Source organism: Vigna unguiculata, chromosome 6 (genome assembly GCF_004118075.2).
Source record: "Vigna unguiculata cultivar IT97K-499-35 chromosome 6, ASM411807v1, whole genome shotgun sequence".
NCBI lineage: Eukaryota > Viridiplantae > Streptophyta > Magnoliopsida > Fabales > Fabaceae > Vigna > Vigna unguiculata.
The window spans coordinates 18,347,607-18,491,785 of NC_040284.1; the positions used below are offsets into that span (position 1 = coordinate 18,347,607).

Here is a 144,179-nt window from a genome sequence, read left to right on the forward strand (position 1 = left end):
CTCTTGAAGATTTATGATAATATTAAGTTAACTTCTGAAAATTAATAAAGCAAAACAATTCTTAAAAAAACTTTGCTATCAATAAACTATATTTTAATAATAACATATAGAAATTTTCTAACATAAAATGTGGACCCTTTTTGTGAAAATACGAAAAAATAATTATATATTTTATGTTTTTAAAACTTTTCTTCTGTATGTTAACATTTAAAAGGAACGGTGACTATTTCTGCTCCATGTAATGTCAAGTTTTACTTTTAAACGCGCATTAGATTACTTTGACGATTTCGTCCTTCTCACTTTTTCTTCTATTGGAACAAATACGACTTACCCTTTAGCTAAAACGACATACGGTGTAATTTAAACGACAGTCTAGTCCACTGTCATATATCACTCGAGCGTTGCAGTTGCAACCCATACATAGTGAGTGAGTGGGCAAAACTCTCGTTTTCTTCTCCGCCAAGTTTTGCCGGAACTTCACTGGAAACTGAAACTTCGCCGGAATGTGGAATGCACGCGTTCTTCTCCGTTCATTCTCTCTCCTACATTTTCTTGTTCTTCACTCGGTGCTGCCTCAGGTCTCTGCACAAGGATCCAACGCAACCACTTGGAACACTCTCTCTGGTTCGTCTCTCGTTTCACTCTTTTTTTTTTTCGCTTCTGCATAATGTTGCTGAGAAAATAAAATAAAATAAATAAAAACAGAGGAATTGTTCGAATATTACCGTTAGAGTCAAACATAGTTACAATTATAATTACTGTCAAATGTCGTAATTAACTTAATTTTGGATCTAGTTAATATAAGTAAAATATATAGGTAAGATACTTAACTTGTTTTTTAGGAATTTTCCTTAATCTTCTTCTAAATTTATGTAATTAACTGTTTCAGCTGTGTATATATTTATCTCACATATAAGGAAAAGAAGAGTGATCAGAGATCAATTATTCACGGTTACCTTAGCTTGATATATGTGGTGTATGAGCCTGAAACCATAATATGAGAATTAGGGAAGACTGTATGCTAGAAAACGTCTACTAGTAATCTTCTCTTAGAATATAATTCTTTTCTTTAATATTTTCCTTGTGTTTTTGTTCATCAAATCCAATACTTTATGAATTATTAAATATAAACTTCTATGGAAAATCCTACAAATGTATCTTCATGAATCATGATATTAGATCTTAATGTTTTGTTATATAAATTAGAAAGGCACTGTTAATAGTGTTTGACATGTACTTTGAATGGATTTTTACGGAAAAATTGTGGTGTGTACTTTGTGTATTGAAGCTGACTTGGAGGAGTTGTATGGTGCAGGAAATCCACCGTTGGTCATAGCTCGTGGTGGTTTTTCAGGGATATTTCCCGATTCCAGTGACTTTGCGTATCTTTTTGCTGTAGCAGCTAGTTTAAAAAATGTCATTCTATGGTGTGACGTGCAATTAACGAAAGATGCGCAGGGGATCTGCATCCCAGACCTCAAGCTTGAAAATGCCACTAATATTGCTCAAAATGCTAAATATAAAAGTAGCACTTACCCAGTTAATGGTGCAACGACCAGTGGCTATTTTTCTATGGACTACACCTTAGAGGATCTACGTTCCAACAATGTCTTCCGTAAGTTCTACTCATGTTAATGATGTATTTAATTGTTACACAATATCATGGCTTCATCTCTACATGCATATATAAGATTCTTTTAACTAATTTGCATAGATTAAAAAAATGATTAATTTAGTTGATTATATAAAGTTGTTAAGAATACAAAAAGTTAAGTGGGTTAGATTAAATAAAACAACAGAAGTCGGTTGGCTCACTTAGAAGCTGACAAAACTCATAGTGAATTGGTTCATGGGGTATGGTACTTATTTATCAATAAAATAAATATTAGATTTAATTGAATCAATTTTAAAAAAATTGAACTTAATTGAATTAAAAACAAAAAGAAGAGTCTATTTAAAATTTTTTAATTAAAATTGGGACCAAATAATTAATTAAGCTTAAATATGAAAATACGTACAAGTATAGTATAGATTATGAAGATATCATCTGTAATTATTTGCTAATCATTCTGTAGTTACAATACTTAATTTTTTAACCACCCTTACTCACTCATAAGGCTGGTGTTTGGTTAAAGTAATTTTACTATGATACACTGTATAACACCATCTTAGTAAGTGTTAAATTTTGCTTAACTTAATTTCAGAGTAATTTTTTTTATCAACTATCAACAAAAAATTAATGAATATATATAGTAGAGCACTTATAGGGTGCTCTAATCCTTTTAAAGAAAAAACAAAATAGCCCATAAGGTTAGAGTAATAAAGTGGGATTTGTACTTCCATTGTATATTATAATGAAAAATGATATTTTGACTACTAAATTTTGACAACCTTTTTTACAACCTTAGGTGTCATTTTTTAAATGGTTTTTTATTTGTCCTTTTTCTTATTTTCAATATTTCAAAACTACTTAAAAGATGACACCTTATGTGATAAGATAAAGTTGTTAAAATTTAGTAGTGAAAATAACATTGTCCTAAACCGTCTATTATAATTTGCCTTTATATCTAGTTGATTTGAATCTTCTAAACTATTAAAGAAATCTTGTAAAAAACGATAAATACATTTCTCAAAAAAATTTCTACATGAAGAGATGAATGTAATAACCAAATAAAACCCTGGAAGGTTTTACCTCTGGAATAGACGAGGGCATGCACATGATCACTGTCTTCAATAATTATTACGTTCTTATTTTTATAATTTAGTTGCAACTTATACAATCAAGAAATTATCATTATTGAGGCCTTGATTTTATATACATATTTGCTTATTACAATGAGTATGGGACATGGATTATGATGATAATAGAAAAACAGCTAATCTTTTGATAGATTTATGCCATAATCTCTTTCTCAATCTTTATAAATGAATCGAAATCTTCAATCCTGTTCTCCAAAACAGTTTCAAGGCAGGTCATCGAATTTGCAGCATATGTAAATTTTACATTAATGATTGGTAATATCTGTCATTTACTATGAATTTTATATATATATATATATATATATATTAATTGCTGACTATTTTGGTTACTGGACAGTGGTTCAGGGAATTTACACACGAACAGAGAAGTTTAATAACAATGCATTCCAAATTCTTACTGTGAATAATGTGGTTAAAACAGCATCCCCGCCAGGATTGTGGTTGAATATACAGGTATAATGATTTTCTTTTGGAAAATAATGTTTTGACAAAGTTACTGTAAATGGAATTAAAATAGATTATCATTTTATTTTTTAACCAAAATAAAATAATAAAATAATACTTTTTTACTTAAATTAGTAATTTGTCAAAAAGTTTGTTAAAAAACTTTGTTAACCAATCACTTCCCTTTTCTTTTACGTATATTTTAGTTTTTCGCAAAACTGAACGTTTCTTTTTTCGGATATTTTGCAGCATGATGCATTCTACACACAACACAATTTGAGTATGAAAAACTTCGTACGTTCTGTTTCCACAACAGTAAATGTCAGTTACATCTCATCACCTGAAGCTGGTTTCCTCAGAAGCATAAGAACAGACATCAATCCAAAAAGAACAAAACTGGTCTTCAGGTTTATGGAAAAAGGGGAAGTAGATCCATCAACCAACCAGACTTATGCTACACTGTTAAAAAATCTAACATCTATCAAGACATTTGCTTCAGGAATTCTTGTTCCCAAAGACTACATATGGCCTGTGGATCTAAAGAGTCATTATCTACAACCGCATACATCTTTGGTCTCCGATGCGCACACAGTGGGGCTGGAAGTCTTTGCTTCAACTTTCGAGAATGATATTCCAATCAGCTATAATTACAGCTATGACCCTGTTGCCGAGCACCTGAGTTTCATTGAGAATGGAAACTTCTCTGTTGATGGTGTGTTGTCTGACTTCCCCCTAACGTCATCTACAGCTATAGGTAAGTTACATTTCTCCATTTTTGTTAGGATGACCTTTCTTGTACAAATTGATCACATGTTGTCTACTATTACCATTTTTCTTATACGGAGAGATTGTATTTGTTCATTGGAACGGAGTTGATGCAACTATGATCCTGTTACTAGTGTACCTCTAGTAGAGGGCTTCTGTGCACAGCATTTTGATGAATCACACTAAATGAGTTGATGCAGTTTTAGTTGTTAATTTTTAAAGTGACCATGCTTCATTTTGTATAATTCTAGAATTCTGGGATCACCATGCTAAGATATTGATCTGTGTGTAAGCTACTTTATATTTGTTTTAAATCTAGGTATGGGGTAGATGGCATGGGGTTGCCACTTTGAAATACCGAGTCAAACTATGATTTCCCAAAGTTATATCATAGAATTCTTGATCAAAGAGATGACACTGGTGGAACTTGTATTGACCATCGCTTATATAGGAAATATATGGACATAATCTTACCAACTCTCTCTTTATGCTTCTAACTTTTAAGCCAGGTCCAGTTTATAGAATAGGCTTCTTCTTTAGGCAAATTCCAACCATATACTTTAGGCGACCAAGTAAAAGACATGATGTTCATCTTCCTAATGCATTAACCCAATTATAGACATTTTTCCTTTATATTACTTTCCCAAGCTGAAATTTTCTGTATCGATTAACTATGCTTCCGCATCTTCTATAACTGTGTGTACTTCTGTACTTGATTTTAGTAGCATGTGGATTCCAGGTAACTAAAGAATTCTGGTCTGATTTTATGCAGACTGCTTTGCTCACAATGGTCTCAATGCTCCAAAAAAAGGTGCGTTAAAGTCAGGATTTTTCTTCCTACACCCCTATAATTTATAACAGCAGGCCCAATAAAGTTTGAAATGACCATTTGTCCTTTGTAAAAGTGTTTCCCTGTGGCGTGATGAGTGAATGAGAGCAGTTTTTTTTGTATGTTTGTATGATTACGTACTCATCTTATTCTTTAGTTTAGTCTTTCCCTGCTTGGTACATATGCGAACTTCTATGCTGGTGTAAATTGCGTCATTACTAACCAGATACGTTCATTTTGTTCATGTCTCAGTTAACACTTTGGTCATCTCAAAATATGGAGCCAGTGGAGATTATCCTCCTTGTACCGACTTAGCGTATGAAAAGGCTTTTTCAGATGGTGCAGATGTTCTCGACTGTCCTGTTCAGATTTCAAAAGATGGAATACCATTTTGCTTTAGCTCTATTGATCTTATCCCGAACACAAATGTTGCTCAGTCAAGATTCAACGACCTTAGCAAATCTATTCCAGAGATCCAATCTGGTGATGGAATATTTGCATTCGACTTGTATTGGAATAATATATCAAGCTTGACCCGTAAGTCTAATGGTCCTATACTCTTCATTCAGGTTATTTATACAAGAGACTTATCAAACAGTGAAGGCCATATACCTTAATTAAGTGAAAGTTCATGTCTAATGAGATATAAATACACAATGCAAGCAAATCATGTATCAGGAATAATGGGACAAAATGGATTTTGACCTTCCCTTCACAGGATAATCTATTTTACTTATCATAATTCTTTTCGTGTTTTCATGACCAGAAAGAGGTGCACTGATACCTGATCTGACAAATCCCAAGTTATTTCTTACTGCTTGAAAGACTAATCTCATAATTTTTTTTTTTGGCCCTCAGTTGCATTTCATTTTTATGAATATATTTTACCTATCAATATACTAAAATGTAAAAACAAATATTTGACGGCTGTATTTTTCTTTTCTTCATTTTTTCTGCAGCCTTAATGCTGAAACCGTTTAGCACTTTGTATAGAAACCCAAAATTTAACGAGAAAGTATCATTGTTAACATTGTCCGAGTTCTTGAATTTCACACAAGGTCGTCCTTCCCCATTAGGTGTTGTGATCATCATTGAGGTGCGTTCTGTTCAGGCCATTATTTCAGTACTTCAGTCTTTAATTCCTTCCATTGGCTGTATATTATGTGAACATGTAATATCTGTGATGAAATGCAGTAAGGCACAGTTAACTGTCTAAGCCATATGGTAAACCATAAAAAATCATTTGTCATGATCATTGAGAGGCATTAATATCATCCTTGTAAACACCAAAATTACAAACACCAAGATAACAAAGAGAGAGTAAAGCAATTGTTGGCAGCATTTGATAACTACTTCTGATTGTTCAAATCAACTTTGAGAAAAATGAATACAAAATTAGAGAACTATAGGCATTAAATAAACTATGAATTGTTTTGTTGTTATAGCCATTTGGTAATCCTTATTACTGGAGGAACAATATTTCTTGAGACAAGACAATAAGAAATATTAAACTATAAATGATCAAACATCAATCTGCTGTCACGCAATAAGTGCTTGCGTGTTTTCCTTCTCCAATTTCTGGGAAAGCTTCTTTTCGACACCATTCTTGCTTTCCTGGACCTTGGGTTTCCATTGATCCAGAGTAGGAAGAGGACAACGAACAAAATTCCTTTACTTTCTGTTATTTCCCAAATTCTTATTGAATTCTGAACGGATGAGAGTGATAATATATCCATATTTGTAACGTTCAGCTCCTGCACTTACCCCTAGCTTTCTGTGTTTTGGTAGTTAGGTTTCTGTTATCAGTAGTTTTTCTTATATATATGTATGTGTATAGCTTCTTTTACATACACAAATATACAATATACTTTCTTTCTCCATAAGAAGTTTTTCCCTTTCTCTCTCTTTTCTTTCTGCCTTCGTTACAGATACCGTAAAGTTCAATATGGTATCAGATGTACCCCTTTAATCTTCTTTCTTTCCTTTCTTGGTTTTCTTTATCCTATCTTTCCTCTTCTTTCTTACACCATGACTGAATCAACCCAACCAACCTGTGAATCAACCCAACCAACCCCTCTACCCAGTTACCTTACCTTATACCCCAATGAAAACCCTACAACCCCTCTTGTATCTCCTGTTTTAGAAGATTCAAACTATCATCCCTGGTCACGATCGATGCTTACTGCCTTGAATGCCAAGAACAAGGTTGAATTTGTTCTTGGAACTGCTCCTCGACCTGCCACAACAGAATCCACATATGCTTTATGGACCTGTTGCAACAGCATGGTGATTTCTTGGCTTGTCCATTCAGTATCCCTCTCCATTCGTCCCAGTATCTTATGGATGGATAATGCTGTCACTATCTGAAACGACCTACAACACAGATTATCTCAAGGTGATCGATCACGCATTTCAACTCTCCAAATGGATGCTGCAACCCTTTGCCAAGGTGACCTATCTGTTTCTGACTATTTCACAAAACTTCGTATCATATGGGATGAATTGGATAACTTCCGACCCAACCCCATATGCACATGCAAACCCAAATGCTCTTGCATTCTTTCTTCTGTTATTTCTCTCCGTAAGTCTGAAGACCAGTCTATGCAATTTTTTCGTGGTCTCAATGACAATTTTCACAACATCAGACTCACATGTTACTGCTTGAACCTTTACCTCCTGTCACAAAGATTTTCTCCTCTGTCATCCAACAAGAACGCCAATTTGCTGCTGGATCTTTCACTGCGTCTGTTCGACACACACATCAATCTCCCTCTACATCATCCAATGCATCACCTAACACGGGAACCAGTACTGTTCTTGCTACATCTTCCAATACTTGCAATTACTGCAAACGCCCTGGCCATAATGAATCTGCTTGCTTCCGCAAAACTGGTTTTCCCAACCAAGATGGCAAATCATCTAAAACACAAATCATCAGGAAAATATGCACCTACTGCAATAGATCGGGCCATACCATTGATATATGTTTCAAAAAACATGGCTATCCTCCCGGACATAAACTTCACTCTGGGAAATCACCTCAAGCTCATCACCTCACCACCCAAGAAACAACTTCTATTTCCTCAAATTCTACTGACAGTGGTGATATACGACTTACTCCTGAATAGTTCCAACTTCTTTCAGATCTTTTTCAAAAATCAGCTACAGTTACGCCCACTGCACAAGTAAACCAAGTTGGATCTATCTCTTCCACTCATTCAATGGCTGGTAATATCCACAACATGACTTTTGCTAATTCTTGGATCATTGACTCTGGAGCTACAGATCATATCTGTACATCTTTACATCATTTCATTTCTTATAAACGCATCAGCCCCATTTATATCAATCTTCCTAATGGTTCCACTGTTTTTGCACACTATACTGGCCTGTTGCTTTCAACACCAACTTTCAATTACTTGATGTTCTTTATGTCCCCCAATTCTCTTTCAATCTTCTTTCTGTTTCTAAAATTGTTAACTCTCTTCACTTTGATCTCACTTTTTCTTCTTCTGGCTGTATGATACAGGATGTGAAAATCAAAGAGAAGATTGGTTTAGTTAAAGTTCATGCTGGTTTATATGTACTGACCTCTGCGGCTTTTACTTCTTCTCATTCTTTATGTAATTCTGCAACTACTACTCTATGGCACTCCCGCTTAGGCCATCCCTCCCATGAAAGATTATGTTTGTTACATCAAAAATATTCTTACATTGTTGCTGAAAATCCTGACACTTGTGATGTTTGTCATAGATCAAAACAAAGAAAACTCCCTTTTCCCCTTAGCACATCTCGCACTTTAAAACCTTTTGATCTCATACATATTGACATTTGGGGACCATGTTCTGCATCCATAAATGGTTTTAAATATTTTCTTACTATCGTTGATGATTGTACATGTTATACTTGGCTCATTCCTATGATTGCTAAATCTCAAACTCGAAAACATGTTTCTGACTTTGTTACCTGCATCCATACTCAATTTCCAACTGTTATTAAAGTTATTCGAACAGACAATGGTTCTGAATTTCTTATGCATGGTTTTTACACTAAATATGGCATTATTCACCAAACTTCATGCACTTATACTCCTGAACAAAACGGTATTGTGGAACGCAAACACCAACATATTCTTAATGTCACTCGTGCTCTCCTTTTCCAAGCTCACTTACCTCATAATTTTTGGTGCTTTGCAGCTCAACATGCTGTTTTATTAATCAATTGCATACCAACACCTTTGCTTAAAAATGATACACCTTATGAACGTTTATATGGTTCTTTATATGATCTTTCTCTGCTTCGCATATTTGGTTGTTTATGCTATATATCCACTCATTATGTAAAACGCACAAAACTTAACAGCAAAGCTATTTCAAGAATTTTTTTGGGTTTCAAACCCCACACTAAAGGCTATTTGTTTCTTAATTTAAGCACTCACCAAATTGATATATCACGTCATGTCATTTTTCATGAACACACATTTCCTTATTTTGTCATCACTCATAACTCACCTGATCACAATTCCCTTTCCCTTCCCACCCCTGCACATTACATGCATGATTTCACTGTCCTTGATCAAACTACACGTACACATGTTGATGATACCCCACATGGCCCTTCTACTACACCTACCACGGATAATGCTTCCATTTTACCTGACACCGTTCCACCATCTGCTACTGCCCCAGATTCCACTACCATCACTGATCCACCACGACGATCTAACAGACAACGAAAGGTCCCTTCTTATCTTAATGATTTCCAAACTCACACTACTGTTAGATACCCCATTACTCAATACTTAAAATATAGTCAACTTTCTCCCTCTTTTAAACATATTATATTGTCTATATCTTCCACTAATACACCACATAGTTACACCCATGCTTCAAAGGATCCTCGATGGGTTCAAGCAATGCAGGATGAATTACAAGCCTTAGCAGATAACAACACATGGGTTCTCACTGATTTACCACTTGGAAAAACTGCCATTGGCTGCTGCTGGGTGTACAAGGTTAAACATCATTCTGATGGATCCATTGAACGCTTCAAAGCCCGACTGGTTGCCAAAGGATACAACCAGCTTGAGGGACTCGATTTTCTCGACACTTTCGCACCCGTTGCCAAGCTCACCACTCTTCGCCTGCTACTTGCCCTTGCCACATCGCAACATTGGATAATCAAACAGCTTGATGTAAACAACGCTTTTCTCCACGGTGATCTTCACGAGGAGGTCTATATGAAACTTCCCCCAGGTTTTCATTCCCCTCATCCCTCCAAAGTTTGCAAATTGCAACGTTCCCTCTATGGTCTCAAACAAGCAGGGCGCCAATGGTATGCCAAGCTCTCTTCCTTTCTTTTATCTAACAATTACACATGTTCCTATGCTAATCACTCCTTATTTCTCAACCATACTAATCAATCTCTTACTGCTATCCTTGTCTATGTCGATGACGTTATGCTCACGGGAAATAACGCTCAAGAAATCACCCGCATCACTACTTTGCTTCACTCACACTTCCACATTAAAAACCTCAGTGATCTTACCTATTTTCTAGGTTTTGAAATTGCACGCAACTCCACTGGTCTTCACCTCAGTCAACGCAAGTATACCCTTGATCTGCTTCATGAAACAGGCACGCTGAATAGTGCCCCTGCTCCTACTCCAATGGCCAAAACATCTCGCCTACAACCTGATGGCCACCTCCTTGATGATAATGCTGCTGCCTCCTTCAGAAGACTCATAGGCTGCCTTATCTATCTCACCAACACCCGTCCTGATATCGCTTTTGCTGTCAACAATCTCAGCCAGTTTGTTTCTGCCCCTACCACCTCTCATCAACAAGCCGCACATCGTATCCTCCGCTATTTAAAAGGTACTCCTGGTCAGGGCCTCTTCTTCCACACCAACACATATCTTCATCTTAAGGCTTATAATGACTCTGATTGGGCATCTTGTCCTTCAATACGCAAATCTGTAACCGGCTTCTCTATCTATCTTGGACACTCCCTCATATCATGGAAATCCAAGAAGCAACAAACCATCTCCTGCAGCAGCTCTGAAGTTGAATATCGTGCCCTCGCTTCCACTGCGTGTGAAATTCAGTGGTTGACCTACATTCTTCAGGACTTCAAGCTTCCTTTCACACTTCCTGCAACCCTTTATTGCGACAACTACTCTGCTATTCAAATCGCCTCCAAACAAGTATATCATGAACGAACAAAGCACATCGAAATTGATTGCCACCTTATACGCGAGAAGATCAATCATGGCTTGATTAAACTACTCACTATCTCCTCCTCCTCCCAAGCTGCAGACATTTTTACTAAGCCTCTACCCCCACATACCTTCCATATACATAATTCCAAGCTGGGAATGAAAAACATCTATTCCCAGCTTGAGTGAGGCTAATAATATATCCATATCTGTAATGTTCAGCTCCCACACTTACCCCTAACTTCCTGTGTTTTGATAGTTAGGTTTCTGTTATTAGTAGTTTTTCTTTTATATATATATATATATATATATATATATATATATATATATATATATATATATATATATATATATATATATATATATATATATATATATATATATATATATATATATATTTTTGTATAGCTTCTTTTACATACACAAATATACAATATACTTTCTTTTTCCATAAAAAGTTTTTCCCTTTCTCTCTCTTTCCCTTCTGCCTTCGTTACTGTAAAGTTCAATAGAGAGCTCTAATACATAACTTGTTATAAGCTTTCACCGTACTATTGCATCGAAAAGATTGGACATTACAATTTCTTAGCAGTTCAGCTACATAAACAGAGATTCCTCGCAAGAACGAGCACGATTGGCGATTGATGTAATAATAATCCTTATAATGTACACAAACACAGTAAAACGGAAAAAGAAAAGGAGAATTCACCGAAAGAGGCAAGTGGATAGCAGAACACGTCATCAGCGCTTGGCGGAGTTGTTATCATAATCGACGATCTCGGAATCAGTGACGGATCTCGAGTGCTGGACGATGGAGCGACCGATGGAGTTGATCCAGTCTTCCTTCTCCTTTTCGGAATCGGCGATGAAGTACATGGTGTCGGAGCGCGTGGAAAGCTCAAACGCGTTGGGCTTGTTGAGGATGTCTTCGGCGCCTTTGACAGTGAGGCACGTGGCGACGGGTATGACACCGCGTGGTCGAGAGGCGCGTGTGACGGCGGAGTCCTTGAACCAGAAGAGTTTGCCCTGCTTAAGGACGAACCAACGGCGGCGCCAGGTCTTGATGTACTCGCCCTGCTTGGTGAGCCATCCACTTCGCTCGGGGTTGGACCAAAACTCGACGCCGTCGTAGTTGGTGGAATTCTCCGACATGCCAAGCGCCGCGCGCCACAGGCTCCCCATCGGAGTTCGAAGATGAGAACTGGTTGAATGATTCGATGGCCAGTGTTAGCTAAAAATAATTAAATAAAAATAAAAATATTGATAATATAAAAGATTAATTTTTATTTAATTATTTTTTTAATTTGTGTGGTTAATGAAAACTAATAAAAATAAGATATTTTATATTTAATATTTAAAAACAAATAGCTCAAAAATAAAAATAAAAATAAATAAATATATATATATATATATATATATATATATATATTTATTTTTTATTTTTTTTATTTATTTGACAATAATATAACCATCCAAGAAGAAATAGAACTATAGTACCATAATATATGCAAAGAAACTACTCATTTATAGAACTTTTCTGAAAATTATACATGAAAAAAAATATAGAGTTCTCAAAACGGGTAATTTGGCTCGTTCTGTCCGACTCATCACGGGTTAATAATTTAGTGAGTCAACCCACTCCGGCTCACTTATTAGCAAGCCAAAAAAATTTGAATTCGACCCGGCTCACCACGAGTTGGTGGGTTAAACGGATTGGCTCACGGGCTCACATAATTAAAAAAATACATTTTTTTAGTCAAAACTAAATTATAATTCTAATTAAAATCTAAATAAACTTTAATACAATCCAACACAAACCAAAATCACAACAATACAAATTATCTATGTGTTAGCTAAAAAAATAATTTAACCTTATCCAAATGCAAAGTCCAACTAAACAAAAACACTTGTGTGACTCTTTATTCACCAACCTGGCTCACCATAGGTTCAAATCGGGTGAGCTGGATTTTAGGTGGACTGGATCAAAAATCAAACTGTATTGAAATTTATAAGAAAATTTCAACCCAACCCGATTCGAACCTGTGGTGAGCCAGGTTAGCTCGCAGGTTCTAACCCATTTTGACAACTCTATATAAAATCAAACTGCAAATTCCTCTTCATGTAGAGGTACAACAACACTTGTATTATCCTCTATTTTCACTAAAAAGATGATCATGGCAAAGACGAAAAACAAAGATAAGGAAATCAACAAAACACAAGGTTAAGCTAGCTGAAAAAGAGATAACATATATATCTGTGTGTGTGTGTGTGTGTGTGTGTGTGTGCGTGTGTGTGTGTGTGTGTGTGTGTGTGTTTGTGTGTGTATAAATAGTACCAAAATACCTAATAACATGTTAGATTTCATCACACAGTTCTCATACATTCGTACATGAAATTAGACTCTTCTTACTCAATTTATCTAGATACATGCATTTGAGTCAGACTCGTGAAGTTGTGCACTTGTGGTGGTAGTACATTGCTCTTTCGAGCTATCACACACAAGATTAGTCCCTGTCACGTTCATAAGAACCCTAGGACTGTTCTTATGACATGACCTCTTGTCACTCTCACCAACTAATAATTCTCCTCTATATGAGTATGAATGGTTAGTAGAATTCAGGATAATTTCACATGATGGAACGGTCCTTACCTCAATGCATACCCTAGTAATTCACACACAAGATAGAATTTCCTCCTTGGAAATCACTACATCATCATCACTTTCATACCATGATTTAACCAACTAATATTCACATCACACATTCTCATATGAACTTAAATCATCACACCATAACATACACATATATCGTACCTTAATCCAAAGTCATTCATCCTTTACAATACATCAACATCCATACTTTACACTTCATATCACATTCCAACGGTCTTAGATCTTCAAACATATGAACACAGAGTGAGAAACATTAAGAGAGAAGTTAGAAAATTCTAGAAAAATATTATCTAGAAAGATAATGTGTTTTAAAGTAATGAAACTCATTTATAATATTTTCTATTTATATTAAAACATTTTAATATTAAAATGATTGAGTCTTACCATTTGAAAAACATAAACAATCATGAAATACCATAATTTTAGGTCTTACTTTAAAGTGTTACTCTTAGTAACATTTTCTAGCAAATATAATTAAAAAAGATATTATAAAATATATATTAAATAATGTAATCATCGATTATAATTATAGAAAAAGAAAATAATTTTTTTATAGACAATAATATTTCATTCCAATAAATTTGTATAGTAAGTTGAGATTTGTTAATATGTTTTTTTTAATTATAGAAGGTCTTTTTTAACACAACATTATCTTTAAAATTGTAAAAGATTTCTCAAATCATTTTTTTTGTTTTTACCAAAAAGGAGTGATGTACTTCTTAGGTAGAAAATTGATGTTTTTAAAATGGTTAAATATGTTTTTGGTTCCTCAACTTTCAGTGAAAATTGAAATTAGTTCTTCTTTGAAACTATAGCCTAATTTAGTTCCCCAACTTTAGAACTACGTGGATTTGGTTTTTTTAACCAAGTTTGATGTTTCAAGTGTGTTTCATATGTATTTGAGTTGTTTACATCGTTTGATTCATTTTTTGTTCAATGTTAGTTAAGAAATGCGTTTGAAACTCTAAATAAATTTAACAAAATTTGATTGAAAAAACTAAATTCACATAATTTTAAAGTTGGAGAACTAAATTGCGTCATTGTTTCGAAGGAGTTCCAATTTTCACTTAAAGTTAAGGAACCAAAAACATATTTAACCCTTTTTAAAATACTAATATGGTTTTCTGAAAAAAATTAGATTCGAATTACGCGCTCAAATTTGAGTAGGAGCTTTTCCACACATGTAAAACCTTTTATAAAAATGGAAATGTATTGGTGCATTGAGTGTTATATTTAATTATTTAACCCTTATTTAGCACATTTTTTCATCTAGGATTAAATCTATTTTTATTTCTTAATTTTTATAAAAAATTAGAATTAGCCTTCTCTCAAAACTTTGGTCTAATTTAGTTTTTCAACTTTTAAAATGTGTGAATATAATTCTTTTAACAAAATTTTGTTAAATGTATTTGATATTTTAAATGTATTTCATAATAATATTTGAATTGTTTATACCATTTGACACATTTTTCCTTCAATATTAGTTGAAAAACATGTTTAAAACGTCAAAATAAATTTAACAAAATTTGGTTAAAAGAACTAAATTTACGCATTTTTAAAATTGAAAATTAAATTAGGTTAAAGTTTTGAAGATACCAAGTTTTACTTAAAAAATTTAAGTTATAGGAGAAAACATATTTAAGACTTCAATCTAATATTTGTTACCTTTTTGTTATTAGAATATACTTGAAATTTGTGGATATAGATAAATACATTACTAGGGGGCTATGATACACAGATATAATACGTGTATCGGATACGACACGTATCCGATATGCCGATATGTTTATTTTTAAAATAATAGGATACGATACATGATATATGAATAATGAAAAATATATAATAATTCTTACAAACATAATAAATATATGATTAATGTGGGAATCCAAAATTTTCAATTAGAGACCAATTATTTTGGTAGTCAAAACCTTGTAGTTAATGTTAGTGACCAATTTAAAAATCAATTCATCATTTAAATTATTTTAATTATTAATTTAGATACCGGTTATAATTTTTTGAAACTACTTTAGTTATCAATTTGGTCACTATATAGTGACTAATTATTTTTTGTCACTAAAATTGGTTACTATTCAAAATTTTTATTGTAGTGTATTACTAACTTATAAATTAGATACTTCATTGATAAATATCGTTAGAGTATCCTAAAGTATCGGACACGATACGTGTCAGATACGGATACATGACCCAAGTTGAAGTATCGGTGCATCATAGCTAGGGGGCCATGTCCCCAACACAATTATATATATACTAGTCCTTCTACCTGTGCAACGCACGAATTTTTTTTACATGTAATAATTGTGGTAATAGCAATGAGTTTTTGGATATTTAACTATCTATATGATGAGAATCTAATATTTTTAAAAGATGTTGAAGTGTATCAATAGAATAGATCAATTTAGAATGTAATTAAAGTGGTATGTCAAGTTAATATTTGATTTCATTGAATATTATCTTCAACCACCAACAACAAAAATATGACTAATACACTACTTTGTTAATATAAGAATAAAAAAAGAATAAATTACATACCTAGAATGTCTCATTTGGTATTCAAGTTCATAAATTCCTTTTGTACACAACGACATCTGCAAAAAGTTGATGAAGATTACAAAAATTTTTCCAGCCAGTTCCAATCTTAACAGAATTACGTCTTATGATCAATTTATATTCGACTTCTCCCCTTGGTCCGTGTAGAACAATAGATCTAAGACCACCATTTTTAAAATAAGTGGCAAATTCTTTTTTCAAATACTGCAACAAAAAGGATAAAATATCTTACTTATCAAGAAGCCATGTAAATAAATAATCAAAAAAAAAATAAAACTAACCAAGTGGCTGGCTCGACAGTAGTATGTTGATAGTTGAACTTCAAAATGCTTTAAGTTTGAAGTATGTAGAGGACGACGGATAGAAAGATGGTTGAAGAAGTTGGCTTTCAATGTTGAGTCGCAAACACGTTTAGAGACGTGTAGTTGGAAAGACGAATTTCCAAAATATTTGAAGACAACCAATTTGTCAGACTCATCTGCATAAAAAGATATTAAATCATTCCAGCCTTGGGTGATCATTGGAGTGTGAATATTCATGTTGTACGTAACATTATGAACATTCCTGTTGTAATCAACAATGGTCCACTGTGAACCAAGGTCCTTCAAATTACGTATTATGAAGAGTCGGTCGACGTGTCCAAAATCCTTCAAAGATAAGGAAGTTTAGAATAAAGAAATACAAACAAAGAATACAAAGGAATGTGAAGGAATAAAAAAAATACCTGGTCTTTCAAAAACATAGTCAAGAATCCGCCAAGCATTTTGCCAGATAGTATGGCTTGTGGTGTGCGCACGGATTCCATTGTTTGAGAAAAGAGTGGGTATGAAGAATAATTTCAAGAGAAAATAATGGGTCACACAACAGAAACAAAATTTGTCAGTTTGTAGTCGCCAATATATAGAAAGAGAAAACGAAAAGTCATTATTGTTGCCAATATATAGAAAGAGAAAAGGATAAGTCATTCCTTTTGGTAGAGTCCGTACTTACTGGTGAATCGTGCATCAAAATTTTTGCAATTAATTGTGAATATAAAAGTGAATAAAAAGTATGAATTAAAAGATAATAGGGTTGAAATAATAAAATAAATAAATAATTAAAATAAAAAATTTAAGATTTGTGAAGTGATTTTTTGACATAAAATAAAATATCTAAAAGTATTTCAAATGTCGTAAAAAATGGAAAGTGGCAATCAGAACAGAATACAAAGAGTTGTGAAAATGTTAAAGAAAGAATCGAAAAACATTAAAAATAAAAACAAATAATGACATGAACAAAGCTGACATGCATGTGTTGGTTATCTGGAGATCAAACCTTTAAACAAAAGAAACATGATGAACAAAAGAAGATGAAAAGAAGAAAGCTCAGAAAAGAATATAAAGCATCTCCAGACTCGGTCTTTTGCGGTTTAAATAAGATGTTTGTGATTGTACTCTTGATCTGAAGAATTAAAAAACCTGAAACTTAAGATGAAGCAAAGAATCAATTACAATTCAGAATAAAACATAAAGAACCATACATGTTCGCTTGAGAAAGCAAAAAAAAAAATATCGACAAAAGAAACATAAGATGAACGGAAAATCTCAGATGCATGTGTTTGTACTCTTCAGTTGAAGCCTGTAAACAAAAGAAACATGATGAACAGAAGAACATGAATAGAAGAAAGCTCAGAAAAAAATATAAAGCATCTACAAACTCGATTTTTTGCGGTTTAAATCAGATGTTTGTGGTTGTACTCTTGATTTGAAGAATTAAAAAAACTGAAACTTAAGATGAAGCCAATAATCACTTACAACTCAGAAAAAAAACATAAAGAACCATACATGTTCGCTTGAGAAAGCAAAAAAAAAATATCGACAAAAGAAACATAAGATGAACGGAAAATCTCAAATGCATGTGTTTGTACTCTTCAGTTGAAGCCTGTAAACAAAAGAAACATGATGAACAGAAGAAGATGAACACAAGATACCTCAGAAAAAAATATAAAGCATCTCCAGACTCAGTTTTTTGCAGGTTAAAACAGATGTTTGTGGTTTTACTCTTCATTTCAAGCATTTAAACACCTGAAACATAAGATGAAGCCAAGAAACCATTAGATCTCAGTAAAAAACATAAAGAACCATACATGTTCGCTTGAGAAAGCAAAAGAAAAAAGGATCTCCACAAAAGAAAGATAAGATGAACGACAAATCTCAGATGCATGTCTTTGTAATCTAGTTGAAGCCTGTAAACAAAAGAAACATGATGAACAAAAGAAGATGAACAAAAGATAGCTCAAAAAAAAATATAAACCATCTTCAGACTCGGTTTTTTGTGGGTTAAAACAAATGTTTGTGGTTGTACTCTTCATTTCAAGCATTTAAACACCTGAAACATAAGATGAAGCCAAGAAACCATTAGATCTAAGTAAAAGACATAAAGAACCATACCAGTTCGCTTGAGAAAGCAAAAAAAAAAAAAGATCTCCACAAAAGAAACATAAGATGAACGTCAAATCTCAGATGCATGTCTTTGTAATCTTCAGTTGAAGCCTGTAAACAAAAGAAACATGATGAACAGAAGAAGATGAACAGAAGAAAGCTCAGAAAAATATATAAAGCATCTCCAGACTCGGTTTTTTGCTGGTTAAAAAAGATGTTTGTGGTTGTACCCTTCATTTCAAGCATTTAAACACCGAAAACATAAGATCAAGCAAAGAAACCATTAGATCTCAGTAAAAAACATAAAGAACAATACCAGTTCGCTTGAGAAAGCAAAAAAAAAAAAAGATATCCACAAAATAAACATAAGATGAACGGCAAATCTCAGATGCATGTCTTTGTAATCGTCAGTTGAAGCCTATAAACAAAAGAAAAATGATGAACAGAACAAAGCTCATAAAAAAATATAAACCATCTCCATAGTCGTTTTCTTGCGATTTAAAAACAACTCGATCAAAAGAAGAAGATGAACAAAAGAAGATGTTAGAGAAGAAGCTAAGAAAGGCAGAGAAACCATGATGAACGCGGAGCAACAGAGACAGAGAAAGAGAGAGAAAGAAGTGAGAAGGCGGTGGCAGAGAGAATGAGAAAGAGAGAGAAAGAAGTGAGAAGGCGATCGCAGAGAGAATGAGAAAGAGAGAGAAAGAATTGAGAAGGCGGAAGGTGAGAAGACTGAGAAAGAGAGAGAAAGAAGTTTTAATTAAAACTTTCGTTCTTCCATTTCTTTTCCAATTTTTTTCTACATTCAAAATGCTGAGAGATTGACACATCAGCGTTTTTACCTTTTGTAGATAAAAATTTGAATTGAGAAGTAGGTCAGATATATTATTCAATTGAAAAACTTGCCTTTTGTTAGTTCCCAATCGTATATAGTATTATATATATATATATATATATATATATATATATATTAATATATAATTTTAAATATATTTTTTTAAAAATTAATATTTTAATAAATTTGTATATATCTATATTTATATATAAGGAAAAGGTTTTTTAGTTGTCCACATTTATTTTTTTAATTTTATATTTTAAGTATTTTTTAAATAAAATTAATTATTTTATTAATATTATCTTTTAAATGATTATTTGTGTAATTTAATTATTTTTTTATTTGATTATTTTTTTTAAACTTAATCATTATAAATAAAAATTAATTATAGTAAAATTATAAAAAAATATTTATATTTAATTTTATAATTATAATAATAACAACAATTATTATTTTATTATTTTTTATTATCATGAAAAAAGTAAATACAATATTTTTAGGAAAATGATATTTTAATCCATCTTTTTTGACCTATTTTTAACCTAGTATTGTAATCACCGTTAGATAATCTATTTTGATTCTTTTTAGTGATGTGATGTGATGATCTAATGATGATTGAAGTGATGAGTTAGAAGTAAATCAAAAAAAGTGGGTTAAAGTATATTGTCCATATTTTTACTAGTTTATATAAAAATTATGAGATTACTCTTTTGATTCCTATTTTCGTTCAAAAATATCAAGTTGGTCTTCGATTTTTTTTGTCTCAATTTGGTTCCGATTTTTAAAAAATATGTAATTTTGTTATTTTTGTTAAATTTTTTCAATCGGATTTTTCATCGAAATTGAAATTGTGAATAAAAATGATTGTTTCATTTGTTGGTGTAATTGATTTTTGATGAAAAATCTTTCTTTTGCTTCAAAAAATTTTACGAAAAAGATCAAAATACATTAATATTTTTTAAAATCAGAAGCAAATTGAGACTTAAAAAAATTAAACAAACAACTTAATATTTTTTAAAAATAATAATCAAAAGAGTAATTTAACCAAAATTTTGACATCTCTAAAAATTTGGCTGTTGGTTGCAAGGATGGATTCAAAGTATAATTTTTTATTGTCCTTATCTCCTTCATGGTTATCGTGATTAAAACAATGATAAAATCAATGGGTGTAATTGTGAGTTCCATAAACACATCTGGGCTTTAAAGTTAATATTTTTTCACACTATGCCTTAACTTATTAAAGTTTGTGGGGTTATGGCCTTGTGACTTAGTAGAACTTACCTTAACATGGTCACACAACAATGAGGCTGTGGTGTTCAGATGAGGAATTATATTTTTGAAGGAATGATAATAGTAGCGTATTCTTAGCATGTCAAATGATAATGATAAAGATAATGAATTCCTTCAAATTTACTTTCTCCTATTATTTTATTTGAAATTGTGGTGTTTTCTACTGTTGGCAGAATGCACCATATCTTGCAAAGGAACAAAACTTAAGCGTGATTGATGCAGTCATTGATACTTTGAGAAAAGCAGGTTATGGTGAACCAGGGGCTCCAAACGTTATGATTCAGTCCACTGATAGTTCTGTACTACTGAAATTCAAGGAGAAAACAAAGTATGAACTTGTGTACATGATTGATGAGATAGTTGGTGATATCGTTGATTCAGCTCTTTCGAATATCAAAAGATTTGCTCATTCTGTGGTTATCAAAAGGGGCTCTGTGTACCTGACAAATGATTTCTTCCTCACTGCCTCTACAAAGACCGTGCCAAAGTTAAAATCTTCTAATCTCTCAGTTTACGTACAAACATTCCACAATGAGTTTATATCTCAGGTATGGGATTTCATGTCAGATCCAACTGAGCAGATCAATACATTTGTTCAGGATGCTGGAATTGATGGTGTCATCACAGGCTTCCTTCAAACAGCCGATAGATACAGAAGTAAGTGCATACCTTTTATTTATTTATTTTTTTATTAAAAAATGTTAATTATTAGTTTTTTTTTTCGATAGAGGATTTGAATTCACAACTTTTTAATTTTCGTTTTTAAATCTTCAAATCAATTTTATATATCTCAAATATTAGTGGAATAAATGGGCTGGCAACTTCTTGCATTTTTCTTCTGATTTTTACCACTAAATTAACTCTAGATTTAAGTTAAAATGTATGTTTCTTGTAATTCATTAAAGGTTTATTTTTGGCTCTTTTTGATTTTGATATTGTGTTAAATCGCTTCAGGCTTATGATTTTCATCATCCTACTGCACAGGGAACAGATGCTTAAATTTGGGTAACAGCACTCCCAATTACATGAAACCAGTTGAAATAGGTGGCCTTTTTCAACTCATAGACAAATCTTCCTTACCACCAGCTATGGCTCCAATCCCTTCCCTGATTGAAGCTAATGTTACAGAACCCCCTTTGGCTCCCTTTTCTGAAATATCCCCATCTAGCTCTATTGCTGGAGCACCAGGAGCACAACCACCACATAATGCACAGCCTAAGATTGCTGTTTGCTTCACCATGTCCTCTCTCACACTGCTTCTAGCTTCTCTTCTACTTTGAGTGGTGCAGGCTTGGTTTTTCTGGTAATAGCCATATATATTTCCACGTTTCTTTCTGGGTTAGGTAGAAACAAGCTTTTGGCTTCAGCACTGCTTCATAAATCCTAATATCGTACTTGTACCAGTAAATTATTTCCATCACACAGGAAAATATTGTTTGATAAGGTTTTGTTGCTGTTGGTAACTGTTTCTGGTATGATAAGTAAGTAAAGTTATTATTCTCATTCTCCATTCTCTTTCTGGTGCAGTAGTAAGTAACTACTGCAGGTACTTATTTTATATATGAAATCTTTTCTAGATGAGCTATTTTATCTTCCATTGTAAGATGTATTTTCATCTTTGCTAAAATCAACATAGAGTTGAAAATGTAAATTAAAATAATATAATTAGTTATTGAATTAAAGATTAATATCAGGTCATATTTTTAATAGTTATGCTTTTATATTTTAAATTTTATTATCTAAAGTTATATATATGGCAATGATGAGCTTCATTCAGATATAACAGGATAAATGACATATATGTGAAGGTGATTTGTTCACTAGATTTTTATTCTGTGCATGAATTGTTGTCGGTTGAAGATCTATTTGATTGGTTGGTAGATGATGCAACACCTGAAAATCTAGGTCTCGTTGTGAATGTTGAGTTACATGGTGAGGATGATAATTAAAACTAGTGAGTTAGAGGATTAATTCTTGATGAATAATAATTTAAATCAAGCTTCTAAGTTGATTTTAAATTACAAATTTTGTAAAATATTTATATATCATTCTAAATTCTTTACCTTTAGAGCTGTCAAAATGGGTTGGAACCAGCGAGTCAATCCGGCTCACCACGGGTTCGGGATGGGTTGGGTTGAATTTGTTATATAAATTTTAATAGGGATTAAAATAATACGGGTTAAACATGTGGTGAGTGTTGGCTCATCAACCCGCAAATAAAGGGTCACACAAGTATTTTTTTTATTAAGTTGGGTTTTGCTTTGGGCCATGTTAGGTTGTTTTTTTACCTAATACATAGATAATTTGTATTTTTGTGATTTTTGTAAGGACCCACTAGCTCCCCTCTCTATACACTCTCTTCTTCCTTTACTTCTATCACAGAACCACACTCCACCCTGACCTATTTTCCTTCTCTCTAAACCAACTGCACAGCCCCTCTCTCAAGCTAAACTCAATTTCTTTTCCCATTCTAATCACTCCCCCTCTGTTACTGCTGCTGAAACCCAGAACCAGGAGAAGAACTCCTCCTCTAGCTGAGTCATCCTCCCCTTCCGGTAAGTCAAATTCAGTTTTCCTTAATTCTCTTCAATTCTGGAATTTTGGAGTTTGATGCCTACCAAAACCGAATTAGGGTCTTGTACTCACCCAGAGTTTTCGAATTTTAGCCCCTTAGGTTGAGGATTTGAGGTGCCCTTGTATTAGAGTCTTGCTTGTGGTGATTTTGAAAAGGTAAGGGAAGCTAACCGAAATTCTGTCCATTTGAGCCGTAAATTATGTTTTGTATGATATTGGTGTGCTGAATTGATTGCTAGAAATGCTTGTGTGAGTGTATGATCATGGTTGCCCTGAATTTGCGTTCTTGCATGTGAAAATAGTGGGATGATATGTTATTTTCGCCTAGGCAGGTGGTTCTCGCCTAAGCGAGACTATCAGAAAGATTCACCCCTGATACTGAGCGAGGTCTCGCCTAGGCGAGCTGGAGTCGCTTAAACGAGATACACTCTCGTCTAAGCGAGCCAGTTTAGCCTGAGCAAGAGTTCGCCCAGTTTTTAATCCTTGCCACTGTTTGAGTCTCGTCTAGGCGAGATAGCCTCTCCTAAGCGAGATGGCTTCTCGCCTGGGCTAGATTGCCTAGCTTAAGCGAGATTCACTGCAGTGGAGCACATCAACTTCTGTTTTAAGGGAAAAATGACATGTTTTACTATGATTTCGTGCAAGGAAGCTCTTATATGCTTGATAGATCATTATTTAATGTATTGTGTGATGAGACTAGAAGAGTATGAGTATATAGAGTGATGGTTGGAATGGAATTTCAAGGGAAATTCATGTGAGTTGTTAGTGTGTAAGGACGTGTGGAATCCATATTGGTTGGTATCCTGAAACTTCAATAATCATTCACGCTCAGATAGAGTATAATGGATTATGTCGTTAGGAGTAGCAGGAGGTCCTAGTCTTTGGACTTGATCCAGTCCTAAACACGAAGGGGACTTACCCTGGGAACAGTCGGGTGATAACCCCTTGTGTCCAAACTCTGCAGAGTCTGGGAACTGTTGCAGGTGCAAGCCACCAAGAGCTCCAATGTTGCTTACACAATCCGGATATGGAGTCTAGAATTTTAATTATTGATCTATGTGTTATGAGTGATGTAAATGATGTTTTGCATTATCTTTCTTTTCTTTCAGTTAGCTTACCTTTTTTTTTGTGTGTTCATGTGGTTTTGCTCTTGTGCTTTCTCCTTTGCTACGATTGCCTATTGTTGGTGTGAGCAGAGCCTAGTCTAAATGATGACGCCCCCCTTCAGAGTAGGAATTGACACCCCCTACTCACTGCTGTAGTAGTTTTGAGCCAAACTTTTGAGGAGTCTTAGCTTGACAAGTTAATTAAGCCCCTTTATGTTTTTAAGGACTCATATACTATGTATATATATAACTGTTAACTCTACTATCTGCTATGTCTGACCATGATATAATGTTTTGTTTGATAGTGTGAAAAACTATTAAATGGGATGTTACAATTTTTGTTTGTATTTAGATTTAATTAAAGTTTATTTAGATTTTAATTAGAATTATAATTTAGTTTTGACTGAAAAAAATAAAAAAATAGTATTTTTTTTAATTAACTGAACTTGTGAGTCAAACTATTTAACCCATCAACCCGTGGTGAACTGGGCCAGATTCAAATTTTTTTGACTCGCTAATAAGTGAGTCGGTTTGGATTAACTCACTAAATTATTAACCCGTGATGAGTCAAGTCGGGTTACCCGTTTTGATAGCTCTACTTACCTTAATTGCATTTATTTCAGTTAATTACCTTAACAACCATTCCATTACTCACTACTAATAGTTAACATCGATAAAAAAAAAAAAACTAATAGCATTTAAAATGATATTGGTCAAATATTTTTCCGATAAAAAGAAAAACTAATGGCATTTTAAATGAAGTAGGTAAAATATTTTCTCTTTTATTCATAATTTATTGAAATAAACACATCTGAAATTTATATAATATATATAAATTATAGTTTATTGAAAATGCAACTACTTAAAGTTAACATATGTTCAAGGAGTATGAAAATGTTGGTAGAGTAAGATCACATTCTTCCTTAAGTAGTATTATATAATAAAATAGAGTTAGCTCTTAGAATTCTTGCTTGTTTGAGTTGTGATTAATTCCTCAAGTTATTTTTGATCTTTTGGAGTGAGCTATATGGTCTAATAACAACTTTTGGACTCATGTTATTTGAGAGAAGAATTTTCACTAAAAAAATGATTTTATTTAAATTTTTATTTTCTTTCAAGTTTCTCCTTACTTGAATTATGAGACGTTGTTTGAACAAAAACGCATGAAAAAAATTAAATAATCACTCAATTAAACGTCACTTTATCAACAACTTAACCATTAAATCAAACTTTAAAAAATTTCTATAATTTTAAAATAACTCAATTAGTTCAAATGGAAAACAAATCGTTAAATATTATATAACTAATGGCACATACTTAACATAACTACTTAATCCAAGATTGTTGACAACATTTAAAATGTACTAGTTGAAGAATATATATGATTCACTTGAAAGAAAATCTTATTATTTAAGCCACATTATAAAGTAGATTATTTAACATCCAATTGACACACGTATAATATGAATATAATTTTGAAAATCAAATAATAAAATAAATGAAATTGAAAAATCAATAGTAAAATTGAAGGCAATTAATAATATCAAGGTTTCCGATGAAATGACTATATGTATATTTTAAATTTAGAATGATAAAATTCCTAAAATTAAAAGTTCAGAAAAAAAAAATTGCAAAACAATACAAAGGTTTAGTCCTGAAATGTGTTAACCAATGGATTTATATTAAATTTCACAGTGGCTGTTTAATAAATATCTTAAATATAAGATACACTATTTATCTGATTTTGTATTAAAAGGAGAGAAAAGATCTCTATCATGAAAACTAAGTTCTTTTGAGACAAACTGAGAAAAAAAAAATCATATTTTAAAACTTCTCCCATCATAGAAAAAAAAAATCACTATGAGACCTACAAATTAAAACAAATATCATCTAATTTGTTTTTACTGAAATTTTATGGGTTAACCTTTCGATAACTGCTTATTTCATTGATATTTATGATCGTTATATATTTATAATAACTGCACCAATCAATATATTTGTAAGTATTTTTAAGTATTATTTAACCACTTTAAACTAGTAATGTTATGGACATATTCAATCATATCTTTTAGCATATTTCCTAAATCGAATATGTACAAATTTTATGTTATACATTGAATGGAGAAACTAACAAATGAAAATAGTGCAAGATTTTAAAATAAGATTTTGCACGGGAAATACTTCCATATAAGCTAAAGTTATTTTTATTTTTTTCTCTTTAAATTCATTGTTAAGTTATAAGTTTTATTAATGTATATTATTTCTATAAAATCTTGCATAATCTTGACATATTAATTCAATGTAGATTAATAAATTTAATACTTTTATTTAATTTTGCAATTAAGTATTAGAAGAATAAATTTAGTACTCATTAATTTCTACATTTTAAATAAATTGTTATTTCTGTAAAATTTATACTTATTCTGAAAGGATATAAACTTTTCCAACAAGCTTACACCAAAACGTGCATCAAGACAGCAAACAAATTAGTTTTTTATTCATAACAACTCTTTTTAGAAAATAAATATTGCTGCATGTTATAATTTTTAAAATACTACTTTTATCAAGTAAATGTACAAATATTATGTTCAGTTTACACCATAGGCAAGTTGTAATAGTTATTAAATTAATTATTAAATGTGATAGTCCATCATATCAATTTACTCAAACCAAAAAGAGTTTAAGGGAAAAAAAACAAACCATACAATAAATCTCATTGTGCATAATCAGATTTGATAAAATTAATCGGTGTAAACATATTTTAATCTTATATATGTATTTTGTAGTAAAATATTATACCATCAATCAATTAAAAATCAATTTTAATATAATTGATAAATAATTATTATCAATATTAATAGACCGGTTAATACAAAGTTATTTGTGATTGAATAAAAAAAAACTTTACAATAGGAATAGAATTTTTAATACAATTTGTTAATGCTATTTATTTATTTATTTTTCATTTGATTTTCAACTCCACTTTTTTTTATAAATTTATACAGTTTCTTATCATAAAAGTTTACACACATATATGTATGTATTACCTTTCAATAAATTTCATTAAAAGTGAAATATTTTTGTAAACCTTATTTCAATTTTCAATTTTTTTTATTTTTTAATAATTAATGATTATGGAATAAGTTGTTAGACATTGTAATGATAATAATAACACTAGTCCTCCCAAATTAAGTGGGTCCCACTCTGTGAATGCAACACTTCTCTCTTTTTCTGTATATAACAAGGCATAGTACTCACTTTAAGGTGGCCAAATTGCTGGACTTTTTCTCGTGCAGGTATAGTCGGAAATTCGACGGAAACTCGAACTTCGTCGTCGGAATGTGGAACTCACGCGCTATTCTCTGTTTACTCTCTCTTCTGCATTCTCTTCTTCTTCATTCGGTGCTGCCTCTGGTCTCTGCTCAAGGATCCAAAACCACCCCTTGGAACACTCTCTCCGGTTCGTCTCTCGTTTCGTTCTTCTTTCTCTTTCTTTCCTTCTGCGTTCTGAGGAAATGCATAAAAGAAATTGAAATCAGTGACATTTGTTCTTCATCGTCGAGTTCTTGTTAATTCCAAAATTAAGTGTGCATTTTGTTGCTTATGCACTTTAATTGAAACTTTGTTGGTGAGAATGGAAGTAAATGAGGCTGACGATTGAGATGTTGTTGTGCACTGTGTGCTACAAAATTGTATAGTTGTATTTGATGTTTCTGGAATTAGAGTAGGGAAGTGTGAATTAGGAATCAACTTGTTGGAGTTGATATAGCTGAGTTGTTATCGGAAAGTGATAAATCTGTTTTCGCATGCAGTTAAGGTATTAGAAATTCAAGGTGAGTTGAAAGTTTCACATTGTATACAAAATAATAAGATAAACAATATATAAGTAGAAGATTCGTAAACTTATTGTGTTAAGGGTTTTAGTTGAATGTGGTGTCAATATGTTTTCCTGTTCTTTTATATAAATTCATTCATTTATTATTGTTGAATTTCCCCAATGTCTCTCTTCAAAAAACCTAACACAAGGTTTTTGAACTGTGGTTGCATTCATATTGGTAAATTTTCTATTAAACCTTACAAGTGATGAATGGAAAGTTCCAAAGTGTGGAGCAAGTGGAAATTTGATATATTTAATACTTTTTCTATATATCTGAGTTATGAATCATCTAATATTAAGAGATTAAAAGAGAACAATTTTGTGAGTTCTTCGTATGTAACAAAGGGAAATTAATTTCCAGATCATATTTTTTTTTGTGAAATGGACTGTTTGTGAGTCGAGAAATTGAAGTCTTTGTTTGATTATAATGGAGAGGACTTCAACCATTGATAGAAGTCTAGATATAGTAAGATCTTAGAGTCTTCCTCCTCGTATAAACTAAGAAGCCACAGTTTGAATAGCATTTGATATGTATTTGAATGATTTATACACACTTTTCTTCAGTTTTAGGAAAAACTTCTGCTCTGTGCTTTGTGTCTTGAAACTCACTTGGACACTTTCTTTTGCAGGAAGTCCACCATTGGTCATAGCACGCGGTGGGTTTTCTGGGATATATCCTGATTCCAGTGATCTTGCATATAGTCTTGCTGCACAAACTAGTTTAGCAAACGTCATTGTATGGTGTGATGTGCAATTAACGAAAGATAGAGAGGGAATCTGCATTCCAAGCATCAAACTTGAAAATGCTACTGACATTGGTCATATTTCTAAATACAAAAGTAAGACTTATTCAGTTAATGGTGTACAAACCAGTGGCTATTTTTCTGTCGACTACACACTAAAGGAGCTGCTTTCGAATGTCATTTGTAAGTTCAACTTTTGTTATAGATATAATTTTATTGTTACATTACATACTTTCAGTAATTGATGGATTAACCGATTCTTTTCTTACATTGACGTTTTATAATAATTTTAGAAGTTAACAGTAAAAAACATTTTCATTTAGGTTTGTGATTCTTGTTAAGATTTACAGAAGGATCTACGAACATACAACACAGAATTCTTTTATATGAACCAAATCTAAGAACTGCTAGAGTGTAATCATCTATTCACTGAGAGTAGGACAAGCTCTGTATAGAGTCCTGTTATAGGTAAAAGAAACTCCATTACCGACTAACAAAGACTGTTGACAGCTGTCACTAACAGCTGCGTACACTCATACCCTGTCTAATACATATACACTAGCACATATTGAGAGGGTTGGCGGACATAAATGGAGAAGAAGAGCAAGACAACCATGAGGTTTACATCTGTGAATCTTGGGCTTCTGAACCTTGAAGATAGTGCTGTGCACACGTTCAGAAACTAGGTTACTCTAATTCTACTTTCCTCTCTTAGATAGGCTGCTGCACCTCACCGGAGCAACAAAACCGTAGCCCCACCACAGCTCTCACTAGGAATCTCACTCTTAGATTGTGACTTGGCCCACTGGTCCCCGTCACGGGATAACTGTGTAACCCGCAACAATTGTACAATCCGCAACACAAACAACACACCATATGAGCTAAATGGAGGTGCCAAAATAGTGTACTTGGTAATCACACTAAGAGATACTGTACGGCCAAACATTATAGTGTACGAAACTGGAACACAATATGCCTCTCAAATTTTAAACAGATAATTCCTGCTAATTTAAGGTCCATTTAATCTATACAAACCTTAAATTAAAATTATACCTATTTTGTTTGCTCTACTGTTTTTAAGCCCATGTTTGATTAGATTGTTTGCAGAAAGTAGCAAAGGTTATGCCCAGGCAACTGAGAAATTTATCACAGTGAAGTTTGTTCTTATTTCTTTTATTGATCAAGCTAATCTCTACTCATTTGGGTTATCCCCTTTTAGTCAGTTCTCTCAAGCGTGTGACCTATCTTCAATTAATTTTATGTTGATAATTATTATTTTAATAATGCAATATCTTTGCATCTTTTACATTTAAGACTAACGATTTTCACATTATAATAGATTGTTTTGTGAGTCATGTATAATGTGTAGCAGTATAAATCAAGACTTTGGAGGCCATGAGTTATAGATATACCCATATTTTGGTATTACACATAGAGCATATTATATGGGTTATGATGATGATAAACAGAACAACTAATCTTTTGATAGTTTTAAGCCAAAGTCTCTTTGTCAACCTTTATAGTGAACTGAGATTTTCAACAATGTTCTTTGAAACAGGTTACAGTTGCATACCTGTTAATTAATTGTTTATATACTTTATGTTAGACACTAGTATTATCTATACTTTACATGTCAGTTACACATGCACACACATACATACATACTAATTGATACTAATTGCTGGATACTGAACAGTGATTCAGAGAGATTATACCCGAACAAACAAGTTTGATCGCAGTAATTGTCGAATTCTTACTGTGAATGATTTGGTTAGAACGGAAGCTCCAAACCCACCAGGATTGTGGTTGAATATTCAGGTATAATGCATTTTCATCACTCAGTATTCTAGTTTTCCAGAACTAAGACCCTTCTTTTTCTGATATTTTGCAGCATGATGCATTCTATGCACAACACAATTTGAGTATGAAAAATTTTGTACTTACTGTTTCTAGAACAGTAAATGTCAGTTATATTTCATCACCTGAAGCTAGTTTCCTGAGAAGTTTAAGGGCACACGTCAACCCAAGCATAACAAAACTGGTCTTTAGGTTTCTGGAAAAAGATAAAGTAGATCCATCAACCAATCAGACTTATGGTTCGCTGTTAAAAAATTTAACATCTATCAAGACATTTGCTTCAGGAATACTTGTTCCCAAAGAGTACATATGGCCTGTAGATCCATCAAGTCTTTATATACTACCACATACATCTTTGGTCTCTGATGCGCACAAAGTGGGGCTGGAAGTCTTTGCCTCAGATTTTATGAATGATCTCTCAATCAGCTATAATTACAGTTATGACCCTGTTGCTGAGTACCTCAATTTCATTGACAACGGAAACTTCTCTGTTGATGGTGTGCTGTCTGATTTCCCTCTAACTCCATCTGAAGCTATTGGTAAGTCAAGTCTTTCTTCATTTTGTCAGAATGTCAATAATATAATGTGCATTTGAACTTATCAAATCTCCTCTACAATCATCATTTTCTTTTTCTACTGAGAAGTTGTATTTGTTCATTGCAATGGAGTTGATGAAGCTATGGTTCCTGTTACTAGGGTACTGCCGGCCTTGTGTGCTAAGCATTTTTTATGAATAACCCTAAACGAGTTTCTCAGGCATAGGGATGTCAATGGGGCGGGTAGGGTGCAGGTAAACCCTCTATCCTACCCGGGGAATAAATATTCGCCCGGTACCTGTACTCATATCTGTTGGATATACGTTATTCGGGTACCCGCATAATTTTTTAATATCTATGGGTATTCGCGGATATTTACAAGAAAAATAAAAATAAATATTTAACAACATATTTTAATCATTAGAATATAATACATAACATTCATAAATTTTAAATAAAGTCCAAATAAGTCATTTATATAGTGTTGAATGATAGTTTACAAAGAAATGAATTTTTTTTAAAACTAATTGATAAAAAATAACTCATTCAAATTCAATATGTTAATATTTTAATCATGTTTTTTTTGTTAATTTAAATTAGAGTATAGCGACAAGTATTCACGGGTACGGATACTATCATACTCGTAATTGTTGTCCCATTAACATGCAGGTATTATACCCGTACCCGTCCCGTTAACATGCAGGTATTAAAAAATACCCGTACCCATTACCTGCGGGTATCCATCTACAATATTCATTTCATATCCTTTGCGGATTTTATCCACGGATACTCGTGGTACCTACTTAGACATTTGTGTGCTAATTTACTTTGTTAATTTCTTACTGAATTAGCAAAAATATAGATATTTTTCCGCTTAAGAATTGCATGCTATTATCTTTCCAAATTGAAGACTGATTTTTCTAAAAATTTGAATGTACTTCATTGCTTGATTTTAGTTCATGCGGATTCTACATAGCAATCATTCATCCCATACTAACTTCAGAATGCATGTACGCGTGAGTATAAAATTCTTCCTCCCCCGCCCCCCTTAAATGACTGTCGATTTCTATTCTTCTTATGCAGACTGCTTTGCTCACATAGGCCTCAATGCTCCAAAGAAAGGTGCGTTAAAATCAATGCTTTTATGCTTCTATTCTATGATTATGTACTCATTTTGTTCTTTAGTGTATCCATGGTCAATTCATTTCATAATACCTCTATGCTTGTGCAGATTACATCATTGTTAACCACATACATTCATTCTGTTCTTGTTTCAGTTAACACTTTGGTTATTTCAAAATATGGAGCAAGTGGAGACTATCCTCCTTGTACCGACTTAGCATATGAGAAGGCTATTTCAGATGGTGTGGATGTTCTTGACTGTCCTGTTCAAATGTCCAAGGATGGAATACCTTTTTGCTTAAGCTCTATTGATCTTATAGAGAGCACAAATGTTGCTCAATCAAGTTTCAGCAGACTAGGCAAAACTATCCCAGAGATCAAATCTGGCAATGGAATATTTACATTCGACTTGGCATGGGATAATATAAAAAGCTTGAGCCGTAAGTCATATGGTCCAATACTATTCATTCAGTTCATTTATATAAAAGACTATCTATTTGAAAGAAAACTCGAATGATAGAAGTATTAGTAATTAGAAACTGAAGAATAATTCTTTTATTAGTTTTGAATATCTGAATAACTACAATAGTTAGATTAGTTAGAACTGTAATATAGTTGTAACTGTCTAATAAATGACAGCTGTTGTAACAACCTAACAGCTGTAACTAACTGAACACGATACAACCTATTTACAATATTATACACAAGACAGAGAATACTTGAGAAGAGTATTCTCTTAACAAAGATCTACCAAACAATAAATGATATATACCTTAAATAAGTGGAAATTCATGTAGAATGAGATACTCATACACTATACAGACAAATAATACGTTAGGAATAATTGAGACGAAAGTAACATTATTGCTTCTCTGTACAGCATAATCAATCTTGCTTACAGATATATTATCATAATTGTTTTGGTGTTTTCATTTGTGTAAAGATATTCCTTAAAGCAGGATATGGACCTGAAGGAGGTGCACGAAATCCTGCTCTGACAAATCCCAGAGTTATTTATAGCTTCTTGGAAGAATAGTGTCATGAAAATTTTTATTCACTTTGCCCTCACTTTAATTTTCATTTTGTGCTTCAATACCCTCTGTGAATGTATTTATGTATTTCAAAAATATGAAAAAAATATACGCAAATACTTGACGTATGTGATTTTTATCTTTTTCCCTGCAGCCTTAATGTTGAACCCACATTCTATTAACAGTTTGTATAGGAACCCAGAATACAACAAGAAGGGGCAATTTTTAACACTGTCAGATTTCTTGAACTTGATAAAAACTCATACTTCCACACTAAATGTTATGATCATCATTGAGGTGTGTTCTGCTTATGCCTGTTATTTCACTTTTCTATTCATTCCTTAGTTGTCGATTATGTGAACATATAATATCTTTGGTAATAGGCAGTCATGCTCAATAAAGTGTAAGCCATACGGTAAAGCTTAAAAAATGACTTCTTTTATTCATGAGGGGCATTCATATTGATAAGAGCATTCATATTGATGGGTTATAACCTATCAATATGAATGCCCCTCATGAATAAAAGAATATATATATATATATGACATTGGTCTTATACATATAAGGTATTTGACACCATATTTATTCCAAAACCTTAAGGCAATGGTATTTTGGATCTTTATTCTTATATAATATAAGCGTTTAACATTGTCTATTTCATCCGATGTGAGACTTTGACTCACATTTGGACTATTCTCAACACATATAATCCTTGTAAATCCCAAGACAACATTGAGAAAGGAGTCAAGAAATTATTGGGACACAAAAGCATTACTAGATGTAATTAGCATCAAATGAAACTACAAATTATCATTGTTTCTTGATAAAAGCATGTAACAAACCCGGTGCCTTGTTTAACTTTCTTCTTTAGTATGAACGTCAAAGATATCACGAAATAGGACTCTCTGTTTTTCTTTCCCTTCACTTCTCTATTCACCTCCTTAAATAATACATACCATATACCACTATTAATGATAATTGATCCTAATTCCTGATTTTTACAACCTAAATTAGGAATCCTAAATATATGTAATTATTATAAATATGCATATTACATAACAGCAGATTTTTAGGAAAATAACAATAATGGTCCAAGAGACTTATTGCCTAACAAAAGAGACAACCTTAAGCACTGCACTCCTCATTCCCTAATCCAATTCCCCATCCAAATCACATTAGGGATCTCAAATCACTAAGAGAGAGTGAGGGAAAGAGAGAGTTGTGTGGTTTCTATTTTTTAAGTATGAAAGATAATAAGTGTTTTTAGCGTGACATAATGAATTTCTTTCTATAAATTTCTTTTGTCTTATTTTATTGAAATTATTTTGTGTACCATTGTCAGAATGCAGCCTATCTTGCAAGGAAACAAAACTTAAGTGTGACTGATGCAGTCATTGATACTTTGAGCAAATCAGGTTATGATAAACCAGGGGCTCCAAAAGTTATGATTCAATCCACTAATAGTTCTGTGCTATTGAAATTCAAGGAGAAAGCCAAATACGAGCTTGTCTACAAGATTGACGAGATAGTTGGTGGTGCTGTTGATTCAGCTATTTCGGATATCAAAAGATTTGCTCATTCTGTGGTTGTCAAAAAGGAATCTGTATATCCTGTTAGTGAATTATTCGTGATTGCCTCTACAAAGATTGTATCGAAGTTCAAATCTTCCAATCTCTCTGTATACGTGGAAACATTCAGCAATGAGTTTCTATCTCAGGCATGGGATTTCATGTCAGATGCATATGTGGAGATCAACACATTTGTTCAAGATGCTGCAATTGACGGTGTTATCACAGACTTTCCAAAAACAGCTAATAGATATAGAAGTAAGTGCATACAAAACCTTTATTTCCTGTTCTTGGAACTAAAGGTGCAACTTCGGCACTATTTGGTTTTCATATTTTCTATTTAATCACTCTAGGGTTTAGGCACTTCTTACTTTTACTTCTCTTTCGTAATTCATTTTTTTAAGTTTGTAATTTTCCCTCACAACTTCTTCTAGTTCTCTTTCCATCATAATTTTGACGGGGTCTCAATTTGTTTTCATAGCAAATTTAGGACTACAATGAAGTCTCCCATCTGATGACTGATATTATTGTTCCTCATCCTAACACAGGGAACAAATGCTTAAATTTGGGCGATAAGACACCTATGTACATGGAACCAGTTCAAGTAGGTGACCTTTTGCAAGTCATGGATAAATCTCTCTTGCCACCAGCTCAGGCTCCAGCCCCTCCCTTGACTGAAGATGAAGTGACAGAACCCCCTTTGCCTCCACTTTCTAAAATTGCCCCATCAAGCCCTATTTCTGGAACTGAAGCAGGAGCACCACCACCGCGAAATGCACAGGCTAAGGTCACTGTCTGCATCTTTTTATCCACTCTGACATTGCTTGTAGCTTCTCTCGTGCTTTAAGTGATGCTGCATGCTTCCTAATTCCCAGTTAAAAAACAAAATAAAAACTAAATTTGAAAGAAAGGGTTGGTTATTCTGGATGTAGCCCTCTAGTTCCCCTATTTCTTTCTTGGTTAAGCAGAATGAAGCTTTTGTCTCAGACTGCTTGTATAGTCCTGATTTCTTACTTGTAGCGGTAATTTATTTCCATTAGCTGTTGTAGTTAGGTTTATTCCCCTTCTCCTTCCTCTTCCTGTTGTAGCAGTAACATATGGAGTAGGAAACAACTTTTGGGAATTAGGAAATCCGATTATGGTCAATCTTTGGCTGGTGTTGGAAACTATGTTTTCTACAATAGTTATTGATTCTAAAGTGCCATATATTATTAAATACTGAGTAATTTCTGCTGGATTGTAGAAAACCTGTCATCTTGTCTCGGCATAATCTCTGAGAATTGAGACTTGTAAGAGTAAATTGTACTTATTAACCTATAATATCCTACCCTTCTTATCTGTGTATCAACGGAGAAAGAAAAGTCTTAACCTTTTGAAGCACGTCACCGAGTCAGATAACTAACTAACTTTAAGAAATTTGACTACTCATCTTATGTGGAGTTTCTTTTCTCAATCACGTTTTTTTATAAAGTTACTGAATACGGAGCTCAAGTCTATAATGCTTAGACCAAACATGATGCCAACACTATTTTCATTAAGGATGCATTTGCTTCTTCGGATGGATCTAAGAGGGTGAGTGGATTCGAGGGAATGGGGATGGAGAGATTAAGTAATGTTGTTCGTTTCAAGGAATGGAGAGAGAAAAGTAAAGGAATTTGAATAAAAAATAGGTCAATTCATATGATAAATAGAAAAAACATGGTGTAATAGATTAAATCTTTAGATTACAATTTTATTCTTATAATTAAAATTAATATAAAATTAAATATAATAATAATAATTATTATTATTATTACAATAGTTATTATTATCATTCCTAATATAATTATTATTATCATTATTTCTATTTTTAATTATGCATAGGATTTAATATTAATAATAATTATTATTATTATTATTTAATTATTTTTTATGTGTTTTAATTCACAATTAACATTAGTATTTTTATATTATAAATATTATTATTAATAATAATAAAATTTATATTATAAATTATTATTATTATCATTATTATTAATATATGAAAAATAATTAAACTTTATGTCTATACTAGTTTAATTTATAACTCATAAATATTGAAGTATTTAATATATTTTATAATTCAAATATGCAAATCAGATTATAATAACAAACATATTAATTAAAAATTATTTGGGGTAAATTTGTAAAATACATATGATAATGTGGCTTTTCCGGCTAATTCTTACGAATCTTCTTTATGATGAGAATGGTTTTTATCCTTTCTTTTTCAAATTTATCCTCACAACTTTCTGCAAATCTCTTGAAACAAACCATGAATATCATCTTTTTTTCCTTTTTCTTGATCGCTATATCTTTGGAAGCAAATAGGCTCTAAATATTTAATTGTTGAAACATGAATTGTTTAGGCAAATTGAACTCTCAGCCTACCACCTTTCTCACATTAGAACATTTATACAAAGAAAGATCTGATATAACTGCTTTTACTTATTGAAAAATTATTTATTAGTTTCAAATTACTGACATTTTTAATTGTTTTTTAATAAAAATGCAAGTTAAAAGTAAGTGATTAAATAAAAATGTAAAGATACATAGATAATTACCTAATTTATATCAAATAACAAAAACACTAGTGACTAAATTTATATATTTATCTTAATTTGATTTGTTATTTTAATTATATTAATTTTTCCCTTTAATATTAGATTAATTATAGTTAACTATAATACTAAAATACAATAGATCTAAAATATAGATTTATTTTAACTAAATCAAATTGATTTGGATTTTTTTAAAACAATTTAAATTAGATTAAAACTTAATTACATTTACTTGCTCAATTAGATTAAATTTGATATCAGATTGGTCTAAGTGAAGATTAATCTAATTCAATTGGATGTGATTTTCATTTATGATTGGTTAAACATAGATCAACTTGACTTGGATTAACCTAACTCAATCTATTTTGAAACTTAAGAATTTATTGGATTTATTTTGACCTAGACTTAACTTAATCTAACCTTGGTTAGATTCAACTTAACTTAAATCCATCACAACTTAGTTAAATATGAGATTAGGTCAACTTAACTTTGACTCGGATTCGTGCGACACACCCTCTACTTAAGTGAAATACAACATGAAATAAATAAATCCTAATTCTCTCCTTACTCCGGTGACCGCCTTGTCCCTTGTGCGTTACAACCGATGCTCCGACGACATCTACTTACTGGAAACGAAATCTAATAAGGTCCATAAATCATGTCGCTAATCCACATCTTGCGACTTGAGCTGCCTCCACGACTTGAGTGCCGAATCCACATCTTGAGTGTCCAAAATGTGTCAAACACTGGCGTGGCTTACATTCAAGACACATATACTAACATTCATGTTAAAATCATGTTACTTGAGTGATATCCAACCTGAGAGCAATCCAAAACTGCAAAAACACAACATTTTAAAAGTTTTATCACTTATGGGATGGAAACTTTTAAGTGATATATATATATATACATATATATATATATATATATATACATATATATATATACATATATATATATATATATTACACTTTTTATTTTTCATTTTTTATTTTACAATATAGATCTTCGTAATACTTGAAAAAGAAGAAGGAATTTTATTTATTTACTATTCCTTCTTTTCCTAATATTCTTACTAACTTTTACATGGTTGGTGGAAACATATTAATAAAAGGTTGATATGATAAACAATTTTTTACCGTGGAAGTATTAATTGTTTGTTTATCTTTTTATACAAAGAGATAAGTTTTTATCTTTTTCTTTAGTTCTGTGTTAATATTTGGTTTTAAGAAGTCAATCTCAATACTCAGTCTACTCAATCTCAATATCAGATTTAAGATTTTAGTTTTAGTATGGAGCCTATTCAGTCTCGACATTCTAATTTGAAAGGTTAGTTTCGGTACTCAGCCTATTCGACTTTAGTACTTAACTTTAAAAGGTCAACTAAATACTTATCTCACTTTATCTTAGTACTTGACTTTAAAGAGATCGACCTAAATACTCGACTTCAAGAAGTCAACCTTAGTACTCGACTTACTTGGCATACTCGGCCTTAATGTTCGACTTTAAGAGATTAGCCTCAACATTCGGTCTACTCAGTCTCAATACCTTGATTTAAGAGGTCAACTTCAATACTTGGCTTACTCGATCTTAATACTCAGCTTTAAGGTATTAACCTTAATATTTGACTTACTCAACCTCGATATTCAACTTCAAGAGGTCAATCTCTATACTCGACTTGCTTTACTTACTCGATTTTAACATGATTTGTCATCGAATAATCATCTTACGTTATAATAAATATTTATATATTTCATAATTAATATAATTCTAATATATTGTATATGGAAAATATGGCATTGTAATTTTTAGATTTTACATTATACATCTAATCATATTAAGCCAACATATCTATTCTTTCAACAACAAATAATACCATCACAACTTCACATTGTACCACATGATTCATGTGTTTTCACCTTTCTTACAATTTATGCTTCCCAATACAGCCATCAAAATTCTCAAAAATGTTGGTAACTTCCCGAAGCATGCCTCAACCTAACAATCTCTTGGAAAAACCTTTCTAGCATTCCAAACAATCTAGATAAACATTCAAAAACTCCACCATACACATACAATATCCCTTTTTAACCATCCACTTATAAAGAGAAAAGGAAAAAGAATCAAAATACTTACCAATTTCAAGTTGTGATTGGTTTAAAATAATCTTCTCTTAACTAGTTTCTTAGAATTCCAATTTGATAAGAATTTGATAATAAGAAACTCCTTTAGAGTTTGAGAGAATGTAAAGACAGAGAAAAGTTTTATAAATTATAGATTTTAAAATAAAAATAAGATAACTTTTATTTATAAACTTCGTAGTTAATTCATTTTAAAATCTATAAATAAAATAATATTGGGCCTTGAAATACTTCTTACATTTATATATTAAGATTTTAATGTTTCTTATTCTAAAAATTAAATCAATTTAGTCTTACTCATAAATGTTAAAACTATCATAAATTAATTTTTCAAAATGAAAATTATGATTCAAAATTTGAAAATTAGTAAATTGGAATATTATCTTTTCATATTCTGGTAAATTAATATATTTATTTTATGCTAATATTAATATAAATTAATTCAATTTTTTTTCACACAAATTTTAACAATGTTGATACTGCATATTATAATATAATGATTTTTATTGTGTATTATAGTATAATATTTTTAAATATAACGATCCAAGATTAAATTAAAATTTCAGTAAACAAATATAGATAAGTAAACATATTTAAATATATTTTATAATATTTCATATTTTTAACTCTATTTGTAATAATTTTCTAAATTAACTTTCAAATATTTATTTTCTACGTCTTATCTTATTAGCTTGAAATTAATAAAATAGAACATCTAATCATAATATTTAAAATAGGTATTTAGTGTATTAAGTTGTTCCAGTTAAAAGTTGTAGGTCTTAAATCGAAAACAAAATAAGAGGAACTTTTTTTACTCTAAGTTAGTCTCCCTGGTGCAAAAATAATTTCCTCCTTTGGCTAGTAGAGTTAATACTTTATTTATAGGAAAAATAGTTATAAATCGTTTTGATTCTCTGTAAAAGAACATTCAATTACAATAATAACCAAAATAAGGATTACAAATATAATAATCACACATAATATCAATTTAAAATAAATATAAGATAAATTTAGGTCCTGGATTCACAAATTTTAAGTCGACTTTTGGATGTTTAATATTCATTTTTAAGAATCTGGTCTGACCCTAAACGATTAAAACAGTACATAATTTTCTAACTTTGAGTCATCAATTTGCTAGGATAAAAAGGTTGTCATAACCCATCCACCATCTTTTTGGTATCGAGTTGAGTCTTTATTTTTTCTCACCTTATTTTTAAATAAGTTTCTTCTCGTTAAATTTGGCATTTGTCTCATAATTTATGGTTGGTTTATTTTACCACAAAAACAAATATTTTTTTGGTTTTGTCTTTAGCTGACTAATAATAACTACTAGTCGTGTCGAGTTAGTTGTTCTGAACGAACGTTTCTACTTCCAAGTTGAACTAGGAGTTTCTTTTGTCTTGTGTCATCAAATTAAATATCAATTATAATTTTTTATTCATAACAGTGATTATTTTAATAATCAATAATTTTTTATTTTATAAAATGATATTTAAATTGGTCACTATAATGATTATCTCTAAAATTGATATTAATTAAATATTTTCTTGAAATGTTTAAAGTATAAAATTTAGGACTAAAATCCAAAATTTAAAATTACTCCTAACCACATTAATTCCAGTTTAAAAACAAAAACCACATGTTTTATTTTAAAATTATTTTAAAAAATTTGAGAAACCAAAATAAAAATTAATTTAAATTTTAGAATCGAAGTATATAAATAAACCACAAAATTATACGTAAACTGAACCCTTCAGCTTTATCCAAAGCTAAAAAAAAATTGTTGAGCCTCCAATCACGTAAGCTTGTCGTCATGGTTCTTCTATTATTAAACTTGAACAAGGTATTTTGTTAAGTACATTGGATAAAAAACAAATTGAATGTGACTGCCTAGACTTCTTAGAAACAATCTTTTTTTATTTGCCTCCATCATCAGCCTTTCAACAGTTGATGATGAAAGATGTGATGTGACTTCGATTTAATTCTAGAATCTGTGTTTGGTTTATCTCAACTATTAATAAACACGGCAACACATTGTAGATTTAATATATTTTTCTGAAAATATGCAACACTTTTCCATTCTAGTAAAAAACTTGGCATAGTTTTTTTTTTTTCTCTTTAATAGATAATAAATTTTTAAATGCTAAGAATTTTAATTATAATAATAATAATAATAATTAAATTGATTAATATTATAATATATATATATATATATATATATATATATATATATATATTTCCAATTTTACCTCTAAAAATATAATTTTCTTTTAAATTAATTAATTTTTTAAATTAAAATAAGTATTTTTTAATAAAAATACCTATAAAATAAAAAAAAATATAATAAAATTATTTATATTCATTTCTAAAATTAAAAAAATGAACATAGGGTGTGTTTTCACCGGTTACTGTAATCGTAATAATAATTATATATTAGAAACGATAATGATACACTAATCATACGGAACTAACACTTGTCTTCTTCTTTATTTTTTCTAATTATAAATAATAATAATAATCTTAATTTGTGTGATAGTTATACAAAATAGTAGATAGAGGTAACTATAATAATTGTGAAAACAACGATAGCAACAACATGAAGCAGATGTTGCGGTAATATAAGTGATCATAATAGTAATAATGAAGAAAATGATAATATAGATCGGAACAATAATATTGAAGTTGATGAAAAAGATGATGACAAAAATCATATTGGAGATTTAATAATAATGATAATATTAATATAGCAATGTGAAAAAAGAAAAAAACAATGAAAGTGATATCAATAAAAATAACATTAATAATGATAACAGTAAGTAGTGGGTAAGTTAATCAGTCTTAATGTATGGGTAAAATAATGGAAAGTGACAAATAATAATGGTAATAAATGCAAACAAATTGGTTCACGACTTATTGAATAATTTTTTAGTCCGTCAAAATTTGGCTAATTTAATTAGTTTATTTTTTTCTAATTTACTAAATTATGAATTAAAGACGAGATAGATTAGCTCACTGATCTATTTAAAAATTTTAAAAAATAAATAAATATAAAATAACATTTTATAAATAATATTATAATTTAATTTATTAACATTTATTGATTAAATTTTAATTATTAATTATATTACAGTAATTTAATATACAGATGTAATAAATATTTTAATTTATCAATTAAATACATTAATTAATCGATTAAAAATTTAGAAAATTATATATAATTAAATACATTAATTAATCGATCAAAAATTTAAAAAATTTTATATAATTAAATATGTTTACAAAATATATATATATATATATATATATATATATATATATTAAAAATAAAAAATAGAATAGTAGTTTGACCCATTTTTTTACTAAACAACCAAAAAATAATAACTTTTTTTAGTATAACAGGTCGATCTGATTTATTCAATTAAATTAAAATTTGTCGAAGTAACTCATTTTGTCATCTTTACAAAATAAGTAACAATGATATAGGTGAATGATGCATAAAGTAATAACCATAATGATAAAAGAAAGATAATATAGTTATTAATAAAAATAAAGTGGTGTAACAAAATATTATTTATTTGTGTTGAACCTAATAGTACTAACATTATAAAAGTGACAACTTATTCTTTGAAAGCCTTCTATTACTAACATTATAAAAGTGAGTATACAAACTAAAAAAAGTTTATCCACCGTGTAAAAATATATTGGGAATGCATGAGTTAACATTGCCAACAAGTAAAAGGTTTAACAATTCCGGTTCTTGTGATATTCATAGTTGCATTTACTTCTTTGGTTTATATCTTTTAAACTTCGTCTTATCTTCGCATAATATTCGATCTTTATTTATATTCTATTTTATCTAGTCTTTTACGCTTTAAATAAATTTTACACGGTGTTGTTTAAATTTTATATAACATTTAATGTTTTTTATAACTTTATTTAGCGTTTCACTTGACTTTATATAAATTTGGATAATTGTTTAAACTTTATCTTATCTTCAATTAATATAAAGTCTTTGTTTATAATTTTAGTTCATTTAGTCTCATATGCTCTAAATAAATTATATACGGTATTGTTTAAACTTTATGGAACATCCAATGCTTTATGTAACTTTATCTAGTGTTTCACTTAACTTCTCATAAATTTAGGTAATTGTTTAAACTTCGTCTTATATTGAAGTAATATCTAGTCTTTGTTTATATTTTTAGATATCTAATATCTTACGCTCTAAATAAATTATATGTGGTGTTGTTTAAACTTTATGTAACATTGAATACTTCATATAACTTTATCTAGTGTTTCACTTGACTTTATATAAACTTAAGTAATTGTTTAAATTTCGTCTTATCTTGAAATAATATCTAGTCTTTATTCATAGTTTTAGATCATCTAGTATCTTATGCTCTAAATAAATTATATGTGATGTTGTTTAAACTTTACGCAACATCAAATGCTTTATGCTTCACTTGACTTGATATAAACTTAGGTAATTGTTTAAACTTCATGTAACTTTATTCGGTGTCGGAGATAACTTCATATATTTACAATCACTTACTTAGATAAGTTAATACAATTTACATTTTAAACAAGAATAACAAGATAATGATATTGTGAGAAAAAAAATTTTATAGTAAATGGATTGAACATAAATATATATTTGACATGTTTAATATTTATTAATAAAAAACTTTTATTCCAAACAATTTTTCATATCACTCAAATTCACTCTTTATCTTTCTCTCCCTTTATTATTACCATTTATCAATCTTATATCAACTTACATTATTTCCTTTTGTTGCATTTACTTGCTATAAAATCTTGAATTGTCTATATTGAAGAGTAGATTTGATGGAGTGATAAGAAAAAGGAAAAATGAGTGTAAAGTGAAGTTATTTAAATTAAAAAATAATAATAATTTTGAGTGAATGTTTATATTAAATTTGTGATTGAAAAAATATTTTTTAATTTATATTTATTTAATTTATTATAATAAACAAAAATGTAAATATAAATAAAAAGTAACAAATTTTATTCATAATTTATTATTTAACACGTTATAATCAATTATACTTTATTTTCTTATAACTTTAAAGTATTTCCAAGTAGGGATGTCAAAGTAAGCCAACATACAAGTTGGTTTATTACGAGTTGAGCTAAAAAATGGTCAGTTCAACCCGACTCACATTTTGGTAAACTATAAATTTTACAACCCAATCTAACTCACCACGGGTTGGTAGGTTAGTAGGTTGACTCACTTATAATTTTGTTTTTTTGCAATTTATTTTATATAATTTATTACATTACAAGGAGAATAAATTAACTTAATTTATTTTTTATAATAGTACAATTATTGTGTTCACCTAATTCACGAAACATTATCATAAAGATAATAGTTAAAGATTAAGGTATCAATTTATATAACTTGACAAATAAATTAATTAAACATTCAAACTATTAAAATACTATTGAAAAACATTCTAGTATTTAAAAATATAAAATTGTGAACCTATATAATTAGAAGTAGTAAATAGTTATAACAAATAAAATTTTAAAAAAAATTAAAAAAATGTTGGTGGGTTACCACCTTCAACCCAGCTCGAACTTGTTTAATCTATGAGCTGGATTTTTTCAACCCACTTTTTAAAGAACTTAAATTTTGTCAACTCAACCCAGCTCAACTCTGTAATGAGTCAAATTGACTCACGGGTTGAAACTCATTTTGACATCTTTATTTTTTTTATTTCATTTAGAATGGTAAAATAAGCTTAATCCCACTAATTGGTCGGTATTTTCAACATGTTAATCCACTTTGATCCTTGAATTTTTTTTATAAATAAAAATAAAAAAGTAATTTAATTTTTTTTATATTACTCAAAGAATACAAATATATAATTATTTGTAACAAAATATTAACACTTAAAATTTCAATTATTAATTATAATAAAATAATTTAATATGTAAATATAATAATTATTTTAATTTATTCAATTAAATTAATTAATTAAAATTTAAAATAATATTTATAATTTGTTTTTAATATATCCATATATAAAGATTTTAAAAATAAAATCTAGATAACATTAAAAAAATTAAAAAATAAAAAGAATTAAGATTTTCAGCCTTTTTCTTTGACAGGTCAATCCATTTGGTCTTGTTTTTGTACGAATCAACGGCGGAACCTACAGAAGGGTTAATGTAAGACGGACTAGCCCCTCAGTTCCACTCGCAAATTTGGATATTCGTTTTTCTATCATTAAAAACAAATAATCATTAGAAACAACATGACTAACTAACGCCAATTGTGACTCTTTTATTTAAAAAAAAATTAAGAATAGAGAAATGTTAACTTAAAACTAGCTTTGGGTGGTTTTAAAATTTGTAGGCAACTTTAATTTTTGAATTTAAAAGTGTTATTTGTTTTAAACTATAATGCATCATATTATGATATGTGTATAAATATGATATGTATTTGATATATTAATGTTACTTTTAAAAATAATAAAATATGATACATGATATATGTATATTAAATAGTATATACAAATATTTTTTAAAATATGAAAAATACATGGTTATTTTTTATAAATCTAAATTAAAATCAAATATATTAAATATTTTTAATATAATAGACCATAAAAATATTATTAATTATATATTAAATATTTCACAAATAAATGTCAATAAAATATTTACTGATGGAATAACGTTATACAAATTAAAATACCGGTTTATAACTTTTTTTTTTCAGCTTTATTTGTTATAACATAACATAACCTTTGAACTCAAATAATTGCCGATAGATCTCCGTCCATCTGCGTCAACAGTGAACTAACCGAAGCAAAGGCTAAACCTATTAATTGCTGAGTGATTGAAAACAATGTATTGTTGTTTCTATTAAACTTTAACTAACATTTATCTGAAAATGAAACATATCTTTCCACATTTACATTCTCTGTTTGGTGCTGTTCATTTTCATGTCAAATAGCACTAATGAAGATTTTTTTTTCCCTTCTTGGAGCTCTCACTTTGAACAAAACCCACGCCACATGGCATTCATGTAATGGCTGAGATGGATCCCCTGAACTGCACATCATCACTGCGTTATGCTGACGTTCACAGAAACTCACAACAATCAAACCAAAGTTTCCTTCTTTCATACAAACACTTTCATTCTCATTCATTTGACCTTTCCAAAGGGTAACTCTCTCTTTCTTTCTCATCCTCCACGCCACCTTCCTATATATACCTTCTACCATTTTCTCTTCTTCCTCACACTTTTCCCCAGTCTTGGATTCTTGCTCTGCACCATTTCACATAATGCCACAGAGAAAAGGTTGCAGTATTTTTAATGAGCCTTGTTTTGTCGCCAAGAAATTCTTGGCAAGACCTCAGCATGAGGGTGTTGGAGCTGTTGTTAGAAGAAGCATAGGAAGGTAAGTGACACGAAGACAGAATGGAAAAAAAAAATGAATTAAAAATTTCGATACCCTTTTCTTAGTTTGGATTAAAAGTTTGCACACAATGCAAAGTTGAGATCTTTGAGTTGATTTATTAAGTGGGTTTGATCAGGTTTGAGCTCAAGTACTTTGATCCCTTCCTTATGTTGGATGAATTCTCAGGTGAGAGAGTCTCTGTTTTTTGCTCTGTTTTCCTGCAGGGGTTTTTTGTTTTCTAAGAATGTGAAAATTTTGTAACATTGCAGTTACTGCTCCTGCTGGTTTTCCTGATCATCCTCACAGAGGTTTGAAAATTGGCCTTTTCCTTTTGTTGTTGAGAATTTTTCTGTGATGAGTTATAAAGACTCCATGTTCATTCTTTGTGATTTTTTCGTGAACAGGCTTTGAGACAGTCACATACATGTTGCAGGTAGAGCAAATTGCATGGTTCAAATGACAAGCTTCTTCTCTCATGCTCCATTTTCTCAATGGGAAAAACATCACATGCTGCCTATATAACTGTTTGCCATCATTGGACAAATCTTTTGATTAGATATTTGACTTAGAAATCTCTTTTAAAGTAAGGAACATATCATTTTAAAAGACTAATGGCCTGGTTCAGAATTAAGTACAAAAGCAAACTGAAAACTTGTTTGATTATTCTTTCGAGAAAAATTCTTGATTTTCTTAAGTATACCAATAAGAGATATCTCCCAGTAGATGACACTATTGATCAGGCATCCTCTAAGTACTTCAACAAAAACACTTTAACAAATTAGAAGAAGATGAAAACTGCAACTCAGTTGTTTCCATATTTTGGTTTTTAAAACTTATTTGAATAAAATTTTCAAAGCTTTTTGATGAGAAGCCTCTGATAAAGGAACCATATATATAACCAAAAAACAAAGATGAAAGGAGAATCAATCATGTCTTAAATATGTGTTTTTCTGATTTGAAGTTTGGAACTCTAATCAGATATTATGGACTCACACATGCCAACAAATAAGTTAAACAGTTGCCAAATCAGCCATATTAACTAGTGAGATCTGAACACAAGAATTGTCCATAAAAGCTGGTTGCATAAGAAAAAGGGCAAGAATGACCCACATATTAGTGTCTTGTCTCTGCTTCTAGAATACCAACTTGAACCTAAACTTGTACACATATTTATTATTACAAAAGTGTACAATCTTTGGTCTTTTTCAGGGAGCTATCACGCATGAAGATTTTGAAGGACATAAAGGGACTATAGAAGCTGGTGACTTGCAATGGATGACTGCTGGTAGAGGGATTGTGCACTCAGAAATGCCTGTTGCACAAGGAACACAAAAGGGTCTTCAATTGTGGATCAACCTTGCTTCCAAATATAAAATGTTAGTAAATAAATACTAAATACCCTTTTCTTCATCATTGGATTTGAACTTAGATTACTTTTGAAACTTTGGTATTTTTAACTTAGTCATATGGGGTTGAATGATCAATTTTAAACACAGTTGAATAATGAGGTTTTTATGAGGCAACATGACCGAAGAAAAACTAAAAGACATTATTCTGTTTCAGTAAACTTACCTAACACACTTTGGATAAGATTTGAATGATAAAGATCTTACAATAAGGGCCTTAGAAGTAATCTTCAAGGAGAAGACATTTTAGCCTTTTCTCTTTTCTCAGCTTCTCAAACAACAACCTTGGCCTTGAACTTATGTTTAGATGACATATTTTTTGCGTCATTGGTCATCATTGTTATGTCATTGAATGATCCTTTAGTTTGGATGATGCTTACCATCAGCGAGACAAAAAGGGATTCCTCTCTTTACAAAGAAAAAAGAAGTTAAATATAATTTTTACTTTTGGAAATAATATATACCTTGCTTACTTTCACATGCCACTTTTTTCTCATGATTCTCACCATGCCATTATGGACCATTTCCTAGAAGTGCTTTTAAAGCTTTGAGTAGCTGCATGATGTAAGTGTGCACAACGATTTGAAATGGCAAGCATATGTGCCTCTCATCCATATTCCCTGTGATGATGGTAACTTCAATAATAAAGGCAACACATTGCCACTTCAAGTTTCAAACTTTGTCAGGTTTTGAGTGACCCATTACAGTAGATATAGTCTTCTTTTCTCACTATAGCTTTTTGGAAGTACTTGTGATGCTGCAACACATCATTGTTTAAGTTGGCTTTTGGCCTTGTTTAAGAAAGGATTAGTACTCTCATGTTAGCTTTGGTCTCGTTATAAATGGGAAAATCTTGCATTATTTGTGAAGACTTCTTCAACTTTTCTCTTTCATATTTTCTACCTTAAAGATTGGTTTGGATAAACTTTTTCAGAAATACAATTGCAAAAAGAAAACGAATTTGAATTTTTTACTGAATTTTTTGTATTGCTCTTCTACTGTATCTTTAAAATATACTGATGGTAACCGATTTTGAAGTATTAAAATATGTTAAAAAGATCTATAAAATACCAATATAGTATATGTTTAATACTCGGTTTGGGATAAAAAAAAATTCTTTTTTTTTTAAAAACTCATGTATGTTTAATACTCGGTCGGGATAAAAAAAAATTCTTTCTTCTAAAAAAACCCATGAGAAAATCTGGACTTGGATGAAACTTTTATACAAATTAAAAACAATATATAAGACAATTTTAAAAAAGATTTGTTTTGTTCTATAAGTGTTTGAAAATGTGTATCTAATTAAGCTTTTTTTACTTGTTAATGAACTGTTTTAAGAACTATTTATTACTGCATAAGCTGATCATTGTATAACTTTCTTGGGTTATGATATATCAGGATTGAACCAAGGTATCAAGAAGTGTTGAGTAAGGACATAGCAGAAGGTGAGGATGATGGTGTGAAGGTGAGAGTTATAGCTGGTGAATCACTAGGGATAAAGTCTCCAATCTACACAATGACTCCAACCATGTTCTTGGATTTCTCTCTCAAACCTGGAGCACACTTGCAGCAACCTATACCAGAAACTTGGAATGCTTTTGTGTACATATTGGAAGGAGAGGGTATCTTTGGAAACATGAAATCTCAACCTTCAAATTCTCACCATATTCTTCTTCTTGCTCATGGTGATGGCCTAGAGGCATGGAACAAGTCTTCTAAGCTCCTTAGGTTCATATTGGTTGGAGGAGAACCTTTGGAGGAACCTCTAGTGCAATTTGGACCCTTTGTGATGAACACTCAGGAAGAGATTGACCAAACCATTAATGATTTTGAGAACTTTGCTAATGGATTTGAGAAAGCAAGAGATTGGAGATCTGAAAAGGAAATGGATTAATCTTTATTATATTAGCATTATTTATTAGTTGGTTTGCATAACAAGGAGTGAGGATGAACTAACATTGCAATCCTTCATATATGCAATGTATCATTAAATGAATGAATTAGATGAAGCATTTTTATGTTTCTTTTCTCAGTTAAAAAATAGTTAGTTTAGGAAAGACATCAAATTCCAAGTTCTAGTAATTAATGATGGTAAGCAATAACTAATCAAGATTTTGTTGTACATCCCTTGAGAGCTTTGGTCAAAATAATTGATAAGCTTAGAGAAGGTTATTTAGTTAATTTAATAAATAAAAACTATTTGTTAAAATTAATCTAATAACTAGGCAATAAATATAAATTTACATAAAAGTTATATTTGTTTCTCTCATCCTTTATAAATTTTATTTTTAGTTTCTTAGAAATAAACACATTTTTAGGTAATTATAATTTTGTTTCTTGGATAATTTGGCCACTTATCATTCTTTTCTAAATATTATATTTTTTATTAAAAATTAACGGAATAACTAAAGAATAGTGCGCTAAAAACAAATTATCGAAGAAAATAGGTAAAAATTTAAGGGTTCCATAAAAATTGGTGTTGAAAGCGGGTATCATGAGATGAGAATGGCATTGTAAATAAGATTGTAACAACCTTAAAATTTTACTATGGATACTTATGTTAATGAAATTTTAATCTAGATACATTCATCTCAAAAAGTTTAGAAAGACATAATAAATAAAGATTTATGCTCAGAGTATCTTCGTTGTTTCGATCTTCAAGAAAATAGAGTATCAGCCTCTATAGGAGAAGTAGAGAAGAAAAGAAAAAGACTTTTGTTAGTAATATTTTTCTATCAATATCTCGACCTAAGAATACAGATATAATTTATAATTTATTACTTAATATTGTGTGGATGTATCTGTATGTGTATGCAAAATAATTAAAATTAACATTCATTTAATTTTGATTTTGAATGCCATATGGTAAATTTGCAATTCTTTTTAACATTATTGTTACATTGAAATTAATGTACCTAATTTGTTAAACTCATGGCTGGAGTCATAAAATAATTTATCCATATTTATATAAGAAAATAATAGTCTAGTACTGTTTATATTTAAATAAACTTGTTTTAAGAGGTTAGTGCTCACAAATATCTCAAGTTACATTCTAATATAACACTTTTTTATATTTTTTTATATTTGTTATTTTTCTTTACATTTAACAGTATCACAATGCATACGAATTGAGGTCCAAAAACAATTTAAATATTTTTTTTTCATCTTTTTGAGACGTTTATTAAAAAAAATTTATGACAAAATTTCACATTTCAAAATAAACAATAACTTAAAAGTGAGATTATTAATCAATGTTGTCTATTATAAAAAATTATGACAGAATTTCACATTTCAAAATAAACAATAACTTAAAAATGAGATTATTAATCAACGAATTTATAATCAAAAAAATTATCATACATGTAAACAGTGAGAATAAATTAATATTTAACCTTTTATATATATATATATATATATATATATATATATATATATATATATATATAAATTCAGTGATATTTTATGTAAGAAGTGATTCTTATTAAAGTAACTTCCAATAAATATAGTATTATTATTAGATTGCATAACATTTGAATAAGATATCAAGACTTTATTTATAATTATTTAAGTCGTATGGTGAGAAAGTATCACATGTTAAACTAATGATCAAAATTTTTATCATCTTTTAGCATGACGTTGTCATAGTCATATATATGTGTTTGTATTTTCTTAATTTTTATAAAAATTGGAGTTAAAATAATAAGGAAATGTAACTAATTATTAAAATATTTTTTGAATATAAAATTTGAAAAATAAAATACACAAAAAGAGTTTTAAATCCGATTAAAAACAAAAGAAATTTTAAAATAACGGTTAAGAACAAATTATTTATAAAATAATTAATTTAAAAAAAATACTTAAGAATAAAATGAAAATATGAAAATTTGAACACAAAAAGAATATCTCTTTATATATTTATATATTATGATATTAAATATGAAAAATAGTTAAAATTTGATAATCACGGAAGAAACAGTCTTCTTAGAATTTTATATTTTTGGATTTAATTAGGGCTAATAATTTATTATTATTTCATTTAAAATATTTTTAACGTTAATTTTGATATTTTATACAAAATATAACAAATTCAATTCCATATACTTTTGTAGTTCATGTAATTCAAAAGTATTTAAATATTACAACTATTATAATTTTGCTATGTATTTGTTAAATGACGTATATGTTTATTTTATTAAATTACTTGTGCATTTCCCACATTCATTCTGCTTTAACATTATTCTTTTATTTTGTTGAAAAGTTGAATGAAAAAGCTTAGAAGAAAATAATATAAATTGATGAACTAATATATATCTTAACCTAATTTGTTGCATTTGGTATAATGGAATCTATAACAAAAGAAGACTGGACTTGACTTTGGAGTTCTACTAACGGTGGAAGAAGGAATTTTTGAAGTGATAGAATGGTGAGGTTTTTCTATAAATGTTTTTTTATTATTTTATTATTTATTATTACTTATTAAATGTAAAATATTAAGTGTATTATGGAAATAATTTTACCATTTTTTTATAAGGTTTATGATTTTTTTTTCGTAAAAAGTATTTATTTTAATTTTATAACAATCTATTTGTGTTATAATTATATTCAGAATTAAAATAAGGAAAATGATAAGTTAACGAAAAAAAATTGACAAACTTTTGACAAATGTCCTATTGTCAAGTTTATCAAAAAGGAAAATTTATACGAACAAAATTTCCCTTAAAATAAATCAGCTAGATCGTATTTATGATTCAAAAATAGTAAGAAACACAGTTTTACCCTCAACTCTTTATCCATAGATAATCTTTTCCCTATAATAAAAAATCCTTAGAAAATTTTCCAGTTTTTTTATCTGTTTCTTCCTTTCTTCTTGCTAAAAGAAAATCTGGGGAAAGAAGAGGACTAAATTCACGTCATGTGACACACGGCAGCACCCCATTGGTCTGTTTTCGTTTGATAAAATTACGCAGCTACTTTTCCCACAACAGAACTGCACCAGGGAGAGAAAGGAGAGAGATAACAGAGAGAAGGAGAAGAAGAAACCATGAACAGAAGAACAACCTTGCTTATTCGAACTCTCGTATTCCTCTTCATCCTCAACTCTTTGTCTCTCTTCTACTACTTCACCCACCACCACTCACCAAAACCCTCTTCATCTTCTTCTTCCTTGAAAGTTAACAACTATCTCACACCTATTTCCCACCAAACGCACTTTTCAAAGCCATGGCCTATTCTTCCCTCGTACCTACCCTGGCCGCAGAGCGCCACCACCGCGCCTCTCCGCTCCTGCGAGGCCTACTTCGGGAACGGCTTCACGCACCGCCGTGACGTTCTCCGCGCTCGAGACGGCGCCGGGTGGTTCCGGTGTTGGTACAGCGAGACTCTCCGGAGCTCCGTGTGCGAGGGCGGCAGGTTGCGAATGTTGCCGGAGAGGATCGCGATGGCGAGCGGCGGGGAGAGTCTGACGGCAGTTATTGGGCGGAGGGAGGAGGAGGAGTTGCCGGCGTTTCAAGAAGGTGCTTTTGAGGTTGACGGGGGTGGATTCGTTGACCGGAAGTTTCTGGTTGACCGTGAATTTTTGGATCGGTTTGTACCGAGGGGAGAGGTCACGAGGCACACCATGAGGGACTTGATCGGCAAGATTAGGATCGTGGGAGGGAAGGATTTTGAATGTGATGAGGTGAGGGGAGTGGAAAGTTTGGGTTTTTTTTTTTTTTTTTTGTGGCTTTGCTCATGTGGTGTTTGTTGTTTAGTGGTTGGGTTGTTGTAGGCAAGGTTTTAAACTATTATGGTTTTTTTACTTCATGTTGTGAGAAATTGTGGATAATTGTAACTGATTTTGCCAAAAACCTTGATATTGTGACAAGTTGCAGATAAATGTAACTGATATGGCCATAATTGCAGACACAGACACCTCATAAACCTAGATCTTGCGAGTGTGAACTGATCTTTAAAACCTTAGTTGTAGGGTTGTGAGTGGTGCTTGGGTTGAGCGGGGATAATTGTGGATTTCCTTGTTTGTTGATTCTGAATTGGAATTTGTTATGGTAATTCGTTATTAATTTATTATATCCTTTCCGAGTCTGAAAGGCTCATTAAATTGAGTTCACTTTAGGGCTGAAATAAGTGTGCTTTATTTTTTTCTGATCAAATAGGGGGTTTAATGTTCAATGGTTGGGTAAGATCTTTTATTCTGATCAAGTTTAGGTGCTTTGACTACATTAGAGATGCAAGTATTCTTTTCTTTCTGTAGTGAATGTGTATGAAATATTCGATTGATGAAGCTTATCATTCCCTGTATACTTCCTCTATTTGTTTTAGCTTTAGTTTTTCACAATTACCTTCATTGTACCACGAGTTTGACGAGAAGGTTTCTACTTGCAGTGGATTGAGGAACCAACACTTCTGGTGACACGTTTTGAGTATGCTAATCTTTTTCATACTGTTACAGACTGGTACAGTGCTTATGTTTCTTCTAGAGTCACTGGTCTGCCTAATCTACCACATTTGATCTTTGTTGATGGCCACTGTATGGTATGCACTATCAGTTTTGTCAATTTGTTTCATTTGCTTTCAATATTCTAATGCTGTTGCATACGAAATCACAAAAAGCTAACATGTAGTATCTTTGATGCCATTGATTCACATGCATTTGACCACTTTAAATAACTTTTTGCATTAGCTGTCGACTAAGCTCCCAAAAAAATGGAGGTTAGAACTAGGATTTTGAAATAAAAAGTGTGAAGAAATTAAGAGGTTATTAATTAGGTTGGTAATTTTTGTAACCCAATTTGAAATTAACAAGTATGATTGATATTGATAACTTAGGAGGTTCTTCTATAATCTGGATTTTTTTGCTTCCTCCCATAAAAGAAATTGATTGGACCAAGCTGGGTTTCCATATCTAAATGAAAAGAATCAACAGTGGTACTATAACTTGGGATTTCTCGAACTTTTTGGCAGGAAACCTTAGATTAAAACATCAACTATAATCTACAAATTAATGATGTTAATGTTATATTGACCTAGTTTTTTTAATTCTTTTTAGCTTCTTTTATTCTTGCATTTCCAAACCATGTGCAATTGTTTTGGTATTTTGTATTAGTTAGTAAAGAGTGTTTAGATTTTTGTACGTACATGGCTTACCAATCCAAAATATAATCTTCTAAACTTTCATGTTTCAACAATTCTACAATACACTCTTGTCATGTCTTGACAACATGACTAATTTAGATTTTTGCTGGACACCAATATTGACATTTCTAAGTTTACAAGATGATTAATTTTGCAAGTTTCCTCCAAAACTTTCAGGCTCCTCTTGAAGAGACATGGAAGGCTTTATTCTCAAGCCTCAGATATGCCAAAAACTTCAGCGGTTCAGTTTGTTTTCGTCATGCTATTCTCTCACCTTTGGGATATGAGACAGCATTGTTTAAAGGACTAACAGAAGATATAGAATGTTCTGGTGTTCCTGCAAAAGAACTGTGGCAAAAGCCTGATGACCACAAAACTGCACGCCTTTCTGAGTTTGGAGAAATGATCAGAGCAGCATTTGGGTTACCTTTAAACATACGCCGTGATGGAAAACCACTCTTTGGACACAATGTCCTCTTTGTTCGCCGAGAAGATTATTTAGCTCATCCACGTCATGGTGGTAAAGTTGAATCACGACTAAGTAACGAGCAAGAAGTGTTTGAGTCCTTGAAGAGCTGGGTATCTAGTTATAAAGGGTGTAAAATTAACCTTGTCAACGGATTGTTTGCACACATGTCAATGAAGGATCAGGTTCGAGCCATTCAAGATGCATCAGTCATCATTGGCGCACATGGTGCTGGTCTTACTCATATAGTATCTGCATTGCCTAAAACTGTGATTCTGGAGATCATTAGCAGCCAATTCAGACGCCCCCATTTTGCATATATTGCAGGGTGGAAAGGTTTGGAGTATCATGCTATCAACCTTGCCGGATCACACGCTGATCCTGGAACTGTGATCAAAGAGCTGACTGACATAATGAAAAAAAGCTTTGGATGTTGAATGTTTTGGGTGTTGGAAGTGTTGAAGCTATCTGTGTGTGCTAGAGTGAAGGTGATCTTTAATTTTCCATGATTCACATCTCATATTTGGCTTGCAATGTTTCACCCTTTATTGCAGCCAGTTTGGTTATTGCTGAGTTGATACAAAGTTGCTGATATCAATTGTAACAGAAGTAGCATAACTCTTCTAAACGTAATTAGACTAGACAATTCCACACTATCCTTGAAGGTTGCAGGATCGATGCCATGAGAAAGATTCATTTGTTTTGGTTTATGTAGAATGGTGGACAGTTAGTAGCTGCAGAATACGGGTTTCGTTTCCTTCACCTGCTTCGTGCCTCACGAGTTGTATACAGAATAGGGGTCTCAAATTTTACACTTGTACAGTGATTTTTTTCCCCACTCAAGACTTTGTTGTACAATAGGTTTATCCCTTAGCTCATTCTTTTTTATTTTCTGATCAATTTTGATACATATATAATGTTACCTAATTTTGAGAAGACCATAAAAATTGCATTTGTTCGTGAATTAAATTTTTGACTGACAAAATATTTCTGGGAAGATAAATTTCCATTTTGGATTTCTTATTAGGGTTTTGTTTATGCATGTCATGATAGTACGCTGGAATTTATGTTAAACTATCATAACTGTATGAGTTTTGGATTAATCAAATAATAAATGCTTCGTGTATGTTTGTTTTATGTTTCTGTGATTATATTACTTTTTTATTACTTAATAATTGTTATTTAATAGTATTGTTGTAACTGAAAATGTCATATTGCAGCAAAATCCTTCAAGTTACAAACATTTAGCTGCATGACAATTATTAGTAATGTCGTGTAGTTAATAATAATATACTATTTATTAATTTATCTGACTGTTTGCAACTAATTATTTGTTTAGACTTGACATAATTTAATGTATAGGTTTATATTACCTGTTTAGACTTGACATAATCCAAGTCTAATATTTATTTTTTATTTTATCTGTACTGTTATATTAAAGAGGATATACATTTGTATAACTTTTTTTGTCTTTTTACAGACTATATTACGTTTTACCAAATAAGAATAACTTTATTATTTGATAAAAATATAAATTGACAACTTTAATAAAAGTACAAATGGGTAATTTTGATCAAAATATAAATTAATAAGTCCACAATGTGTATATTCGAAGTATGTAATTAATCTCTTAATTCAAAGAGACCACCACAGACATAATAATTTTTTGGTTGTAGTTTTGGTTAAGTCTTTTTAATTTGGTCTTATTTTAAGATTTTTGTTCAATTTGGTTCAAAATTTAAAAAATATCATTTAATTAAGTCATTTTATTTAATTCTATTAAAATCGTTAACGTAATGGTGTATATGTGTCACTCTTCTACTAACGTGGTCGTTTGTTTAATGTGACAGAATTACACTGTATTTGATTGAAAGGGAGATCAGGTTAACGAATTAAAGAAAATTGAGATTTTGGTCAAGGTTCGCTGCTCGGAAAATATTTAGGGAGGGATTAGCGTTAGGATTTTGTGGAAGAAAAATGGAAGAGGTTTTTTAAATATTCAATATTGTTTGGTTTAAATTAAAAAAAGAAAATGAAAAAAAATTAGTAAAAGCAAAATACCTTCTTAATCTTTTTTGTTGCTCGGGATGTCTTGGAGGGAGAGGAGATTCAAAAAATCTCATCTCAAATGTATTAACAAAAGTAATAGTCTTTACATTTTGAAATGTAAAATTAGAAGATACGAAAGATATAATTTTTAATCTTTTTTTCACTCTTGTGGGAACAAAATAAGGATTCTCCCAACAACAATACGAATGTCTTTTGATCCGATTTTGTCCGTAGCAGTAATATCTCTCCAAATTTTCTACTAGTAGTGAACCCTGGCTTTAATCCCAATTTCTTCTAATTCATTAATCTAATCTTCTTTCAATTAAACATGTCATTCTATTATAATAAATAAACAGTCATGTCACTGTATGATACACCATATTAGGGGAAGAGTAACCCGTATACACGGTTTTGTTAATGATTTTAACGAAGTTAAGTAAAAGAATTTAATTGAATGATATTTTTGAAATTTAGAACCAGATTGAACAAAAATTTTAAAGTAAGACCAAATTGAAAAAATTTAACTAAAACTAAGACCAAATAACTATTTAAGCGTATTTTTTTATATAGTAATACTTTTTATTTTATGTGTTAATACTTTTCAAAATAATATAAAACTAAAAATGGTTATAAACTTGATTATAATAAAAAGATTATTTAGAAAGACTTCTCATAAAATTAGTTTTTTTTTTCTTAAAAAAGAGTGACTTTCCTAATTGTAAATTTGTTTGTTTTTTTTTTAATTTCTAAAAAAAATATTATTATTTTGTTTCCTAATCACAACACTTTATTCTTACAAAAACAATTTGCTCTCATATAAACCTTTATCTACTTGTTTACACTCTTCTATTATACTAAGAGTAATAACATTAATGTGAGTATTCGTAGTTGACGATTTGCCTTACATAATGTTATTTAACATTAGTAGATCAACCAATCAACATATTTAGATACAATACAACCATACACTCTTGATTTCCCAAAAGTTTTAATATGAAATAAACTTTTAAATAAAATTAACAGACTAAATCATTCTTTAAATACAAATTAAAGACGAAGCACAGTAGTGTGTAGACAGTTTCACCATCTAATAAGACAGAAAAACTTTCAGCACAGTAGCTCAGTCATAGAAGTGCTTATACATTACCAACAACAACAACCCAAAACGTGATTCACCACTTACACTGGTACCCAGTTAATCAGTTTTCAATAAATATAGACAAATTCCGTTTCATCTTTAAATTCTTCGTATTTTTTCATTTTTCTAACAACACAATGGCCACAATCAAATTTATGTTCTGCTTGATCAGCCTGAACATCTGATTTTCGTAGTGAAGCAATTTCCAATTCGCTTATGGTTTGTTAGAATCACGTTGCTTTTGAGCTAATTCTTTGTTTCTCGTCTGTTATGATGCACTCTACATGTTTGATAAAATGCCCTCCATATGGGGTGGTCTGGTTGTTTCTATTTTCATTTTGTTTGTTATTTGATTACAAAATTGCCACAATATTTTCTTTCTGCATTCTAAATACAAGAACTAGTGAATTTACACCCACTGTGCCAGTTACCATCTTCGATTCTGTATTAACTATTATGTAGTAATGAAAGGTGCATTTTTGTTATCAGAGATGAGGTGATACTAATTGTTGTGTGTGGCTTCACATGGTATAAACTTTGAAGTGATCAATTGATTAGTAGCGTTAAGAGTTTAAGAATTGGATTCTTAAAGTTTGTGGTGAGTTATTGATGTTTGTTGACTTCTGATGACGTATGTGATAGGTAGTTGAGAAAATGGTGCTGTGTTTTCCCTCAACACCCAAGAAGCTTGGCATGACCATAACTTGCTTCCTCTCTGGTGCTGCAATTTTAGCTGCTGGGGTACACTTTTCTTATGTCAATGTTGCACCCCAACAAGCTCGAACCAAAGCTCGCAATGAATTTGTCATGGAGACGTTGAAAAAGAAGTATGGTTACACTTCCCCGTATGAGAAATTGGCTCGCAGTGATTCTCATGATAGGAGAACAGAGGTATCTACGAGAGACCATTATACCCAGGCTCGCAATGGTCAAAGAGACATTTAGTAACCTTGGATTTAAAAAATAGCAGAAGAGAGGTTCAGAAAGCTTTGGTTTTCATATTTGCTCCTTTGGTCTCCTTTATGTAATTCCTAAATCAGTGAAGAATAAATATTGTTGTTAATGCTATCAGCATTCATATCTTCAATATTTATAGCAGTACATGAGTTTCAATATGTTTATAGTTGCACTTTGGTATGAAGTTTCTAATTTCTGCTTCCAAGATTGTTAGTTTTTCTGTGATCCTTGTCAAATTCTGAGCAGATATTCAAAGAGTATCAAGATAACGTAGATTGTCTTTTAAATTGATGAGTTTCTGTAATGTTTATAGCCATTTGTTTTGTTTTTCTTCAAATCATTTCGTGCAAACATAGCCTCAAATTGGCTTCTCCAATATATGAGATCCACTGCTTGTTATCTTATTGTCGTCTTCTCCATGAAGGATTTAACTGGTATCTTCTCTGTGAAGGCTTATCATATAAGGAAAACATAAAGTCTATATATGCTATTAAAGTACCATTGGGCTAGTAATTAATTTTAAAACAGGGGATACTCCTGTGTCTTAAAATAGTAAAAGCCAATTTTGAAGCTTCTATAAGAAGAAAATGAAAAGAAGCAGCAAAGTTAGAAATAATCTCGTAGCACAATTTAAAGTATTCATTACATATCCAATATATGATTTATATAATTAAAATTATTGACTAATTACGAAACTTAATTAAAATATGATTCATACATTGAAAAATATGTATTTATCGTTATTTTAATTATATAAATATTTATTCTATATCATCCGTATGTTAAATATTCCTTTTAAAAAACCAAAACCAAAGTTTACAACTTTTTTATTTAAAATTGGTTACCCTCAAATCGATTTCTCACCTTACTTCAAATTTTTCAATTTTTGCAGGTGAGAAATCATTGATTTACTAAGTGATTTCTGGATTGATTTTTTTTTCTAAATTGTTTTTGATTTATTTTAAAATATTTTAAAACTTTAAAATTGTTTTGGTTTTAATTAAAATTTTAAATTATAGATATTCAATATTTTTTAACTAATTTAAATATTTAATTTATTTTCAATAAATAAAAAAATATTTTAATATTTTAATTAATTTAATTATTTGATTTTTATTTATAAAAGTATAAAAAAGCAATAATTGAATATTTTAATGAATAAAATAAGAGATGAATTATTTGGGTAAATAAAAGTAATTAACAATGTCTTACACAAAACTCAAAATTCACATATTTGACAAACATCCTAATAAGATATTGAGAAGACATGTGTAACTTTACTCCTTTCTAGGCAAAGCATATTGTCCAATGTATGTACACATACCACAGAAAAGTTGAGGTGGTGGAACTGAGAATCATCAACCAGTACTCTACTTTTCCATGATTTTAAAAAGCTTACACAAACAAATATATTAATACTGCACAGTGAATGATATATACATTAAGAAAGGTAAAAACAAGAATTCATTGTGTGAAATGACAGAACCTCTACTTGAAGTGTTCCATGTGCCCTTTCATTCTAAATGTAAAGAATAGGATTTGCACACTGTTGCAGTTTAAGCTGATTAGAAAGTGATTCTAACTTTGCGTTGTCTTCAGGGAAAGCATCTCCAACTCATATATCTGAAAGTGCAGAAGGAACCTGCTTCTGCATGTTTCCATTACCCTTCTGCTGCAACTAGTAAACCCTTGAACCAGATTTCAGCTTGCCAAACCACTACAAAGTTTTGCAGTTAAAAAGGCATTGAAGTCCACTCATGTCTTTCGATGATGTTAAGGCTGCTGCTAGTGAGTTCGGTATGTGATTTGCTATATATAAACATTTATGTTTCATACTTTTCATGTATCTAGATTTAGATACCAGTAAAAATTTTCTTAAGTATGTGTTCCTACAGTTTCACAATCAATGTGTTGATAAATTAAACTTTAGCATGATTAAAGATAAATAATATTTTCCTTGTATGAAATGATTAGAGTTCATTTAAAATCCGAATAAATAAAAAAGCACCGAGTCTCGATGATGCAAATACAAGGCTCTACCAATATATACTCAGACTAATGTTAGGGATAGAAAAAACCAAAATTTATGACTAAAATCTACTTTGAACATAAAAGAAAAATACCATTTTAGATCAAACAAATGTCAAGAACTGAAGTTTAGAGAGAAAAATGTAATCCTCTCTTTTCTTTTTTCAATTTGATGTCTAATCTCCCTTTGTTGAAATGCTCAACTCTTCTACTTGCAAGCTTGCTTCAAATCATGATATACCCAGATGTTCTTCAAAAGCATACTTGATTCAGACGATAAGATTCATCATAGTTTATATATTCACAGCAAGAACAGACATAAAAACATGCTCATGAAGTGCTGTTTGATTGGTTAAAATCTATTAAAAACTACAAAAATTATGAGCATAGTTGAATAAGTAAGGAGTGAGAGCTACACAACTTTGTGATTTCCAACAAATTTCAATCAATAGGAAAGACTGTATTACAGAATGTACTACACTGTCAGCTTTTTTGGTGTTTTGATGCCTTCAAAGGAACTTATGTTGTTGCATTTATCATCCAAAGGTAGGGGATTTAATCACAGTTACTACCACGCGTTGCACATAGCAATACTAAAAGGAGATTGGCAATCTACAAAGGCTTTTCTTGACAATGATCCAAGTGCATGGAGTGCAAAGATCACAATACTTGGTAGGACTGTACTGCATGTTGCAGCAGTAGGAGGACAGTGGCAAATTGTTGAGAAGTTGGTGCAACATGTTCCTGCAAAAGTGCTTGAAGAGTTGGACTTGATGGGTTGTACTTGTTTGCACTATGTTGCAATGGGGGAAAGCAGAAGTGCTGCCAAGGCATTGGTCACTAAAAATCCTTCTCTCACACAATTCACTGACTTTAAAGGATTCACACCACTTATCTACAGTATTACCTCTGCTAAATGCAAAGAAATGGTATGGTACTTTGTTTTGAATACAACAGATGAGAGACCTGGTTGTCCTTTCTCTGGTCCTTCTGCTGCTCAACTTGTTGCTTTGCTTACTGCTGCAGGATTTCATGGTAAACAATTTTTTTTTTTGGCATAATAGGTACCTAAAAGTGTCACATACATATCAAAAAGTAAAAGCAGGATACTTATCTGGTTTCATTGTGTTTATATGCACAATGCAAATCTAGCTGGTTTACCTTACAAAATGATAGTGCATAGAAATTAAACTCTTGAGTAACTATGTCCTCATGAAAATGTCAGATTTCATTTTGTTCCTTTTTCTTTATTGGTAAAAACAAATTAAATTAACGAGATAATTGGGTTATCTCAACCCATATACACAAAATAAATAAAAGAAAACAAAAAATATTAGCACTTTATGATCTTCTCTCCCATACTAAGCCTATTGTGCATAAACCTAAGCCTTGTGCATAAACGTTACACTCCCATGAATCACAAAAGTTAAAAACATTATGTGTCATACAGAGCAATTCCACATCCTACCACCAAAAACATGAAAAAACATATTGAACATCCAAAATTTCAAATCACTTTTGATCCAATACTGACAGTGATTTCTTTCATATATCAACCAGTAGATACTTCATATACCTGTTTTCTGGATCTGCTACCTAAAATAATGTTCCAGCATCCTGGAAGCTACAACATACATATTACACAACCTACAACCAAACTGCAAACAAATCCATAATACCTCTATTTGAATTGAACCTACATACATGCACAAGTATGTGAGCCCAACTGACTTGATTTTTAAAATTGTGAAGAAAATTAATCTCTATTTTTAAAATTTTTGTGAAGAAAATTGTAAAAACAACATTAAAAGGAAGTTGATAGAATGGTAAAAAACAACAGACTGCTGTTTTCACCATTCCTTATGCAAAACTTTGGAATTAGGAATGTGTCATTTTTTATAATTATCTGTGAAAACAAAACATTTTCTTAGACTCAACAGATCCTTAAGTTTTCTTGGAATTTTCAATGTATGTAGAATTTGCTTGAACTAACGAAGTATAGTGTCATTCTTCTACTCTTGAATTTGCCTAATAATAGTCTCAGGCTTTCAACACTATACTTTTATGTATCTAGTGCACCATAAAAAGCCAGAGTAATGTACTACAAGATTACCAAACTATTCAAACATTCATACACACTCTGCTTCATGCTTTAGAATAATCATCAATTATGCTACTTTAATAACCAAGCATATAAAACATATTATCCATATGTTTGCAAATGTTTATATTTATAACTATTATTTTGGGTCTCCCATGTACAGATGTCACTATATATCTTCTCCAGCGCTACCCAGATTTGGCTACTCTCTCAGATTCAAAGGGAAGCATTATACTTAATGTTTTGTCAAAATTGCCCTCGGACTTCCAAAGTGGAAATAAACTTGGGTTTTGGAAAAGATGCATTTACCACTGTAACTACCCTATTTAGATATTATTCTCTTTTCTTTCCAAGCTTCATTGCAATACACCTTAAACTTTCCTCTTCAACTATATTAGGTATGCCAGATGAACTTGATTTTTTACCACCAAGTCATCTGAGAGGAAACTTGAAAGATTCATTTGGGAATTCAAGCCATCATCAATCTTATTTTGGAAGTACAATATGGGATGGAATTCAGAGTATTGGTATGTTGTACTTGTTCAGCAGAGCACTTTTGCATATATCCTTAAACTCTTGTTTTCTCATTTTAATTTTTGTACTTCAATTAAAACAAATTACAAAACTTCATGTGCAGTTCCTGGCATAAAGCTAGTCAGAGAGGCAAAGTTGAGACATGCATGTGCTGCGAGATTGGTGGAACTTGTTTGCACACAGGTTTCAAATTTGAATGACACCGAATTCTGGCAGTCTTTTGTGAGTGCAGACATTGTTTTCAATGCCTCATCATCTGGCATAGTTGAAATTTTAAGGATCTGTTTCCAGTTTTTTCCTGATTTGGTTTGGACTCACTTGCCAAATGAAGGATATGTAGCTCAAACTGCAATCAAGTATCGGCAAGAGAAGGTTTTTAGTCTTCTATGCAATATGCCTATAGTTTGCAAGTTTTTAATCCTGGCATTAGATGAATCACAAAACACCACATCACATCTAGCAGCAAGGTTTGCTTCTCCTCAACAGGCATCAATTTCTGGTGCAGCCTTTCAAATGCAGAAGGAGTTGCAGTGGTTTAAGGTTTTTTTTTTTAATCTCATAACTCCCTTATTATAACTTTTTGAAGATCAATTATACCAGAATATTGATAACACTTTATAATCTCCAACAGAATGTGGAGAAATGGGATCACCCTCTTCATAAAGAAGTTAAAAACAAAGATGGTAAAACTCCTTGGCAATTGTTCAGGGAAGAGCATAAGCCCTTGCTTGAAGAAGCAAAGGTTTGGATGAAGGATACATCAAACTCTTGTATGTTGGTGGCAACTCTTATTGCCACAATTGTCTTTGCTGCTTCTATAACTGTACCTGGAGGAAACAACCAAGACAAAGGGTTTCCATTATTCTTGTCAGATAACACATTCATGGTGTTCGTTGTGTCAGATACACTAGCTTTGTTTTCCTCCATGGTTTCCCTTTTGATGTTTTTATCAATTCTAACTGCACATTATGCAGAAGAAGATTTTCTCAAGAGATTACCTGAGAGAATAATATTGGGTCTGGCTTCTTTGTTCTTTTCCATAGTAACAACAATGATAGCATTTGGTGCAGCCCTTGATTTGTTGCTAAGGGAGAGAGTGAAATGGGTGTCAATCCCAATTGCTCTTCTGGCATGTGTCCCAGTTGCTCTATTTGCAGGGCTTCAACTTCCCTTGTTCATACAAATGATCATATCAACTTATGGTTCTTCTATATATCATCGTCAAAGTCTTTGGTAAGGCTTTTGTGTTGTTCCAGCATATGAAAATAGGACAAAGAATGGAAACATAAAACCATATAGTAGTGTCAGCAGGTGATGGCTTTAGCTTTGGAATTTGTTTTTGTTGAGTATAGTCTGAAGTTGGTTTTGCAACAGTGAACTATGATGAAAATAGAATTTGACCAAACTGCTTTCGGAAATACTACCCAGTGTTCTAAAAACTTGCCACTAATAATCTACCAAAAATCAATAAAGTGTACAATTAGTCCTTTTCTAGAGATGAACGTAGCGATTTCTTATTACTGGTTGCTGTACTACTTTGAAATAATTTTCCAAAAACTAATAAATTTTAGTCACACTGTAATATTTGAAATCATACATGATATTAATAAAGCTATGGTAGTGGTTTATTTGTTAAGAATATTGAAGTTGTTTACATTTTTTTTTATTAAAAAATAATTTTTTGACTACTAAATTTTGACAACTTTCACTTATATAGATAACATCTTTTATCTTTTATTGTAATAAAGTTATCAAAATTTAGTATTCAAAATATCATAATCTTTTTTTATTCAATCAAAGCAATATCTTTTGTACATTTCAAACTATTTCGAGTTGTATGCCATATGTATAAATACATGTTAACTTTATCTTTATTAAAATTTCTGATTAAAGAATCAATTTAAAAGTTTCCTCCAAATTTGTTTTAGAAGTAAAAAAGCAGAGTGTTTTCTGGTCCTCTGATACTCTCGTTTTTGCTAATGGGTATTATGATATTTGTTCTGTAACAAGTTATCCCATGAACAACAAAAACATGTTTGTGTTTCCAAATTGTTTAAAAAATACTACAACTGGTAACATATTGAATACACCACACTGTTTGAAAAACCAGCACATAACAAACGTACGCCTAAAATATGTGATCCATCAACCAATCTAAATCCCACAACCATATTTCAAGTACGTTTATTTTTGTTGAACAAAATACCAAATTAGCCCGATTTTACATTATGAGCGTTCAAATATCTGAATCCAACAATGTAAATCAGTGTCTTGAATCAACACAACTTATCTATCAGTATGATATGAAAGGAGTAAATCCAAGACTAATCTATTAGACAAAAAAATTCTCATACCATACCAAGTTTGACTCGTAACATAATCCGTCTCGAATGGGAAGGTAAGAAGGCAAAAGAACATAAACTAAATTGAAACTGAAAAATTCCAAAGAGAAAGTTTAATCATTTTCTCCCTTAAATATGCCTGCTCTAAAGGAATAATGCCCATGACTTGATTTAAAGGTTTATGATCTTTCTCATTCTGGGACATAAATCATAGATCTGATGATTCTTCCGCAGTACACTGACCAAGCGGAACCAATTCAACTCCAGGGACCAGAAACAAAATTCAAAACTTTTTGACATCATGTTCAGGAAAACACAAGATGAGAGAGTCAATGTACTATAAAATTGTAATGGTGGAGATAATCAATTTAAACAGGATTCACTCTAAGTAAAGAAATAGAAGTTCCTGGCCATGTTTACACCATAAAACATTCCCTCCACAAGAGAGTACACTTCCTAGTAAAACTAATAATCTGACTGGATAGTTAAGACCATCAAGAAATTCTGATACAAAAAGTAGGAAGATAGATAATATCTTAAGCAGCGCCCTTGCCCTTCTTCTTTTGAAGCTTCTTCATGTAAAATTCCAGCTCTTTGCCCTCTAATATATATCTGCCAAAAATTCAGAAGACATTAAGCACCAACATTCAGAACAATTAAATTAAAATGAAACAATATTGTTCACTTGACTAAGTTGTCAAGTATGTGAACTTTACAAGTCAGGCATCTGATAAACTCTAAATATATTTTTTACGCTAGCATTACCAGACATGCTACTTCAGATTGGACAATAAAATTGCTAATAAGAAAAGCTGCTCATTTACATCCATGTCTTGCAATTTCATTTTACCAGAGGTAACCACAACCATTTGAACATCTCCCCAACACAGCATGGGATCAAGTTGCTAACACCCGACAGACTAAATCCCTTATTTTTCGGCCCCATCAACATATAAATTCTAGGTCATCCATCATACATATGCTCTTGCAAGTTGCAAATGGGATGATTGTTCTAGCTATGAAAAGCAATTTTAAAAATTACTCTCACCGAGAAGCAGAAAAACAAGCACTAGATAAATCTGTTAGTTAGCTAATTGAGTACCAAGTAACATACCCATCAGCACGGCCACATTGGCCAGGTCGGGATGAGATACAAGCCAAAAGGCGACCACCCCCAAATTGCTCTTCAATGTGAGAATCAAGCACCCGGGTCTGTTTTCGCTTTTCCAATTTTCTCATGACATGGTTACTCTTCTTCACCTCCTCGGTTGCAGCTTCACCATCCTGTGAAAAAAAAACTGAATGAGTGAATGATGCAAATAAATGAAAGAAAAAAACACAACATCTTTTTAAAGAAAAACAATTTCGCAGTTCGTAAAAAAAATATGAACTGTTCCAAAAAATTAACTATATCATACAGCATTAGCAACCCAGTTCCAGAACTCATTTTAGATTTTTTTTTTCTACATTGAGACTTCATAACCTTGGATACTTCAAAATCAGAATTATAAAATAAGGTTGATTACATACATTATCAGTGAAAAGTCATTACAGAGGTATCCAACCAAAATTTACTATTTCAAAGTGTATAATAACCACATTATATTTATGAAATACTCATAAATTTATCAAATCTCATTGAATACCTATGCAAAAAAGTTCTACAGGGACAATGCATAAAATTAAATTCTTATAAAATAACGGGAATTAGTGGAATGACAAAAAGTGCACAATGCACACACATAAAACTGAGCAACGAAACTGGATGATACAATCATGTTGAAATTGAAGAAGTAAAGTCTTTACAATATAAAAAAAGATGCAGGCTTCCAAGTTCCAACAACCGACATTGACACAGGGCTAAAGGGCACTAAATCTCATACTACAATTCAGCTAGGAAAGCAACTAAAGTAAAACTATATGTAAACAACCATGCATTTCAACTACATGTACCTCTCCTTCCTTCTTGGTAGAAGCTGCAATCTTCTTCTTGCGACCAATGTCAACGCCATAATGCTGCAGATACCACTGCTTGAAGGGCGCCGCGTCGACCTGAACAATGGCGCTCTTGACCAACGTCTGAGTCCGAACAAGCTCATTGTTGGATGCATTGTACACCACATCAAGAATCCTTGTTTTGCGAGTAACAGCCTCACTCCCCCAAGAATAGTTCCCAGTATCAAGCCTCAAAGCACGCCACTTCACATTTCCACCACGAACCCTAATTCTCCTAATTGTCTTGTTGCTTGACAGCTTTGTGTTTGCTGGCTGCCTCCCAAGCTCATACCTGCAATCAAACACACCCCATTAAACACAAAATAATCATTGGTAAAAAAAAACAACATAACAAAATAAAAAAGGCAACTTCTTTGGTTAAAATTAGGCTTTCACTCTGATAGTCCTTGAAATACTGTCTGTTTAACTCTAATTCTGATTAGATCCAAACAAATGTTAAGACAGGTGAATTTGATTATTAAAAATGCAATCAATTAATGATGAAATATAATCAGTTAGAGTTAGAAGAACTTACTTTCTCTTCTTCCTCCAAGCTTTCTTCTTGCCACCAGTGGCACGCCTCTTGTGCATGGAATCACGAGAGATACCTACGCAAACTCACATGAATCAGCAACATCAAGTTATGAGAGAGAGAAAGAGAAAAATGAAACATACCCATTTTGGCAGAGTAGGAATGTGGTGCTGCTACGAGCTCTGGCTAGTAACTCCAACGTGCAGGGACGAAAAGAAGGAAGAAGAGAAGAAGAAGGTTAGGGTTAAGAAGATTGGGCCAAATTGACACTGGTGGAAGTCAAAGCCCACTTTGTAATGGGTTTCATATTCTTTCTGCACCCCTCAATTTTATTTATTGAATACTTCCCATACATTTTGAAAAGGTTGGCTACATATTATACAAAAAAATATTGGGTTAAATTTGTTTTTGGTCCCTTAAGTTTCAACGAAATTTGAAATTAGTCTCTCATCAAAAATTTTAACCAATTTAGTCCTTCATCTTTCAAAATGCATGACTTTAATCCTTTTAACCAAATTTTGTTAAGTTTATCTGACGTTTCAAGCGTATTTCATGATAGTATTTAAATTATTTACACTGTTTGACACATTTTTGCTTCAATGTTAACTTAAATACTATCATGAAATGTGCTTGAAACGTCAGATAAACTTAACAAAATTTGGTTAAAATGACTAAATTCACGCATTTTGCATTTTGAAAGATGGAGGACTAAATTGGTATAAAGTTTTGATGAGGGACTAATTCCAACATTCACTTAAACTTGAGGGACCAAAAACATATTTAACCCAAAAATATTCGTAGAACCCCTCAAGAAATATTAAGATGTCAACAAAATTTGTATACGTGGATATTTGCAGATAAAATTCACAATAGGAAGAAAATGAATATTGTAAATAGATATTCGTGCAAAATGGATATAGATATTTTTTATATTCACATATTAACGGAAGGAGTATGTGTATCATAGTGTCCATATCCATATATACTATACTATAATTTAAATTAAAAAAAAAACATAACTAAAATATTAACATATTGATTTTAAATGAGTTATTTTTTGTTAATTGGTTTTAAAAAAATCCTCATTTTTTTTGTAAACTATCATTTAACACTATTTAAATGGATTACTTAGACTTTATTTAAAATTTATGAATGTTATGTATTGTATTTTATTTGAATTTATGGTTAACATATGTTGTTAAATATTTTATTTTATTTTATTTGTAAATACTCGTGAATCCATGGATATTAAAAAGATATATAGATACCCGCACGGATATGAAGAAAGATACGAGACGGATATTTATCCATCCAATGGGTAGGGTAGGAAACTACTACTCGTATCATACCCGTCATGTTGATATCCTAAAAAAAGACATTTGTAAGTTATTTTCGTTTCTAAACCTAATTTTTTTTCAAAAAGAGGTTATTGATCTAACTAATATGAATGCAGAGTTTATTTTTAATAATAATGAGAAAATAATTCAAATTAAATAAATAAATAATAGTGAGACCTTATTCTTTCCCCAACACCACCTTGAATCTTTTATTGAATTACTTCTACATACATTACTCAGATTATATAAGTATTTATTAAATTTTTTAATCGTAAGAAAATATATATTAGGAATTGATGAAAATTAAATTATGTATTTTTTTTATATAAAGCACAATATTTAATGATAATAAATAATAAAATATAAAATAAAATATAATAAAGAATAAAAAATGTTTAGATTTAATTTCTTTGGTGGTCTCTATTTTTGTCTAAAGATTGATATTATACAAACAAAATAAACCATCTATATTAAGAATTTTAATTTTAATGAAAAAAATGTTGATCTATGTCAAGAAATTTAACGTTCTAAAAGAAACATCGATTTCTCAAAATCCGAGATCAAATTGAAACTAAAAAAAAACTTAAGGACAACTTAATATTTTTAAACGAAAATATGATTCAAAAGAGTAATTAAACCAAATATTTATTAACATAATTTTTTTTTCCTTTGTGTTTTTAGTTTTTCACAAATTGTAATCATCTTTCATTCTCATATATTCTCATTTTGTTTTTTAAAAAAATGTTAGACACAAACTCATTATTTTTATTTTCATTTCTCATTTAATATAATGAGGCTAATGAGAATTTGAAGTGTTTTATTATAAATATGTTATTTGGATATGTAATTTTTCAAAAAGACTAAAAATTTATGACAGTGATATTAAATTTACAAAACATAAAAAATTAAAATTTGAAATATTTATTTATTTTTTAATCAATAATAATAATTTTTTATCCTATATTAATAAAATTGGTTTTCATGCTACGTTAATTAAATTTTTTCTACTCTCATCAATAAAATTAGTTTTAATTAATATAAATTAAGTGGAAATTATTATCATTTTCTCAAACACAACCCTTAGAAATTAATTTTCTTTGTGGAATTTGAGGAATTAAAGTAAATTTAACACAGTCGGATGTGCAATAGAAAGTATTAGAAAGGGTGAGGGTATTATGATAATTTTTTACATCAGTGTAAATGTAAGGGGGAAGAAAAGAAGCACCTTGCTCATTCTTGATTCCTTTTGCTGCAATGAGAATATATGATTTATGTTCCTAGAAAACTCAGACCTTGAATTTTTTATGCGTGTACAAGGCTTGAAAAGTTGACGCCTTTAGGAAATTCGAGGGATGAGTTTCTCAGTGGCAGCTTCCTTGGGTACTCATATTGCACTGAGAAACACTCATGAAGCAAGAATCAAGTGCCACTTTTTGTACAGAAGAGAAGAGAACAGTAAAATTGGTTTCAAGTTCTCAAAGCACAAGGCCGTTCAAAGAAAAATTTCTCTAAGCAAGCAAGATTTCAGTGAGTTGGATGAGAGGAAGAGCCCAGATGAGGTAGCATTTACCGTGTTGTTGAAGTTAGTTCCTTTTGCTTATTTGTTTATTTCTTGTTGCATATATTTGATGGGAATTGGTGGAAGTTGAAACCCTTTTGTGATATGAAAGTTTCTGTTTAGTTGGGTTGCTTGGAAGAGTAGGGGTTAAATCCGTGTAAGCAGTGGGCTTGACAACTGATAGCTGTATGATGTTTTAGTTCAAAGGGTGTGCCCAGTGGTAAGGATGTGTTCAATCGAATCTGTTTTTGGGAATATGTTGTTGATAATTGAAGAATTGTCTGTGCTACAGTGATGGGAAGATGGGAATATTTATTCTGTTGAGTTTTCAATTTGCTGGTGGAACTGATTACTTTTGTAGTTGAAGTTCTTCTTCTGTTGTTATTGTGAATGTTAAGGTCGTGGGTAGGGAAACTGGAACCCGTAACATAAAAATGTAGCTTTTAGGACTAGAGCAAGGTTGCAATTTGGCTAGATTCCTTTCAGAAAGTAGTTGCAAAAAAAAAATTGTGAAAATGACTGTTGAAGCTGTGGTGACTCTTATGGAAGTCAGCCATGATCATTGGTGATAAACTGATAATTTTAATGAGATTTCTAATAATTGATGATTGTTTAGAGAAATTCTTCTGCTTGTACCGGGTCTAATTGTTGAAAATATTGTAATAAAAAGATGGTAAGACTTACTTGGATGAGATGCACAAAAGAATCCCAGCAGTTCAGTTTAAATTGAAGTATATTTTACCAAATAAAGAAAGATGAATTGCACTGGATCATGCTTACCTTCTCTTTTTTTATCCGCTTAGTCTTGGAAAACGAATTATAATTGAAATTTTACATTTCTATCTGTAAAAGTAACTTATACCATGATCTGTAGAAAGTTTCGTGTTTTTTAGTCATGAAATTCATACTTTAGTAGGACTGTACATAGTTGTTGGCTTCTAACATGTCTACTGGCTGCCTTACTATTTTGCTGCCTCAGAGAGTATTGGATCTTAGATTCGTTTTCAATTTTTATATTTTCTCTTGCGACTGGGGGATGGCAGGGACCAATCGTAATTGTTACATATTTTAGTTCACCAGAAAAACTCACCCTTTACACACTTTTTCTGTGATGTTAATTCATCCTCTCTTGTTTAACTTCATATGAAAAATGTTTGTAATTCCAGTGAAAATCCAGGAAATTGATTCCTCACTCTCTTTTTGTGTTTTTTAATATTACAGGTTAGAGAAGAGATTAAAAAATGTTATGAACTCATAAACAGATTAGGGAGAGGAGCTGTGTATCTGGGTTCTTCAAGGATGGGACCCAGCCATTCACATTATGTGCAGGCACAAGAGCTGGCTAAAGAGGCAAGTAAATTCTTACAATAGCTTGTTGCCCCTTTTTTCAGCTTACACTCTGGTGGGTATTGTATAAGATATCATTCAATTGTTACTTAATCACATTGTTTCTGGCATTAACAGCAGTGGTAGTGGCAAAGGTTGTTACTGGTTATGATTATCTTTTTTCATATATCCTGCTGTGCAGATAGCAAATCTTTTGGACTGCACTACTTGGTCAGGGGCTGGACCTGGGCTAATGGATGCAGTTACTCAGGGTGCTATGCTAGCAGGAAAACCGGTTGGTGGGTTCAAGATAGGAAAAGAAGCTGGTGAATGGACAGCATCTAACTTTCATGCATACTTACCATCAGAAAATTACCTCACTTGCAGGTAATCTTCAACTGTTGATCAATAACTTGTTCAGTTGGCATGTATGTAAATTGGCTGGTTGGAGTGTCTTAACGTTTGAGCCCAGGTTTTTCTCTGCAAGGAAGCATGGGCTGGTGGATGCTGTAGTGAGGAACAACTCATTTGATAAGACTGCTGTAGTCACCCTTCCCGGTGGGATTGGTACTTTAGATGAGTTGTTTGAGATGCTGGCATTGATCCAGCTGGAACGGATTGGATCAAAGCTTCCTGTTCCCTTGCTCTTGATGAACTATGATTCGTTTTATTCAAAGCTGCTTGACTTTTTGAATGATTGTGAGGGTTGGGGAACGGTCTCTAAAGGAGAGGTTGCATCATTGTGGAAGGTTTGTAACAGCAACTCAGAAGCTTTGGCGTACCTAGAAGAATTCTATGGAATTTCTTCTATTGACATAAGTAAGAAAGTAATTCAATTTCACAGCACGTATGGATCTCCCTCCTCATAAGATTTTTTTACTTTCCTTTTCTTGCTGAAATATTGCAATATTACCAGTTTTTTGTTGACATTTGACATGTGCACTTGCAAGTTCTGATTGTACATGAAAGGTATGCTATGTTTCATGCATAATCACATTTGGGATTTGAATAAAGTATTAAAAGGAAACAAGTTTTCTCTATCGCGAGGTTTTTTTTTTTATCAGCAAAGATTTTATATATTTATAGTAGAGTACTAGGGGTACCCTAACCCTTTTACACAAAAATTATATACAACAAACTCAAACTATAGTTGTACACAATTGAAATAAGCACTATATACCTTACAAGAACAACAAACCAACAATACAGATAAAACAGAACCTAGAAGACACTTATAAGTGAAGACCCGGGAGGTTAAGAGGACCCAAATATGGCAGAGCTTTAATATAGCAGAGCTTCTAGGCTACAACTTTTAAACCAAAACATGTTGCACTTGCTTTTAACAAGTACCAAAATCCAGACTACTAGCTCAATTCCTTTTTGATTCAGGTGCATCAGATAGTTGTCTATATGAATCACTTTAGCTCCTTCGTCCTTTGCAAATATCCTTCCTAATCTTCGTTTATGATTGATCCCACCTTGAAAGTGAATTACACCTGAAAAAACAAACAAAACAATAGCAGCCCCTTGTTGTTCTTTATGTTATGTATTTATACCTACTGCCATACCTTCCTCGTAAGGTAAGCTACAAGGCTTTCTAACAAGTTAGTAGCCACTTAAAGCTTTTACCAAAGTTTTCTCATAGAACCAGACACTAGCAATTGATTTCTTAGCTCATGTTCCAACATCAGACATAACTTCATTTACCTCCATTGGTTTGTGGTTCACAGAAGTTTTAAAATTCAATGGGACACTTATTCCAATTTGAGAATGAGAATGTTAGAGTTGATATTTTGTGTTTGATCAGCCAAACTAAAGATCTCCTCTGCATCCACTTTTCCTTGTCGAAATACTACCCCATTTTTATGATTCCAAATTATTGCCACCCATAATAGCTTCCACACTTTATTTGTTTTTCGTTTAATATCCTAAGGTTAAACTGTTGAAAGTTTGTCCGAAGTTGGTTATGATGCACAAAACATATACCCACCCACCTATCACACATATCCCAAACTAACTTAGATATAGGGCATCCAACAAATAAGTGCTTCACGTTCTTCTCATTTTGATTACATAACTCATATAAAGTATTGCATATGCCTACTCTTCTATGTACTAAATTGTCCTTTGTTGGTACTTTATTTAGAAGGACTCTCCACACAAAATGTTGTGCATTGGGAAGAACTTTCAAACCTCAAAAATCATTAAATAGATCAAAATTTTCCCTATAGATCCGTTTTGCAGCAATTTGTATGCAGACTTTAACGTGAATACTCCTTCTTCCTCTCCGTTCCACACCAGGTGTTCTCTCTCCCACCCTCAAGTTTTTGGTTTGTTATGATATGCATTAATTCATTTTCTTGGTCTGATTCCCACAAAAATCTTTCTTTCCTCCACAATAGATTCCATACCCATCTTTCGTCTCTCCATTCTCCCAACTGCCCTATGATTTTTTCCTTACAATTTGATATGGCAAACAATCTAGGGAACCTCAAGCTATGCAGAATTTGTTCTACCCATTTGTCTTCCCAAAATTTGGTCTTATTTCCTTGTCCCACTCCCCATTCTATTATGTTATCAAACCAATTTCCATTTTGTCCTTTCCCACATACTATACTCATGCCTTTCCACCACCATGATACAAGCTTTGCAGTAACATTCCCATTTAAATTCCTCCACGATCTGTACTTTGCGTTTAAAATCTTGTTCCATAACCCCTCATTTTTCACTCCTAGTCTCCATTTCCATTTAGCTAGTAAAACTATATTGAACTTTTCAATGTCTAATTCCCAATCCACCTTCTTTTGGTCTACATAAATTTTCTCATTTAATCCAAGCTATCTTTCTATCCTCTAACCCCCAACCCCAGAGAAAATTTGTTTGTAATTTCTTACTCTCTTTACAAAAACTTTTTGGTGCTTTGAAAAGGGATAAGTAAAATAATGGCTGAAATAACCGAATTAATTAGGCATACACGCCCAGCGAAAGATAATATTCTTCTCTTCCATCTAGATAGCTTATTCCTTACTTTATCTACTACCTCATCCCAAAACTGTTTTTGCCTAGGATTCCCCCCAATAGGCATGCCAAGGTATTTGAATGGGATTTTCATATAGCTGCAATTCAGAATCCTAGACAGAATATCCACTTCCAACTTTGGTATCCCTATAGCACCTGTCATGCTTTTATGGTAATTAACCCTAAGTCCATATACTAGCTCAAAACATCTCAAAATGCTTTTTATTACCATAATATTATTAATCTTAGGATGACATACAAAAAATGTATCATTTGCAAACTACAGCAAGTTAACCCCAATTTCATTGTTTCTAACTTTAACACCTTCAAGTAGATGTTTTGTAGTCGCCCGTCTAACCAACCCCTCAACCATTATTAAGAACAGTAATGGTGCCATTGGATCTCCCTGTTTCAACCCTCTAGTTGGTTTTATTTCCTGAGTTGGGCTCCCATTTACCAAAATAGAAATGGTTGTAGACTCTAAATATGCCCTTATCCATCCAATCAATTTACTACAAAAACCTAGTCTACCGATCATGTAGTACAAAAATTCCGAGCTCATTGAGTCATGCCTTTTCATAATCCACTTTTATTATTACCCCAGTCTTCTTATATCTATTCAGTTCATCCACAAGCTACAAGAATACTGTCTAATAACCCTCTCCCCTTTAAAAAAGCTGATAGTGTTTTATCAATAATTTTTGGGAGCACCCTCTTTATATCCTATTAGCCAATACCTTAGATATAATCTTATACATACACCTCACAAATGATATAGGCCTAAATTCATCAAGATCTATTGAGTTTTCTTTTTTTGGTACAAGGGTTATAAATGATGCATTACATCCCCTCGGTATTTGTCCAAAATGTTCAAAATAGTTCGGAGTACATCAGACTTCATTGTCTCCCAATTATTTTTAATAAAGTCAGAATTGAACGCATCAGGCCAGGGCTTCTAAAGGTTCCACACTGGGTAACAACTTCCTTTATTTCCTCCTCCTCAATATTACTTGTCAAAGTCCTATTGTCTTCTTCAGATAAGGAATGAAATCCAATGTCATCAAGTGTGATATTAGTCATACTTATAGCCCTGAATCTCTTTTCAAAAAACTCTTTCACCTCTTTTGACCCTATTTGGTTCCTCACACCAACAACCATTCAGTTGTATTCCTTTTACTTTATTGTTAGTTCTTCTCCATCTAATCCTAGAATGGTAGTATTTGGAATTGGTATCTCCATGCTCTAACCAATTGACCCTAGCCTTTTGTGATAGAATGGATATTTCTTTTTGATCTAGTAGCTTTAGTTCACTAAGGAGCTTCATGCGTTCAATTCTTCTTCCCAAAAAAGGTCATCCTTCCTATCCAACTCCATAAGCTTCCTTATTATTTCGTTTCTCCTTGTTTAATTGAGACCAAAGACTTCTCTATTCCATGACTTTAAATCTTTTTTCAGTCTTTTCGGTTTTTCTTTCATTATTACCATACCGTTTCCTATTCCTGTATGAGTCTCACATTCTTTTCACTTTTTTCTTGAACCCTTTTATTGGTACTCCACACATTCAACACCCTAAATGGTTTGGGACCCCAATCAATAACTGATGTTTTTAGAACCAAAGCACAATGATCAAAAACTTGTCTTACTTGAGCATATTGTTTACAATCATGCCACTGTTCTAACCATTCAGGGGATACCAAAATTCTATCTATTCTGCTCTTAGCTATTCCGTTAGATCTATACCACATATACTTACCTCCTATCATAGGCACATCAAGTAGATCAACATTATCTATGAATTCATTAAACTCCCTCTCTTTTATTACTTTTACCTACTCTTATCCCCTTCCTCTCATTCAACTTTCTTACCGCATTGAAGTCACCTAGTATGCACCATTGTTCACATACCTATGCCAGTTTTACTCTTGTTATTTCCTCCCATAAAGCATATCTCTCATTAATATCGCAGGATGAATATACATTCATTACTATATTTGGCACTTTATTTTGGTTATTATCCTTGCTATACTTCCTCTAATTTCGTTTCTTGTACACATAGCATATCCGCTTTTTCCTTAGCTATAAGATTAGTTAAATATCTCCATTTTATCCTGCCCCTGAACCCTAATGTTTACCGTAATGATTTTCATTCAATATTATTTTTTCTCCCCTCATCTCTCTCTTTCTTCATAATCTCATCCCTACTTTCCATCTCATCTAATTTTCGTATGATCTCTTCCTCCTCACTCGAGAATGTAACCCCACTTTGTTTAGCTAGTTCCTATAGCTTTACACTTTCAGTATCATCCTCTTTTTGACATAATAATCTATTGCAATTATTTATATCAGCATCAGATAATGAATTACAAATAGGTTGGATTCTTAACCTCTTTAATCTCCTCTTTTCTGCATTAGTGGTCGCCTTCCATTTGGGTACATAAATTCCATGATTATTGTTGCTTGAATCTCCTCTATTGCGTGGTCTATTTGATAACTTTCTATTTTTTATGGTTAGTTTTGTCATTAACGGATGTTGTGAGCTTAAACTTTTGTCATTGGATAACCAAAACTTTAGTATCTAGTTGAAAATGTCATTGAAATATATTCTGTTTCCTTGAATGATTGGATCCCCATGGAACATGCAATTTTGCGTAACTTCAGTAACGGTACTTCCATGACAAAGTTGTTTCAGTGAATTAATTTAGGTTGGAGTCCTTTAATAGACAAATATGGGCACTATTTTACTGTTCTTTAATTATAATTAGAAATCTTTTGTCGGCAACAGGAAAAAGAAAGGTTTGCCTTAAAGGATTATGCATTTTACGAGATTAATCTCCAATTGTAATTGGAGAATGGTACAAACAACACATAGAACTGGATATAAATTTTGTCTTTCTTTCGGTTGATTTGGAAGAGGTAGTTGAAGTGGGGAAGTGCCAATAGAGGATGTACTGGTACTGATACGGGTTCTAGGATTTCTGGTTTCCTAGACAAACTGATAAAATGATGTTCTTCTGGCCATATAAATATTGTTGTATTTTTTTATTGCAAAATCATCAATAGTTCTTTGATGACCAAGATTTTTTAAGAAATTATTTTCAATAGAAATTAAACTTAACTATTTAATCTATTTTGTGACATAGTAGACCGCACATAAGATTTTAGTAATTTTTATTTCGAAAAAACATCTTTTAACAGATGGAATTGTTATATAAGTTATACATTCCCATATGTCGATTACAGAACACCTAACTGCTCATTCCGAAACACAGTGATGTGTATTGCAGTGTGGGACAATGCATTTCAATGAGTTCAATCTGTTACCAGCCATGGATTACAATCGTAGTGGTAACTGCAGCATTCGTGACAACTACTTCATATTCATAATCAACTTCACATTCAGAATCAGCGCCGTGCGCCCCCATGGCCATTCACGTAAGTCCAAGGTTTAGATCACGTAACAAGAATGAGATGATTTGATTGAATACTAGTTTAAGATAAGTTTTCAAACTCAATCCAAAGTAAAACAGTGAAATAAGATGAGTTATCAATTTATTCTAACAATAAAAATAAATCAAACCTTAAACATTTAAATAAAAGCATATATAAATAAATAAAAGCATACATAAGAGATATCAGGACAAAAAATTAGAATCAATTACATTTAATTTCAATATTAATTTCAATATAAAAAAGTTCAACTACACATGATGATAGGAAATACTAAGTTCTAAGAGTTTGTTGTTCTTCTCCTATTTACTTGTTAAGATATTTTATTTTGTTATTGAAAGAGTGTTTAAAGAAGTTAAGAATGAGATGCTAAAACAGAGATAATCACTACAAAAAATATTGATTTTAATGGAGGTTTATCATCGGAGGTTACAAAAGCCTATGCGAATATACTAACGAAGTTTCTTCAAACCTTTTGTAAATATAAGGGGTTTATGTAGAAACCCCTTGTAAATTTTGGAATTTTTTAAAAGGCTATTATATCCCTCGTTCTCTTATTCACTCAGAAAACATAAATCACATAAAACAAATTATGACATGAGTATTTTTTTTTTCCACTTATGTATCCAACTTTATGACCTAATGGAGAAATGAGTTTTTCAATATTGGGAATAATGATCACTATAAAAACATGTTTCATTATCAATCAATTTTAATAATCAAAAATTGTTACTCATTATAATAATCTTTTTAAATATCAATTTCTAAAATAATAAAAAATATTGATTATTAAAATAATAATTATTATAAATAAAAATTTATAATTATTCTTTAAATTTTTCTCTAAAATTTACTTATTAAAGTTTTAACTATTAAAAGAAATCATATCTAAACACCTTTATCGGTTGATACGACAGCCACTGAAACACACAATTAATGTCGTCACGTTACAGCTGGATCACAATATCTCTATTTGGTATATTACAACTACTACAGAAAAAAATAAAAATAAAAAAAACGTCACAACTTGCTGGCAAAACATTTGAGAATATATATCAAAGCTCAAAGTCTTCGTCTCCGCATAGACAATTATTGAGCAAAGATCATCACATGGTCTTGATTTAAAAAAGACAATACAGAAAAATGAAAGATGTTATAATAACTGTGTATTTGTGTATTGTTTAGTTAGCTACAACTATTGGTTATATTTAGTGAAAAGAACATCAAGTCTTACAGTTGCCACTACCACAAAGCTTGAGAGAGAGCTAGACTAACATGGCAGAAACTGCAGTGTCCTTTGTGTTTCCAAAATTTTTGGAAGCTGTAAAGATGCTGAGAGATCTCCCAAAAGAAGTTGAAGAACTTACTGATGAACTAGAAAGCTTTCAAGATTTCATCCATGATGCAAATAAAATGGCTGAAGCTGAAGAAGATAACAATAGGCGCGATAGAATGAGAAAAAGGTTGATGAGGCTGAGAAAAACAGCTTTTTTCATGGAAGATGTCATCGATGACTATGTGATATGTGACGAAAAGCAACCTGAGGAAGATTCTCGATGTGCAGCTTTACTCTGTGAGGCTGTTGAGTTCATCAAAACTCAAATCCTTCGCCTACAAATAGCGTATCGTATCGAGAAAGTTAAGTCACTTGCTCATACGGAAAAAGATTGGTTCGAAAACCATTTTCCTATAGGATCAAGATCAGACGGTTCTATATGGGATAATATTCGAATGGAGCCTCACTTTATTAAGGAAGACGAGGTTGTTGGCCTTGAAGGCCCTATAAAAACACTGAAAAAGTGGTTGACAGAAGGAAGAAAAGAACGCACCGTCATCTCTATTGTAGGAATGGCAGGATCGGGAAAAACCACTCTTTCTAAGCAAGTTTTTGACAAGGTCCATAAACACTTTGAGTGCCATGTATTGATCACAGTGTCTCGATCCTATGATATTGAAAAGTTGCTGAGGGATTTGACGAACAAGATTTGCGAAGAAAGAAAGGAGGATCCTCCTCGTGTTGAAAGCATGGATCGAATGAAGTTGATAGAAGAAGTCAACAAGCTCTTGTGCAAGAAGAGGTATATTGTCTTGTTTGATGACGTATGGAATGAAACATTTTGGGATGACATTAAATTTGCTCTGATTGATAATAAAAATGGAAGTAGGATATTAATCACTACCCGGGTTGGGAAGGTTGTGGATTTCTGTAAGAATTCTTCATTTGTTGAGGTGTATAAGCTGCAACCTTTAAGTAAAGAAAAATCACTGGAGTTGTTATGTAAGAAGGCATTTGGGTATGGTTTTGATGGATGTTGTCCAAAAGATTATGAAGAAGTAGGTCTGGACATTGTTAGAAAGTGTGAGTGTTTACCTTTAGCGATTGTTGCCATTGGTAGTCTTTTATATAGAAAATGTAAAAGTCCACCTGAATGGCGACGGTTTAGTCAAAATCTAAGTTCGGAGTTGCAGAGCAATTCCGAGTTACAAAGTGTAACAAAAATTTTAAGTTTGAGTTACGATGATTTGCCAAAGAATCTGAAGTCATGTTTGTTGTATTTCGGAATGTATCCCGAAGATTATGAAGTTAAATGTGGCAGATTAATTCAGCAGTGGATAGCTGAAGGGTTTGTAAAACAAGATTGCCGAAGAAATTTAGAAGAAGTTGCACAAGAACAATTAATGGAGTTGATCAGTAGAAGCTTGGTACTAGTAGCATCATTTACCACAGATGGCAAAGTTAAAGCATGTCGTGTTCATGACTCAATACATGAAATGATCCGTGAAAAGATGAAGAATACGGGGTTTTGTCACTATATTGATGAGCATAATGATTTTGAGTCAAGTGATATCATTCGACGCTTAACAATAGCAACAAGTTCCAAATGTTTAAGTGAATGTAGGGAAGAATCACATGTTCGGTCAATTATATTTTTCACGAAAGAAGATTTATCTGAAGACTTCACCAGCGCTTTGCTTGCAAAATACACGCGGTTGAAAGTGCTGGATTTTGAATTTACTCGATTATGGGATGTTCCTAAAAATTTGGGGAGTTTAATCCACTTAAAGTATCTAAGCTTCCGGAAAACATCCATAAGCAGTCTTCCAAAATCCATTGGTGAGCTGCAGAATTTGGAGACGTTAGATGTACGAACAGGTGAGGAGATTGAGATACCAAAGGAGATTACGAAGCTTAGAAAGCTACGCTGTCTTTTCGGTTACCGAATATCTACCATTGAAGTGAAGGACAGTCTTGGAAAACTGACATCGCTGGAAAAGATCCATGAATTGGTAATAGATGAAGATGGAGTGGTGATTAGAGAGCTTGGAAAGCTAAATCAATTAAGGGATCTGAGGCTTTCTAATTTTTTGGGACGTCATTCTGATTCTCTTTCTTCTTCAATAAACGAGATGCAACTCTTGGAGCGATTAGATATCTTCGTACAATATATGACTGAACCAATTGACTTGCACATTACGTCGTCCTTGTCTAAGTTAAGGAAGCTTCACCTTGTTGGCACTTTAAAAGCGTTCCCAAGTTGGATTCTACAGCTCCAAAGTCTTGTGAAATTGTATTTGAAATATTCCATGTTGAATAACATTCCATTGAAATCTCTGGGAAATATCCCAAATTTGTTGATCCTCACTTTCGCCTCCAGATCTTACAAAGGAGAAACTTTACATTTTGAAAATGGAGGATTTGGGAAACTAAAGGAACTACAGTTCAAAGCTTTGTATAAATTGAGGTCCATCGTTATCGATAGCGGGGCACTACAATCCTTGGAAAAGCTTCATATGTTTCGTATTCCAAAACTGAAGACAGTACCCTCTGGCATTCAGTACTTACAGAAGCTTCAAGTTCTCGACGTCTTATATATGCCGACTGAATTTCAGCAAAGGATTTACCCTGAAACCGGAGAAGACCATTGGATGATCAAACATGTGCCCGATGTACTTCGTATGTTGAATTTCAATGATCAGCTGCTATTGGACCTTGTGGTTAAGATTGGGGTACGTTTCTATACATATCAAGGTGTGCTTTTTTAATCTTTATTAATAGTTTTACTGTTTGATATTTTAAAACCTATATTTTTTAATCTCAGTGATTAAGATCATCTAATTTTAGTTTCTATACATAGCAGCTTTAATCCTTTTTATATGATCCTTCACATCATACTAAAATGAATTAAATTGATTTTTGTAAAGAATAAGTTGACGTGTTTGTAACTATAGGAACTAAGGAAGAAATTAAATTTATTATCTAATATATATAACGTCTTCAAATTTTCCATTCCCTTACTTAAAAATGAAACTTAATTTTATTTTCTGTTGATAGCAAGCATTTAAATATGTAGTTTTTTTATGCATGGGTGCAATTGATGTTGCATATCGCTTTTGTGATGATATTTGGGCATGCAAGGAGAAGTTTGTCTCTATTCTGATTTTTGGTATTTTGATGAACATGTGATGTTCATACTATAGTGAAATGATGTACATCCATGTTGGTAAAAGTGATTCTTTTTTCTTTATTTTTCTCTTATCTTAGCTTTAAATTCTTTATTTCCTTTTTCATTCAAATGCTAAAGGAAGAACGCGAAATTTTACGGGCTATTGAATGGATGGAACGAGCTTCTCGCAAGAGTGCCAGTCAAGTTGTTGGTGGGGGATGAACCATTCGAGGTATATCTTTTTTTTTTCTTTTTTTTTTATTTTAAGGAACTGAGTTATGGTTACTAAAAATTTTCCCGAAACGAAGTTTCATGTTTGATGTTATTCCTATCAATTTTTTAGTTTGTGTTTGTGTTTCCTTCGGATAAGTGTTGGTGCGTTACTGTTTTAGAAAAAAATCGAGTGAAAATTGGATGTTGATTAAAGTTGTCAGGGTTTTTTGTGGGTTTGTTGTTTGATGTTTTTATAATTTGTAATATGATGAGCTTTTATTTTGTTAATTTAAGATGCTTGTGGAATAAATGGCCTCGGTGAACTGGTAGATCTTAAATATGTTAGAGTACGCCACACAATTTGGATACATTTTCATGACGATTATGTCGGAAGTGATGATGATTCAATTGTGGATTGGTCATTAGCTTTTGTGATGAGTTTGCTGAGATTTTGTTTTTTGTGTGTGTAAGATCATAAATATGCACAAAATTTTTGTGTGAAAATATTAACGCGTGCCATTTGAGAAAAATCTAGAAAAGTTTTAATGTCCTCTGAAGTTATGGGTAAGGGTTTTTCATTCCCTTCTCTGTTGAATTTTCGGAAGTGAAAAAAGGTTGAGAAGTCCAAAACTGTGTTTTTCCCCTTTTTAATAATTTTTCTATGGATTGATTATTGGTCTCTACTCTTTTCAACAGATCAAATTATGGAGTTGATCTTTCAGATTCATTTACTCCGATCAGGTTGCAGAGTTGCGTTGACGGCATTGGATTGGAAAATTTATCATTTTAATAGGGATGGGTAAAAAATCTAATTTTCTTGATCCAATCCACTTTTGTTCCAATCCAATCCATTTTTAATCCATTTTATTAAAAATTCAATCTATTTAAAATCCATTTAATGGATCTGGATTTCAATCTAATCTACATTTTATATATTTTATGGATTTTATATCCATTTTATAAATCAAGATTTTTAAATATGGATAATTCAAAAAATCCAATCCAAATTTTCAATTTAAATTTTTAGTTGGATTAGACTAAATGTTGAGATGGACTAGGCTAAATTCAGATTTGGACGAGCCTTGCTTGACGACCTATACGGATCGGGCAGGCCCGACGACCATAAGAGGTTGGGCGGGCCTAAAGATATGAACGGGCTAGGTGGGCCCGACAAACCGAACGAGTCGATCGGGCCCAACGATCCAGAAAATTCGAGTGAGTCCAATGACCCGAACGGGGCAGGCGGGCCTAATGACCCGACGAGTAAGGTGGGCACGAAGATCCAAACAGGCCAAACGGGTCTGAAGACCCCAATGAGCTAAGTGGGTCCGAAGACTCGAACGGGCCAAGCGAACTCGAAGACCCATATGGGTCAGGCGAGCCCGATGACCCAAATGGGTCAAGTGGGCTCGAAGAATAGAACGGGTCAGGTGAGCCCGAAAACCCAAACGGGTCAGGCGGGCCCGAAGACCCAAACGAGTTAGGCGGGCCCGATGACCTGAATGAGTCAGGCAGGCTTGAAGAATCGAACGGGTAGGCACGACGACACGAACGGGCGCGATGACCCGAACGAGCCTTATGACACGAACGAGCCTGACGACCCGGATGGGCCCGACGACCCAGGCGGACTCGACGACCCGGACTGGCCTGACGACCTTGACGTACTCGACGACCCAAACGGGCCCCATGACTCGAACGTGCCCAACTACCTAATTAGGCCCGACTATTTGGACGGGTATGTCTGGGTCGTCGGGCCCATCCGGGTCATCGGGCCTGTTCGCGTTGTCGAGCCTGTTCGTGTCGTTGGGTCCGTCCGGGTTGTCTGGCGTGTCCGGGTCATTGAACCCGTCTGGGTCATCGGGCCCGTCTGGGTCGTTTGGGTCGTCGGGCCCATCCGGGTCATCCGAGCCTTAATGACACAAGTTTTAAAAAATTCAATTTAAATTTCTTTTATATAAAATGGATTATGAATTTTGAACTTGATCCAAATATTTGGATTGGATTTAAATATTGATCCAAATATTTGGATCCAGATTTTAAAAAAATCAAAACTACTTTTGGTAAAAAAATGGATTTTGGTCGAAAATCTAATCCAATTATTTGGATCTAAAATGGATGTGGATTGGATCGTTAAAAATCCAATCCATGCCCACCCCTACATTTTAATATGAAATCAGATTTTTTTTTAATTTATTCATTCTCGCATTCCGAGAAATTGTTATTATTTATTTTCAAGTGTGCAAAGTAGAATGATGAATTCGGTATCCTTTCCTCAGGGACTTGCATAGTACTTGACAAAAGCTCAAACATTTACCATCTAATCTTATTTGCTTTTAAAAGTTGGATCTATCATTCAATGGGTTAAGACATTAGATTAAATTTCAATAGTGTAGCCCTACTTAATGGAAGAGATAAAAGTTATTTTTCATTTGTTATTTATTTTCACACATTCTTACTTTTGAATAAAACATTTTAGACATACAAGTATATATATTATATATATTGATCAAGTAAAAACTAAACTTGTTTTCTAGTAATTATTAATTTTTTTTTTAAAAAGAAGAGTTTTTCATGTTTCTGGATTTAAAAACTTTCTATGAAGTGATCCTTGAATGCAATAGGATTATTATTTCTAGACATGTGTTTTGGTTGGTAAATGATATATTTGTGATTATTTGTTTAAGTTAAGTACCTTTATCTTGTAATAAAATATCTAACCGTTCTTATTTAATCATTAAAGATGTTGAAAGTTGTAATATATGACATGCTATTATTATAATTGTTGAGAAGTTTGGTTAGAGATCATTCAAATTATAAAATTGAGGTACAAAATTAATTAAAAAGGGAAGTGATGAATATGTTTTTAGAAATGAGGATACATGTCTGTATAAATGTTTTTGTGTGAAACTCATGACATTATTAATTAACATCTTCATATAGTGTATTATGTTAATCTAATGGTGCAGTGAAAAAAAAGAAAAAAATGTTTTTGTTTGATATGGTAAATGTTATGCTTCAAGTTCTAGCTTGGCAAACATTATATCAATGAAACTTTATACTCTGCTTGCCCTTTTTTTTAACATAAAAGGTTATGATAAAATTTCTTATGTGTTATGAAAGAAAAAAAAATCACATTTAAAATATTTCAAAGTGTAGGGTATCTTGCAATGGTTAATATACCTCTTAATAAATAAATAAATAAAATTTCTTGGTTATATCTTTTAAAGTGGGTGAAAATATACCTCTAGCACTATTTTGCCATCTAGTGATAATATTATTTATGTATTCTAATTATGGCATTTAATATGTTCAATTTCTTAAGATGATTGAAGGATATATTAATGTAAATTGGATATTGATTTTGGTAACAAAATCAACTACTGGTTATGGTTATGTTTTAACCTCAAATGGAGGTGCACTATCATAGAAATATGTTAAAAAATTGTTGTTCTATCATGATCTACTATACACTCATAAATTCTTCTTTTTTTCAATACATGCCGACAATCAGATACATACTTAGAAGTAAACAAATAAAATAAAAAGCTGATTAAGAAAATGACAAAGCTCAACCTGACTAATATATAGATCAAGTAACTTGGGTTCGATTTAATCCAAATTTTAAAAAATGTATGAATCTGAATTACAAGTTATACGAATTTAACAACCACAATAAACGTTCCAACATTAAGTTGCAAAAGTCATAATCGGATGAAGTTATGTTAATTCAAAACAACTAATTTCAACTTCTTTGAACATAAAATTTACGACCATCGTTACTATTTCTGACTTATATTAGACGAGAAAAGCAAATATTGCCGGACTTAAAATACTTTTTTCGTTAGTGATACTTAACCAATATTGTATAAGAAACTTAAATAAATATAAGTGTTTGAAATTTGATAGCCAGGCTCAACAAGCGAATTTTGTTTTTAAATGGTTTACCCACAGGGGCTCGGGAAGGAGGTATCACGACGGCATAAACATCAAAAGAACCTTTGAAACCAATGCAAAAAGTAAAAGAAATGTAATATATATATATATATATATATATATATATATATATATATATATATATATATATATATATATATATATATATATATATATAAAATAACAATGCAAGAAAATATCTTATTAACAATCAATTTTAGTGATAAAAAATATTAATCATTACAGTGACCAATTTATATATCAATTTACAAAATAAAAAATTATTGGATACTAAAATAGTCATAATTATAAAAAGAAAATTATAATTGGTCGTTAAATTGGTTACTAATTAATTAGAGACTAATTTAGAAACCAATTCCTTTGGTAGTACAAACTTTGGTAGCTAATGTTTAGTGACCAATTTTCTTTGGTAGTTAAAATCTTGGTAGCTAAAGTTTGGAAACCAATTTAAAGACCAATTATAATTTTTTATTTATAATAGTGACTATTTTAGTAACGAATAATTTTTATTTTGTGAATTGGTATCTAAATTGATTACTATAATGACTAACAATTTTTTGTCATTAAAATTGATTGTTAATGAGATATTTTCTTGTAATGTAAAAGGTGCACTAACTAAAGAACATGAGACAAAAAATTGAAACTTAAATAAACATGGTTTTCTATGCTAATTTATAACTAAAAATGAACTAAAACATGCTAGAGCTTTGGGGCTAAATTCTCATCACTTATAAAGTTGATTCCATTTTTTTTTTTGTGTGATACAATTACATACGAGGAAGACCTTGTTGGAAATAGAAAAGAGGAAACAAGAGGAATAAAGATAAGAAGTATGACAAAAGGAAATAAAGTAAAGAGAAGATTATGAAAAAAAATTACTTGTAGGGAAACTCAAAGAAAAGGAAATAAGAAGACATGTAGACTTATAGATTCCTTAAATTTGAGTGTATTTATTTTTTGTGATGGTTATGTAAGACCTGTGAAAATTAAATAATTAAATAAATAAATAATTAATAAATGCGGGTAGGAAGAACATTTATGGTATTTAATTCTGATTTGTATGATGTGAAAAAAGTACTAGTTCAAGTGGTTGAAAGTACTTTAATTGTGTGAGAGGACTTGGGAGGACTTGGGTTCAAGTCCATTGAGAGACTGCCACGTGTCAGGGAAGTCTCTCCATTAGGGTTTGACTGCCATGAATGGTTGCGCGAAGGTTACGGGGTTGCCGCGGTGGCGGCAGAACCGTTGAAGGGGCTGATTCCATGGCTGTTGGGGGAAAAATGGAGGTGCAGAGTCTGCTGCAGATCTGTGTTGAGGTGACGGTGGTGCTTCTGGTTCTCGCGCGAGTAATGGAGGTGTAGAAGTCCGCTGCAAATCTGTGTTGGTGAAACTGAACGGAATAGATGATGGGTTCCATGCGAGGACGTGACAAGTTTTAATTGGTTAACTTAATAAGTGGAGGATTGCCACATGACGCAATTTGGTGGACTAGAGTTTAAGTGACATTAGGGGTGCAGCTTAGTAAAAAGGAGGGGTGCAGAACAGAAATGAATTACTATTACCAAAAGGGGTTGTAAACCTGAAAACAGGGGTTGCAACTAGCTCCAGAAATGTTTTATTTTAAAAATAGATATTCCAATTGGAAAATGGGGTGTAAACATGAGAATTGGGGGTGCATTTAGTACCTGAACTATTTCTCTCCAAAATTCCTATTTTGGGACTTAATTTATGAATTAAAATATTCATTATTTACACCCTTGAGGACCTAAATTAAATTACAGTTGCATTATTAAACTCAAGAATATCTAATAATAAATTTAGCATGCAACTAAATACGATTATATTTAGCGCAAAAATAATACTAAATTCCCAAAATTTAATTCTTGAATGTGAGTCAAGGTTCGCCTCATCATAACTTCCACGCGGTTTGGAAGCGGGCAGCGCTTGACGGTACGTGTGCCCCACCAGGCGATTTTACTGCAGCAGTATTGGTGTGATTGTGTGATATATATAACTATGCAATATTTATATGTATGTGTAATATGTTAGCTCACCCTATCTGCTTGTGTTTGGCGATGATCGTGTACGCGGTACACGAGAGCAGATGTTATTGTAGGTGGATCTGGTGAGGCCTACAGACGGAGCGGGGCTAGTTTTGGGAGAAGATTTTATGAGAACTTTTATAAAGTTTTTTTATGCTTTCAAATAAATTGTAATTATAAATATTCTGGACGTTTGGATAATTGCAATCTTATTTATACTTATGAATTTTGGTTTATTATGAAAGTAATAAAAGTTTATTTTAATTTTCCCGCGTTTTGGGAATATCAGTTATAATAAATGAAGTTTTATTATTTACTTCTTTATTTTATTATTTAAATTCGTAATATCCGGTCGGGATGTTATAGGTTACGTCTGCCAAATTTTCTACAACTATTCAAGCTGGTGGTTTAATTCAATCAAAAGTAGATTGCTCATTGTTTACATATACAAAAGGCAAGTCATTTACAACTTTGTTGATTTATATCGATGATATTCTCATAACTGGTAATGACCCTATTACAATATCTAATCTTAAACAATTCATGCACAATCGTTTTCAGATAAAAGATTGGGTGTTCTTAAGTTTTTCCTAGGTATTGAGGTCTCTCATTCTAAAAAAGGTATTTCCATATCACAAAGAAAATACACTTTTGAAATCATCAAAGATGGTGGGTATCTTGGAGCTAAGCCCGTGGATTTTTCCATGAAACAAAATACAAAGCTTTCTGATGAAGAGAAATTATTAAAGGACTCGTCAATATATAGGGAAGTTGTTGGTCGATTAATTTATTTGACAATTACTCGTCCTAATATGACATATGCGGTACACATACTAAGCAGATTCATGCACGTTCTATGCAAGCCTCATATGAAAGCTGCAATGCGTGTGCAACGATATTTAAAGAATAATCCAGGTTAAGGTCTGTTTTTTCCTTCACAAAATGATCTATCTTAACAATAAGATTCAAGATGGTTCAGTTGCAACAAAATATGTACCTTCCACTGAACAACATGCCGATGTGTTCACTAAATCACTGGGAAAAGAAACTTTCTCTACCATGAAACGCAAGTTGGGAAGCGCAAGTTGAGAGTTCTTGATATTCACTCTCCAACTTGAGGGGGAGTGTTATAAATTAAATCATAAGAAAATATTTTAATTATTAAAATAGCTGAATTACAAAAACAATTTTGCACGTTTTTATAGTATTATAGGAATAATAGCGTAACTATAGGAATTATATATATTAATTATAGATACCTTCTCTTGCATGTATTTCTGTTCTTCCTTTCAATAAAATACAATACAAAATTTCTTTTATTTGTTTCCTTTATAGGTACCAAATAGATTAGTCCCTAATTAATCAGTGGCAAATTTAACGACCAATTATAATTTTTTATTCATAATAATGACTATTTTAGTAATCAATAAATTTTTATTTTGTAAATTAGTATTTAAATTTATCTCTATGTTAACTAACAATTTTTTGTTACTAAAATTAGTTATTCTTAAAGCATTGTCTTGTAGTGGGTAGTCAAACGATAATAACCAACCAAGTACTATATATATGTCTGCAACTTGTTTTTTTCCATTTTATATATCCTTTTACAAAAATGTATTTCATATCTCAACGGAATTGTTTTAATGCGAGTCGTGTTGTTGACTATATTTTCTCATGTTCGTGTTGGTTAATAACTATGGAAACTCTCATTTAACATCGGAAATTTAAATATTCATTTTTGAACATTCATAAGCTAATGACATAATTGATGGTCATCTAATTGATTTTCTTTTGTTGTTTCACATAAGCTATTGTAGGAGCAATAAATGTGGATATAAGTTTTATTATTTTTTTTCTCTATTTAATTATCCTATTTATGTTTTTTATATGAAAAATATTAATTATTTAAAGTAATTTTAACTTTATATTTCACTAGATTCAACATGAATTATCCTATTAATCTTTCTGATATGATATTTAACACAAGCTTAAAAACACTTTTACGATAATGATAAGTAAAGGGCCCAGGAACCCTTACCTCAACCCCAACACAACAATACTTGTTCTCTATTTAGGGGTGGACAAAAAATCTAAATTTTTTATCTGATCCACTTTTGCTTCCATCCAATTCATTTAAGATCAATTTTATTAAAAATTTAATCCATTTTATGTGATTTAGATTTCAATTTAATCTACATTTTATATATTTTATGGATTTAATATTCATTCTCTAAATCTAGATTTTCAAATATGGATAATCCAAAAAATTCAATCCAAATTTTCAATTTAAATTTTTAGTTGGGTTAGACTAAAGGTCGAGATGGACTAGTCCAAATTTGGCCGAATTCAACCGAGTCGGCTTTGACCGAAATTTGGCTAAATTCAGTCGAGTCGGTCCTGGCCGAATTTTGGCTAAGTCGACCCTGACCCAAATATGGTTGTATTTGCCCGAGTTAGCCACACACAAAATTTGGTTGTATTTAGCTGAGTGCCTCGATCAACGAATTCAATCGTCTTAACCTTAACCAAAATTTGACCGAGTAGGCCTTAGCCCAAATGTGGTCATATTTGGCCGAGTCGGATCTGGCCAAAATTTGGCCATATTAGGCGAAATTGACCCTGGCCGAAATTCGGCCAAAGCCAGTCAAGTTGATCCCGACCAAAATTTTACCAACTCGGATGTGACCAAATTTTATAGATAGTCGGTCGAGTTGGCCTGAACCAAAATTCGTTCAGATTTTGCCGAGTCAACCACAACTAAACTTCAACCGAATTCGACTAAGTCGGTCCCGACCAAAATTCGGCCAGCCCCGACCAGAAACTTGGTCGAGTCGGTCACGAAAGTCAGCTGAGTCCGTCTCATGCTGAAATTCGACCGAGTTGGCCCCAACAAAAATCTACCAATCTTAAGGACACAGGTTTTAGAAAATTTAATTTAAATTTGTTTTATAAAAATAGATTTTGGATTTTGAACTTGATCTAAATATTTAAATCTTAATCCAAATATTTGAATGTGAATTTTAAAGAAGTCTAAACTAATTTCACTGAAAAGATGAATTTGGATAAAAAATATAATTTAATATTTAAATCTAAAATAGATATAGATTGGATCATTACAAATTCAATCCATAATCATCCTTGTCTCTATTTAATCTTCAAGATTCAAGCTTCCAACTGAGACTTTCCGTGCTTATGCAAACAAAGGATTTGAAAGACTACTTTCTAGTTTTGTCATCATCCAACCTTACAAATAATCAATGGCACCTGGAATGTAATAATTAGGGCAGCTGATGGTGGGGAAAATAAAAAACAAATTAACTTTACAAGTGATAACATAATTTAATAATAGTTCATTTGGTCGTTCATATGCACTGATACGATACGTGTATCAGATACGACATGTATCTGATACGTCGATACATTTATTTTCAAAATAATAGGATACAATACATGATAAATACGTGATATATGAATATTGAAAAATGTATAATAATCCTTACAAACGTAATAAATATATGATTCTTAATGTGTGAATCCAAATTTCCTAATTGGAGACCAATTCTTTTGGTAGCCAAAATTTGGTAGCTAATGTTAGTGACCAATTTAAAAACCAATTCATAATTGAAACTATTTTAATTATCAATTTAGAAATCAATTATAATTTTTTGGAACTATTTTAGTTGTCAATATGGTCACTATATAGTGACTAATTATTTTTTGTCACTAAAATTGGTCACTATTCAAAGATTTTATCGTAGTATATTACGACTTTATAAATTAGATACTTATTGATAAGTATTGTTAAAGTATCCTAAAGTATCAGACACGTATACGTGACCCAAATTGAAGTATCAGTGCATTACTAACAAATCATCTTTTTAATTAAAGTGTTATTTTACCGGATCTACCTCTAATAAAAAAACTTATTTCATTGCATCTTGCTAAACCCATGCAATGCTTTATCCTATTTTCTTTATATATCACTTTTATAATAAGTTTTGCATTGGTTAGACCGAAGCTAGTGTATATTTATTTAATGTAAAATATATTTTTATAGTACATACTTTTGTGTTCCTTGAGTTGATACTAATTAATATTTACTATATTTTATTTTAATGATTCTTATGTCAACGTAAAATATTTTTAGTGAATGCCATGTTTGTATTTATTTTAGCATTATATTAGCATCGGTTATAGGTTGATTCTAATAACATCTTCTGAATTGTTGTCATGTGTTATGACAACTAAGCTTCTACATTTTTTATTGTTATAGAAAATATTTGAAGTTCTTCATGGTTATCATGTGTTATGACAACTCATCAAGTTTTTCAGGGGTTGCTTTAGAAATCAACCTCAACAAAATGATATATCTGAGAGGAAAAACCATACTATGATGGAGATGGCAAAGTGCATTTTGTTTGAATATATGTCCAACAAAGGTTGTTTGAAACATGAAACCATTTTGAAGGATGAAGTGGAACAAAAGCTTCATTGGAGCATCTTAAAAGTTTTGGATGTATTTACTATGCTGAAGTTCAAGAGTTAAGAGAACGAAATTTGAATAATGAAGTTAAGGGAGACGAATATTTATTGGTTATAGTTACATGTTAAATAGCAATGAACTTTACAACTTGAAGACGAAGAAGGTGATTAATGAAGATGATATATTTCATGGTAGCGATGGCAATGCTTCAACGGTTTACTGAATTATGAGCCTTAAAGCAATAGAAGTAGATGAGTAATCAAATGAAAATATTCGTGTAATCAAAGTCAAAAGCTTTGAAAAACCTATACCGTTTACCATACACCTTTATTAATTGGTACGACAGCCACTGAAATACACAATTAATCTCATCACGTTATAGCTGGATCACAATATCTCTATTTGCTATACAACGACGTATAAAAGGATAAAAAGACCACAACTTGCACGGAAAAACATTTAAGAAATACATGGAAAGCTCAAAGTCTTGTTCTACGCATAGACAATAATTATTGTGCAAAGATCACATGGTTGCTTGATTTAAAAAAGGCAATACAGAAAAAATGAAAGACTTATAATAATCTGTGTATTGTTTACCTAGCCACAACTATTGGTTATATTTAGTGTTAAAGAACATAAACTCTTACAGTTGCCACTACCACAAAGCTTGAGATGGAGAGAGAACTAGACTAAAATGGCAGAAACTGCAGTGTCCTTTGTGTTTCCAAAATTTTTGGAAGCTGTAAAGATGCTGAGAGATCTACCAAAAGAAGTTGCAGAAGTTACTGACAAACTAGAAAGCTTTCAAGATTTCATTCATGATGCAAATAAAATGGCTGAAGCTGAAGAAGATAACAATAGGCGCTATAGAATAAGAAAAAGGTTGATGAGGCTCCGAAAAGCAGCTTTTCTCATGGAAGATGTCATCGATGACTATATGATATGTGACGAAAAGCAATCTGAAGAAGATCCTCGATGTGCAGCTTTACTCTGTGAGGCTGTTGGGTTCATCAAAACTCAAGTCCTTCGCCTTCAAATAGCGTATCAGATTCAAGATGTTACGTCACTTGCTCGTGCGGAAAGAGATGGCTTCGAAAACCTTTTTCCTACGGGATCAAGATCAGACGGTTCTAGAGGAAATGAAAATTTCACATGGCATAAACTTCGAATGGATCCTCTTTTTATTAAGCAGGAGCTTGTTGGCTTTGAAGACCCTATACATACACTGAAAAAGTGGTTGACAGACGGAAGAAAAGAACGCACTGTCATCTCTATTGTAGGAATGGCAGGATTGGGAAAAACCACTCAAAAAAACACTTTGAGTGCCATGCATTGGTCACAGTGTCCCGACCCTATGATGTTTTACGGGTTCTGAGAGAAATGACGAACAAGCTTTGCAAAGAAACAAAGGATCCTCCTCTTCAGAATGTTGCAACTATGGATCGAATGTCGTTGATAGAAGAAATCAGAAACCGCTTGTGCAATAAGAGGTATGTTGTCTTGTTTGATGACGTATGGAACGAAACTTTTTGGGATGACATTGAATTGGCTCTAATTGATAATAAAAATGGAAGTAGGATATTAATCACTACCCGGGATGAGAAGGTTGTGGAGTTCTGTAAGAAAGCTTTATTTTTTGAGGTGCATAAATTACAACCTTTAAGTAAAGCAAAATCATTGGAGTTGTTATGTAAGAAGGCGTTTGGGTATGGTTTTGATGGATGTTGTCCAAAAGATTATGAAGAAGTAGGTCTGGACATTGTTAGGAAGTGTGAGTGTTTACCTTTAGCGATTGTGGCCATTGGTAGTCTTTTATATAGAAAATGTAAAAGTCCATATGAATGGCGCCTGTTTAGTTGAAATCTAAGTTCGGAGTTGCAGAGCAATTCCGAGTTACAAAGTGTAACGAAAATTTTAAGTTTGAGTTACGATTATTTGCCACAGAATCTGAAGTCATGTTTGTTGTATTTCGGAATGTATCCTGAAGATTATGAAGTCAAATGTGGTAGATTAATTCCACAGTGGATCGCTGAAGGGTTTGTCAAACATGAAAATGAAAGAAATTTAGAAGAAGTTGCACAACAACATTTAATGGAATTGATCAGTAGAAGCTTGGTACAAGTAGCATCATTGACCAAAGATGGCAAAACTAGAGCATGTCGGGTTCATGACTCAATACATGAAATGATCCGCGGAAAAATTAAGACTACGGGGTTTTGTGAGTATATTGATGAGCATAATCATTTGGAGTCAAGTGGTAGCATTCGACGCTTAACGATAGCAACAAGTTCCTATGGTTTAAGTGGATCTATGGAAGAATCACAACATGCTCGGTCAATTCTAATTTTCACCAATAAAGTGTTATCTGAAGACTTCATCAGGGGCTTGCTTGCAAAATACACGCGGTTGAAGGTACTGGATTTTGAATTTGCTCCATTAAGTCATGTTCCTGAAAATTTGGGAAGTTTAATTCACTTAAAGTATCTAAGCTTCCGGAATACATGCATTGAAAGCCTTCCAAAATCCATTGGTAAGCTGCAGAACTTGGAGACATTAGATGTACGAACAGATATGGAGATTGAGATACCAAAGGAGATTACTAAGCTTAGAAAGCTACGTTATCTTTTGGGTAGCAGAATATCTTCCATTGCAGTGAAGGATAGTCTTGGAAGCATGACATCCCTTGAAAAGATGCATGAATTGGAAATAGATCCAGAAGGAGCAGTGATTGGAGAGCTTGGAAAGCTAAAGCAACTAAGGGATCTGAGGCTTGTTGGTCTTAGGGGAGATGATGCTGACACGCTTTGTTCCTCAATAAACCAGATGCCACTCTTGGAGCGACTACATATCTCCGTAACAAGTCAGACTAATGAAGCAATTAATTTGCACATTACGTCATCCTTGTCTGAACTAAAGAAGCTTCACCTGTATGGCAATTTAAAAGACTTCCCAAATTGGATTCCGCCGCTCGAAAATCTTGTGAAATTGTCTTTAGTTGAATCGAGGTTAACTAACATTCCATTGATATCTCTGGGAAATATGCCAAATTTGTTGATCCTCTCTTTCGATTACAAATGTTACGAAGGAGAAACTTTGCATTTTCAAAATGGAGGATTTCAGAAACTAAAGGAGCTAGAGCTCAGTGGTTTGAAGCAATTGAGGTCCATCTTTATTGATAGCGGAGCGCTGCAATCTTTGGAAAAGCTTAAGTTAATGAGTATTCGACAACTGAAGGCAGTACCCTCTGGCTTTCAATACTTAAAGAAACTGCAAGTTCTCGACATCTTTCATATGTCGACTGAATTTCAACAGAGGATTGACCCTGATACAGGAGAAGAGCATTGGATGATCAAACACGTGCCCCATCTACATATTGTCAAGAAAAGTACTCTTTCTCAAATTTTCGAGAGAGTAGGGCTTTCTCCTCTACGGTTGTTAGTTTAGGACAACTATTTTATTTTATTATTTATTTATATTTTGAATAAGTAAATGTTAGATTTTATTTTTTAGGAATTAAACAGGTCAATTTTGAATTTGTTAATCATGACTTGGTGGCCAGTTATTTTCATTGATTATATATTTTTTTGAAATAGACAAGAACCATGTATTCCACCGTTGCAACCTTAATTATTTAATTATTCTCTCATTGCACAACATTGTACATATTCTCTTTTATTATCTATTTTACTGCAATCTTATAATACTTGGTATCTGAGCTCTATTTTTGAGGGTTATATAGAATCACTACAAAAATAATAGTTTTTAGTTTGAATTATATTTGGCATTTCTGGAGTTTTTGTTGTAAATAACTGACAAATCATGAACAAAAGGGTGCTTTCTGGGACGTGTAAATTCACCGCCCTTAAGGACTTATCCGCGATGTGTTGCGCAAGTTCCTCAGGATACAACAAGAACTTCTTGAATCTTTCGAGGATCTCAGAACTAGCAAGAAAGTACTCTTGAAAGAGTATTTAACCTAGATAATAGAAGTAAGAAATATGAGAGAAAAAAGAGCTTGAAGAATGAGGGAAAAAGAGTGAGAGATGGTGTCCTTTGGAGAAGGAAAAAGTAATCTATTTATAGATGGAAGAGGAGCCTACTAATGGTACAAAACCCATGGTCAACAACGATAACAAGCTTAAAACCAAATCAAAACGTTTTGTGAATAAATGACCATATCTAAACTAAAAATGCAATGATTTTATGACTTTGGAGAAGGAAAAAGTCATCTATTTATAGATGGAAGAGGAGCTTACTAATGGTACAAAACCCATGGCCAGCAATGATAACAAACTTAAAACCAAATCAAAACGGTTTGTGAATATATGGCCATATCTAAACTGAAAATGCAATGATTTTATGACTGCAACAATGTACAAATTTTTTTGAAATGCTATAACATTTATAACGTTTGTTTTACAACAACCCCCCACACATTTTAAAAGATAAGAAAAGAGAGATTGAAAGAAGAAAATTCTAGGTCTCATAAGATGTAATGCATCGGAGCTGGTATAACAAGCTATATGAACCAGTCCTAGACAGATAAACTTAACACACAGTGTAGTTGGTATAGAAAACTATATGAACCAAAGACACTTGATGTGTGTTAGTGGTTGATCAATCACAATACACCCCCACAATTATTGTTCTTAACACTGTGTTGTGCTTACTAGGCCATGCGCGTGCCGATATTCATGAGTGCTTTAGAGATCATGCCAATATCTCATACAAGCGGCCCCACTTGACACCCATAGAGGTGATTTCATCAAGTGTACCGTAAGAGATATGAAAATCATTAAAACTTTGTTTAAACTAAAATTCTTAAACCACATTGAATTTTAATTTACAAAGTTTAACCTCTCAATAATGCAGTCTCTAGCACTTTCACATACACCATAAGAATGGACATAATTGATTTAAAAAATCAATTTAGTGCTATCAGAACTAACAAGTGACTTGTTTTTATCCATATAAACCTTATTCATGGGATCTCCAATCACAAAGGTTGGGTTACCATCACTTGTTTGTTTGTAAGTGACTTAAGTCTCATTCCCCTTGATGTTTCTAAAATCATATTTCTTCCCAAGGATTTTGTTAGAGGATCTGTTAGATTCCGTTATGACTTCACATAATCAATGGAAATAGTTCCACTCTTTAGCAGTTGCTTAACCAGATTATGTCTCAATTGTATATGTTTATTATTTCCATTATAGTTTTTGTTTTTAGCTATAGCTATTGTCGATTGGCAATCACAATGTATAGATACAAATGGGTCCGGTTTCATTCCTAGAGGAATGTTTGCTAAGAAGTTTTTCAACCACTCAACCTCACTACCAACCATTTTGAGAGTAACAAACTCAAATTTCATTGTTGATCTTGGAATAATTGTTTGCTTGGCTGATCTCCATGTAATTGCACCACCCCCAAGTGTGAATATATAACCATTAATAGACTTTGTTTCATCTGAATCAAAGATCCAATTAGCATCATTATACCCTTATAGTTCAATAAGAAATCCATTATATTCAGTGGCATAATCCATTTAACTTCTTAAGTATTTCATAAGTCTTGTGAGTGCTTCCCAATGTTCTTGATTAGGACATTGAGTGTATATACTCAATCTACCTACTGCATAAGCAATATCAGGTTTTGAAAAGCTCATTAAGTGTAGTAAGCTCCCAATTATCTGGGCATATTGAGGTTGAGAAATAGATTCTCCTCTATTTTTCATTAATTTAGAGTTAGCATCATAAAAGGTACTCACTGGTTTAACGTCATAATATCCAAACTTCCTAAGAAGTTTCTTAATGTATTGTTCTGGGGATAGTAATATACTATCTCCCTTACTTATGATTCTAACACATAAAATCACATTGGCTTCACCCATGTTTTTCATTTCAAATTTAGATCCTAGAAACAATTTAGTTCTAGAGACTATATCAATGCATGTACCAAATATTAACATGACATCCACATACAAACATATAATGACACATTCACTATTATATAAGATTTAGAGTACACACATTTATCAACATCATTGGGTGAAAACCATCACAAAGTAAAAACACTATCTAATTTTTCATGCCACTATTTTGGTGGTTATTTTAACCTATACAAAGATTTTAAAAGTTTGCACACCTTATTTTCTTGATTAGGGACAACACACCCTTCAGGTTGAGTCATATAAATTTCCTCCTATAATTTACCATTCAGAAAAGCAGTCTTAACATCCATCTAGTGTATCACTACTTATTGGTAGCTGCTAGAGCTAACAAAACACGAATAGAGGAAATCCTAGTTACAGGGACAAAGGTATCAAAGTAATCTATGTTGGGTTTCTAAGTAAAACCTTTAGCTACTAATCTTGCCTTATATTTATCTATGGATCCATTAAGGTGATACTTTTTCTTAAAGATCCACTTACAACCAATGGGTTTTGCTATTTTAGGAAAATATACTAAAGTCCAAGTATTATTTTTCTCAATTGATTCAATTTCAGTCTTAATAGCCTTATCCCACTGTTTTGTATCAGGAGCACTAGTAGCCTCTAAAAACTTGTTGGATCATTTTCAACTAGATAGGTATAAAAGTCATCTCCAAAAGTAGTTTCCTTCCTCTATCTTTTACTTCTTGAAACCTCATACATGTCTTCACTATTGTTCTCTATAGGTTGTTCAACTGTATCACTAACCTTTAAAGAAAATATATGTTCAAAAACCTCAACATTTTTTGTCTCCACAATAGTATTATGTTCAATCACATCATTTTTAAGAACAAGAAACCTATAGGCAACATTATGTTCAGCATAACCCAAGAACATACAATCAGAGGTTTTAAAGCCTATTTTCCTTTTCTCAGGATCGGGTAACATTACTTTAGCTAGGCACCCCCACACTCTCAGATATTTAAGATTAGGTTGATACCCTCTCCATAACTCATAAGGAGTTTTACCCGTTTTCTTATGAGGTATCCTATTTTGTAAAAAGCATGCAGTGAGAAGGGTTTCTCCCTAAAGGTTATTAGGTGCACTAGAACTAATAAGCATGACATTCATCATTTCCTTAAGAGTTCTATTTTTCCTCTTAACTACTCCATTAGACTCAGGTGAATATGGTGGGGTTACTTCATGGATAATACCTTCTTTTACACAAAAGTCATTAAACAACACATATTCACCACCTCTATCTGATCCAATCCTCTTAATTTTCTTATTCAATTAATTTTCTACTTTCGCTTTATAAGTTAAAGATACATCAAAGGTTTCATCCTTACGTTTGATTAAGTATACTTTGGTTTATCTAGAATAATCATCCATAAAGGTTACAAAATAATTTTTACCACCTCTTGACATGGTTTGTTTTAAATAAGCTAGATCAGTATGAATTAACCCTAACAATTTTGTTTGACGTTCTACAGGATAATATGTTTTCTTAGTTATTTTGGATTTTACACATATATCACATTTACCACTTTGCTTATCATGCATATTAATTAATCATAGTCGTTGCAATTTCATAACATACGAGGAATTAACATGTCCTAATATAGCATGCCACATATCATATGAGTGAATGATACGAAGCAATTAATCTTTCTCTTAAAGGTGGGGTTAAATCCACTAGAACGAGAATTTCAAAAGTTGTTTTTCCTTTTGTGATTATGTTTGTTCTCGTACCTTTTTGAAGCAAGTTTGTCTTCTACCACGTTTGCCTTTGCGGATGATGCTTTGGCCCTTGCAGTAGCACTCTCCTTCCTGTTGGTATTTTCTATTATGATGTGTGTAATGAGCTCTTGAAGCGTCATTTGCTTGTGTCTATGTTTCAGCTGTTGTTTATAATCAATCCAAGATGACAACAATTTCTCGATCATAAGTTCTGAAACAAACTCATCAAGAAGAGGTATATTCTCTACTTTGATATCTTCAAGTAACTTGTGATATTCGTTGATTTGAATCTTTATGTCTTTATCTTCGATCATCTCCCAATGGTAGTAATTCCTTATGATGAATCTTTGTCGGACGATGTTCTCAGCAGTATATTTGAGAATCAACGAATCCCAAATTTCTTTCATTTTCTTATATGAGCAGTACACATCGAACAAATCATTAGACAAGGTGCTAAGTATGGTGTGTTAGCATACCTTGTTTGCATAAGTCCAATCTTCAACTTGTTTGACACTAGATTCGTCAGGTTTTGAAGTTTAGAGAGTCATAACTACTCCATACATGTCTAGAAGAGTAGAGACACATTCTTGGAAGCGTCGAAAGTTCTGCCTAGAGAATTCCTCAATTTTTGATACATCCGAAAATGGTTTCGCAAAGACGGTATGAGTTCTAGAAATATTTTGATTCTTTAGAGTAGTAGAGTTTTTGTTGTTGTCAGCCATAAGTCCTTAAGATTGTTGTAAAAAACTGATAAATCACGAACAAAAGGGTACTTCCTAAGGCATGTAAATTCACTGCCCTTAAGGACTTATCCGCGGCGTGTTGCGCAAGCCCCTAAGATACAATAGGAACTTCTCGGATCTTCCGAAGATCTCAGAACTAGCAAGAAAGTACTCATGAAAGAGTATTTAACCCAGATAATAGAAGGAAAAAATATGAGAGAGAAGAAAGCTTAAAGAATGAAGGAAAAGAGTGAGAGATGGTGTCCTTTGGAGAAGGAAAAAGTCATCTATTTATAGACGGAAGAGGAGACTACTAATGGTACAAAACCATCGCCAACAACGGTAACAAACTTAAAACCAAATCAAAATAGTTTTGTGAATAAATGGCCATATCTAAACTGAAAATGCAATGATTTTATGACTGCAACAATGTAAAAAAACTTTGGAAATGTTATAACGTTTATTTTACAACAATTTTAACCCCACTAATAGTTTCACCCACGGTTTGCCGTTTACTTAGAAGAACCAGCATCGCTAACAAATTACCAAGATTTTTAACAACCCTTGGAATTAATGCAATTGACCTGTAGTTTACAAAATCGTCAGTACTGCCTAGAGTTTCAAACCCTTAATATTGTCTGGGGTTTCAAACCCTAGGTACTACCTGTGGTTTAAAACCCCAATATTGCCAGTAGTGCTTATTATGGCAGTGAACTGTACCACAATGTGTTACATTAATTTTATTTTCTTCTAATGCTAAAGCTGCAACTGAGGTACTCTAGCTAAAGTACGTGACTAAGTGATTTCATGATCCATTAAAGTAAACATCTTTACAACTTGTTTCATCACATGTGGCTAAAAAAATGGAAAAAGTTACAAAAAGACAACATAGTAGAAAAAGAAAACTTCATGATTAAGAGAAAACTAAAAGGTCCTACCTGAATGAAAATTGTGAAGGTCGAGTCAGGTTGACCTGGACCAAAGTTTGAGCTTGGTTAGCTAGGGCAGAAGGTTGAGTTGGGTTCGCCAATGTTGAAGGTGGAGTCGGGTCGACCTGAACCGAAGGTGGAGTTGGATCGGCTTGTGCCAAAGGTGGAGTTGGTTCGGCCCGTGCTGAAGGTGGAGCCAGGTTGGCCCATGTAGAAGGTGGAGTCGGGTCGGTCCAGAGTGAAGGTTGAGCCGCGTTGACCTGTGCTGAAGGTTGGGCCGACCCAAGTCGACGAGTCCAATTGACTCGTGTCGATTATCAGGCCTAGTTAGCCTAGGTTGAATCTTCAATAGTCGATTCAGACCGAAAGTTGAGACGACATGTCCTTGATCGAATGTCGAGCTAATTAACTCAATTTGGGTTTAAGAATAGAGTTGAATTTGCCTTAAAATAGATATTTATTTGCTTTATCCAAACAAGAAAATTGAAATCTAAGATGTTTCAATTACTCCATTCAAACAAACTATTTAAGAAATGAAAGAAATTCAATTGTAAGTAATCCAAATATTATATATTTCAATTTCTTGGTATTGTTGAAATTTCTCGTCCAAACACGATGTAAAGTAATTTTAACTTTATATTTCACTGGATTAAACATGTAAATTTAGTGTTTGAGAGTCCTTGTACAACTACTTGCACGTTTTCTATGCTCCATTATCTGAATGATTCATATATTCAAATGTATCAAGAATTTTAAAATGTACCAGCTTAGAAAACACTTCTACGACAATGGGCCCAAGAACCCATTCCCAAAGCACAACACAACACTACTTGTTCTGTATCTCTTCACAACCATGTAGTGCTTATGCCTCCATTTCATCTTCAAGATTCAGGTTTCCAACCTATTAGGTTAGGGTATCAATGGCAACAACGCAAACACATAGGATTTGAAAGACTACTTTTTAGTTTTGTGATAATCCAACCTCACAAATAATCAATGGCACCGGGAATGCAAGAATTAGGACATAGTGGTTGAAATGTCGGTGATAAGTGGGGAAAATAAAAAACAAATAAACTTTACAATTGATAACATTTAATAATAGTTTATTTTGTCAGTTATACCAACAATACTATCTATTTAATTATTGTTTTACCGGATGGTACCTGTAATAAAAATTCTTATTTCCCTGCATATCTGCTAAACCCATGCAATGCTTTATCCTATTTTATTTATATTATCACTTTTGTAATAAGTTTTGCATTGGTTAGACCGAAGCTAATGTATATTTATTTAATATATAAAATATAATTTTAGTACATATTTTTGTGTTCCTTAAGTTGATACTGATTACTTTTTACTATATTTTATTTTAATGATTCTTAATTAGTGTCAACGTAAATCTTTTTAGTCAGTGTCAAGTTTATATTTATTTTACCATCATATTAGGTTGATTCTAGTAACATCTTCTTCGTGGTTGTCATGTTTTATGACAACTAATCTTCTACATTTTGTATTGTTATGTAAGATTTGGAGAAATGGAAACGGGAATATTTGAAGTTCTTCCTGGTTGTCATGTGTTATGACAACTAATCTTCTACATTTTTGTATTATATAAGATTTAGATAAATGGAGAGAGAGGAATATTTGAAGTTCTTCATGGTTGTTATGTGTTTGTTATAACAGCTAATCAAGTTTTTCAGGGGTTGCTTTAGAAATCAGTTGACTATACACCCAAACAAAATTCGAGAGGTAGAACCGTAGATGAAAAAATGCATTTTGTTGGACTCCAGAAAAGGTTGTTTGAAACATGACACCATTAGAAGGATAGAGCGGAAGAAAATCTTCAGTGGAGCATATTAATTTGGATGTATTTACTATCCTCAAGTTCAAAAATCAAGACAACGAATTTTGAAGAATGAAGTAATAGAGATGATATTTATTGGTTCTGACACGCCTCATAAATGGCGTGTCCCGTGTCCGACACGTATCGGACACCAACACTCGTACGATACTTGTAAGACACACTATGTCCAATCTGAAAAATATTTTTTTATCTTTGACATGATTTTGATGATTAAGATAAGGAACAAATCTTATTCTATCACTACTTTTCGCATATTAGATATTTGATAAATAGATTGGATTCATTTTTGTGTTAGTTGACCATGTGTTAGTTGACAATTTCAAACTTAACATGTATATACACGACGTGTCCCGTGTCCTATGTTTTTTCAATTTAGCCGTATCTCCGTATCTGTGTCCGTGTCATATCCGTGTCCGTATCCTTGACAACATATTAAAAAGCTACGAAACTTTAGAACTTGAAGACGAAGAAGGTGATTATTAGTGAAGATGCGATATTTTAATGGTAGGGATGGCAATACTTTAACGGTTTTCTGAATTATGAGCCTTAAAACAATAGAAGTAGATGAATAATGAAATGAAATTATACATGTAAAGCTCTGAAAAGCCCATACAGTTTACTGTACACCCTTATTAATTGGTATGACAGTCACTGAAATACACAATTAATCTCATCACGTTATAGCTGGATCACAATATCTCTATTTTCAATACTACGACGCATTAAAAAACAAAAAAAAATCACAGCGTGCTAGCAAAACATTTAAGAATACATGGCAAAGCTCAAAGTCTTCATCTCCGCATAGATAATTATTGAGCAAAGATCACATGGTTGCTTGATTTAAAAAAGACAATAGAGAAAAATGAAAGATTTTATAATAACCTGTGTATTGTCTAGCTAGCTACAAATATTGGTTATATTTAGTGTTGAAGAACATATAGTCATACAATTGCCACTACCAAAAAGCTTGAGAGAGAGCGCTAGACTGAAATGGCAGAAACTGCAGTGTCCCTTGCTAGTCAGCATGTGTTTCCAAAACTTTTGGAAGCTGTAAAGATGCTGAGAGATCTTCCAAAAAATGTTGCAGAAGTTACTGATGAATTAGAAAACTTTCAAGATTTCATCCATGATGCAAATAAAATGGCTGATGCTGAAGAAGATAGCAATAGGCGGGATAGAATAAGAAAAAGGTTGATGAGGCTGAGAGAAGCATCTTTTCGCATGGAAGATGTCATCGATGACTATGTGATGATATGTGACGAAAATCAACCTGAAGAAGGTCCTCGATGTGCAGCTTTACTCTGTGAGGCTGTTGAGTTCATCAAAACTCAAATCCACCACCTTCAAATAGCGTATCAGATTCAGGATGTTAAGTCACTTGTTCGCACAGAAAGGGAAGGCTTCATAAACCATTGTCCCATTGAACCAAGATCACACGGTTCTAGAGGAAAAGAAAATTTCACATGGCATAAATTTCGAATGGATCCTCTCTTTATTAAGGAACATGAGGTTGTTGGCCTTGAAGGCCCTACACAAACACTGAAAAAGTGGTTGACACTGACACAGGGAAGAGAGGAACGCACCGTCATCTCTATTGTAGGAATGGCAGGATTGGGAAAAACCACTCTTTCTAAGCAAGTCTTTGACAGGGTCCGTACAGACTTTGAGTGCCATGCATTGATCACAGTGTCTCGATCCTATACTGTTGAAGAGTTGCTGAGGACTATGACGAACGAGCTTTGCAAAGAAAGAAAGGAGGATCCTCCTCGAGATGTTTCAACTATGAATCAATTGTCGTTGATAAAAGAAGTCAGAAACCGCTTGCGCAATAAAAGGTATGTTGTCTTGTTTGATGATGTTTGGAATGAAACATTTTGGGATGACGTTGAATTGGCTATGATTGATGATAAAAATGGAAGTAGGATAATAATCACTACCCGGGAAGAGAAGGTTGCGGAGTTCTGTAAAAGTTGTTTACTTTATAGGCTACAACCTTTAAGTGAAGAAAAGTCACTGGAGTTGTTATGTAAAAAGGCATTTGGGTATGGCTTTCATGGATGTTGTCTAGAAGATTATGAAAAAGCAGGTCTGGGCATTGTTAGAAAGTGTGGATATTTACCTCTAGCAATTGTAGCTATCGGTAGTCTTTTATATAGAAAATGTAAAAGTCCATATGAATGGCGCCTGTTTAGTCAAAATCTAAGTTTAGAGATGGAGAGCAATTCCGAGTTAGACAGTGTAAAAAAAATTTTAAGTTTGAGTTACGATGATTTGTCACAGAATCTCAGATCATGTTTGTTGTATTTTGGAATGTATCCTGAAGATTATGAAGTTAAATGTGGTAGATTAATTCAGCAGTGGATAGCTGAAGGGTTTGTTAAACACGAACGCGGAAGAAATTTAGAAGAAGTTGCACAACAACAATTAATGGAGTTGATCAGTAGAAGCTTGGTACTAGTTGCATCATTTACCACGGATGGGAAAGTGAAAGCATGTCGTGTTCATGACTCAATGCATGAAATGATCCGTGGAAAAATGAAGAATACGGGGTTTTGTGAGTATATTGATGAGCATAATCATTTGGAGTCAAGTGGTATCACTCGACGCTTAACAATAGCAACAAGCTCCAATATTAATGGTTTAAGTGGATGTATTGAAGGATCACATGTTCGGTCAATTCTAATTTTGACGAATGAAGTGTCATCTGTAGACTTCAACAGCCGCTTGCTTGCAAAACACACGCGGTTGAAGGTGCTGGATTTGGAATTTACTCCATTACATGATGTTCCTGAGAATTTGGGGTGTTTAATCCACTTAAAGTATCTAAGCTTCAGGGAGACATTCATAAGAAGCCTTCCAAAATCCATTGGAAAGCTGCAGAACTTGGAGACACTAGATGTAAGAACATATATGGAGATTGAGGTACCAAAGGAGATTACGAAGCTTAGAAAGCTACGTCATCTTTTGGGTAGCACAATATCTTCCAGTTCATTGAAGGATAGTCTTGGAAGCATGAGGTCCCTGGAAAAGATGCATGAATTGGGAATAGATGAAGATGGAGTGGTGCTTAGAGAGCTTGGAAAGCTAAAGAAATTAAGGGATTTGAGGCTTGTTAGTCTCAGGAGAGATCATGCGGAGACTCTCTGTTCCTCACTAAACGAGATGCCACTCTTGGAGCGACTACATATCTCCTTCGCAGAATATCTAAGGCTTTCTAATTTTACGGAAGATCCTGCAGCTCTTTCTTCCTCAATAAGGAAGATACAAGTACGACGACCACTTGAGAGTGGAGTAATTGACTTGCACATTACGTCATCGTTGTCTAAACTGAGGAAGCTTTATCTGTATGCCAATTTAAAAGAGTTCCCAAATTGGATTTCTCGTCTCCAAAATCTTGTGAAATTGTCTTTGGTTGAATCAAAGTTAACTAACATTCCGTTGACAGATCTGGGAAGTATGCCAAATTTGTTGTTGCTCTCTTTTGACTCTAATTCTTTTGAAGGAGAAACTTTGCATTTTGAAAATGGAGGATTTCAGAAACTCAAGGAACTAGAATTCAAATGTTTGTATAATTTGAGTTTCATCCTTATTGATAGCGGGGCACTGCCATCTTTGGAAAAGCTTCAGATAGTGGCTATTCCACAACTGAAGATAGTACCCTCTGGCATTCAACACTTGAAGAAACTCCAAGTTCTCTACATCGTGCATATGCCGACAGAATTTCTTCAGAGGATTGACCCCGAGGGAGGAGATGAGCACTGGATGATCAAACATGTGCCCTATGTACATTTTAGTCACTATATATCGTAATTTGCTAAATGGTCCAGCAGAAAGTAGCTGAAATTTTCTCTTCGCTTTTGCAGAGGTGTGCTTTTTATCTTTATTATTAATTTTATTGTTTTGATTTAACAAAAACTTAATTTTTTTAATCTCCGTACTTAAGGACAAATTATTTTAGATTTTTGTACACATCGGCTTCAATCCTTTCTACATAATCCTTCAGACTAAAATGAATTAAAATTATAGTTATAAAGAATAGAAGTTAACGTGTTTGTTATAGGAACCAAGTAAGAAATTAATTCTATTATCTCGTATATATAACGTCTTCAAATTTTTTATTGTTGAAAAATTATTCTATTTGTCCCTTGCATATATAAAAATTAAACTTAATTTTATTTTCTGTTGGTAGTAAGCATTTAAAATTGTAGTTTTTTATGTCTGGATGCAAGTGATGTTGCATATTGTTTTTGAGATTATATTTGGGCATGAAGGAGAAGTTTGTCTCTGTTCTGAGTTTTGGTATTTTCATGAAAATGTGACGTTCACGCCATTATGAAGTGATGTACATGTTGGTAAAAGTGATTGATTATGCTTAATTGGTTGGAGTACTGTTTCCTACCCATTTGTTTTAGTATCTTAAAATGATTTGGAGTGTTCAAATTTCAAAAGAATTTTCATGATAATTATGTTGGAAGAATTTTCATATCCAGTCTCATTCTTGGCAATTCCTGTGAGGATGTTTTCATTGGGATTGATCATTAGTTTTCTGCGATAAGTTTTTGCTGAGAATTTCTGTTTTGTTGTGAAGATATTAATGTCCTTTGAAGTTGTGGGTAAGGATTAAAATATATGATTTTTCATTAAGAAAAAGATGTTAGTAAGTCGAAAAGGGTGAATATTTTTCCCTTTTTAATCTTTGTACCGATTAATGATTCTTGGTCTCTATTCTTTTCAACAGAAAAAAAGCAACTGTGCAGCTTGAAGCGGATGATGAAGCACAAATGAAACGGATAACGTAGCCGCTCGGAGCTGAGGGAATATATATATATATATATATATATATGGATCTTTTGCGCTTGTTTTCTGAGTAGGCTATTGTCATGGTCTTATATGTTTTACGGCAAAAAAACTCTTGTTTTATGGCAAAAAGACTTGGACACTTAAATTGCCATGGTCTTATGTTGCTTTATAAAAAAATTAATGTGGTATTTGGACTACCAAAGATTGTGAAGAAAAAAAAGTATATGAAATATGCATGCTTGACGAAAATCATCTCCCAAAAGGAAACGAGTAAGGAGAGTCAAAGAAATGTTAGAATTGGTACGCATGGATATATGTGGTCCCATGAATTTGAGGAAAAAATCTCAAGTATTAGATAAATTTAAAAGGATTAAAACACTTGTTGAGAAACAAAGTGGTAAATTTTAAAAGGTATGGAGAAATCCATGTTGTTTGAGAAAGGAATGTCAAGAGAGTTTTGGCTGGTTGAGAAATTTTAAAGGACTATAATTAGGGATCGTAACGGCACAGGACGGCACAGGACGGGAACAGATTTCATTATTCTATATTTATTTTTGAAGAAAAATTATATATATATATATATATATATATATATATATATATATATATATATATAAAAGGTTACTTAATTAATTGTGAATATTTTAATAATTTAAACGGATAAGGATATCATGGCGGGAATATGTGTATCTCCATACCCATTCTCATACCCAATTCAAAAAGTCGGAGATTCTCCATACTCATGTTCATACGCAGTTAATGCGGGAATTTTCTGTCAAAACGGGAATAAGTTCAAACAATACGCATGGGACGATTTTACTGTAATTAGGTGCCTGGTTGATCCTTAGAAGAAAATCTACATTTGATTAATTGCTCGTTTTAAGAGAACACCTGAAAAGATTGTCAATTATTCTTTTTAGACACCTTAATAAGTCATATTTACCTCTATTTTAGTTACTACAAACAAGCAAGACAAGACATAGGACAAGAAAATATTAAGAGATAAAGAAATACGAAAAAATGTATTATATTATTATTATTTTTATACACTGTTTATATATAATTTAAATATGAAAAAGATAAAGTTTTTAAATATTTATTCTCCAAAGTACAATATAACAAGAAATAATATAAATCATTAATATCTTTTAAAACTTTTGATCTCGTGATAACTTATTATTTAATAACATGCATAACTGAAACATAAAAGCATTTTATAACAAATCTCTCTCTCTCCCTTGTGTTAATAACCGTAAAACTTTAAAGGTTTAAATCCAATTCTTTCTTTTTTTTATTGTTTTTTTTTTTTTTACTACCAAGATTCACCATTACACAGATATTCTTTTTTATTTTCCCCTGCTATCCTAATAGAGTCACCACCACTCACTTTGTAGATTAGGATCCTTTCCTCTTCAGATCATCCTAAGTGCTAAACGAAAAATGCATAAAGGAATGGAGAAAAACTGTATAAAATTGTGACGTTCTATATTTTTACAATGCAGAGAAACTTATTTATGCTCTGCTACCTAATGACTTATTATCCTAAGTCAGCTTGATCCTATGCAACATGTCATTCACATCTAGAAAGCTCCTTCCAAGTGTATTATGCTTTCCCAATCCAGCCAACTAACGGTTATCCAATTGCAACTCTTCTTCTTCACTGATTGTAGTAGGTAACTTGAGCATTGCCAAAATTCCTAATGGAGTTCCTCACTAGCTGCTCTAGGTTTCTTAGACAGCTTCAACAGGTTTCTCATCTTAGTTAGCCTTTCACTTGACCTCTCTTCATGTTCATGCACACGTTTATGAATCACTTAAAGGGTAGGAAAAAAGTAAGAACCCAATTTGTTTTTTAATTATCACATCCTTTCTCGTGAGTCCAATAACTTAACATATTTTCTCATCACTCTTTTTTTTTATTCTATCCTTTGTTCTTAATAGAGCAAATAGTAATATAATTCTAATAATTAAAAGCAATAAAAGCAATATATCTTCTTGTAAGTAGAATCAATATTACTGATATTTATTGATATTTTTTCTTCTGATTTGTTGTGATTTAATTTTGGTAATATGATGCCATCATGAAGACCACCAATTTCTTTATTATATTGTTTGTTACGATCAAAGCTAGGACGATTACATTTTGATATTGCAATGTTTGATATAAATACACAGCCTGTCAAATAAAAATTTGGAACAAAACAAATCTCTATACTCTCTCTTTCATACTCATTATCATCCCCACAGGCACACCTCATTTTTTTCCTCTCTCCTGCAAAAAAAATAAAATCTTACAAAAGGAGAAAAAAAAGAAAAAGAGAGAAGGTAGTTGTACAAAATGACAGAATGAGATTCATAAAGAAGAGGAGAACCCAAGGGTTTGGAAGGTAAGCCACTCTTTTTTTTTTCTCTTGATTTATGAATTCTCAATTTATATTATATTTTGTCTTCATATGGTACATTTTTTTTTTCCTTTTTAACACAACTTTAACATTTTCTGTTAGGAACATTATTTTTTACTATTTACAAATATTTTACGCTAAAAATCATACAAAATTCCTTATTTCTTTTATTGTCTATCCAGCCCCTCACGTCATGTGATACCCATTTTCAAATTTATTTTCTTCTAAAAACTATAAAAAAAATATAAAGAACTAAAAATAAAAAGCAGTTGTCTTTGTTTAATTTTATTGTTTATTCGACTGCTCGTGTTGCTTGACACTTATCTCCAAATAATTAAAAATACCAAAAAACATAAAAATATTTTCAAAATTATAATAAAATAATAAAAATTAAATCTTTTCTCAAATAGGTTTTTCATAAAGAACTACGTCACCTGAATTCTCTAATATTTGAAATACGTAGGAGCGAGAATTAATCCTTATCGGACCAAAAAAATCAAACTTATTTTTATTTCTTTTGTACATTCTTTTATTGAAAAAATCACATCCTTTTTATGTTTAATTAAACGTACCGTCTTAGGACGGACAATGTGCAATGTGGGGTGTTAATACCTCACGTAACCGACTTCCGGACCTAAAATATAAGTTTTTGTAGAACTTTGTTGTGTTTTTTGATTTTTCTGTAGTTGTTCAGAATAAACTACGGTAGCGACTCCAAACTCTGTTTTTTGGAAATTTTGTTTTTAATTCGTCATCCCGTTGCGATTTTGGTTGCAACAATATGAAAAATATAAATTATTTTAAGTAATTATAACTTTATATTTAAGTAGATTTAACATGAAAATTTATTGTTTGTGAGTCCTTGTACAACTACTTGCACATTTTCTATGTCTCCATCATCTGACTGACTCACATATTCAAAGGTATCAAGAATTTTATAATGTACCAGCTTAGAAAACACTCAACGACAATGATATACCAAGAACCCTTACCCCAACCACAACACAACACCACTTGTTCTCTATCTCCTCATGACCATGTAGTGCTTATGCCTCGATTTCATCTTCAAAATTCAGGCTTCCATCACTGAGATTTTCAGTGCTTATGCAAACACAGGATTTGAAAGACTACTTTCTAGTTTTGTGATAATCCAACCGCACAAATAATCAACCGGGAATGCAATAATTACGGCAGCTGAAAATAGGGATTGAAATGTCAGTGATAAGTGGGGAAAATATAAAACAAATTAACTTTCCTAATAATAGTTTATTTTGTGTTATACCAACAATACTATATTTTTAATTAAAGTAATATTGTTTTACCGGATGGTACCTCTAATAAAAAAACTTATTTCCTTGCATCTTGCTAAACCCACGCAATGCTTTATCCTATTTTCTTTACATAATTTTTTATAATAAGTTTTGCATTGGTTAGACTGAAGCTAGTGTATATTTATTTAATATAAAATATGTTTTTATAGTACATATTTTTGTGTTCCTTAAGTTGATAATAATTAATTTTTACTATATTTTATTTTAATGATTCTTAGCGTCAACGTAAAATATTTTTAGTCAATGCCAAGTTTTTAATTCTTTTAGCATTATATTAGCATCGGTTAGGTTGATTCTAATAACATCTTCTTAATTGTTGTCATGTGTTATGACAACTAAGCTTCTACATTTTTGTATTGTTATAGAAAATATTTGAAGTTCTTCATGGTTATCAAGTTTTTCAGGGTTGCTTTAGAAATCAAACAAAATGGTATATCTGAGAGGAAAAACCGTACTATGATGGAGATGGCAAAGTGCATTTTGTTTGAGTATATGTACAACAAAGGTTGTTTAAAAAAAATGAAACCATTTGAAGCATGAAGTGGAACGAATCTTCATTGGAGTATCTTAAACGTTTTGGATGTATTTACTATCCTGAAGTTCAAAAATCAAGAGAACGAAATTTGAAGAATCAAGTAAGAGAGATGAATATTTATTGGTTATAGTTACATGTTAAATAGCAGTGAACTTTACAACTTGAAGACGAAGAAGGTGATTAATGAAGATGAGATATTTCATGGTAGGGATGGCAATGCTTCAACGATTTACTGAATTATGAGCCTTAAAGCAATAGAAGTATAGAAGTATAAGAGTAATCAAATGAAAATATTCGTGTAATGAAAGTCAAAAGCTCTGAAAAGCCCATACGGTTCACCATACACCTTTATTAATTGATACGACAGCCACTGAAATACACAATTAATGTCGTCACGTTATAGCTGGATCACAATATCTCTATTTGCTATACTACAACTATTAAAAAAGAAAGAAAAAACGTCACAACTGCTCGCGAAACATTTAAGAATACATTGCAAAGCTCAAAGTCTTCGTCTCCGCGTAGACAATTATTGTGCAAATATCACATGGTTATTTAAAAAAGGAAATACAGAAAATTGAAAGAGTTATAATAACCTGTGTATTGTTTAGCTAACTACAACAATTGGTTATATTTAGTGTTAAGTAACATAAAGTCTTACAGTTGCCACTACCAGAAAGCTTGAGAGAGAAAGAGAGAGCTAGACTAAAATGGCAGAAACTGCAGTGTCCTTTGTATTTCCAAAATTTTTGGAAGCTGTGAAGATGCTGAGAGATCTCCCAAAAGAAGTTGCAGAAGTTACTGACGAATCAGAAAGTTTTCAAGATTTCATCCATGATGCAAATAAAATCGCTGAAGCCGAAGAAGATAACAATAGGCGCGATAGAATGAGAAAAAGGTTGATGAGGCTGAGAAAAACAGCTTTTCTCATGGAAGATATCATCGATGACTATGTGATATGTGACGAAAAGCAACCTGAAGAAGATCCTTCACAAGAAGATCCTCGATGTGCAGTTTTACTCTGTGAGGCTGTTGAGTTCATCAAAACTCAAATCCTTCGCCTTCAAATAGCGTATCGGATTCAGACTGTTAAGTCACTTGCTCGTGCGGAAAGAGATGGCTTCGAAAACCATTTTCCTATAGGATCAAGATCAGACGATTCTAGAGGAAATGAAAATTTCACATGGCATAAACTTCGAATGGCTCCTCTTTTTAATAAGCAAGATGAGGTTGTTGGCTTTGAAAAGCCTATAGAAACACTGAAAAAGTGGTTGACACAGGGAAGAAAAGAACGCACTGTCATCTCTGTTGTAGGAATGGCAGGATTGGGAAAAACCACTCTTTCTAAGCACGTTTTTGACAAGGTCGATAAACACTTTGAGTGCCATGCAGTGATCACAGTGTCTCGACCCTATGATGTTGAACGACTGCTGAGGGATATAATGAAGGAGCTTTGCCAAGAAAGAAATGAGCATCCTGCTCAGGATGTTGAAACTATGAATCGAATGTCGTTGATAAAAGAAGTAAGAAAACGCTTGTCCAATAAGAGGTATGTTGTCTTGTTTGATGACGTATGGAACGAAACTTTTTGGGATGACATTGAATTGGCTCTAATTGATGATAAAAATGGAAGTAGGATATTAATCACTACCCGGGATGAGAAGGTTGTGGAATTCTGTAAGCAAGCTTTATTTTTTGAAGTTTATAAGTTACAACCTTTAAGTAAAGCAAAATCATTGGAGTTGTTATGTAAGAAGGCGTTTGGGTATGCTTTTGTTGGACGTTGTCCAAAAGATTATAAAGAAGTAGGTCTGGACATTGTCAGGAAGTGTGAGTGTTTACCTTTAGCGATTGTGGCCATTGGTAGTATTTTATATAGAAAATGTAAAAGTCCATATGATTGGCGCATGTTTAGTCAAAATCTAAGTTCAGAGTTGCAGAGCAATTACGAGTTACAAAGTGTAACAAAAATTTTAAGTTTGAGTTACGATGATTTGCAACAGAATCTGAGGTCATGTTTGTTGTATTTCGGAATGTATCCTGAAGATTACGAAGTGAACTGTGGTAGATTAATTCGGCAGTGGATAGCTGAAGGTTTTGTCAAACATGAAAATGGAAGAAATTTAGAAGAAGTTGCACAACAATATTTAATGGAGTTGATTAGTAGAAGTTTGGTTCTAGTATCGTCATTTACCACAGATGGCAGAGCTAAAGCATGTCGTGTTCATGACTTGGTACATGAAATGGTCCGTCGAAAAATTAAGAATACAGGGTTTTGTGAGTATATTGATGAGCATAATCATTTGGAGTCAAGTGGTAACATTCGACGCTTAACAATAGCAACAAGTTCCAATGGTTTAAGTGGATCTATGGAAGAATCACAACATGTTCGGTCAATTCTAATTTTCACGAATGAAGTGTCATCTAAAGACTTCACGAGCGCCTTGCTTGCAAAATACATGCGGTTGAAAGTGTTGGATTTTGAATTTACTCCATTATATGATGTTCCTGAGAATTTGGGGTGTTTAATCCACTTAAAGTATCTAAGCTTCAGGGAGACATGCATAAGAAGCCTTCCAAAATCCATTGGAAAGCTCCAAAACTTAGAGACATTAGATGTAAGAACACATATGGTGATTGAGGTACCAAAGGAGATTACGAAGCTTAGAAAGCTACGTCATCTTTGGGGTAGCCCAATATCTTCCACTTCGTTGAAGTATAGTGTTGGAAGCATGAAGTCCCTGGAAAAGATGAATGAATTGCGAATAGATCGAAATGGAGAGGTGATTAGAGAGATTGGAAAGCTAAAGCAATTAAGGGATCTGAGGGTTGTTGGTTTTAGGAGAGGTCATGCAGAGACTCTCTGTTCCTCACTAAACGAGATGCCACTTTTGGAGCGACTACATATCTCCTCCTCAGAATATGTGAGGTTTAGTGGCGATTTTTCTTCTTCGCTAAGGAAGGTAACAGTGGTGAAACTTCTTGATCGGAGAGAAATTGACTTTCACATTACGTCATCCTTGTCTAAACTGAGGAAGCTTCACCTGTATGCCGTTTTAAAAGAGTTCCCAAATTGGATTCTGCGGCTCCAAAGTCTTGTGAAACTGTCTTTGGTTGAATCCAAGTTAACTAACATTCCATTGAAATCTCTGGGAAATATGCCAAATTTGTTATTCCTCTGTTTCGATTCCAGATGTTATGAAGGAGAAACTCTGCATTTTGAAAATGGAGGATTTCAGAAACTAAAGGAACTGGAGCTCAAAGGTTTGGAGCAATTGAGGTCCATCTTTATTGAAAGGAGAGCACTGCAATATTTGGAAAAGCTTCATATAAAGACCGTTCCACGACTGAAGACAGTACCCTCTGGCATTCAACACTTGCAGAGACTCCAAGTTCTCCACATCTTGTATATGCCGAGAGAATTTCTGCATAGGATTAACCCCGATGGAGGAGAAGAGCACTGGATGATCAAACATGTGCCCTATGTACATTTTGGTCGAACATATCGTAAAAAGAGGTGTGCTTTTTATCTCTATTAGTAATTTTATTGTTTTTGATTTAACACAAACTTTATTTTTTAATCTCCGTACTTAGAACAAATTATTTTAGTTTCTTTATCGTCTTTAATTCCTTTTACATAATCTTCACATCATGCTAAAATGAATTAAAATGATATTTATAAAGAATAGAAGTTGACGTGTAATTATAGGAACCGAGGAAGAAATTAAATCTCTTATCCAATATATAACGTCTTCCAATTTTCCATTCTTGGAAGATCATTCTATTGTCCCTTACATAAAAATGAAACTTAATTTTTTTTTTCTGTTGATAGTAAACATTTAAATTTGTAGTTTTTTTTTTTTTTATATATGGGTGCAAGTGATATTTATATTGGTTTTGAGATGATATTTGGGAATGCAAGGAGAAGTTTGTGTCTGTTCTGATTTTGGGTATTTTGATGCAAATGTGACGTTCATACTATTGTGAAGTGATATACATGCATGTTGGTAAAAGTGATTGCTGATGCTCAATTGGTTGGAGCACTGCTTTCTACCCGATTTGTTTGATTATATGTTGTTGAGTTAGAATTTCAAAAGAAGTGGATTGCATTATGTTTAAAAATGGGTCATAAGTACTGCACCAATTCTTTTGAATTTTTCATGACGATTATGTTAGAAGAATTTTCATACCATCTCTCATTCTTGGCATTCCTATCTGTTGTGGATTGGTCATTAGTTTTTACTAGGGTTATTACAAATTATATATATTTAAAATTGTAGTTTTTTATGTATGAATGCAAGTGATGTTGCATATTGTTTTTGAGATTATATTTGGGTATGCAAGTAAAAGTTTGTCTCTATTCTGATTTTTGGTATTTTCATGGAAATGTTACGCCATTATGAAGTGATGTACATGTTGGTAAGAAGGATTGACTGTGCTCAATCAATTGGTTGGAGTACTGTTTGCTGCCCATTTTGTTTTAGTATCTTAAAATGATGTGGAGTGTTAAAATTACAAAAGAACTGTTTGTCATCCGCACATCACAAATTTTTGTCACAATTGTTCTGGAAACTTTCATGACAATTATGTTGGAAGAATTTTCATATGGCATTTCCTGTGAGTATGTTTTTTTTTTTTTTTTTCATTTGGTTTGATCATTAGTTTTTTTGCGATAAGTTTTTGCTGAGAATTTCTTTTGTGTTGTGAAGTTATTATAATGTCCTTTGAAGTTGTGGGTAATGGTTAACATATACGGTTTTTCATTAAGAAAAAAATGTTAATAAGTCCAAAATGGTGAATTTTTTTCCCTTTTTAATCTTTCTACGGACTGATTTTGATTCTTGGTCTCTATTCTTTTCAACAGAAAAGAAGCAAGCAACTGTGCAGCTTGAAGCGGATAATGAAGCACAAATGAAACGGATAACGTAGCCGCTGGGAACCGAGTATATATATATATATATATATATATATATATATATATATATATATATATATATATATATATATATATATATATATATATATATATATATATATATATATATATATATATATATATATATATATATATATATATATATATATATATATATATATATATTGGATTTTTTATACTGTTATCTGAACATTAAAGACACATTATGTTAATATTTTAAAAATATTTTTAATATATTTTAAAATTTTAAAATCAATGAAGGCACATAATAGAACATGAAAATCTAAACAGTACTTTTATTTTTTGATACTTTCGTCTGTTTGTTTAACCTCTGTATATATTGATAGAATAGTGATAATAATAAAATAATGGAGATGAATGGAAAACAATATGAAGGTTAAATATTAAATGAAATTAATTATAATAATTTAATAGATTTTTTTTATAACAAAATCTCAAAAAATAAATTTTAATTATATATCTTTATTTTTAAATTTGTTTTAGGTCATTCAAACTTTTGAATCGTCTCTTCTCATATCTATTTTTAGAAAAATTTCATTGCCATCATCATATATCTATATCTAATGGATATAAAATTTTTGTTTTATTCTTATTGAATACCGGCTTTCAATTTCAATTAATTAATTTTAAAAAATAACAAGTGGAATATGATATTTTAAATATTCAATATTAAAATGATATATTTTAATTTCTTCAATATCAAATAATTAAAAAAAAATCATAATTGTATATCTAAAATTAGTGGACAAAATTAAATTTCATGACAACCAAAATTTTAATTAAATTTACAAATTCTAATGAAACAAAGTTGGAGTAAAATTAAAAAATATAAAAAATAAACAAACATTCAATTTTAAAAATATATTAAATGTGTCTTTACTTTCTTTCTTTCAATTCTAATGAAATATATTTTTGTATATGCAAATAAAAATTATATTACACCACTTAAATGAAATTACACATAGAACAAAAATTATACTAATAATAATAATAATTAAATGTTAACATAAATTTTTTATCTGAACTTCAATACATGTTTAATGATGATAATCAAGATTCATGACATTGACATTAAATTATTATATTATAGTAATAAAATGCCTTTATACAATTGTGCTGGTAAAACTTCACATAGATAATGAAATATAAAATAAAAATAATCATTTAAAAGCATTGAATTAGTATTCTACATGATAATTTAAATAATAAATAAAAAATGGAAGAGAACGACATTTGAAGAATCAAGGAAGAGAGTTGAATATTTATTAGTTATAATAGTTCCATGTGAAAAACCTATGAACTTTACAACTTGAAGACGAAAAATGTGGTCTAGATGTGATATTTCATGCATAGTGTAAAGAAAAACATTTAACTTTGTTTGATATGTCTTAGATTTAAGAGAAACAAAGTCTATAAAAATGCAATGACATTTTTGAAATTATAGGAAAAATATAGGCTTTGGGTATATAGAAAACCAATACATATAGCATGAATATGCTTCAGTTATTGACTATCCACTGTTTTCCAAAAATTTTAAAAATGCCATTCTTTTCTTAAAATATTTATCTGAGTGTAAAGGTATAGATTTCGCTTCTCTGTAAAATTGATGTCTATACCCTGGCTCTTAAGAATAGACTTCAGCTTTTGAGCAACTGTTGTTTATACATTCCTAATCATTTCAAAAATATCAGTTTTTTAAAATATTTATCCGAGTGGCAAAGGTATAAACTTCGGTTCTCTGAAACATTGCGCTATACCCTGACTCGTGAGAATAGACTTCGGTTATTGAGTATTCACTACCTATATGTTTCCAATAATTTTAAAAATGTCATTCTTTTTTAAAATATTTATCAGTGTACAAAGGTATAGATTTCGGTTCTCTATGAAATTGAAGTCTATACCCTAACTCATGAGAATAGGCTTTGGTTATTGAGCAACCATTGTTTATATATTCCCAATAATTTAAAAAATGTCACTATTTTTTAAAGTATTTATTTGAGTGACAAAGGTATAGACTTCAGTTCTCTGTAAAATAAAAGTTTATACCTTGGCTCATAAGAATAGGCTTCGGTTATTGAGTAACTGTTGCCTATCGTTCCCAATACTTTCAAAAATACCATTTTTTTAAAAAAATATTTTACCTGAGTGACAAAAATATAGGCTTCAATTCTCCATTATCATTGTTCTGCTTCAACAAAGTATAAACCACAGATTTCAAGGTCTCGAAACGAGTCCTATTTTCTTGTCTAATCGCTACGAGCATCTTCAAAATCTTGGACATGTTAACGGAAAGTTCCTTAAGATGTGTATTTTCCACCTTGTTCAATCAATGAAAGCAACAATTGCAACACTTTAGTAACATGAGAGAGATAGAACGAGTAATTGAGTAATTACAAAAGGTTAAAATATTCCATTGGTCCAAGTTTTTGTACCAAAATCTAAAATAGGTCCCCATATATTTTTTTAGTCTCAATTAGGTCCATATTTTTGAAAATGCGCAACAATTAGGTCCATTCCGTTAGTATGGTGTTAACGACGTTAAAGATGTGCCACGTGTGAACTCCTCATTTTTTTTGAACTTTTTTATTTTTATTTTTTTAATTTTTAATTTTTTTTTCATTTTTTATTTTTTTTGAAAATTATTTATGCCATGTGTCACATCAGTGTTGTGCCACGTCTCACGTTAGTATTTTATCACGTGTCACGTTAGTATTGTGCCACATGTCAAGTCAGTATGATGATACGTGTCAATTCATTGTCTAAATCTAAATTTTGTCCATATATATGCTATTTTAATTTAATTTCACTCCCATTTTTTTTTAATTTTAAATTTCATCCCCTCCAAATTGAGATCAAATTTAACTTTTATATAAATATTGTAATGATATTTTTATTACAAGTGATATCTTTATTACATATTTTTAACAATATTAAGTTTATTTAAATTTATAGTTTACATTAAACTCTATTTATTTACTTTAAAATTTTAAATATATTTATTTTAACTTGTTACAAAATTGTTTTAAAATTTAATATTTAAATTTATAAAATTGTTATTTTTAAACCAATGACTTGACACGTGTTATCATACTGACTTGATATGTGTCATCATACTGACTTGACATGTGGTATAATATTGACATGACACGTGGCATAAATAAATTTCAAAAAAAAGTTCAAAAAATTAAAAAAAAAAATTGAAGAGCTGACAAGTGGCACATCCTTAACACCATTAACACCATAATAATGGAATGTACCTAATTGTTACACATTTTCAAAAAAAAATGAACCTAATTGAGACTAAAAAAAATTTGGGGACATATTTGAGATTTTGGTACAAAAACGTGGATCAATAGAATATTTTAACCATTACAGAAAATTTTCTTGTATATGGTCGGGTGGGTCACCAATTTATTGGACCACAATATGAAAATAAGGTATTTTTCTTTGTAGGCTCTCAACCTATTATGCAATTTAAAATATGCAACTCTTGCATCATATTTGTTAAGAGAGAAATTAAAGTGAGAGATCGATAGAGAGGCAGAAGTCGGAAGTTATGACTGTCTATGGTGAGAAGGAAAAGAAGCCATTAGAGAGAGTGAAGAAAAAAACAAAAAACTAGTTTATCTTGTGCAAGCATGTGCAGAGGAACTATCTTGGAGAAAATGTTTTATTGTTCGTCTCATATATTGGAGGGTTCCCTCTGTTGTTTATTTAAAATGCCTATTGGAGTTTGTTATCTACCTGATTGGTGTTGGGAATAGTCCAAGTGTGAGTCAAAGTTTCACATTGGATAAAATAAAGAAAGTTAAAAATACTATATAAGAATAAAGACCCATAACACTCACCATTGTCTTAAGGTTTTGGGGTTAAAGTAATGTCAAATGTCTTATATGTGTAAGACTAATGTCATATAACCATATAGAACCATAATCTCTCAATGACTACAACCCTATAACCCATATGAAAAATATATATAACCCAACATTGGTGAAGAGAATAGCGTCAATCCTTCATGTGTGTGTTGGACTCATGTTTTATCGTGTTGTAACTTGTATCTCATCAGTAATCCATGTGTCTTACTGCCTCAGGCCCACATTTCCCTCTGTCCTTGCAGCTATGCACGTTACATTTACTATATACCATTATTAATTGGCACGACAGTTACTGAAACACAGAATCGACATTGTTTAATCTCATCAAGTTATAGCCTTATAGCTGGATCATAATAAAAAAGAAAAAAAAAAACCCACAACTTGCTCGCAAAAATTTAAGAAATACATAGCGAGTTCAAAGTCTTCGTCTCTGCATAGAAAATGCATAAATCTGTGTCAACATATTCATTAAAGAACAAAATATATGGTATCGATGTGATATAGATAAAGAGGGTATATTTGAGACAAAATGAAAACCGAGTCTAATTAATCATGTTTGTTTTACTTTGTATATATTTTAATTTTAATCATTTATTGTAATTGTATAGTTAAGATTAATTGTGCAAACATCACATGCATGCTTCATTTTAAAAAGGCAAAATAGAAAAACTAAAGATATTATAATAAACCGTGTATCGTTTAACTGGCAGCAATTGTTGGCTATATATATATATAGTGTTAAAAGAACATAAACTTTAACGGTTGCCACTTCCACAAAGCAAGAGAGCTAGACTAAAATGACAGAAACTGTAGTGTCTTTTGCGAGTCAGCATTTGCTTTCAAAATTTTTGGATGCTGTGAAGATGGTGAGAGATCTCCCAAAAGAAGTTGCAGAAGTTACAGATGAACTAGAAAGCTTTCAAGATTTCATCCATGACGCAAATAAAGTGGCTGAAGCTGAAGAAGATAACAATAAACGGGATAGAATAAGAAAAAGGTTGACGAGGCTGACAGAAGCTGCCTTTCGCATGGAAGATGTAATCGATGACTATGTGTTATGTGACAATAAGCAACCTGAAGAAGATCCTCGATGTGCAGATTTACTCTGTGAGGCTGTTCAGATCATCAAAACTCAAATCCTTCGCCTTCAAATAGCGTATCAGATTCAGGACGTTAAATCAGTTGTTCGAGGGGAAAAAGATGCCTTCCAAAAACATTTTCCAATAGAACCAAGATCAGACGGCTCTAGAGAAAACGAAAATTTCACATGGCATAAACTTCGAGTGGATCCTCTCTTTAAGCAAGATGAGGAGGTTGTTGGGCTTGAAGGCCCTATACAAACACTAAAAAAGGGGTTGACAGAGGGGAGAGAAGAACGCACTGTCATCTCTATTGTAGGAATGGCAGGATTGGGTAAAACCACTCTTTCTAAGCAAGTTTTTGACAGGGTCCATAAACACTTTGAGTGTCATGCACTGATCACAGTGTCTCGACCCTATACAGTTGAACGGTTGCTGAGGGATCTGACAAAGGAGCTTTGCGAAGAAAGAAATGAGCAGCCTCCTCAGGATGTTGAAACTATGAATCAAATGTCCTTGATAAAAGAAGTCAGAAAACGCTTGTGCAATAAGAGGTATGTTGTCTTGTTTGATGACGTATGGAATGAAAAATTTTGGGATGACATTGAATTAGCTCTAATTGATAATAAAAATGGAAGTAGGATACTAATCACTACCCGGGATGAGAGGGTTGTGGAGTTCTGTAAAAAAGCTTTATCTTTTGAGGTGCATAAGCTACAACCTTTAAGTAAAGAAAAATCATTGGAGTTGTTATGTAGGAGGGCATTTGGGTATGATTTTGATGGACGTTGTCCAGAAGATTATGAAGAAGTAGGTCTAGACATAGTTAGGAAGTGTGAGTGTTTACCTTTAGCAATTGTGGCCATTGGTAGTCTTTTATATAGAAAATGTAAAAGTTCATCAGAATGGCACCTGTTTAGTCAAAATCTAAGTTCGGAGTTGCAGGGCAATTCTGAGTTACACAGTGTAACAAAAATTTTAAGTTTGAGTTATGATGCTTTGCCACAAAATTTGAGGTCATGTTTGTTGTATTTCGGAATGTATCCTGAAGATTACGAAGTTAAATGTGATAGATTAATTTGGCAGTGGATAGCTGAAGGGTTTGTCAAACATGAAAGTAGAAAAAACTTAGAAGAAGTTGCACAACAATATTTAATGGAATTGATTAGTAGAAGCTTGGTGCTAGTATCATCATTTAGCACAGATGGGAAAGTGAAAGCATGTCGTGTTCATGACTCAATGCATGAAATGATCCGTCTAAAAATTAAGAATACAGAGTTTTGTGAGTATATTGACGAGCATAATCATTTGGAGCCAAGTGGTACCATTCGACGCTTAGCAATAGCAACGAGTTCCAATGGTTTAATTGGATCTATTGAAGAATCACAACATGTTCGGTCAATTTTATTTTTCACTAATAAAGTGTTGTCTGAAGACTTCACTATCCGCTTGCTTGCGATTGCGAAATACATGCGGTTGAAGGTGCTCGATTTTGAATTTGCTCCCTTATATAATGTTCCTGAAAGTTTGGGAAGTTTAATCAACTTAAAGTATCTAAGCTTCCGGGATACATACATTAGAAGTCTTCCAAAATCCATTTGTAAGCTGCAGAACTTGGAGACCTTAGATGTACGAGCAAATAGGGAGATTGCGATGCAGAACTTGGAGATCTTAGATGTACGAGCAAATAGGGAGATTGAGGTACCAAAGGAGATTACCAAGCTGAGAAAGCTACGTTGTTTTTTGGGTAACCGAATATCTTCCATTGCATTGAAGGATAGCCTTGGGAGCATAACATCCCTGGAAAAGATGCATGTACTAGAAATAGATCCAGATGGAGAGGTGATTAGAGAGATTGGAAAGCTAAAGCAACTAAGGGATCTGAGGGTTGTTAGTCTTAGGGGAGATGATGCTGACACTCTTTGTTCCTCAATAAACGAGATGCCACTCTTGGAGCGACTGCATATCTCCACAAAATATGGGACTGAAGCAATTGACTTGCAGATTAGGTCATCCTTGTCTAAACTAAGGAAGCTTCACCTGTATGGCAATTTAAAAGAGTTCCCAATTTGGATACCGCGGCTCCAGAATCTTGTGAAATTGTCTTTGGTTCAATCCCGGTTAACTAACATTCCATTGATATCTCTGGGAAATATGCCAAATGTGTTGATCCTCTCTTTAAGTTTGAATTCTTATGAAGGAGAAACTTTACATTTTCAAAAGGGAGGATTTCAGAAACTAAAGGAACTAGAGCTCCAACGTTTGCATCAATTGAGCTCCATCTTTATTGATAGCGGAACACTGCAATCTTTGGAAAAGCTTCTGATAATAAATATTCCCAAACTGAAGACAGTACCCTCTGGCATTCAACACTTAAAGAAACTCCGACTTCTCCACATGTTATATATGCCGTCTGAATTTAAACAGAGGATTGACCCCAATGGAGGAAAGGAGCATTGGATGATCAAACATGTGCCCGATGTACGGTTTGTCCCTTTGCTATTGGCCGAGGGATTTGCCAAAATGTTTTCTTTGCGGTTGTAGAGGTGTGCTCTTTATGTTTATTAATAGTTTTATAGATTGATATCACAAGAAATATATTCTCTTTTAACGCATTTATACACATTTATACTAGCTGCATGTTCTCGAACACACTGTTAAGGGAGAAAAATAGTTTACTGAAAATGAAAGACAAAAACTCTGAAAAGCATACACGGATTTCTATAAACTTTTATTAATTGGAACAACAACCTCTGACAAACACAATTATCGTTGTTTAATCTCATCACCTTTGCTGGATTACGATATCACTGCTTGTACATTTATTACGGCAAATTAGAAAAGAAAGAAAAAAGCCACAACTTGCTCCTAAAACATTTAAGAAAGACAAGCACAAACTTCAAAGTCTTCGCCTCCGCTTAGAAAATTCATGAGATCTGTGCAAAAACTGGAATTTAAAAACAATATACGGTATTGATATCGTAAATTATTTTGTAGTTTTCATGTAATAATACTTCGGTATACAAAATTATTATAGGATTTAAGATTAAAATCCATGATTCTCACTTGTTCTCACATGTTCATCCACATAATCATACATTCATGTAATAATGAATGATCGAAAAAAATAAAGAAAATAAGTATTTTATATTTCCTACCGTGGAATATTCTCATGTGATAAAAAATAAAAAATAAATAAAAGTATTAAAATGGAATAATATTTAAATGTGGGACATAAAAACTAATAAAACTACTAGATTAACTATAATTAATAATAGGGTTAAATATGTTTTTGTTACCTCAAGTTTTAGTGAATTTTGAAATTAGTCCATCTTTAAAATTTTATATTAATTTAGTATTTTATCTTTAAAAATGCATGAATTTAGTCCTTCTTACAAAATTTTATTAAATTTATTTGACATTTTAAACGCATTTTATGATAATATTTGAGTTAACATTAAAGCGAAGATGTATCAAACGGTGTAAACAATTCAAATACTATCATGAAATGCACTTGAAACGTCATATAAACTTAACAAAATTTGGTTAAAAAGACTAAATTTACGTATTTTTAAATATGAATGACTAAATTAATCGAAAGTTTTGAAAAAAAACTAATTTTAAATTTCATTAAAACTTCAGGAAAAAAAAAACATATTTAATCCTTAATAATATAACATCTGAAAATAAATGTATAAAGGTTATGATAATAAAAAAGATACTTTAGATGTGGTTGAATTTTATGGTATAGAAGTCAAATGATTATAAAAAAATGTTTAGCGAAAAAAGAAGGGTTATAATATCGGCTGCAGAGGGTATGTACACATGCGAGCTCACCGCACCCGAGGTCATAAGGGTGTTTTCCATTGTCTTTATGATGCGGAGTTGCTGAGGTCGGTCGTTGGTCCTGTGGCTGCATCGATTCGATTGAGGTGATGATGGTTTGGTGCATGACGATCATGCATTTTTGGAAGAGTTCAGCCGTGGATAACGTTGCCTTGTTATCCAAGGTCAAAAGGTTTTCATCCAAGAATACGAGAAACTTTACCTAGGGAAAGGGAAACAAGCTTTGGAGTTCGAGAAGGTTGACTTGGTGAAGGACAAGAATGTTCTCAAAGAGAAGGCAATTGAGAAATCCCGAGTCGTATATGAAAATCAGAAGAGGGTTGCGTATCTAGCTATAGAGGTGCTTTCTCTACGTGAGAAGTTACGAATTGGTGCCCAATCTCTCCGTGAATTCTCTATCCATGAATTCTCTATCAAAAGACCACTTGCTTAAGAAAATCTTCCTTTTCCCATTATAATGAACAAGACATCAATGTTATTTAGAAAACTTAATAGTTTTATAGTTTGATATCACAAAAGAAATATATTCTCTTTTAACGCATTTATACACATTTATACTAGCTGCAGGTTCTCGAACATACTGTCAAGCGAGAAAAGTAGTTTACTGAAAATGAAAGACAAAAACTCTGAAAAGCATACACGGTTTTCTATAAACTTTTATTAATTGGAACAACAACCTCTGACAAACACAATTAACGTTGTTTAATCTCATCACCTTTGCTGGATTATGATATCACTACTTGTATATTTATTACGGCAAATTAGAAAAAAAAAAAAGAAAAAAGCAACAACTTGCTTCTAAAACATTTAAGAAAGACAAGCACACTCAAAGTCTTCGCCTCAGCATAGAAAATTCATGAGATCTGTGTGAAAACTGGCATTTAAAAACAATATACGGTATCGATATGACATAGAGAAAGACCATGTATTAGGGACAAAATGAAAACCGAGTCAAATTAATCATGCTGGTTTTAATTTGTATATAATTTTAATATTTTATTGTAATGGTTGATTATCGCATGCTTGCTTGATTATAAAAGGACAATACCGAAAAATAAAAGATATTATCATGAATTGCGAATTGTTTAGCCAGTTAATTGTTGGCTATAGTGTCGAAGAACATAAAGTTCTAAAGTTGCCGCTGACAGAGCGTAAGAGAGAAAAAGAGAGCTAGACTAAAATGGCAGAAAGTGTAGTGTCTTTTGCAAGTCAGCATGTGCTTCCAAAATTTCTGGAAGCTGTAAAAATGCTGAGAGATCTCCCAAAAGAAGTTGCAGAAGTTACAGATGAACTAGAAAGCTTTCAAGACTTCATCCGAGATGCAAATAAAGTGGCTGAAGCTGAAGAAGATATCAATAGACGCGATAGAATAAGAAAAAGGTTGATGAGGCTGAGAGAAGCGGCTTTTCGCATGGAAGATGTAATCGATGATTATGTGATATGTGACGAAAAACAACCTGAAGATGATCCTCGATGTGCAGCTTTACTCAGTGAGGCTATTGAGTTTATTAAAACTCAGATCCTTCGCCTTCAAATAGCGTATCAGATTCAGGATGTTAAGTCACTTGTTCGAGCCGAAAGAGATGGCTTCCAAAACCATTTTCCTATAGAACCAAGATTACACAGTTGTATAGGAAATGAACATTTCACATGGCATAAACTTCGAATGGATCCTCTTTTTATTCAGAAGGATGAGGTTGTTGGCCTTGATGGCCCTATACAAACACTGAAAAAGTGGTTGACAGAGGGTAGAGAAGAACGCACTGTCATCTCTGTTGTAGGAATGGCAGGATTGGGAAAAACCACTCTTTCTAAGCAAGTCTTTGACAGGGTACACACAGACTTTGAGTGTCATGCATTGATCACAGTGTCTCGGTCCTATACTGTTGAAGGGTTGCTGAGGGATTTGACGAACAAGCTTTGTAAAGAAAGACTGGAGGATCCTCCTCGAGATGTTGCAACTATGAATCAAATGTCACTGATAGAAGAAGTCAGAAATCGTTTGAACAATAAGAGGTATGTTGTCTTGTTTGATGACGTATGGAATAAAACATTTTGGGATGACATTGAATTGGCTCTGATCGACAATAAAAATGGAAGTAGGATATTAATCACTACCCGGGATGAGAAGGTCGTGGATTTATGTAAGAAATGTTTATTTTTTGAGGTACATAAGCTACAACCATTAAGTAAAGAAAAATCACTGGAGTTGTTATGTAAGAAGGCATTTGGGTATGGTTTTGATGGAAGCTGTCCAAAAGATTATGAAGAAGTAGGTCTGGAAATTGTTAGAAAGTGTGAGTGCTTACCTTTATCAATTGTGGCCATCGGTAGTCTTTTAAACAGAAAATGTAAAAGTCCATCTGAATGGGGCCTGTTTAGTCAAAATCTAAGTTTAGAGTTGGAGAGCAATTCCGAGTTAGACAGTGTAAAAAAAATTTTAGGCTTGAGTTACGATGATTTGCCACAGAATCTGAGGTCATGTTTATTGTATTTCGGAATGTATCCAGAAAATTACGAAGTTAAATGTGATAGATTAATTCAGATGTGGATAGCTGAAGGGTTTGTCAAACATGAAAGTGGAAGAAATTTAGAAGAAGTTGCACAACAACAATTAATAGAGTTGATTAGTAGAAGTTTGGTGCTAGTATCATCATTTACCATAGATAACAGAGCAAAATTATGTCGTGTTCATGACTCAATACATGAAATGATCCGTGGAAAAACTAAGAATACAGGGTTCTGTGAGTATATTGATGTGAATAATCACTTGGAGTCAAGTGGTCCCATTCGACGCTTAACAATAGCAACAAGTTCCAATGATTTAAGTGGAACTATAGAAGGATCACATCATATTCGGTCAATTATAATTTTCGGGAGGAGGGAAGTCTTATCTGAACAATTCACCAGCCACTTGCTTTCAAAATACACGCGGTTGAAGGTACTTGATTTTGGATATGCTCCATTATATGATGTTCCTGAAAATTTGGGGAGTTTAATTCACTTAAAGTATCTAAGCTTCTGGAGTACATTCATAAGAAGCCTTCCGAAATCCATTGGTAAGCTGCAGAACTTGGAGACCTTAGATGTACGAGCAAACAGGGAGATTGAGGTACCAAAGGAGATTACGAAGCTTAGAAAACTACGTTGTCTTTTGGGTAACCGAATGTCTGCCATTGCAGTGAAGGATAGTATTGGAAGCATGACATCCCTCCAAATGATGCATATATTGATAGATCCAGATGGAGTGGTGATTAGAGAGCTTGGAAAGCTAAAGCAATTGAGGGATATGAGACTTTCTAATGTTATGGGACATCATTCTGATACTCTTTCTTCCTCAATAAACCAGATGCAACTCTTGGAGCGACTAGATATCTTCGTACAACACTTGAGTGAACCAATTGACTTGCACATTACATCATCCTTGTCTAAACTGAGGAAGCTTCACCTGTATGCCAATTTAAAAGAATTCCCAAATTGGATTCCGCGACTCCAAAATCTTGTGAAATTGTCTTTGGTTCAGTCCAGGCTAACTAACATTCCATTGATATCTATAGGAAATATGGCAAATTTGTTGATCCTCTCTTTCGGCTCCACTTCGTACGAAGGAGAAACTTTGCATTTTGAAAATGGAGGATTTCAGAAACTAAAGGAACTAGAGCTCCAACGTTTGCATCAATTGAGCTCCATTTTTATTGATAGCGGAGCACTGCAATCTTTGGAAAAGCTTCAGATAATGAATATTCCAGAACTGAAGGCAGTACCCTCTGGCATTCAAAACTTAAAGAAACTCCAAGTTCTCGACATCTTATATATGCCAACTGAGTTTCTGCAGAGGATTGACCCCAATGGAGGAGAAGATTATTTCATGATCAAACATGTGCCCCATCTACATTTTGTCACCAAAAATCGTGCTTTTCTGTTGGCCGAGAGAGCAGCTAATATTCTTTGTGGGGTTATAGAGGTGTGGTCCGTATCCTTATTCTTTATTCTATAGTTTTATATCATAAAAAGCTTATTTTCTAATCTGAGTTTTAGTTTATGTTCATATCAGCTCTATTCCTTTTCATCAGACTAAACTGAATTGAAGTGATGCTTGTAAGGACTGAACAAAAATCTTTATAATTATAAAGAATAAATGTTAATATGTCTGCAACTATAGGAACTGAGGTAGAAATTAAACATGTTGTATATCTAATCAGGTCCTCACATTTTTTATAATGGAAAAGTTGTTCTATTTGTCCCTTCTATTTGTCCCTCACATAAAAATGTCACTTCATTTTGTTTTATTAGTAAGAAATTCAAGTATGGAGTTAGGAGTCTGCATTTAGCGTAGATGAGTGAGATAAGCAATATACAAGAAGGTGGTGTCAGGTCTTCGTGGCTCGGGATTCATCGGATCAAGATTTCCCAGGTTTAATATACACTCTCCCTGGTATGTTCACTACTCGAGGAACCCAACATTGTTGAAAGTAAATATTTAAAAATTTTAGTTTTGTAAGTACATATGCAAGTGATGTTGCATATTGCTTTTGGGATGGTCTTTGGACATGCATGGAGAAGTTTGTCTCTGTTCTGAATTTTAGTATTTTGATGGGAGTACTGTTTCCTGTCCAATTTGTTTGATTATCTTAAATATGTTGTGGAGTGTTAAAATTTAAAAAGAAGTAGTTGATTTATGTTTATAAATGAGTCATCGGTACACCAAAAAAGTTTCAGAAATTTTCATGACGACTATGTTGGAAGAATTTTCACATACCACAATGTTCATTCTTGGCATTTCTAGTGAGAATGTTTCTATCGTGGATCGATTCATTTGTGTGTGAAGATCATAAAGATCAAATTGTGTGAAAATGTTAATGGTGCCATTTAAGTTAAAATCTGGAGAAGTATTAATGTCCTTTGAAGTTCTGGGTAACGGTTAACATATATGGTTTTTCATTCATTCGGATGAATATCTCTGTTATTTTCCCAAGTGAAAAAATAAATGATTCTTAAATGATGTTTATGTTAGCAATAGTCCAAGTTTGAATCAAAAAGTTTCACATTGAAAATAATAGACCAAGTTATAAGAACCATAATCTCTCAATGATTATAACTATAATCCATATATAACAAAAACATATGAAAGAATATATAACCCAACAGTTTCTTTCCTTTTTAATCTTTGCATGGATTTATTTTTGGTCTCTATTCATTTCAACATAACAAAGAAAACGAACAACTTGAGGAGGATTAAGAAGCACATATATCTTTCTAAAATTATTTATAACTATGTTGTGTCATAAACAAATTGACTCATATGAGTGTGGTTACTATATGTAATTGATACCAATCATTGTATGTGATCATATTACAAGTAATTGGAAAACGATAATAATTATTGATTCAAATGCTTTGCAATTTTGTCTTTTTATATATTAGTTGAAATTATTATCGTTTGTCCGGAGATTTGACAATTCTACACCAATGCACGAGAAGTCGATAGAACATGTAAGGAAAACTTGTGCCAAATATATAGTAAAAGTGTATAATAATGTATAGTACTTTGAAGTGCTTTGATTATAGTAAATATTTGTACATTATTTAAAGTTCTTTGATTCGAAATTGTTATCTATATATTTATATATATATATATATATATATATATATATATATATATATATATATATATATATATATATATATATATATGGTTTTTGTGGTTGTTTCTGTCTAAGTTTGTTACGTAAACAGAAAGAAAAACAAAAAAATGTTTTTTAAAATATATGTAGAATAGGCTTGGTTATAGCCAAAACTAAAGCTTATATGACGAACAGTCTTCGGTTGTAGTGTATGCGGAAGAATATACTTAAGAATAAGCTTTGGTTACGACCTAAATCGAAATCTGTTCTCCTCTTCAGGTTTTAAATAATTTTATATTATTTTTGAAATTTTGAAGCATATATGTTGTTTCTATAACCAAAACCTATTCTTCTCTTCACGTTTTATTAAATTTGAATTATTTTTAAAGTTTTATTAAATTTGAATTATTTTTAAAATTGAAAAGGGAATAAGCTTTGGTTGGGTCCTAGAAGCAAAGTCTTTCCCTTTATTTATTTTTTTAATCTTTTTATAATTGTTTTATGCGTTGGTTTTGTAACCAAAGCTTATTTTGGAATTATAGACTTTGGTTAGAACCGAAGTCAAAAACCTTCCTTTTTTATTTTGTCTGAATATGTTTTGGTTTGGGAATCGAAATACAGTATCGAAAAGAACCATGCCAAAATCCTTCACTACATCGGTGAATTTTAATAAAATCTTGAAAGGATGAATGTTCTTTGAACTTACAGACTTGATTTTGATTTTCCATCTCCAAGCCTTAAACTAGCGAATTATTACAATTAAGACTATGAAAATTAAACAATAATTCTTGATCTTTCCATTCTAAAACCAAAAAACTACTAAAACATTATCTATTCCATTTAAGTTTATTCAACAAGAAGCTTCTATAAGTTGCATCCTAAGAACTAAGGCGATCGATGTGAGGTTAGCCTTTTCTTTTTTACGTTAGCAGACTAACAAGCTGCTCAAAGATTTTCTAAGACGCATTTACCAAAATCAAAGTATTTTGTTTTAAAGCATCTTTATATATGCATTTACTTCCAGTTGCAAAAAACTGGTCAAATATGGTTTACTGAATTATGAGCCTTAAAGCAATAGAACCAAATGAATAATCAAATGAAATTATTCCTGTAATGAAAGTCCAAAGCTTTGAAAAACATATACGGTTTACTATACACCTCTATTAATTGGTACAACAGCCACTGAAACACATTAACATTGTTTAATCTCATCAAGTTATAGCTGGATCACAATATCTCATCACCTTATAGCTGGATCACAATAAAAAGGAAAGAAAAAAACCACAACTTGCTCGCAAAACAATAAAGAAATACATGGGAAGCTCAAAGTTTTCGACTCTGCATAGAAAATGCATTAAATCTGTGAAGGCTTGCATTAAAAAACAAAGTATACTATACTTTGTTTTTTTGTTCCAAATACCTCTGTAGGTATCGAAGCGATATAGATACAGAGGATGTATTTGAAACAAAAAACAAAACCGAGTCAAATTAATCATGTTTGTTTTATTTTGTATATAACTTTAATTATTTATTGTAAACATCACATGCACGCTTGATTTTAAAATGGAATACAGAAAAAAAAAAAAAAAAAGATATTATAATAAACTGTATATTGTTTGACTAGCTGCAATTGTTTGCAATATATAGTGCTAAAGAACATAAAGTTTTACATTCCATTTCCACAAAGCTAGAGAGTGCTAGACTAAAATGGCAGAAACTGCGGCGTCTTTTGCTAGTCGGCATGTGTTTCCAAAATTTTTGGAAGCCGTAAAGATGCTGAGAGATCTCCCAAAAGAAGTTGTAGAAGTTGCCGATGAGCTAGAAAGCTTTCAAGATTTCATCCATGATGCAAATAAAGTGGCTGAAGCAGAAGAAGATAAAAATAGGCGTGATAGAATAAGAAAAAGGTTGATGAGGCTAAGAGAAGCAGCTTTTCGCATGGAAGATGCCATCGATGACTATGTCATATGTGACGACGAGAAGCAACCTGAAGAAGATCCTCGATGTGCAACTTTACTATGTGAGGCTGTTGAGTTCATCAAAACTCAAATCCTTCGCCTTCAAGTGGCGTATCAAATTCAGGATGTTAAATCGCTTGTTCGTGCGGAAAGAAATGGGTTTGAAAACCATTTTCCTATAGGATCAAGATCGAACGGTTCTAGAGGAAATGAAAATTTCACATGGCATAAACTTCGAATGGATCCTCTCTTTATTAAGGAAGAGGAGGTTGTTGGCTTTGAAGGCCCTATACATGCATTGAAAAAGTGGTTGACAGAAGGACAAGAAGAACGCACTGTTATCTCTATTGTAGGAATGGCAGGATTGGGAAAAACCACACTTTCTAAGCAAGTTTTTGACAGGGTACATACAGACTTTGAGTGCCATGCGTTGATCACAGTGTCTCGATCCTACACTGTTGAAGGGTTGCTAAGGGATTTGACGAACAAGCTCTGCAAAGAGAGAATGGAGGATCCTCCTCGGGATGTTGCAACTATGAATCAAATGTCGTTGATAGAAGAAGTCAGAAACCGCCTTCACAATAAGACGTATGTTGTCTTGTTTGATGACGTATGGAATGAAACATTTTGGGATGACATTGAATTGGCTCTAATTAATAATAAAAATGGAAGTAGGATACTAATCACTACCCGGGATGAGAAGGTTGCGGAGTACTGTAAGAAAGCTTTATTTTTTGAGGTGCATAAGCTACAACCTTTAAGTAAAGAGAAATCACTGGAGCTATTATGTAAGAAGGCATTTGGGTATGGTTTTGATGGATGTTGTCCAAAAGATTATGAAGAAGTAGGTCTCGACATTGTTAGAAAGTGTGAGTGTTTACCTTTAGCAATTGTGGCTATTGGTAGTCTTTTATATAGAAAATGTAAAACTCCACCGGAATGGCGTCGGTTTAGTCAAAATCTAAGTTCGGAGTTGGAGAGCAATTCCGAGTTACACAGTGTAACAAAAATTTTAAGTTTGAGTTTCGATGATTTGCCACAAAATCTGAGGTCATGTTTGTTGTATTTCGGAATGTATCCTGATGATTACGAAGTTAAATGTGGTAGATTAATTCAGCAGTGGATAGCTGAAGGGTTTGTCAAACAAGAAAGTGGAAGAAATTTGGAAGAAGTTGCACAACAACATTTAATGGAATTGGTGAGTAGAAGCTTAGTTCTTGTATCATCATTTACCAAAGATGACAAGGCTAGAGCATGCCGTGTTCACGACTCAATACACGAAATGATCCGTGGAAAGATGAAGAATACGGGGTTTGGTGAGTATATTGATGAGGATAATCATTTGGAATCAAGCGGTATCGTTAGACGCTTAACAATAGCAACAAATTCCAATGACTTAAATGGATCTATGGAAGAATCACAACATGTTCGGTCAATTATAATTTTCAGAAGGAGGGATGTAAAATTCACAGACCGCTTGCTTGCAAAATACAGACGGTTAAAGGTGCTTGATTTTGGGTATGCTCCCTTATATGATGTTCCTGAAAATTTTGGGAGTTTAATCCACTTAAAGTATCTACGCTTACGGAATATAATGATAAGAAGCCTTCCAAAATCCATTGGTAAGCTGAAGAATTTGGAGATCTTAGATGTACGAACACATAGGGTGATAGAGGTACCAAAGGAGATTACGAAGCTTAGAAAGCTACGTCATCTTTTGGGTAGCCCTATATCTTCCGTTGCAGTGAAGGATAGTCTTGGAAGCATGACATCCCTGGAAAAGATGCATGTATTGATAGTAGATGAAGATGGAGTGGTGATTAGAGAGCTTGGAAAGCTAAAGCAATTAAGGAATCTTAGGCTTTCTAATGTTATGGGAAATCATTCTGATACTCTTTCTTTCTCAATAAACCAGATGCAACTCTTGGAGCGACTAGATATCTCCGTCCAATATCTGAGTGAAGTAATTGACTTGCACATCACGCCATCCTTGTCCAAAATAAGGAAGCTTCACCTCTATGGCAATTTAAAAGAGTTCCCAAGTTGGATTCCGCGACTCCAAAATCTTGTGAAATTGTCTTTGGTTGAATCCAGGTTAACTAACATTCCATTGAAATCTCTCGGAAATATGCCAAATTTGTTGTTCATCTCTTTCGACTACAATTCTTATGAAGGAGACACTTTATATTTTGAAAATGGAGGATTTCAGAAACTAAAGGAACTAGAGCTCAAATGTTTGGATAATTTGAGTTCTATCTTTATTGATATCGGGGCACTGCAATCCTTGGAAAAGCTTAAGATAATGACTATTCCACAATTGAAGAGAGTACCCTCTGGCATTCAAAACTTAAAGAAACTCCAAGTTCTCGATATCTTATATATGCCGAGAGAATTTCAAAAGAGGATTGACCCCAATGGAGGAGAAGAGCACTGGATGATCAAACACGTGCCTCATATACATTTTGTCATGAAAGATCGTGGTTTGCTAATGGTCCACAAAGTAGCTCAAATTTTATCTTCGCGTTTACAGAGGTATGCTTTTTATCTTTACTAATAATTCTATTTTTTCATATTATAAAAACTTTAATTTTTAATCTCAGAACTTAAGGACATCTTACTTTAGTTTCTATACATATCGGCTTCACATCGGACTAAAATGATTTAAAATGATAATTATAAAGAATAGAAGTTAACGTGTTTGTAACTATAGAAACCAAGGAAGAAACTAATTCTATTATTAGTATATATAATGTCTTCAAATTTTCCATTGTTGAAAAACTATTCTATTTGTCCCTTGCATATAAAAATAATATTTTATTTTATTTTTCGTTGATGCCCAGAAATTACATCTCCTCCTAACATGAAATTTCTTTTGAAATTTCAAAAGAAGTGGTTGCTTTATGTTTGTAAATGGGTCATCAGCACACTACAAATTTTTGCCACGACTTTTGGGAATTATCATTACTATTATGTTGGAAGAATTTTCATATCCAGAGCTCATTCTTGGCATTTTCTGTCAGCATATCTTCATTTGGATTGATCATTAGTTTTTCGGAATAAGTTTTTCTGAGAACTTCTTTTTGTGTTGATCATAATTAATCCACATAATTTGGTGCGAAAATATTAATGCGTGTCATTTGAGTAAAAGCTGAAAAAGTATTAATGTCCTTTGAAGTTGTAGGTAAGGGTTAACATATATGGTTTTTCATTCACTTTAGGATAAATCTATGTTGAAAGTGAAGAAAAAAAATGTTAGTAAGTACAAAAGGGTGAATATTTTTCCCTTTTTAATCTTTGTACCGATTAATGATTCTTGGTCTCTATTCTTTTCAACAGAAAAAAAGCAACTGTGCAGTTTGAAGCGGATAATGAAACACAAATAAAACGGATAACGTAGCCGCTGGGAACTGAGGGAATATATTAATGATACGTGTTTGTAAATTAGATAGCATAGATTTAATTATTCACTGTTTTTTCTGCTTGGCTACTTTTATTTTTGATACATTTGTTAGTTTGTTTGACCTGGAAATATTGATAAAATAGTGATAATAATTAAATAATACTTAATGGAACATAATACAATGCTCTATTTTTGTATATTTTGTTTGGAAGAACCTATGGCAAAAATATATACAGAAGAACTAATGAATTAGGACGGTTGCATTTAATGGAAGAGATGAGAAGGTAGACAAAATAAAAACAAAAATTTGTTTTTCATTTGTTATTTGTCATTATCACCATATTCTTTCTTTTGAATAAAACATTCTACACCTGTTCAGAGGACAAGGGAGAGTTTTCAGACAGTTACATGGGAATAATGTCGTGATGAGAAAGAACGTGGAAAAACCGTTATGCAGAATATATTTTATGTTGCTTTATAAATAGATATACTATTCGCTTAAATTCACATCCGTACCTCGTTTAAATCTGTATTTGAATAGAAAAAGTATTCGAATCAATAATTTTATAACTTTATTTTTAGAAGAAAAAAAAAATCGTAAAAGTTATTTAATTTTATATTTTATTACATATATAAATAAAATAAAAAAGAAGTTTCTCTTATAACATATTTCTTGTATCTATGATATATTTTATATTTATCATATTTTTACCATTTTTATAAATTTTCAACACTCATATTATTTTATAATGTAATTATATAATTTATAATATTTTATATTGTAATATGATTATTTAAATTTTATAAGTTCGCATTAAACATTCAAGATTAAAACGCAAACTTAAACAAATTTTACTGTATTTGGTATCAAATATTGCGAAGAAAAAATGAAGTATATGAAATATGCATGCTTGACGAAAATCATCTCGGAAGGAACGAGTAAGGAGAGTCAAAGAAATGTTAGAATTGGTACGCATTAAAGTACGCATTAAAAGGGTTAAAGCACTTGTTGAAGGACAATTAAAGTAGAAGTGAGGAAGACTATGGAAGAAAAAATTGAAGTGAGAAAAATGTTTTAGAAGATAAGAGAAGATTTAGGGGTTCAAGAACATGAAATAAGAAAATATTAGGAGTTCAAGACCAATACATCAAGAAAAATGTTGAAGAGGTTCTGCCCAACCCATTTTTCCAAATAATCAAATCAAATCATACACGAATAATCAAATAAAATTATTCATGTAAGGAAAGACAAAAACCTGTGGAAAGCATACACGGCTTTCTATAAACTTTTACTAATGGGCACAACAACCACTGAAATAAACAAACGTTGTTTAATCTCATCACATTAGCTGGATCACAATATCACTACTTGCTATACCTACTACGCCAAATTAGAAAAGAAAGAAGGAACGCACAACTTGCTCGCAAAATACTTAAGAAAGAAAATGCACCAAATCTGTGTGAACACTAGCATTTAAACAAAACATGGTATCGACATGACATAGATAAAGAGGATGTATTAGGGACAAAATCAAAACCGAGTCAAACTAATCATGTTTGTTTTATTTTGTGTATGGTTTTAATTATTTATCAAAATTGTATTGTTCAGATTGCTTGTGCAAACATCACATGTTTGTTTGGTTTAAAAAAGGCATAGAAAAATGAAATATATTATAATAAACTGCGCATTGTTTGGGTAGATACAATTGTTGGCTATAAATAATGTTGAAGCACACGAAGTTTTTACAGTTGCCACTACCACCACAAAGCAAGAGAGAAAGCTAAACTAAAATGGCAGAAACTGCAGTGTCTTTTGCTTGTCAGCGTGTGCTTCAAAAGTTTTTGGAAGCTATAAAGATGGTGAGAGATCTCCAAACAGAAGTCGCTGAAGTTACAGACGAACTAGAAAGCTTTAAAAAATTTATCCATGATGCAGATAAAGTGGCTGAAGCCGAAGAAGATAACAGTAGGCGCGACAGAATAAGAAAAAGGATGATGAGGCTGAGAGAAGCAAATTTTCGCATGGAAGATGTCGTGGATGGCTATGTCCTATGTGACGAAAATAACCATAGTGTATTTTTAATTCTACGTAAAAAAACGAAGCTGACAAATGAATAATTCAAAGAATTTAATAAAAATAGATGAATTATGACAAATAATAATAATAACAATAATAAAATTAAAATATGATATAAAAAATAAATAAATAATTGAACAATGATAATATCTATAATAAACTAAATAAAAAAATATTGAAAAAAAATACTTCCTTTAAATATTTTTAAAAAGATATTTTCTATTTAAATAAAAAATTAAAAAATAATTTCAATAACATAAACATATATTACTTTTTTTCTTTTAAATATATCAAAGTAACTAACGATTTGATTTTAATATTTTTCTACTAGTATTACCAAATTTGAAATTTAAAATATATAATAATAAAGTGTCCAAGTGTGAGTCAAAGTCCCACATTGGATAGAAAAGACAAAGTTAAACACTATATAAAAAAGAAGAAGACCCATAACAACATTGCCTTAAGGTTTTGGTGTAAAAGTGGTGTCAAATGTCTTATATGTGTAAGCCTAATGTCATATCACCATATGGAACCACAAAATAATTAAGCTTTTTAATGTACCATTTTAATGTCTGTAAGCAATATTCACATATCTCTAACCTATCATATATTTTTAACCTATCGTTGAAGAGTTGGTATTCAATATGAGTAAACAATCGAGTGACCAAATTTAGTGACAAAAAATAATTAGTTACTACAGTGACCAATTTAAATACTAATTTATAAACTAAAAATTGTTGGTAATTAAACTAGTTTCAAAAATTTATAATTGGGTTCTAAATTGGTAACTAAAATAGTTTCTATCATGAATTAGTTTATAAATTAGTCACTAACATTATAGCTACCTATATTTAATGTCGGAATCACTAATGACTAGGGATGTCAACGGGGCAGGTAGGGTACGGGTAGTAGCTCCCCCATACCCTACTCGTTGGATAAATATTCGCCCCGTACCCATACCTATATCCGTCGGGTATCTATTATGCGGGTACCCGTTTATTTTTTTCATATCCGCGGATATCCATGGGTATCCGTGAATATTTACAAAATTATTTAAAAAAATAAATATTTAATCATAAATTCAAGTAAAATAAAATAAAATACATCACTGTCATAAAATTTAAATAAAGTTTAAACAAACTCAAGTTTATACAAGTCCAAATAATTATAAAAATAAATATAAAATAACATTCAACACAATGAAAATTCTTTAATTAGTGTTTTGATCAACAAGTCCACTTTCTCTTAT

General features: G+C 32.1%; 15 protein-coding genes, 1 long non-coding RNA gene and 1 pseudogene across 18 annotated transcripts; 15 read left to right on the forward strand and 2 right to left on the reverse strand.

The window, feature by feature from the left end:
- Positions 1 to 346: 346 nt before the first annotated feature.
- LOC114188486 (glycerophosphodiester phosphodiesterase GDPDL3-like) lies at positions 347 to 6,014 on the forward strand. The gene is made up of 7 exons (XM_028077057.1): positions 347 to 624; positions 1,316 to 1,615; positions 3,098 to 3,213; positions 3,454 to 3,958; positions 4,742 to 4,780; positions 5,051 to 5,335; positions 5,758 to 6,014. Exons 1-7 carry the CDS (start codon positions 504 to 506, stop codon positions 6,012 to 6,014), a joined length of 1,623 nt encoding a protein of 540 aa, XP_027932858.1. The 5' UTR covers positions 347 to 503.
- Positions 5,592 to 12,240, reverse strand: LOC114188162 (pleckstrin homology domain-containing protein 1-like). The gene is made up of 2 exons (XM_028076713.1): positions 11,725 to 12,240; positions 5,592 to 5,976 (listed from the first exon to the last, which is right to left on the reverse strand). The coding sequence occupies exon 1, from the start codon at positions 12,195 to 12,197 to the stop codon at positions 11,757 to 11,759; it is 441 nt and encodes a 146-aa protein (XP_027932514.1). The 5' UTR covers positions 12,198 to 12,240; the 3' UTR covers positions 5,592 to 5,976; positions 11,725 to 11,756.
- Positions 12,241 to 20,671: 8,431 nt separating this feature from the next.
- On the forward strand, positions 20,672 to 22,305 carry LOC114188487 (glycerophosphodiester phosphodiesterase GDPDL4-like). The gene is made up of 3 exons (XM_028077059.1): positions 20,672 to 20,683; positions 20,973 to 21,456; positions 21,784 to 22,305. The coding sequence occupies exons 1-3, from the start codon at positions 20,672 to 20,674 to the stop codon at positions 22,077 to 22,079; spliced, it is 792 nt and encodes a 263-aa protein (XP_027932860.1). The 3' UTR covers positions 22,080 to 22,305.
- A 5,425-nt stretch (positions 22,306 to 27,730) lies between these two features.
- Positions 27,731 to 36,429, forward strand: LOC114189169 (glycerophosphodiester phosphodiesterase GDPDL3-like). The gene is made up of 9 exons (XM_028077873.1): positions 27,731 to 27,939; positions 28,986 to 29,282; positions 30,796 to 30,917; positions 30,991 to 31,495; positions 32,576 to 32,614; positions 32,770 to 33,054; positions 33,800 to 33,942; positions 34,988 to 35,471; positions 35,762 to 36,429. Exons 1-9 carry the CDS (start codon positions 27,819 to 27,821, stop codon positions 36,058 to 36,060), a joined length of 2,295 nt encoding a protein of 764 aa, XP_027933674.1. The 5' UTR covers positions 27,731 to 27,818; the 3' UTR covers positions 36,061 to 36,429.
- Positions 36,430 to 47,192: 10,763 nt separating this feature from the next.
- On the forward strand, positions 47,193 to 50,801 carry LOC114187556 (pirin-like protein). Its single transcript, XM_028075833.1, has 6 exons — positions 47,193 to 47,363; positions 47,500 to 47,549; positions 47,633 to 47,671; positions 47,768 to 47,796; positions 48,573 to 48,739; positions 50,168 to 50,801. Exons 1-6 carry the CDS (start codon positions 47,248 to 47,250, stop codon positions 50,661 to 50,663), a joined length of 897 nt encoding a protein of 298 aa, XP_027931634.1. The 5' UTR covers positions 47,193 to 47,247; the 3' UTR covers positions 50,664 to 50,801.
- Positions 50,802 to 53,725: 2,924 nt separating this feature from the next.
- Positions 53,726 to 57,335, forward strand: LOC114188267 (beta-1,2-xylosyltransferase). Its single transcript, XM_028076855.1, has 3 exons — positions 53,726 to 54,446; positions 55,151 to 55,300; positions 56,078 to 57,335. The coding sequence occupies exons 1-3, from the start codon at positions 53,811 to 53,813 to the stop codon at positions 56,801 to 56,803; spliced, it is 1,512 nt and encodes a 503-aa protein (XP_027932656.1). The 5' UTR covers positions 53,726 to 53,810; the 3' UTR covers positions 56,804 to 57,335.
- A 2,000-nt stretch (positions 57,336 to 59,335) lies between these two features.
- Positions 59,336 to 60,715, forward strand: LOC114188827. The gene is made up of 2 exons (XR_003605461.1): positions 59,336 to 59,602; positions 60,196 to 60,715. It is a non-coding gene; the product is annotated as an uncharacterized LOC114188827 (long non-coding RNA).
- Positions 60,716 to 61,981: 1,266 nt separating this feature from the next.
- Positions 61,982 to 66,669, forward strand: LOC114186741. The gene is made up of 6 exons (XM_028074732.1): positions 61,982 to 62,307; positions 63,085 to 63,573; positions 64,803 to 64,952; positions 65,038 to 65,166; positions 65,277 to 65,713; positions 65,805 to 66,669. The coding sequence occupies exons 1-6, from the start codon at positions 62,268 to 62,270 to the stop codon at positions 66,408 to 66,410; spliced, it is 1,851 nt and encodes a 616-aa protein (XP_027930533.1). The 5' UTR covers positions 61,982 to 62,267; the 3' UTR covers positions 66,411 to 66,669.
- Positions 66,670 to 67,788: 1,119 nt separating this feature from the next.
- Positions 67,789 to 70,293, reverse strand: LOC114186710 (40S ribosomal protein S8). The gene is made up of 5 exons (XM_028074684.1): positions 70,186 to 70,293; positions 70,046 to 70,118; positions 69,469 to 69,802; positions 68,630 to 68,799; positions 67,789 to 68,127 (listed from the first exon to the last, which is right to left on the reverse strand). Exons 1-5 carry the CDS (start codon positions 70,187 to 70,189, stop codon positions 68,052 to 68,054), a joined length of 657 nt encoding a protein of 218 aa, XP_027930485.1. The 5' UTR covers positions 70,190 to 70,293; the 3' UTR covers positions 67,789 to 68,051.
- Positions 70,294 to 72,554: 2,261 nt separating this feature from the next.
- LOC114186931 (probable cytokinin riboside 5'-monophosphate phosphoribohydrolase LOGL5) lies at positions 72,555 to 75,303 on the forward strand. Its single transcript, XM_028075009.1, has 4 exons — positions 72,555 to 72,938; positions 74,159 to 74,287; positions 74,466 to 74,650; positions 74,736 to 75,303. Exons 1-4 carry the CDS (start codon positions 72,732 to 72,734, stop codon positions 75,130 to 75,132), a joined length of 918 nt encoding a protein of 305 aa, XP_027930810.1. The 5' UTR covers positions 72,555 to 72,731; the 3' UTR covers positions 75,133 to 75,303.
- Positions 75,304 to 81,807: 6,504 nt separating this feature from the next.
- LOC114188731 (disease resistance protein RPM1-like) lies at positions 81,808 to 86,254 on the forward strand. Of its 2 annotated transcripts, none has more exons than XR_003605423.1 (3): positions 81,808 to 84,758; positions 85,312 to 85,405; positions 86,083 to 86,247. XR_003605423.1 is itself a non-coding variant. In XM_028077360.1 (3 exons), the coding sequence occupies exons 1-2, from the start codon at positions 82,004 to 82,006 to the stop codon at positions 85,393 to 85,395; spliced, it is 2,817 nt and encodes a 938-aa protein (XP_027933161.1). In that variant the 5' UTR covers positions 81,809 to 82,003; the 3' UTR covers positions 85,396 to 85,405; positions 86,083 to 86,254. The 2 variants fall into 2 exon arrangements, 1 of the variants encoding a protein (XP_027933161.1); XM_028077360.1 differs by having other exon boundaries at positions 81,809 to 84,736; positions 86,083 to 86,254.
- Positions 86,255 to 96,468: 10,214 nt separating this feature from the next.
- LOC114187444 lies at positions 96,469 to 99,500 on the forward strand (annotated as a pseudogene).
- Positions 99,501 to 107,631: 8,131 nt separating this feature from the next.
- On the forward strand, positions 107,632 to 110,911 carry LOC114188224 (disease resistance protein RPM1-like). The gene has a single exon (XM_028076791.1). The coding sequence runs from the start codon at positions 108,037 to 108,039 to the stop codon at positions 110,854 to 110,856; it is 2,820 nt and encodes a 939-aa protein (XP_027932592.1). The 5' UTR covers positions 107,632 to 108,036; the 3' UTR covers positions 110,857 to 110,911.
- A 5,552-nt stretch (positions 110,912 to 116,463) lies between these two features.
- On the forward strand, positions 116,464 to 121,012 carry LOC114188223 (disease resistance protein RPM1-like). The gene is made up of 2 exons (XM_028076790.1): positions 116,464 to 119,631; positions 120,979 to 121,012. The coding sequence occupies exons 1-2, from the start codon at positions 116,825 to 116,827 to the stop codon at positions 121,004 to 121,006; spliced, it is 2,835 nt and encodes a 944-aa protein (XP_027932591.1). The 5' UTR covers positions 116,464 to 116,824; the 3' UTR covers positions 121,007 to 121,012.
- A 4,683-nt stretch (positions 121,013 to 125,695) lies between these two features.
- LOC114186887 (disease resistance protein RPM1-like) lies at positions 125,696 to 128,644 on the forward strand. Of its 2 annotated transcripts, XM_028074951.1 has the most exons (2): positions 125,696 to 126,359; positions 126,450 to 128,644. In XM_028074951.1, the coding sequence occupies exons 1-2, from the start codon at positions 125,744 to 125,746 to the stop codon at positions 128,567 to 128,569; spliced, it is 2,736 nt and encodes a 911-aa protein (XP_027930752.1). In that variant the 5' UTR covers positions 125,696 to 125,743; the 3' UTR covers positions 128,570 to 128,644. The 2 variants fall into 2 exon arrangements, with proteins under 2 accessions (XP_027930752.1, XP_027930751.1); XM_028074950.1 differs by having other exon boundaries at positions 125,696 to 128,644.
- Positions 128,645 to 130,954: 2,310 nt separating this feature from the next.
- On the forward strand, positions 130,955 to 134,593 carry LOC114186864 (disease resistance protein RPM1-like). The gene is made up of 2 exons (XM_028074907.1): positions 130,955 to 133,835; positions 134,165 to 134,593. The coding sequence occupies exons 1-2, from the start codon at positions 131,052 to 131,054 to the stop codon at positions 134,165 to 134,167; spliced, it is 2,787 nt and encodes a 928-aa protein (XP_027930708.1). The 5' UTR covers positions 130,955 to 131,051; the 3' UTR covers positions 134,168 to 134,593.
- Positions 134,594 to 137,102: 2,509 nt separating this feature from the next.
- Positions 137,103 to 141,070, forward strand: LOC114187225 (disease resistance protein RPM1-like). The gene is made up of 2 exons (XM_028075410.1): positions 137,103 to 139,985; positions 140,790 to 141,070. Exons 1-2 carry the CDS (start codon positions 137,203 to 137,205, stop codon positions 140,848 to 140,850), a joined length of 2,844 nt encoding a protein of 947 aa, XP_027931211.1. The 5' UTR covers positions 137,103 to 137,202; the 3' UTR covers positions 140,851 to 141,070.
- The last annotated feature ends 3,109 nt before the right edge of the window (positions 141,071 to 144,179 follow it).

Bases quoted from the DNA above. Each gene is read 5' to 3' on its own strand.
- LOC114186710 (XM_028074684.1), bottom strand. The intron at 68,800-69,468 runs GTACATGTAGTT...TTTTTTTCACAG, and splicing joins CTACCAAGAAGGAAGGAGAG to GATGGTGAAGCTGCAACCGA. The intron at 68,128-68,629 runs GTATGTTACTTG...AATTTTTGGCAG, and splicing joins CAATGTGGCCGTGCTGATGG to ATATATATTAGAGGGCAAAG.
- LOC114188486 (XM_028077057.1), top strand. From the start codon at position 504: ATGTGGAATGCACGCGTTCTTCTCCGTTCATTCTCTCTCCTACATTTT. The intron at 625-1,315 runs GTTCGTCTCTCG...TGTATGGTGCAG, and splicing joins CACTTGGAACACTCTCTCTG to GAAATCCACCGTTGGTCATA. The intron at 5,336-5,757 runs GTAAGTCTAATG...TTTTTTCTGCAG, and splicing joins TAATATATCAAGCTTGACCC to CCTTAATGCTGAAACCGTTT.
- LOC114188223 (XM_028076790.1), top strand. From the start codon at position 116,825: ATGGCAGAAACTGCAGTGTCCTTTGTATTTCCAAAATTTTTGGAAGCT. The intron at 119,632-120,978 runs GTGTGCTTTTTA...TCTTTTCAACAG, and splicing joins CGAACATATCGTAAAAAGAG to AAAAGAAGCAAGCAACTGTG.
- LOC114188267 (XM_028076855.1), top strand. From the start codon at position 53,811: ATGAACAGAAGAACAACCTTGCTTATTCGAACTCTCGTATTCCTCTTC. The intron at 54,447-55,150 runs GTGAGGGGAGTG...TTCTACTTGCAG, and splicing joins AGGATTTTGAATGTGATGAG to TGGATTGAGGAACCAACACT. The intron at 55,301-56,077 runs GTATGCACTATC...CAAAACTTTCAG, and splicing joins TTGTTGATGGCCACTGTATG to GCTCCTCTTGAAGAGACATG.
- LOC114188731 (XM_028077360.1), top strand. From the start codon at position 82,004: ATGGCAGAAACTGCAGTGTCCTTTGTGTTTCCAAAATTTTTGGAAGCT. The intron at 84,737-85,311 runs GTACGTTTCTAT...CAAATGCTAAAG, and splicing joins ACCTTGTGGTTAAGATTGGG to GAAGAACGCGAAATTTTACG.
- LOC114188224 (XM_028076791.1), top strand. From the start codon at position 108,037: ATGGCAGAAACTGCAGTGTCCCTTGCTAGTCAGCATGTGTTTCCAAAA.
- LOC114186931 (XM_028075009.1), top strand. From the start codon at position 72,732: ATGAGTTTCTCAGTGGCAGCTTCCTTGGGTACTCATATTGCACTGAGA. The intron at 74,288-74,465 runs GCAAGTAAATTC...CCTGCTGTGCAG, and splicing joins CACAAGAGCTGGCTAAAGAG to ATAGCAAATCTTTTGGACTG. The intron at 74,651-74,735 runs GTAATCTTCAAC...GTTTGAGCCCAG, and splicing joins GAAAATTACCTCACTTGCAG to GTTTTTCTCTGCAAGGAAGC.
- LOC114189169 (XM_028077873.1), top strand. From the start codon at position 27,819: ATGTGGAACTCACGCGCTATTCTCTGTTTACTCTCTCTTCTGCATTCT. The intron at 27,940-28,985 runs GTTCGTCTCTCG...TTTCTTTTGCAG, and splicing joins CCCTTGGAACACTCTCTCCG to GAAGTCCACCATTGGTCATA. The intron at 31,496-32,575 runs GTAAGTCAAGTC...CTTCTTATGCAG, and splicing joins AACTCCATCTGAAGCTATTG to ACTGCTTTGCTCACATAGGC.
- LOC114186741 (XM_028074732.1), top strand. From the start codon at position 62,268: ATGTCTTTCGATGATGTTAAGGCTGCTGCTAGTGAGTTCG. The intron at 64,953-65,037 runs GTAACTACCCTA...CAACTATATTAG, and splicing joins GAAAAGATGCATTTACCACT to GTATGCCAGATGAACTTGAT. The intron at 65,714-65,804 runs GTTTTTTTTTTT...AATCTCCAACAG, and splicing joins AGGAGTTGCAGTGGTTTAAG to AATGTGGAGAAATGGGATCA.
- LOC114186887 (XM_028074950.1), top strand. From the start codon at position 125,744: ATGACAGAAACTGTAGTGTCTTTTGCGAGTCAGCATTTGCTTTCAAAA.
- LOC114188487 (XM_028077059.1), top strand. The intron at 21,457-21,783 runs GTAAGTGCATAC...CCTACTGCACAG, and splicing joins AACAGCCGATAGATACAGAA to GGAACAGATGCTTAAATTTG.
- LOC114188162 (XM_028076713.1), bottom strand. From the start codon at position 12,197: ATGGGGAGCCTGTGGCGCGCGGCGCTTGGCATGTCGGAGAATTCCACC.
- LOC114187225 (XM_028075410.1), top strand. From the start codon at position 137,203: ATGGCAGAAACTGCGGCGTCTTTTGCTAGTCGGCATGTGTTTCCAAAA. The intron at 139,986-140,789 runs GTATGCTTTTTA...TCTTTTCAACAG, and splicing joins TTATCTTCGCGTTTACAGAG to AAAAAAAGCAACTGTGCAGT.
- LOC114186864 (XM_028074907.1), top strand. From the start codon at position 131,052: ATGGCAGAAAGTGTAGTGTCTTTTGCAAGTCAGCATGTGCTTCCAAAA.
- LOC114187556 (XM_028075833.1), top strand. From the start codon at position 47,248: ATGCCACAGAGAAAAGGTTGCAGTATTTTTAATGAGCCTTGTTTTGTC. The intron at 47,672-47,767 runs GTTTGAAAATTG...TTTCGTGAACAG, and splicing joins TCCTGATCATCCTCACAGAG to GCTTTGAGACAGTCACATAC. The intron at 47,797-48,572 runs GTAGAGCAAATT...GGTCTTTTTCAG, and splicing joins CAGTCACATACATGTTGCAG to GGAGCTATCACGCATGAAGA.